Below are 136,206 nucleotides of genomic sequence, written 5' to 3'. Positions count from 1 at the left end.
ACCGCTAACCGGAAAAACCGGGAAACCGGAAAACCGGAAATAACCGCAACCGGATAACCGGATAACCGGGTACCCGGTTGCGGTTACCGGTTATTACTCCTTAAAAAACCGGTTAATAACCGGGTAACCGCAACCGGTTTTTATTTTATATATAATTATAATATATATATATATATATATATATATATATATATATATATATAATATTATATAATTTATAATACACTAATATATATTATATAATTTATAATACAGAGTATAAACTAAAGAGTGAAGAAAGACCATTGATTTCAATTTTCACTCTTCACTGGGCTCACTAGACCGGCTCACTGGGCTCACACTGCTCACTTTGCTCAGTCTGAGCTGCAGGCCCTCAATTGCTCAAGACCTCAAGGCTCAAGACAGCTCAAGTAGCCTGTAGGCCCTGTACTCTGTAGCCCTAATTTCTTCTTCATTTTTCTTCTTCACACCGAGACCGAGTCACTCAGTCACCGAAGACGCCGTTGGCCTGTCACAGTGTCACTCATTTTTCTTCTTCTCTCGGCTAGCTCTCTCCAATCTTTAGCTCTTCTAGACTACACACTGTCATAAGCAGCACCACTGCAGTATCCACTTACATCACAATTTTTCATCCTAGATCGTGTCCTGTGTCAATTCTTTCCGGATTTTTAAGAGAATTCATCCTCAAGTCTGGCTTCTACCTTCTGAATCTGTTGGAATTTCAAGCAACACTTTCTATCCCTTCTTTCTACAATGTCTGACACAAATGAATAATTTACTCCTTCACCTTATTACACTTATACCAAGTCTTCTACATTATTGAAAAATCAACGTGTTGCTCTTTATTTGACTATGTGAGCTGTCTTTTGTTGAAAGAAGAATCAATATAGCCATCATTCAACGTGTTGCCCAGTACCACGCCGTCGCCCATTGCCCACTGCCTAGGAAGCTTTGTTGCATATCCAAACCCGCATTGTTGATCTTGTTTCGGATAAAAAAAATTAAAAATTGCAACAAAAAAAAAAAACCGGTTGATTGGTTAATAACCGGTTTAAAATAACCGAAAAACCGGCGGTTTTTACCAACCGCAACCGGTAGGCCGGTTGCGGTTGTTAAAATAGGTAAAACCGGGGACCCCGGTTGCGGTAGCAGTTATGAGCAAATAACCGCTACCGCAACCGCTTGTACACCCCTAGCGGGCCCACATGACCCCAAAAATTTTTAAATTCTTTTTGAAATATGTAAATTTATAAATTTATTCCCCAAAATAACTTTTTTTATCCCCTAAATTTTTGTTTTATGTTTTGACCCTCTTTCATTTTGAAAGACCAAAAATATCCCTGATTTTAACTTGGTTTTCTTTTTTCTTTTCTTTTTTTCCTAGGTTTTCATTCTATCTTCCCTTTTCCCCTTTTCCTCTTGTGCCTAGCTAGCTGCATCCTTGGCCATATGTCAAGGATCTTATTTTGTCATATTACTGCAATTAGAATATTAGGGGTGTCAAAATAAATACTGTACGTAAACAATACAAATCTACATCTTATTGCAATAGCCCAAGTGATTGAGATTCCAGGTGTGCCATTCTTTCTCTTCAATCTCTTCTTCTTTTTCCTTTGTTTTCTCTCTTTTAATGAATAATTACACTATCAGCTGATCAATTAGGCAATTGGGGTGCCAAAAAAAAAAATCACAGTAAAATTGAATGATTGATAGATACAAGGCAACATTGATTGCAAAGGCTAAAACCAGAAAAATGGATTTGATTATAATGAAGTTACAACGAAGTTTTCAATCCAAGTAACCACAATGAAACTGAAAAGCTACAATGAGCTGTTACAGAATCTAATGAATTTTAATGAACAAAATGAAACTGAAGTTGGAGAATCAGAGTTCAATTCAAAATCTGTCAAACTACTCAGTACAATATAAATTCATGTAAACTTTAAAAGATGTAAAGGGTCTGGTTATAATATGAAGCCATCCTTGCAATGAGGATTATAATTGTAAGGGTCTGGTTCAATGTCATAATCTGTCAGTACTCAGTGGTGTATGCTCCATAACAACGTACATCATGGTTCTTCACAAATTCAACACTCTAGAAACCATGCATTTCTAATTTCATTTCATAATTAGTTAGTAGACATGCATGAGATAACAATAATCATTGAACAACAACAATATATCCAGAAAATTTCATTTCTAAGACTCGTGTTATTGGTGCTTTCTATAAATTGCTTATGGACGGAAGGACATCCAGAAAATTAAACATAAATAGTCAACCAACAAAAAACACCCCAATCGGCTATATATACATAAAAATCCAGCACAAATCAACCAAAAACTAAAAAATTTCAAACTACATAATAATCAAGAACATATACCAAAATAGAGCAACTAGCCCATCAAATAGAACAGATCTACAACAATATATACACCGAAACCAAAACATAATATCCCAAAAAAGGGGAACCAAAATAACCCAAACACAAGCGGAATCAAAACCAATGGGAGCTCTAAAACCATATTACCTCTGAAAATGGATTCCCTTCAGAGACATAGCAATGCCGTCGCAAATAGAGAGAATTGTCGGCGGTTTGACTTGCCAGCCTGAGCACCGTCCGAGAGAGAGATACACGCTGAACTCCTAACGCCAGTGGAGACAAGCTTCTTCAACGGCGTTGACGGAGCAAGTCGGCCGAAGAGAGAAGAGAGAGAGAGGGGCTGAAACGTGTTGGAGGGAAAAAGAAAATGAAAAAGAAAAAGAAAAAGAAAAAGAAATAAATAAATAAAAGCCACGTAGGCTTGAGTGTAAAAGCATTTACAGCAGCTTCCCAAGCGTTTTTCCTATACGTAGGGAACAAAACCACTTTTTTTTTTTTTTTACTTCTTAAAAAAACACTCCACAATAGCTTCCTTTCATTTTTTCTTATATCATTAAAATATTATTTTTTACTTTTACTTTAATTAAAAGTAAGAAAAAGAAATAAAATAGAAGAAAGATAATATATTTTTTACCTTTAATTAAAAGTAGGAAACAGAAGATAAAGTAGAAGAGAGATAATATATTTTGTGAAAAAACAATTGAATGGGAAGTGAACAATGCTTCCCTATGCATTGGGAAACACTGTTCACTTCTCATAGAAACGAAAATTTTAGAAAAGTTGATGTGAATGGATTTTTGTGACTTTTTTGAAATTTTTTCCTAAAACTTAAGGAATAAGACTCCTTTAAAAAAGCTGCTGTGAATGCTCTAAGATGAAGTGTAAGGTTAAAGTAAGAAGAAATATGCTACGGATGCTAACACTTTTACAAAGGGAGGTTTACAAAATGATGTGACATCTTTTATAAAGACAAAAATGCCCTTCACTAGCCCCAACAGAATTACGCCATCCTAGCCTCCAGTCCTGGCTGACCAAGAAGACTTGGTCAATACCCAGATGGTCGAGAAGGAGTGGGAGATCCTGCCAGTAGCAGATTTGGCGAGTGGTAGATTTGAGTGGTCAGTGGGTTTCGGTATCCTGAGTTCAAACGAAGATGGAAGCAGTAGTACATCCTGTCGGTGAGGGAGATCCGGTTGGTGCGTGGGTTTCAGTGTGTTGTGTTCAACCGGAGATGGAAAGGCATTTTTGTCTCTATGTACTAAAATTTGTTTTGACTTATTTTAATATTAAATTGACGTGGAGCCTCACATGAGGCTCCATATCAATTTGTAAACCTTCCTTTATAAAAGTATAAGTACATGTAATATTTTTTAATTAAGAATAACATATATCTTGATTAAAAAATAATAATAAAAAACCTTCACTATTATGTTAGTTGAATGTGTGAAGAAAAGACTTAAATAAAGAAAGTTAGACCAGATACTCCAGCATAGTCAAAGTCAGATTTTCGAAGGATGAGATTTTAAATAATAATTTATGAAATTCAGGCACTAGCACTAAATAATAATAATAATAATAATAATAATAATAATAATAATAATAATAATAATAATAATAGTAGTAGGACTTGTTAAAAAATTCAAAATTAAAAAAAAAAAAAAAACACTTGCTCAAGTCGATGGAGACATATGAATTTGCACCTGACCTTTTTCAAGCTACAAATTATTAAAAGACCACCAAATAACGCGTGTCAGGAAGAAATTATAATGATATAAAAGCCATTTACGTACCAACCATTGATACTTCATTTTACAATCAAATTATTGTTTTAATAAGGTATATGATGTGTCAAGATTTGATTAATTTGATGTAAAATTCTGTTAGTTTTTATGACGACAAATGGACAGAAGTTTATTTGAATATATGCTCATAAACGAGATACCATTTATGATAGGAAGTAAAATCTTAAAAAAAAAAAAAAAAAAAGTTAAAACTTATAGGCAAAAATGCATTTAATAAAATTAAAAAAATCAGGAATAGTTTGGTCTCCCTTCAATTATTTTTTTCTTTTTTTCTTTTTTTGAACACGAGGAATAGCCAAACCACCCTAAATTACCAACCATTTGGAGGGTATTATAAGAATTTTTTTTTAACTTTATGAAGGATATTTTTCCACTTAATATTGACATTTTTTTTTTTTTTTTTTTATATAATTTAGATAGAAATTTTGGCATAATTAATAGTTTGACCGGTCCTAATGCTTCCAAAAAAAATCGGTTGGGCAAGGAAAACGTACTTCTTGTGCAGAGTGTCGCTGCGCCATTTCTTCCAAAGTTACAAGTGCAAAGCTTTTTTCTTTTTCAGCCTTTAAATTTGTTCAAAAAAAAATATTTTTGGTTTTTTTTTTTTTTTTGGTAAATGAACTTTCGTTTTACTTTGGCCAATATTTACTTTCTGAATTCCATAAAGCTGCTTCCGAGTCAATAAGATCATATGGGCACCGATAGTCGATTCCTAGTGTTAAATCTTCCATTTGATTGTCTTGGGTTCACAATTTCAATCCAACTGGCTAAGGGGTCTGCCGCTACGAAGGGCTAAATTAATGAAGGATTCGAGCAACCACAGTGACCGCAGAGCTCCCATTCTATAAATTAAAGGTTGAATTCGGGCACCAGGAAATCCAATCCTCTCCTCATCCCTAAAAGAAGCCCTAGTTCCCAAATTGCTGCATCACTGCTTGCTTTCACCAAATCCAACGGAACGAGGACTTCAACTCCTTTCTTCATCAAATTTGTTCGCAGATTTGTCATAAAAGGCTCTTCATTGAGCAGGTAAACACTCCTCAATGCAGTTCTGACAGAGAGTTAGGTTGTTTTTGTTTGTTTATTTATTTATTTCCCAAATTTAAGTTGATATCTCTAAATGATAGTAATTCAGTAGTAATTGTGATTATTATCATAATAACAGCTTAATTATATTTTCGTCTATAGAAAAATGGACCAAGTATTGATGTTGAAATTGATTTCTTCTTAATAATCTGAAATATAGTTTCATGGGATCTGGCTTCCACTACAGCACAGATGCTGTAAAAATATTGGAAGGCTCAGATTTAATCACATTTCTTTTAAGCCACACGTCGTCGTTTTTTATCCAAAGTCTTCTTCTTCCCTTAGGACCCTTACAGAGAACACTAGTTTTGCTCAATCCTCCGTTGCACAATTTCACACATACAGTTATACTCTCGCCCATGAAAATCAAGAGAGAGAGAGAGATGAGGCGTTTTTATACCTTCTGTTGCAGCTTCAGTCCCCCTTCTCTCTCTCTCTCTCTCTCTCTCTCTCTCTCTCTCTCTCTCTCTCTCTCTCACGGCTTCACCTCGATCTATTTCTCTGTCCTCACACCCTCTATACTTCTCTATGTTTTTCACTGAAATCTTCAACTTCGCCGCTTCTTTAACAAGTTACAAGCTTGATTTTGTTCTGATGGAACTCAAAATTGTGAACAAATTGAAAGAACTTCTTGTGTCATAGTTTGCCTTGAAAACAGCAGATCTTTCCTCAAAGAGTGCTCAGGTGAGGGAATTTCAGAGAGAGATAGAGAGAGAACCACCTCAAACCCATAAAGTCCCTTACTGATTTCTTGCTCTAAAGTTTCCTCTTGAAATTTCATAGAAGCATAATTTTTTTGCTGGAGAAGGAAGGGTAAGTGGCTTCTTGTTTGAGGAGGGAAGGACATTTGAGAGGGGAAGAGTCGGAGAAAAAGACACGTGAAAGAGAGAAGGAGATTGTGTCTTCTCTGTAAGGGCCCTAAAGGAAGAAGACTTTGGGAAAAAAACAAAAGAAGAAGACTTTGGATAAAAAACGACGACATGTGGCTTAAAAGAAATGTGATTAAATCTGAGCCTTCCAATATTTACAGCATCTGTTTTTTCATGAATATTAATGCTTTGACTTGGACATATGATTTATTAATGACTAGTATCTGTCAAAAAAAAAAAAAAAAATTGAATTAATCAAACCTTTACCTCATTCTGCTACAACATAAGGTGTAATTCCTAAAATAAGTCTAAGAAGAAGGTTAATTCCAGCGAAATATCAAGCTCATCCAACTGCCTACTGCAGGTCTCTTTAGTAGAGATCTTCATGAATCTTTTTCAGAATATAATAATATTTTCTACAAAAATTTGATGATCATATGTGGAGCTTTTAACTTATATTCGTGATGCTGTTTCATTTTTTATTTTTTTTATTTATTTTTTTTGGTTTTGTAGTTTTTGAGAATCAAATCAAGGGTACTCTCTTAAAACCTTCTCATTCGAAAAGCCTCAAAACCTTTCAAATTGGTTCATTGTACTAAAAATTTGTTTAAAACAATGACTATAGAAGAAGAATACCTTGAGCTAGGCATGTTTGGAAGCCCAGGAAAATGTTCTTTTGCTGAAATTCGTACTTGTATTCGATACTAGTCATTCATTCATAGTATTGAACACTTTTTTTAATGCTAGTGATCACTCTAGGCTTTGTCATCAGGAAATTTTGAGAAACACTACTTGATAGATGGGAGAATATCAACGTGCAACTTTGGTAACTAACATCATAAGTGCGTTAGAAAGCTTAGATCCTCTGTCATCTCCTGAACCTTGTATCTATAAGGTTCCGGATCCTCTTCGCAAGTTGAAAAAAGAAGCTTACAGTCCTCAGATTCTTTCAATAGGGCCTTTTCACCATGGCAACGAAAAACTGCAAAACATGGAAAAACACAAATTAAGATATCTCAAGGAATTCATAGAACGAGCCAACAAAAACTTGGAGGACTTATTACCTGTTATAGAGGACTCGGAAGAAAGTGTTCGTCAATGTTATGCAGAGACTATTTCACTTAACAGGTATGATTTTTTGAAAATGATCTTGGTGGATGCGAGCTTCATTGTTGAGCTTTTTTATAGAAATTGGCGGGGAGCAGCAGCATGGACAAGTTACGACAAGGTATTACTAAAGCCATGGTTGGCTGCCACGATGCAGCGGGACTTAATGTTACTTGAAAATCAACTTCCTTTCTTTATTATTAAGAAATTATTTGACCTTACATTTTCATCTCAAGGAGACTTGCCCTCCTTCACTAAGCTTACCTTTGAGTACTTTAAGTTTTTCAACACACAAAAATTGCCTCCCAATCCTGAGCCTGAGCCAAGAATAATGCACTTTGTTGATTTGCTTAGAAGATTTTATCTTCCCGAAAGTCTACCAAAAAGAACAGCTAAAAAAGTTAAGCATGTGTATAGTGCAGCCCAGTTGGATGGGAAAGGATTGAAGTTTATGGCGGATCATTCTAGGCATTGTTTACTTGACCTTGACCTAGACTATAAGAAGGGAGTGTTGAAAATCCCACACATTACCTTGGACGATACCACAGAGTTTTATGCTCGAAATCTTATGGCATTTGAGCAATGCCACTACCCAAATGCGGCATATGCTACTGATTATTTTATCCTGTTAGATTTCCTTATCAAAAGTGAAAAGGATGTGGATTTACTTGGTCGAAAGGGGATTATGGTTAATGGGCTAGGTAACAATGATGCAACTTTTATCAACAGTTTGGCCACAAGTATTGTATATTCAACCATGAGCACCAAATATTATGATATTTGTATACAATTGAAGAAATTTTACGAGGACCCTAAGCATGGTTGGCTAGCTTCCTTGAGGCGAGACTATTTTGGCAATCCTTGGAAGGCTGCTTCTACTACAGCTGTTGTTATCTTGTTGATCCTCACTTTGATACAAGCTGTATGCTCTATTATCTCTGTACATCCTCATCACTAAAGTTTGTGTAATGCATGGCTCATGACCAATCTCCCTCTCAAGCTTTTTATTTGCTGTATGAGTGTGTGTGAATGGATGCTCCCCCGTTTGATACCAATCTTTTATATGTCTCTAATAGATTGCCTGTTTTTTATTTGCAATGTAACAATTCGTATGTAGAAGCCTCGTAATTGTTTGAAAAACAAAATCTTTTGGATAAAAAGACCACACTTTTTTCTTTTTCTTTTTTTTTTTTTTTTTTTTTAAAAAAATAAAATAAAATTATGCCCACAAAAATCAATTGCATTAAAAATATTGAATGGACGTTTCACATGAAACAATAGGTTAGCATAATGAGGCGTAGACACCCTTAATTAGCCCCACTTTAAATTCAATGATAAGAATGTATCCTATAACAATCATGTTGATTGATACCTTGAAGGGTCTTTTAAAAATAGAGGAAAATGCCTAGGGTATTCATGCCGACCAAAGCTGTGAAAAACTTTTTAAATCATTTCAAACATAGTGGCAATTGCCAATAGAAAAGAGTACAAATCAAGGAAATAATAAATACAATAGAGATTGACAAAAAAAATGGAAAAAAGAAAAGAAAAAAAGACTTTACAGAATATCCTACAAAACTATCAGGCCAATTAAACCTTTTCTCCTTCCAAAAAAAAAAAAAACTAGATGCACAAACTGTATTGTGTCAATAATACGAGAGAGAAAGAGATGGGATAAACTAAAAGAATTATGAACAAAAATGGCAATTGGTAGCAATCCCGAATAATTGATACCAGGTTAAAGTGTCTAATTAAAAAAAATTATTTTTATAAAAGCATGGTGTTTGCACAAAGATAAGGTTTCGGGTTACTACCAGATTCCCTTATATATCTATATAACGGTTTTAATATTTATTAGAGTAATGTTTTTAACAAAACTTTTATACAACTCTCGTACAATTTTAACTACTTTGTCATATTTTTTCTCCACGAAACCTTTTTCTCTCTCTTGAAGACGCCGTGACGGAGGAGGTCCCTCCTCTCACAAACAGATCTAAAAAGTATTTTGGGCGCCAAGCTTCCTAGTCATGAATTACAAATATATTAAAATAAGGATAGAGGTCAAAGTATGAATAAGAAATATATTAAAATTGAAGATGACATAATTATATAAAAACAAAATTAGTAAGAAAAAATATTTGTAAATTAGCAATTAACAAACTCGCATTAAGAACAATATATAGAATATAACAGCTTTCACATACATGTCAAATTCTCCAATTAATTGTTTAGACTTATAAACTATAATAGCCAATATTCTCATTAATATTTAATAACCACAATATCCAAATTACAATACCAATTATATTAGGAATTAAGTTTATAAAACTAACCTCAAAATTTTAAATGTGCGACTTGCGTTAAGTGGTTTTGCACAGCTTTTGTGTTGCGAATTAATTGTTGTTCTGTGTTGTAAAAAACAGATTAAATCAACAATTTCCAAAATCAAAATTTTATAATACTATAGTAAAAACTAAAATAATAATAATAAAAAAAAAATCGGCAACAAGGCATTCAATAATCACTTAACAAACAATTTAAGCTATTTAATAATTCTCACTTTTACCCATTTTTTCTTTTTTAATTAACCCATTAACTCTATTTGGATCACTTTCTCAACCCCCAACTTCCAAGCCATTATTCACGAATATCATGATTTAAAGAGATAAAACTCACTCACAAATTACAATATGACAAATTGACAATAATTTCACTTTTACACATTTTTTTAAAAGGTTAAAACTTTCTCAAATTTCAAATACCACTTTAAATATTATTATAATTTATCAACAACACAAATTAGTCATACAAACGAGACAAATAATCACTCTTACTCTCACTGTTCTCACGGTTCACGAAATTGGAGTCTTTTCTCCTTAGTCAATGACTAAATAGTCGGTTTAACTTTTTTTTTTAATCTTATTTTCTATTGTACTCTCTTCTTTAGACTTTTCTTCCAGGCAGTGAGACGTGAGTCCTCTTCTAAAATCCAATCTTCCTCTTTACTTCTTCTTCAGAGTTCAGTTTACATTTTCAGTTTTCCCTCGTAGGATGTAACCTCGTTCACTTTTTCAGTTTTCTTCTTCAGTTCTTCACCATATGACAGGAAAAAAAAAATTAGGGTTTTGAGAACTTACAAAGTTAAAACAAAGCAAAAGCACTAAAGGCTGAAGCAGTGGCCAATCGCCGATGGAATCAGACAGTGACAATCAACAGACGATGAGGTTTAAGATGGCTTTTTCTAAGTTTAATTGGGTAAGGTGATTTTTTTGAAATAGTTTTCTCTATTTTTTTTTTTTGCTTGTGGTCCTATGGAATGTAGTTTGACTAAAGGGCCTTTTTTTAAGGTTTAATTGGGTAAGGCCAACAAAATTTAGTGAGTAGGGTGAAAATTTTTATTGGGTAGAGCCAACATAATTTGTTGAGAATGGACCAATGGGTTAAAAATATATATACTTTTTTAGATTTTTTTTTTCTTTTTAACCTCATAATTTTTTTTTCTCAAGAAATTGCAGGGCCATGGCCCCTACCGCCCCCCCCCCCCCCTCGGTCACCGCCTCCTCCTCCCCTCCATATCATGAAGTTTCCTTCTAGAAGCTCAATTTTCGCCTCTTGTGGTGTCTTATCCATCACCTCAGGCAATCTTTCACTTTTCTTCTCAAAATTGTAATAGCCTCAGCCTCCCCCTTGCCTTGTCTTCTCCTTCAATTCGCTACGCCATTCTCCTCCTCCACCGTGTTGCTCTCAACTTCTGTTTCTCCTGGCACTGATTTGGTTTATAGATTTGGCTTCTTCCAAGCCAGATCAATCATCCTCCGTCAGTTTCGCCCACCAACGCGCTTCACCGGCCTCTCCGCTACCCGCCGCTGCCACCTGCACCTATGTCTGGACCTCATGCGCCCACACGTCCCCACCGTTTCCTTCGCCGATGCTACTGATTTCTGGGTTTTTATTGTATTTCAATGGTTTTCATTTTTTTTTCTTTTCTTCTTCTTGTTCTTCTTCTTCTCTTCTTCTTCTTTTTTTTTTTTTTTTTTTTTTTTTTTTTTTCTTTCTTTCTTTGGGATTTAGTTTCAATGCCGGTGTTTGTAACTTTTTTCTCATAGAGGTTTGTGAAGAGTTGAGGGACTTATCAAGATTTTCTCCTTCCTATGCCTCTTGCCAACCGAAGTGCTTACTTATGTGCACATTCTATGGCAAATAAGGCCACAACCATACTTTTTTTTTTTTAAGTACTTGATTAAATTATTATATTAACTTTCCTATTAGTTTAAATTTTTGGAATAAACGATGATTTTTTTTTTTTTTTTGAAGAGAACGATGACTTAATATTGCATCAAAGCTTTAGGTCCTGAATTCAAACCTTGAATCTATAGTTTACTTCTTGTTTCTATTAAATATTTCATTTGTTGTGCATCGCTTATTAAGGTGGAGTTTGATTGAAATTAATTTTTCTTTGACCTAACATTTCAATTAAATATTCCATGTGTTTGACTTAACTTACTAAGGTAGAATTTGAGCCCACACGTGAGAATGAGTATTAAAGTATTGATTAAATGATTAAATTTACATTTTCTTATTAGTTTCTTCTTAAAAAGGCAATGCGAAAGGAAGAACATCTATCTTTGTGCCTTTTTTGCAGCGCATCTTTTCCGAAAGGGAAATGCTATACACACGCTGACTGTAGCACCCCAACTTTTTAAGCAAGTCGTAAGCGTAATTTTCTAAAATTTCTCGTAACACTACTACATAAAATAGCAGCAAACCTTTTTATTTCTTTATTTATTTAAAGATCAGAGTTTTCCTCAAGGGTATAATTGTAACCAGAGCATCTAATTAAAACCTCACATATTATATATATCAACAACTAAGAAATTATTTTACCAAACAGGCAGTAGGCTACATCTTTTACAAGGCTATTAACAACACACTGTAAATCAGAAGTTGTCATAAGTGACATATTGAAATACACACATCTAGTACTACAAGTATTTTCACTGTCAGTCTTTCCAAAAACTGAGGCTCCCAGTCAGCTTCACTCATTATAGATCGAACACTCAACACAAGTCCGTGTCTTCTTCTTCCTCCTCCTCAACTGCATTTATAAAAAAATATAGATGGAAGAGTGAGTTCACGGCTCAACAAGTTCAAGCAAACTGACCATTTATAATTTGAGTCCTCAGCTGTTTATAAAATATCTAATCGGTAGTGTTTATTAGACAACCGCATATGCATGGTTTTCACAATTTTATTTTCAATAAAAGTATGGCTAAATAGTAAACCATGTGATAGACAATTTGATACATAGTAATAAATCATAAATATCTTTTCTTACTACATAATTAATTCCACATTTTTATAATATGAGGCAATAAAACAGTTCATAGCATGATATGTAAAACATCAGTTAAAATCATCATACTTTAAGCACACAACATTGCAGAACATAACATATCATCTCATCATAAAAATAAGTGAATTTACACTCCCACTTATCCTCAGGAGTTTGTTAAGTGCTACCTCACTTAACTGCAAAGTTGCTAATAATTTATCCTTCTTATAAGTTCGAGGTGTTAAGCGTGTGACCCCACTTAACCATTAGATTGTTAGGCAACTTTGTTTCCCCATTCCTAACATCGAGGTGTTAAGCGCATAATCCCCACCTAATCGCTGGGCCTTTGCATACATTCATACATAATTTCACATAATATTATCATTTTTCGCTAATCACATTTTTCCTTCAAAACTAAATCTCTTTTCTTAAATCATTTCTTTTGAAAACATAGTTTTATTTAACACATATGTAAAACATCTCAAAATATATTCATACGTGTAATCAAAATAACAGGATTCAAGAAGACTTATGTAACATGCTTTTGTAGAATAATGCTGGGTTAGTAAGTTTGAACATGGGGAAATTACAATTACACTTTACCCCTCTAATATATCCACCCTATGGTGATCTGGTGCCAAATATTTAAAAATTGGTAGATGACCCACCTAATGTAACCAACGTGTGGTAATTAAGCATTCCGTCCACTTATCTGCCACTTTGGCCGGAAATGAGGTCACATGCAACAAGAGCCAAAAATTTCAAATTTGCTCCCATATCTTCAAAACAATGAGTTTCATAAGGGGCACTCCACTCCCTTTTATCTTTTCCTCATTTGCATAAAAAACAGTCTTAAAAAAAAAATTTGGTTGTCTCTCTAGTGTGGGACAATGGAGTAAAAAACAAATCAGAATTCAAGCTTGTTTATTTCAATGACCCCGAGCTTCAAATCATTGTAGACAATATCAAACTGGTTAAGTTTGAAATCGGAGCATTTCTAGCCCAGACGAGAGACGGTGTCGGTGGCTTGATTGAGATTCTCGAGCCTTTCTGCTCAAGCAAGCTTGAGAAGAAATCCTTCGTCTTAGGTGTTCAAATATGCGACGCTTTGGACCTCATGGTCTCTTTTCGTGGGGAGTCTCAGATCTCTGCAGCATACTTTTCCCATGGCCACCTCCGCACTCCCCTGTAGTGTCATGTTGCCGCCTTCTTGACTCTTGCTTTCCTCTTTTGTAAGCTTGAGTCGGCTCCGGTGGCACTAGCCGGTTCCTCATTGTTTTCAGGGATAATACTATGACGACCCTTTTTTTTTGAAAACATACAAACGAATCTTCACAGTGGCACGACTACATGTCGCTCAGCTAACATATGGCACATGCCCCATAATATGCACCTGATAATCAGAGTTACATCTAACAACAGAATATAATAATCAATGTGTAGCGGAACACATATCATAACGGAAATACATCTAATACAGAACAATTAATTACAAGAAAAGTCATTTACAAGTGTATCTATTTAAGGCTTATAAAACTTATTACACTGACTATATACTAAAATACAGGCTCAAGAAATACATATGCCACATATGACACGAGCCATAAATAAAATACCCAAATGTGGACTACCCATGAGTCTGTGACTTATGACTATTATAATGTGCTCCAATCATAGCATCCCATACGCTAGGTGGACGAGTCACTATCTATATCTGCAGAACCTGCAACCAAAGTATCAATGTCTGCACGGTTGCGGGGGTTGCCGCATCTGCACAGGTGGAATTATGAGTCCACCGCCTTAGCATAAATAATTACACTAAGACCTCAGAGGAATACTATTCACTGAGTTTTCGCAAAGAACCAACTTTTCCCTTTTTAGTCATGCGTACACTACAATAGCCATCATTTTATAAACTTTTGTTTGAAAATCCCCATAGCTGATATAGCAAACACTGACTAATAGAAAACATTTAAAGCATACTATGTAGCTGAGCTTATACGTAGAAGTTCTATTGTTGGAGACACATACATCTTCACCTACAACATTACTTTTGATTTAGTGAGACTTAGAAAGCAATGGCATTTAAATCATGCAACTATCCGATAGAAATGTACATAAGTTTTTTTCCATTGAGATTCTTATGCATACTAATACGTCTAGCAAAACTACTATATATATAAAACATGTAGCCATCCGATAGAAATATACATAAGCTCTTTTCCATTGAGATTCTTATACATACTAATACGTGTAGCATAAAACTACTATATATATCATAAAGTGAAAACAATTCAATTTTTGAACCCCGGTCTTGTTCGTATGCCTAATGGAATTGAACCCCGGTCTTGTTCGTATGCCTAAGGGAATTGAACCCCGGTCTTGTTCGTGTCATGCTCAATGCTCATGTTCAAATACTATACATTTAATTTCATGGACATGCCTTTAACACATGCTTTATTCATAAGACATAAACAGTTCAACATGTCATTTTCTCAAACAATTTGCATAACTTAATTTTCAACCGCAGTAGGCATCAAAACATAGCTTAAAATTCCAACCGCAGCAGGCAATAAAACACTTTAAATCATATCTCAAAACACCAAATATGTTTCATACTCATATCTCAAATCATCTTAAATCACATAAACATTATTGTCATATTTCAACATAATTAAAACTATTCAAAACATCCAAAACAAATAATTAACATATTGTTGGTTCGATATGAAAAATATATTATTTGCATTTCTATAAAATACATAAAAATAACTTTTCTCAGTGAGTAGAATACTCACTTTGGCTGTGCGGATATTAAGCACTAGGTCTCCTAGACATCACCTTGTAATGTATCACTGTGGAATAACACATTGCACTATTTAGCATTTTAAATAATTAACACTCTAATTAGTACTTGAATTGCTCAAGGTTAAACCGTTGGAAAACCTGTACTATTGACCTTTTTAAGGGTTCCAAACATCTACCCATAAATCCTAGACACTAACTAAAACTCAAACATTACTAACCCAAAGTATTTACTAAGGGTTAGACATTAAAATTACTATTTAACTATTTACTCATAATATTAATTACTAACCCGCAATTAATTTCACCAACACTTTTATACTAACATTAATTCTAAAATTACATTCACTAATCTTTTTAAAATTATTACTAACTTAATTACTAACTTATTAACTTAAATCATTAACATATTTAAAATAACATTAACCCATAAGAAAATCTTAAGGTTAACTTCACAAATACGATTCAAACTAAATACCCATAATTTTTTTTTTACTAACATTAGAACCTATTCCCATAAATACTTATTTTTTTCAAAACCCAAAACTAATTTGAGGATTAATCATCACTATAATCATAATTAATCTACAAATTAATAATATAGGTTTTAAACACTTAAAAACCCTAAATTAATTTAACCAATCAAATTAGAGTTTCCAATCTTATACCAAAATCACCAAAACGCTACCCCAATCATAATATTATTAACCCAATAGCATTAACTCTACATAAAAACTCAATTAAAATTAAATACCAAAAGTTGGGGTTTTAGGAAACTTACCAAAACTTGCCCAAACGAAATCCAACACTACGGAAGTGTTTAAGAAGCTCTAAACTGTGCAAATCCTAAAGAATTAGCAAGATTAAACTCCACATTTCAAGATTTAACCCAAAATCTCAAATGACACGAGTTTAACGTTTTACCTCAAAACGATCGGTGAAAACGTATATCCTTACGCGTAGATCACGTTTCCGAAGTCGGATTTGAATTTTGACAGTTGGATCTTCGTAGATCATGCTTTTAGTAAAAAAAAAAAGAAAAAAAGAAAAAAGAAAATGAGAAATGGTGAAGGCATCCGGACTGCACGTGAAAAATGGACTCCCTGCCTTTTTAAAACTGACACCGTTCACTATTGAAAAGGCTATTTGGCCTTTGTAATTAAATGGCCATTGTTTTAACGTTTTCTTTTAAATGGCCATGATTTACTGTATTTTAGAAAGGGGCCTTGATACACATACAACTCCCACCTAACTATTGTACAACCCCAAGGTACAATGGGGTGGGGTCCATTGTGGACCCCACCCCATTGTGCTTTAGGATTGTGCAATGAGAAATGGGAAGGCATCCGGACTGCACGTGAAAAATGGACTCCCTGCCTTTTTAAAACTGACACCGTTCACTATTGAAAAGGCCATTTGGCCTTTGTAATTAAATGGCCATTGTTTTACCGTTTTCTTTTAAATGGCCATGATTTACTGTATTTTAGAAAGGGGCCTTGATACACATGCAACTTCCACTTAACTATTGTACAACCCCAAGGTACAATGGGGTGGGGTCCATTGTGGGCCCCACCCCATTGTGCTTTAGGATTGTGCAATGATTAGGTGGGGTTGTAATTTTAACATTTTCCTTTAGAAAAGCCATTCGGCCATTTTTTTTAATAGCCATCAAGTCTATTTTGTCTTTTATTCTCAATTCTATTGTTTCTTTGTTTGATTTCTTTCCACGCACTAACTCATTTCATGATCTAATTTCTCTCATCTTTTTATATTCTTTGACTTTTCTTTTCTCTTTTGTCTTTTAGCATGATTATTCTACACCCATCTCTTCCCTTTTTTCAAAGGCCAACACACCTCATCTCTCCATTTAATGTCCCATTCTATTTTATTTTTTGTTTTCATTTGATTCCCTTTTCATATTAATATATTTTTTTTTATTTAGTTACTCTCCTTTTAATTTATTTAATTTTTCTTTTACTTTTCTATTTATTTTTTTAGACCTAAAAAATATTCTTTTACATTTTCTTTTCTTGAATACCATTTACGAGTCCATAAGATAAAAATAAAATACTCTATTTTATTTTACCACACTAAATAAACTTATTATTATTTAATATTAATAAACTTATTCAATATTTTCTTTCACATTACAAATACCATCAAGGAGTTCTTCCTAGGCCTCAGCTCCCATTGATATCCACCTTTCAAGACTTGGTAGCCATTTTAGAATTTCCATCGTGCCATCTCTCCTATCAAGACTAGGCAGTTCTTCCCAGGTTCTGGACAATTCTGGTGCATTGCTTGTTCCATCCCCACCAATAAAGCTCGTCCACATAGGCCACACGTTCTCTAGAATTGCTCCGGATGTTGCACGCTCTTCACCATTCTCAACCATATTGACAAACTCTTGTATCTCCAAAAGTCAGGGGGGGGGGGAGATTTGGAATAGAGAAATATAAAGCATTAGAGCAAGACGCGTATAATCTGAACAGTTCAGCTATGCTTTATCCTACTCCATTAATGGAAAGCCAGTTGGAAACTTGTCTACCTTTTTAGATTTTTGGCTCACCGTCTCCTTACTCGCTTTTGGTAGCATTCTCCTCAATTGTGGCTCCTCTAGCAATTCAACTGTTAAAAATATTCAACATATTGCTTAAACTAACATGCGCAGCAGAAAACAAATAAGACATGATTTGGGCTTACCTCTAGCCATATTTGCTCAAGCGTTTTCACGATCCATCTGAAGAACAAGAAAATGTTATCTGAGGGATCTTCTAACCTATGCCTATTACTGAATTGCCGTACTGATGGTGTACACATGCTATTAATTTATATGCTAGGTCAGGGACCCACAAATATGGTAAATACCGTATTGTTCCTCCCATCAAGGAAACAATATTATTAATTGATTTTAAATCAATTAAACGATTTCATTACGGTAATCTAAATTAATAAAAATTACCATAACCATAATACCGTATATTATATTTATAATAAATATAATAAACACCGTAATATGTGATATAAATGCCACATAAGGGAATAATATCTTACATTCTCCCACTTGCCCTTTATGACACATGACCTTATGATATTAGGTTCTTTAGTTTGGCCAATCATTTATGGAATCCTCCAACTCAGATAAGAAATGTTTCACATGAATCATGGCGGTAAAACCATTATAAAATTAGGTCATCCATTCCATGTATCACAATGTAAAACACTCCTTACATGAGTACTTTATGGATAGTTAAGCTTTATGAATGAACTTCCTATAAGTCATTCGGGTCCAACTTTATTTATCCTCATGGATAAAATAACAAATGTGCACAAAATCTTTATTGTAATAACTTTATGTCTATAGACCAAAAAGAGACAAACCAATTTAACCAAGCAAAAAATGAATTAATGAGTTTCATATACTCCGCATGACTTTATTCTTTCTTTACCGGTAACCTTTAAGTCATGGGATCCGCAATCATTAATTCAGTACTTATATGCTCAATAGACCCTTTATGTCTCTTAATGTTATCTCTCGTACTGAGATACTTGATGTCGATTTACTTCTGCTTCTACTCTTTATTCTTATAAAAGAAGATTGTAATAGAATTATCGCAAAGTATCTTTATGGTCTAACTGTAAAATCGACAATATTGAGACTTTCAACAAAATGTCTCATCCATCATGCATGTGTACTAAATTCATAGCACGCGAGAATTTTAGCTTTCTTGGTAGACGTAGCAATTATAGTCTGCATACTTCATCTCTAAGATATATCTCTCAATAAAAAGATATATACTCTAAAGTAAACTTTCTACTATCTACACAATCAGCAAAACTCAAATCTGAATAACTAACCACCTTCAAATGGAAAGTGTATCCTTAAGTTAAGTTGTACTTCTTGGTTCCTTGCATATACCGCAAGACTCTATTTGTAGCACTTTATTGACCCAATATTCTTATTGTCAGTCATATGGTTATGCATAATGCAGACGCTTAAAAACTTTTCATCTACCCTTATTCCAATACATTCTGAGACATTAATATGTATTTAATTGGTCTCTCTTAATTGCTACTGAAGGTGTATAATCATTCATTCTAAATCTTCCCAAAACCTTTTCAATGTAGGCCTTCCGAGACAATGTTAATATTCTTTATGTCTCTGTGAATCTCTATGTCAAAAGATATAAGAGGTTTCATCCAAATCCTTCATTTCAAAGTTTTGTGAAATAAACTTTATGTAGCAAACCTAAATCACCACTTGCAAAAATAATATCTACATATAGGACTAGAAAGATTACTGTACTCCCACTGACCTTAAGGTATATATACTAATTAACAAGGTTTTCAATAAACAATAAAACAATAACCTTGTAAAAAGTATATCATCGATGAGAGATCTATCACAGCCCATAAATAGAATTCTTTAATTTGCAAGCTTTCTGACTGTTATTTATAAAACCTTTTGATTGTTTCATGTAAACCTCATCTTTAAGATCCCCATTCAAAAAAGTTGTTTTCGCATCCATTTGATGTAGCTCTAGATCAAAATGAGCTATTAATGCTATGATTATCTTGATGAACCATTCTTAGACACTGGAGAGAATGGTTCACGATAATCAATGCCTTCCTTATGAGTAAAACCATTGGCTACGAGTCTAGCTTGACCTTTTAGCCATGGACTTATCTCTTACTTTATGGCATGAACCACAATGTGGAGTTTTCTCCACTCATAGCATGTGAAAACAATTTTGGATCATCTTTATGTCCAATGTCATATCAGACTCTGGGAGATATACAACATGATCACTAAGAATTGTTGATCTCCTTATTCTATAGGATTTTCTTAATTCTACTTTCTCTGCATTTTGCAATGGGAGAATAGATTTTGAACCTGTTCTGTATGAGTTGGTTGTTCTAGAAGTGATTGTGGCTCAGGATAATCAATCTGATTTTCCCTGAATACAATCAATCATCCTCTATGAGAAGGAGATTTGGCCAACTCTAGTGCTTCCTCAAATTCCAATTTATGTGAATGAGCACTCCCACTAGGTTCTGCATCCTCTAGAAATTTTACAATCAACAACTCTAGGATTATGTGAAGGATAATAAAACATTAAAACCCCTTAGAGTTTACTAGATAGCAAATAAAAGATCCGTTGGTTGAAGTCCTTGAATTTAATTTCCTTAGGCGAGGATTATAAATCCCCTCTTTAGCAAGGCAACCCCATATGTGTAAATAATTTAAACTTGGCTTCCATTTATTTCATAAAAAGTGTCTTAAGGACAACCTTAGATGGAATCCTGTTTAACATATACACAACAGTCTTCAAAGCTTTACTCTATAAGGGTAATAACAGATTAGTATTACTAATCATTTTCCTTTTGTGTGTACCTACCTTAATACTCTATGCCTATATTAGATCTTATGATCTTCATATTGTTTCTCTTCTTATTTTTTCTTATAGGTATTGAAAGCATTCAATACCCAGCTTTAATATCTAGAAAATGGAGATACATAAACTTTATATAGTCATCACCAAAAGAGATAAAAATATCTCTGACCATTTAGGCAATGAGTATGAAAAGGTCAACACCTTTCAATGTACATGATCTCAAGAATCTCAAAAGGCTCTCTTTGGCACCTCTAGTGGTCTTGTTGGTATGCTTTCCCTTATGTAGTCCACACAAGTACCAAAGTCAGTAAATTACCGACTTTTATTTTCTGTATGGAGATATATTTCAATCTCCAAAGCCATAACAAAAGCATTTTTAAATTCTCAAAGACTCTACTTTACGTCAACATCAATATGCAGAAACAAACAAATAATTTTGTTTCAAAAATTGGGATGTAGGTCAATTTTAAATAGACTTTAAATAAACCTCAACCAATATTCCACCTAAAATAAGAAAAAATTCAAGTTTAAAGTAAAATTGAAATTTTTAACAAACTAAACTAGAAAATTAAATTTCTAAAAGTTTGTGGAATATAAAAAATATTTTGAGGTCAAAATATAACTGAATTTTAAAATTAACCTATAGATCCCAACAACCTCCAATTATAAACACTTGTTATTCATTTTAATAAGACTCTGCATTTGTGTTGACAACGTGGATTGTTAAATCATAATCAATCCACAACATATTTGAATGAGTCACTAAAAGAGATTCACGACATACTAGATATATGATATTTATCTTTATTTTGAGTCATTTCTCATACTTCATGCAATCTTTCTTTATATACCCTTAGTTTTTCTTTATTGCATGAGAAATAGTTATATTGATTGCCATAATACTTTAGTGACACCTTATTCTCATGCTTTAATTGTTGGGCATGATTGCACTTATCGGTTTGTCCCTTAACACGAGTAACCATGTGAATACTTTATGGATTCTCTAATATTCTTGAACACACATGGTTAGAAGTTCACTTACTGACCATTTATCCTTATATGTGTTAAAAGATAAAATTCTATACTTAGAAGAGAGAATTCAAAAAATGAAATAGACCAATAATGACTCAAAAAATCTCAATCTTTAGGGACTTAAGCTAAACTACAATATCCTTCATTCCCTTAATGGGATTAAAAACATTCAAATGAAAAAGTATAATAATCTTTTTCCAATCAGAAAAATATTATCATAAAGTATTGGAATATAAAACTACCAAAAGGTAGAGTAATAAGAATAGCTGCAATGACCAAGAAAATAATACAAATACTTTAATGCTATGAAGTAGCTTTATTTTAAATCAGCCAATGCCAATTTAAATAGTAAATAGTAAATTTCAACCTACCTTTGGGCAAATGTTGCATCACGTATGAAATTTACTCTTTATTAATAAGACTAATAAATTTAAATATTAATAAATAAAATTTTCGTACCTTTGGGCAACTGAGAGAAATTTTACTTTTAATACTAAATTTGTTATCTCATTCTAATTAAGTCATAAAAATAAAAACTTCCTTTTGAGGATAGGTAATTAAATTTATGAATTAATTACAATACGATGTTAATTTTTCTATATGAAGTTCATGTATACGATCCTTATGCAATTATTACAAAATTAGGATGCTTTAGCTCTCCCAAAATCATAATAATCACGCTGTAATTCATGAACATCTAATAAATCTTTACTAGGTTCATGCGTGTAATCTTGATGTAATTATCATTAAAAAATGGGATGCTTTGGTTCTCCCATAATTACGATGATAATTACGTGTATACAATCCTGATGCAATTATTATTCAAAAATTGGAATGCTTTGGCTCTCCCAAAATTATCATAATAATTTCGACTTCATTAACATCTAACAATTTTATAGATGCCCCATAAATGGACCAAAGAACATAACAAACCAATACTTAAATGGGGTAAACAGCATTTTTCAAGGTGCAACCAGGTAAGTTCTCAGGAAAGTGAGGGGGGTCACTTGAACATACTTAAATCCCAAGACTTTCCCAGCCAGAACTTTTCTAGACATTGCATTCTTGGATATTACTGTAAACACACCAGCATATATGGTATTGTTAATTATTCTTAAGTCTAGGCATCAAGCAATTTATATTTAAACAATATAAATTCAACAATTAAAATATATTCCTCAATTTATGTATTAAAGAAACAATAATTTTAATACAGATCAATGCAAATGATAAGAGAAATAAAATTGCAATATGAGGACATAACAAAATACATGGCCCAATGGTTTAGTAAGTGGCCTTAGGCTCTTTACACTTGGTCAACACAAGTTCTAAACCTCACATTAGCCTACTATTTTTAATTCTTGATGGGCTACTAAAATTGGTTGCTGCATTGGGCTGACCCAATTAGGTCAACCAACCTAATCAGGTCGGGGTCTCTGTATAGGGCTGGCCCAAACCGAGTCAACCCACTTAAATGGGTTTTATTTATTTATTTATTTATTTTTATAATAAAACTGAATTGGGCTGATCCATTTGGACCAACTTGATGCCTGACCCGAAATTACTGATGGGTTGAAACCCTACCCAGATGCCTTATCCCCTTGACCTGAAAACTGAAAACCCTAGTTGATAAAATTGCAGCCGCCGCCGCCTCTTCCTCCTTCTTCCCCATCCGCCAGCCACCTACCTTATGCAGCGGCCACGAAGGGCCGCTGCTCAGCAGCAACGGCGACCCCTCTGGGCTGCCGTTTACTCAGAAATCTGGCGGCCCGTAAGGTTCGCCAGTTTCGGCGGCGGGGAGAGTCCACTTCAGCGGCCTCTCCTCCTTACATGGACTATGCCGGCCATGACGGGCCGGCGCCTACTGCCTACCGGGGAAGAGAAAGGGGGAGGAAAATAGCCAGTGGTGACAAGATGGGTTTTATGGTGAATTCGCGAGTATCACAGCAAAACCTCGTGAGTTTTGCAGTGCAATAACCAATGAATATCATGCTTTTCAGTATTTTCACAAGCAATTTCCTCACTGCTGTTTCACGACAAATCATGTTTTACAGTGTGCAAGTGTACAGATACAAAATAAATCTCTTTAGGCACAGATGCAGTTCTTCACAAAACGGACAGTTAAACAAATGGAAAATACCCTTAAACCCAAATGTTTTGTCAACCATATGTGAACAGTAAATATGATTAAAAGAAAACTATGTTCACAAAACAATGTTTAACGATTGTACGTGAACAATAAACAACGAACTATGTTCACAGAAATTATGAATTCAACAAAAAACTCAATGTTGAGCAAAATAGCATAGAGGTGGCTCTGATACTACATGTTAGAAATATTCAACATATTGCTTAAACTAACATGCGCAACAGAAAACAAATAAGACAGGATTCGGGCTTACCTCTAGCCATATTTGCTCAAGCGTTTTCACGATCCATCTGAAGAACAAGAAAATGTTATCTGAGGGATCTTCTAACATATGCCTATTACCGAATTGCCGTACTGATGGTGTACACAGGCTATTAATTTATAGGCTAGGTCAGAGACCCTCAAATATGGTAAATACCGTATTGTTCCTCCCATCAAGGAAACAATATTATTAATTGATTTTAAATCAATTAAACGATTCCATTACGATAATCTAAATTAATAGAAATTACCATAACCATAATACCGTATATTATATTTATAATAAATATAATAAACACGGTAATATGTGATATAAAGGCCACATAAGGGAATAATATCTTACATCAACTTCATTAGACAGTTGGACCTGGACTGGAGATGTGGATTCAGAGGTAGCCTCTTCAGCTGAATAACACTCGTATATGTGACCTTCGGGTAAAAAGTCTCGTTCTCTCTCGTCAGCTCCCATGGGATCATCGGAGTTGTTTGGTTACATCCCAGTGACTCGCCCTGCCCTTCCGATAACACCTAAGTCTAGTAGCTCAGTTGCTCATAATCTGCATTGTTGCGGCTACAATTGGGTTGATATTTGGCTATGATATTGGCATTTCTGGTTAGTAGTCTTTTCTTCTCTCTCACTCTCTCTACATACACATGCATGCATGCGTGCATGGGATTGAGATTTTTCATGAGAAGACAAAAATGTGTGTACGTTGTTTGATTGTAGGAGGTGTAACGAAAATGGAGCCGTTCCTGAAGAAATTCTTCCCATCTGTTCTGGAGAAGATGGGGGATGCGAAGCAGAATCAATACTGCATATTTGATGGCCAAATCTTGACAGCATTTACATCTCCATTGTATGTATCTGGCTTGCTGCTTCAGATGTTATCATGCTCTGTTTTTTGAACGTCAAACAGAGGACGTGGAAAACATGTATAGAATGCCCTGCAGAAGCTTTGTTAGTTCATTCACACTTTTATATAAAGATGTATAATAGTAGCTATGACCTGTAAGCTCCTTGTGCTTTATGAGCTCTGATTGTATGTGAACCTGGAACCTTGTTGAAGTTAAGGTGAAGCCCAGGAGAATTATTATCTCTTCAATGTGAAATTTCTTCATTGTGTGGTGGAACTCCACACAGGAGAGCATCACTCACGGTATACCAATGGTTGTGTGGCCGTTTTACGTTGAGCAGCAAATGAACACAACAATGCTAGTCAAAGAGGTTGGAGTGGCGATTAAGTTGGCGATGGAAGGAGAAAAAGGAGTTGTTGTAAGGGAGGAGATTGAGAGGGTGGTTTGGATGGTGATGGAGGATGAAGAAGGAAAGATGATGAGGCGTTGGGCCGGAGAGCTAAAAGTTAGTGCTGAGAAAGCATTGAATATTTCTCTAAATGGAAGAGGGACAAAATGGTCTAAATATTTTCTTAAATGGTCATTTCCGTCTAAAGTGACGTATAAGTTGACGGAAGGTCTTAATTGCCACACGTTGGTTACATTAGGTGGGTCATCTACCAATTTTTAAACATTGGGTGCCAGATCGCCATAGGGTGGATATATTAGGAGTAATGTGTAATTTCCCCTTTGAACTTGTAGTTTAGGCTTATACTCCTCAAATGACTTTTTGCATTAATATTGTACCTTCATATTAGTCTATAGTCTTTCTTTCTCATTCCTAAACCTTATTTTAAATCCTAAAAATTCAGGCAGCATAAGTGCATAACGACATGTTTACAATGTTATAATGCCACTTTGGTATCATAACGAGATATCTAAATATCTTAATATTATTTGGGTATCATAACAACATATTTAAAATATCTTAATATTATTTGGGCATCATAATGATATATCTAAAATAATATCTTAATATTATTTGGGTATCATAATGACATATCTAAAATATCTTAGTATTGTTTGGGCATCATAACGACTATGTAGCATTTTCACGTATTTTTCATATGGGCATTACTACTGTATTAATATAATATTTATTTAAACCTCTAATATTACTTGGGCATTATAGTGGTGCTATTGTAAAATATCTAATAATATTTAGGCAACACAATGTCGCAATTGTAATTTTAAAAGAATAATTAAATATAATATCTTTCCTTGAGATATTCAATCACATGTTCCCGACAAGTTAAGTATTATATCAATATAATTTAAATTTTAATAACTAGAATGGACATAAACTCAGGATAAAAGAATTATACCTAGCACTCCCACTTCAAGTAGCTCCAACGGTTTCTTAAATATTTTTCACATTTTTTTTAATTATTTTTATTATATATATATTGATCGTACGACTGTACAAGAGAGAGTGAATTTTTTTCACTGCATTGCTGTGGTATTTACAGGCAGTTTTTTGGGACACAATTGGTATTTTCATAAAAAGGTTTAGTCGGTGCAGACATGTTGTAGAATGTAAGCGTTGAAATTCTGTTTTGTTTTTTTTTTTAGCACCATGATTCAGCCTTTAGGGTCTTAGAGCCATTTCCAATAGGGAAGATTCTTTTTATTTAGCATAAAAGTGAGACTGTAATTGTCTTTTCACATTTCTACACTCTCACTTTTACACGAAACGGAGAGAATTCTCCCTGTTTCAAATGGAGAGATCCAAATTCCTTAGAGAGGTGCTAGAATTATAGTAAATTTCCTAGACTTTTCTCGTAAGTTTATTTTGAAGTTTGAAAAGTCTTCACAAACTTTTGACTTGTCAACAATTGAAGCTTTTTTCTTTTCTTTTTCTTTTGAAAAGTCCTCCATACCATTCAGACAACTTCTCTTCTCTTTCTTTTATTCTTTCTTCTTTTATTTTTTATTTTTTTTATTTATTTTTTCACCAACCATAACACCCTCTTTCTTTTCTTCTTCTTCTTTTCTTTTCTTTTTTTTTTTTTTTTTTAAATAAAAAAACCCGTTAGATAATCTTTGTACGAACTTTATACAAATTTCACACTATTTTAATTAATCTATTTTAAGTCAAAGTATTTAAATTTTAAATGTTAAACTATCCATAATATGAATCAAAGCCTAGTTCAAACCATCCACTTCTCAGTTCAAATTGAAGATATAAAATTAAACATCAAATATATATTTTCAAATATATTTGATTTAATTTAATAACAATGTTTATATCAAAATATTCTTAGTCATCCTAAGAAATTCTTGTTACACTTACCCCCACACTATATGACATGACTTTCAAAATTACTGTTGAATCAAAATAAAATTGTGATCCATTTCAAATCTGGTGATAATTTTAAAAGCAATGTCATCAAAAAGTACGAATATGAAAGCATGAAAGTCGAGGCGTGTAGCATAAATATTTCATAAAATCATCATCATCATCTTGGGATTATAAGAGCATTCCTAGTAGCTTCACCAATTTTTACTAACCAAAATAGTTAAAAATCATTTTCTTTATTCTAGTGAACCATTTTTTTAATACACCTCAATAGCCTCACAATTCTAACTATTCACTTTCACTATTTCATTTAAATTTTTATTATTTTTTACTATATTTAAAATTGCAAATACCGAGATTTATTTATTTTTTTAAAATTATATTTGGATGGTTTAGAGAACCCAAGACAAAATTGAAAAAGTTTGATCAAACTTGAGTAAAATTTGAATTTAAAAAACCTACCCAAACATTTTTTTAAAATATAATCAAAAATAAAATGCTCCCCAAATATGCCCCTTCAATTCCACAAAACTTGTTAAAATATGTGAACAATAAATTTGTACTGCACTAGATGTCTAAAGTATGAAAATATTGTAGTTTAAGAGAAATAAGAAATACATTTTTAGCCTAAAACATTGCGGAACGAAACAGAGCTATGTGTGAGAAAGAAAAGAAATAATGAAGAGAGAGAAATGATTAAATTTTTATAATTTTTTAATGATTTGGTGAGTGAACAATATTTTTTTTTTTTTTGAAAAGCTGAGTTTTTATTTTAACTCAAAGGAGATAGAATTGAAACTTTTTCATCAGTTACAATTTGCTGGAGGCCGGGGAGGGCAATCCTCACTTTAGGAATTATCAGAATTTGATGACAAGGCATATTTAACCAAATAATGGGCAGCCGGATTTGCTGTCCTACGAACATGCTGAATCTTCACCGATCTCAAACTGCCAAGTCTTTCTCTAGTATCTTCAATTAACTGCCCCGAGCGTGTCTAGCAGGAGCCCAAGGTCTTCAATGCCAAGACGGTATGCAACGAGTCTCCTTTGAAAATGATATCCCGGAAACCTTGGACTTGAACTCCTTTCTTCATCAAATTTGTTTGCAGATTTGTCATAAAAGGCTGTTCATTGAGCATTCGCTACCACCTTCTTCTTACTACAGTTCTGACAGAGAGTTAGGTTGTTTTTGTTTGTTTATTTATTTATTTCCCAAATTGAAGTCGCAATTTCGTATCTTTGCATCTTTATATTCTCGTACACTGCGTCTTGTGTCATATTTCTCTCTTGGCAATCGTAGTGATTATAATATCTCTAAATGATTGTAATTCAGTAGCAATTGTGATTATTATCATAATAACAGCTTAATTATATTTTCTTCTATAGATAAATGGACCAAGTATTGATGTTGAAATTGATTTCTTCTTGACAATCTGAAATATAGTTTCATGAATATTAATGCTTTGACTTGGACATATGATTTATTACTGACTAGCATGACTAGTATCTGTCAAAAAAAAACTGTATTAATCAAACTTTTACCTCATTCTGCTACAACATAAGGTGTAATTCCTAAAATAAGTTTAAGAAGAAGGTTAATTCCAGCGAAATATCAAGCTCATCCAACTGCCTACTGTAGGTCTGTTTAGTAGAGATCTTCATGAATCTTTTTAAGATTGCTTCATTTTTTTAAGAATATAATAATATTTTCTACAAAAATTTGATGATTATATGTGGAGCTTTTAACTTATATTCGTGATGCTGTTTCAGGTTTTTTTTTTTTTGGTAGTTTTTGAGAGTCAACTCAAGGGTACTCTCTTAACACCTTCTCAGTCGAAAAGCCTCAAACCCTTTCAAATTGGTTCATTGTACTAAAAATTTGGTTAAAACAATGACTCTACAAGAAGAATACCTTGAGCTCGGCATGTTTGGAAGCACAGGAAAATGTTCTTTTGCCGAAATTTGTACTTGTATTTGATACTAGTCAGTCATTCATAGCATTGAACACTTTTTTTATTGCCAGTGATCACTCTAGTATTTGTCATCAGGAAATTTAAGAAAGACTACTTGATAGATGGGAGAATATCAACGTGCAACTTTGGTAAATAACATCACAAGTGCATTAGAAAGCTTAGAGCCTCTCTCATCACTACCTGAACCTTGTATCTATAAGGTTCCGGATCCTCTTCGCAAGTTGAACAAAAAAGCTTACAGTCCTCAGATTCTTTCAATAGGGCCTTTTCACCATGGCGACGAAAAACTGCAAAACATGAAAAAACACAAATTAAGATATCTCAAGGAATTCATGGAATGGGCCAACAAAAACTTTGAGGAATTATTACTTGTTATAGAGGAGTCGGAAGAAATTGTTCAACAATGTTATTCAGAGACTATTTCATTGTTGAGTTTTTTTACAGAAATTGGCTGCCGAGAGGAGTAGCATGGAAATGTTACGACAAGATATTACTAAAGCCATGGTTGGCTGCCACGATGCAGCGGGACTTAGTGTTACTTGAAAATCAACTTCCTTTCTTTATTGTTAAGAAATTATTTGACCATACAATATTTCCATCTCAAGGACGCTTACCCTCCTTCACTGAGCTTACCTTTAATTACTTTAAGTCTTTCAACACTCAAAATTTGCTTCCCAATCCTAAGCCAATAATAATGCATTTTGTTGATTTGCTTAGAAGATTTTACCTGCCCAAAAGTCTACCAAAAAGAACAACTAAAAAAGTTAAGCATGTGTACAGTGCAACCCAGCTAGACGGGAAAGGATTGAAGTTTATGGTGGATCATTCGAGGCATTGTTTACTTAACCTTGACCTAGACTATAAGAAGGGAGTGTTGAAAATCCCACACATTACCTTGGACGATATCACAAAGTTTTATGTTCGAAATCTTACGGCATTTGAGCAATGCCACTATCCAAATGCGGCATATGTTACTGATTATTTTATCCTCTTAGATTTCCTTATCAAAAGTGAAAAAGATGTGGATTTACTTGGTCGAAAGGGGATTATGGTTAATGGGTTTGGTAACAACGATGCAACTTTTATCAAAAATTTGGCCACAAGTATTGTTTATTCAATCATGAGCAGCAAATATTATGATATTTGTATACAACTGAAGAAATTCTAGGAGGACCCTAAGAATGGTTGGCTGGCTTAAGCTTCCTTGAGGCGAGACTATTTTGGCAATCCCTGGAAGGCCGCTTCTACCACAGCTGTTGTTATCATGTTGATTCTCACTTTGATACAAGCTATATGCTCTATTATTTCTATATATCCTGATCACTAAAGTTTGTGTAATGGCTCAAGACCAATCTCCCTCTCAAGCTTTTTATTTGCTGTATGAGTGCGTGTCTATTTGTTTTTGATTTGCAATGTAAAAATACGAATGTAGAAGCCTCATAATTGTTTGAAAAGCAAAATCTTTTGGACAAAGAGCCCACACTTTTTTTTTATTATTATTATTATGACAACAAAAATCAATTGCATTAGAAATATTCAAACGAGGCAGCTCATACCCTAGCAAAATCAGTGGCTGCTAATTTCTGTGATGATGTTTGATTAGAAGACATTCCTTCATGTATTTTTGATATTGTTACTAGGGAACAGAGAATTCCTAGATCCTAAAGTTGCTGTATTTTTGGGATCAATTCTTTGTTGTTTTAAGTCAAATTTGTCTGGTGTAAGGTGTAGGGAATCTTGAACTCCTATTCTCTGTATTTGCCTTTGGGCTTTCTCAGTAATGTACAGTAGAAGATGCTATATGTTCGAAAAAAAAAAAATATTGGATGGACGTTTCACAATAAACAATAGGTTAGCATAATGAGCTGAAGACACCCTTAATTAGCCCCTACTTTAAATTCAATGATAAGAATGTATCCTATAACAATCATACTGATTGATACCTTGAATGGTCTTTAAAAAAAAAAGAGAAAAAAACCTAGGGTATTCATGCCAACAAAAGCTGTGAAGAACTTTTTAAATCCTTTCAAACATAGTGGCAATAGAGAAGTGTACACATCAAGGAAATAATACAGGCAATAGTGAGTGACAAAGAAAAGATTTTACAGAATAATTCAGTGTGAGAGATTATTGATGAGTGCCAAATATTGCATATGTGGACCCCTTAATTTGCATTTACTAAACCTTTAGTTTTGTTATTTTCTAATGTTTTTGGCTAGTTTTGGTATTTCAGTATTTTGCAGGTCATTGAGAGAAAACAATAGCTTTAAGGTGAAAGAAAGCACACTTTGAGAAGACCTAGATGATGTGGTTATATTTAACCAAATCAAGGAGATGACTAAATCGGAATTTCTCTAATTGGAGTCAAAATCGGATTAGAATTCAAATTCTGCACATGTCATAGTGTTTTGACTATAAATTTCAGCTCAAATATCCGATTGAAGTGAATCAAGCGACGTTGGAAAGATACCTCAATTTTATACAAATCCTTATGAAATAGGATTTTCTTAATTCAGACGTCTGCTATGCCAAAAGTACCCCGCAATAAAAGGCCACAAATCTGGACGAATTTGGAGTCATTTTCCATCTTGGATTGTGTTTTGAGTCTCCTACTCAAACTAGGAGACTAACCTCCGATTTTTCTAGGAATTCTAGGGCTTCTGAGATTTGTTTTCTCCCTATAAATAGACCTCTAAGGCTCAAGGAAAAAGAAAAAGAAGCTAGAGACCAAATACATTCTTTTCTTTTCTTTTTAGTTTAGTTTTTCTTTAGTTTAAGATTTATTTTTCATAGCCATGTGTAGCTAATTTTTCAACTAAGGTTGAGGATGAAGCCTCACCATTGAAGAACAACAATATTTTCATGTAAGTTTATATTATCCGATTTTATTTGGTTTAATTTTTCCTATGTTTTACTTCTTTTCAATTTGTGGAATGATTCTTGGATATCTTTTGTGATTCAAGGATACATTTGATGATTTGAGATAATTTCACATAATTGATTGCTTGGGTTTTTATTTATCAAAACGTTGGATATTCATTGTGTTTCGTTCTACGGATACATTTGATGATTTGGTTTAAACCGGATATCTTTTGTGATTTGTGCAAATAACGGATTCATTGAATGATTTAATGATTTTTTGAAGCATAGTAGAACATACATAAGATTTGTATGGTGAGAACTTCGGATGTGTATTGATGAATATGAGAATATGTTGCTATGATTTGGTGGGTGTGGATTCCAAAACCTTAGTACCTTTTCTTTTGTTTTATTTTACTTTATTTAGTTTATGTTTTCTTTATTTATCAAAATCTATTAATTTTTGGAACTAGGTTAAGATTTAATTAATTTATTCATAAATTTGTTTTCAAGAACACAATTCCCTGTGGGATCGACCTCGTACTTGCAAAACCCTTTTATTGCAAACGATTCGTGCACTTGCGAGTACATTTAAAATTCACATCAAGTTTTTGGCGCCGTTGCCGGGGAATTGTTTGAATTTTTGAAAACTGTTTATTTCTAAATTGATTTTATCTTTCTACTAGTTATAATTAGGATTTATTTATTTATTTGCAATTTATTTTTGTTATTCCTATTTCTAAAAAAAAATAAAAAAAATAAAAAAAAAATTATCTTTTCTTTGTTTTGTTTGTTTTTATTTTCTTTTATTGTTATTTTTTAAAAAAAAAAATAAAAAATAAAAATTTGGTTGATGTTTTATGTGGGATATTTGCATGTTAAAAAGTGAGAACGAAGCATGGATTTTTCTTATAATAATTATAACAATTTTTCTACATAACATGCTTCGCCTAGTGGTAGGACACCTGCTCCTATCAACTACACTCACAATTGTTACCCACATAAACCGTGTTCATATTGCTCCAATCCTTATCACAGTTCTAGTAGTTGTCCATCCTGGGGACGAGGCTCCAATTTTTCATATGATCAAATGAACCAAAATTTCTCCAATCCGGAATTTGAGTCAAATTCCAATGTTTACAATTCGGACTGGAGGAACCATCCTAATTTCTCGTGGCAAGCTCAAGCCATGGGAAATTGTGCTCCCCAATACCATGATCTGCACCATCCCGAGTATCCGCAGATCAATCACCAATATTCTCCTCCTTCATCCTACAATTATCCGGCACAAAGATTATCATTGGAAGAAACACTCCAAGCATTCATTCAGACAAGCAACCGAAATATACAAGAGCTTAAGAAGGTAACCATGAGCAAGAACCAGATGATGCAAGAGCTTAAGAGTGTCACCATGAGCAACAACCAGATGATGCAAGAGCTTAAGAGTGTCACCATGAGCAACGACCAGATTATGCAAGAGCTTAAGACCGCCTCTATAAGCGATAACGAAAATATACAGAATCTTGCCAAGATAGAAGGACATATTGATTATCTGGTTGCTGAATTCAACAGAATGGAGGAAGAAGAGCTTCAAAGTCAGTTGATGGCTGAAGGGCGCTACATGATTGATGAGGATGATGCTAGCCATTCTTGTCATGAGCATGTCCCTGACACCATCATACTCGAGAGTAATGAAATTGATAACAATGAGGAGAAAGGAAAAGAGGAGCAAATTGAGCACATAGAGGAACAAGAAGAGAAAGAGGAGCAAATTGAACACAGAGACCAAATTGAACAAGAGGAGCAAGTTGAACATAAAGAGAAAATTGAGCCCCCAGCAGATACAAGTCCATCCAATGACAAGGAAGTGAGTACTGTAGCTCATTCCTTCATCATTGTCCCTCTTGAGACACATCATTAATCCAAAGTTTTAATTCTTCAATGTCTCAAAGAGCCATCATATGCCAAGATTCTCAAAGATTTATGTAGACAAGCACACAAATCTAGGAATCATTGGCCCAAGAAAATATTTCCAAGCAAGCAAATTGGCTTCCTCAGATGGAAAAACATTCTCCCAGAGTGCTATCAAATTTTAAAGAAGAAAGGGTGGAAGGGATTGGTTGGACACCCACATGATCGGGGCAGGTATGGTAATTCTTTTTTCTTTTCTATTTTCTGCATTTAATTTCTCATTTCTTTTTCCTTTTTCATTTAATTTCTTGTCATTTTATTTTTTGAACTGACAGCAATTAACCTTTTGATGTTTGTTTCTATGAGAAAGTATTGCTGGTAATTTTGTAGACAGGTGTTTAAGTTTGGGGGACGCCCTGGCCTTTTTCACACCTTGATGTTTCCTTACTTCTGGTAATGTCTTTCTATACTACACATTGAGGACAATGTGTAATTCAAGTTTGGGGGTATGGAAAAACACTTTGTCTATTTGTTTGTTTGTTTGTTTATTTGTGTTTTTGCTCAAAAAAAAAAAAAAAATTGTTTGTTTATTTGTCTTTTTCGTTTTTAAAAAAAAAAATTTCAAAAAAAAAAAAAAAAAAATTGTGCTAGGTTGTTGTTTGAGCATGATTACATCGTAACTGTGGTTTTTATGTCATTGGTTTGTTTAACATGTTGAACACTGCATGTCATTAAAATCTGAATCTTTTGACTCATTTGTTGGATTAGAGAGACTTCACTTGTTTGAATTATTTCTCACAAGCACATTAGCATTGGTTCTGTGAGGTATGATATTTGAATTGAGGAATGTGTGTCTTGAGATTTGTAGGATGATTTGTTGATGAAACCTTGGCTTAAATTAAAAAAAAAAAAAAAAAAAAAAAAAAAAATAAGAAGAAGAAAAAAAAACAATAATATCATCGGTTTGGGTTCTCATTGAGTAACTGGGCCTCTTGCCTCATTAAGCATTGAGTGTTCGCGTCAAAAGATGAGTAATTCAATTTGGTTGATTGAATGACTAGTTTGACTTCGTAGCCTTTTTGACTTGAGTAATTAAGCCCTTAGGGATGTTTCTACATCTAGTGCCCTAAGACCATCTGGTTTGGGAGTCACTGGCCCAACACTCGTTACATGGGTCAACTAGAAAGCTTAAGGGAGTCAGACATTGCACAGCCTGCAAAAAAATAAATAAATAAATGATTTAAGCCTTGGTTGTTTCATCTGACAAGATTCCTATGAATTTTGGGGTACACAAACTTTGAGAAAAATTGAAACCTCATGAGTCTATGTTAATCTCACTTTGCACACATTTGAACCTGAGTTGTCTCAATTTTCTAGCTATGAGTTAAATGATTTTTGATGTCCTAATGATGTGAGTGTGTTGTTCAGTGTGTTCAACTTACTCATGATGTATAAACTATGTGTTTGTGTGGAATTCTTGTTTTTCAACAACATAGTGCTTTAAAATGTTTGTGGGTATCATTCTTGGCAAACCCTCATGAGACTTCACTCGTCCACTAGGGAGTCCTAGGGGTTTAAAAGGCTTGTTGCATACGCTAAATGCAATCGTTTCTCCCACGAAAGAGGATTTATGTTCTAAGCTTTCATTTTATGTTTTGTTTTGTTTTGCTAAGGGACTAGCAAAATGTAAGTTTGGGGGTATTTGATGAGTGCCAAATATTGCACATGTGGACCCCTTAATTTGCATTTACTAAACCTTTAGTTTTGTTATTTTCTAATGTTTTTGGCTAGTTTTGGTATTTCAGTATTTTGCAGGTCATTGAGAGAAAACAATAGCTTTAAGGTGAAAGAAAGCACACTTTGAGAAGACCTAGATGATGTGGTTATGTTTAACCAAATCAAGGAGAGGACTAAATCGGAATTTCTCTAATTGGAGTCAAAATCGGATTAGAATTCAAATTCTGCACATGTCATAGTGTTTTGACCATAACTTTCAGCTCAATATCCGATTGAAGTGAATCAAGCGACGTTGGAAAGATAGCTCAATTTTCTACAAATCCTTATGAAATAGGATTTTCTTAATTCAGATGTCTGCTATGCCAGAAGTACCCCGCAATAAAAGGCCGCAAATCTGGACGAATTTGGAGTCCTTTTCCTTCTTGGATTGTGTTTTGAGTCTCCTACTCAAACTAGGAGACTAACCTCCGATTTTTCTAGGAATTCTAGGGCTTCTAAGATTTGTTTTCTCCCTATAAATAGACCTCTAAGGCTCAAGGAAAAAGAAAAAGAAGCTAGAGACCAAATACATTCTTTTCTTTTCTTTTTAGTTTAGTTTTTCTTTAGTTTAGGATTTATTTTTCATAGCCATGTGTAGCTAATTTTTCAACTAAGGTTGAGGATGAAGCCTCACCATTGAAGAACAACAATATTTTCATGTAAGTTTATATTATCCGATTTTATTTGGTTTAATTTTTCCTATGTTTTACTTCTTTTCAATTTGTGGAATGATTCTTGGATATCTTTTGTGATTCAAGGATACATTTGATGATTTGAGATAATTTCACATAATTGATTGCTTGGGTTTTTATTTATCAAAACGTTGGATATTCATTGTGTTTCGTTCTACGGATACATTTGATGATTTGGTTTAAACCGGATATCTTTTGTGATTTGTGCAAATAACGGATTCATTGAATGATTTAATGATTTTTTGAAGCATAGTAGAACATACATAAGATTTGTATGGTGAGAACTTTGGATGTGTATTGATGAATATGAGAATATGTTGCTATGATTTGGTGGGTGTGGATTCCAAAACCTTAGTACCTTTTCTTTTGTTTTATTTTACTTTATTTAGTTTATGTTTTCTTTAGTTATCAAAATCTATTAATTTTTGGAACTAGGTTAAGATTTAATTAATTTATTCATAAATTTGTTTTCAAGAACACAATTCCCTGTGGGATCGACCTCGCACTTGCAAAACCCTTTTATTGCAAACGATTCGTGCAATTGCGAGTACATTTAAAATTCACATCAATTATCTCTCACGGTCAGTTTAAATAAATTTTTCTAGAATATTTGGCTACTATTGTCTTAGATCTAGTATGCTCGGAACATATCTACTTTTTAACTATTTTTATTCATGGGTTAGCGGAAGATGAAAGTCATTGATAGCACTTTATTGTAAGAATTTTGTTTGTATCTATGACTTTGCATAACTTTATACTTTGTGACGTAAGAGCTTTATGCTCGTAATCTTTGATTAATAAAATACTCAGATCTTTCGTTCAAACAAAAAAAAAATTACAGAATATCCTACAAAAATATCAAGCTAATGAACCTTTTCTCCTTCTTTAGTTGAAACATATATATCTGACTACTAGATGCACCAACTGTATTGTGTCAATAATACGAGAGAGAAAGAGATGGGAATAAACTAAAAGAATTATGAACAAAAATGGCAATTGGTAACAATCCCAAATAGTTGATACCAGGTTAAAGTGTCTAATTAAAAAAATTATTAGAATGTCAGTTTTTCCCACCAATATGCTTCACCACCATCTTCATCGGCCTCTTCGCTTCCCGCAACCACCACCCGCACCTATGCTTGGGCCTCATGCGCCCACACGTCCCCACCGTTTCTTCTACCGATACTACTGATTTTTGGGTTTTTGTTGTGTTTAAGTGGTTTTCATTGTATTTTCTGTTTTTCTTCTTTGGGATTTAGTTTTCCTACCAGTGTTTGTTACTTTTTTCTCATAGAGGTTTGTAAATGGTTGAGGGACTTTTCGAGGTTTGCTCCTTCCCATGCCTTGACAATTGAAGTGCTTACTTCCGTGCACATTGTGTGGTAAATAGGGCTGCGACAATATTCTTTTTTAAATATTTGATTAAATTATTAAATTAACTTTTTTCTTTGTTTAAACTTTTGGAATAAACGGTGACTTAATATGGTATCAAAGTTTTAGGTCTTAAATTTGAACCTTGAATCCATAGTTTACCTCTCATAATTCTATTAAATATTTTATTTGTTGTGCATCGCTTATTAAGGTAGAGTTTGATTGAATTTACTTTTTCTTTTACCTAATATTTCAATTAAATATTTCATGTGTTTGACCTAACTTATTAAAGTAAAACTTGAGCTCATACGTGAGAATGAATGTTAAAGTATTTATTAAATGATTAAATTTATTTTTTCTTACTAGTTTCTCCATAAAAAGGCAGTGAAAAAGGAAGAACATTTATCTTTGCACCTTTTTTACGGCGCATCTTTTCAAAAAGGGAAATACTGTACACACTCTTACTCTCACACTATATAACATGATTTTTAAAATTACCGTTGAATCAAAATAAACTAGTGTTCTATTTCAAATCTTATGATAATAAGGGCCTAGTTGTGAGTCTATCGACAAATATTTATGGATTAAACGAGATATATTCAAGCTGTTCAAAAATTTATAAGTCTAGGATCGTCTACTTCTTTATTTGGGATCAGAAGTAAAAATAATCCACCATTGTAACCCTTTTTCTCAATCAATTAAAAAAAAAAAAAAAAACTTGTCACAATTTGATAGTTTGTGAGGTCGAATATTACTTTTTGAAATTTAGAAGTTAGAATGCAAAAGCGATCATATTTGAGATAAAAAGTAGGGGCGTAAATCCAGCCAGTTATAACCAGTAACCAAGTACCAACCGATCAAGTGAGTTTGGGCCAATGTTGAAACTTCAGGACTAGTGACCATCAAGATTCCTTTTGTGATCACACGCAAGTTATGTTATTACTCTTTCAGATAAATGGCATTACCGTCTCAGATCGGCACCAGAATTGCACATGTTTATCAATTTATGGATTAAACGAGATTCAAGCTGGGGAAATGCTGAAATGTTTGAATTTGTCAGGATCAGATTATTTATAATTATTTGTCTGAATTTGAAAGAATTTAAATAGATAATTGTAAAAAATTACTTATAAGATCCACCTGACCGAATAAGTGGTTGGACAATTTAATTTTTATTTAGCCAGGTCAGTTCCATTAGCGATTTTTTATAAATTATTTATTTAATTTTTTTAAAATTTGAACAAATAATTATGGAGGTTCTAATTCATTTGACAGCAATGTAAAACGAAATGTGGGGGCGGTGTGTAATCAAAAGGAGTGATGGTGTTGGCAGAAGCAAGAGAAGGAATGGCTGACAGCTAGACTTCTTGAAGCACAATGACCAGCGTTTACACCTGCTTTACTTTTGCATTTTCCCAGGCATTTCTCAACAATGTCTCTTCATACTAAAACAAATACCCTCCTCTTTCTCTCTCTCCTCTTTTTTTTTTTTTTTTTTTTTTTAAATTTTTTTTTGAAAAAGTACGCATTACTCCCTAATGTAACTACCTATTGGCAATCTGATGCCCAATGTTTAATTTTTGGTAAATAACTCCCTTGATGTTAGCTACTTGTGCCAACGTGGACCTTCCGTCCATCCACCCGTCATTTTGGATGGAAAAAAGTCAACTCATATGAATTTTTAAACAAAAATCAAGACTATTTTACCCTTCCATTTGTCATGTTTCCAACGTGAACTCTGAATGCTTCCTTCTCACTCCTTTATGTCTTCCTTTCTCATTATCCTCTCTCTCCAACCCGAACACCACCACCACTACGTTCTTCAAACTCTTTCTCTCTCTGTCTCTCACTCTCTCTTTCTAAACTTTCTTGCTAGCGTGATTACGAGGTAGCAAACGCTACAAGGGGGAATGTTTTGAGCTATAGCCTTGGTGGGATGGCTGCAGTGCTAGAGCTATTTCCATTGACCTAGCCAAACGTTTGTTACAGTCCGATGGTTTGCTTCACCATGAAGCTCTTTGCATCTGTTACCGGCGCAGACCAGCGTGACCAGTATTCCAGGAACTCGCGGTAGTGGTCTGTGCATAACCATAGCCATTTGCAGCAAAGTTGAAGAAGGAAGGTAGAAGACAACACAAAACGCACCGTTTAACTTAAAAGTTTACAAAACACTAAAAAGAACGTGCACAAGTGTAGAAAACTAGGCCCATGCAAAACATGTAGTCTATGTACGTTCCATTTCTCTTCACAAACCACGTTATGCACCTTCTGTCCACTTCGAAGAGGCTGTTCGAATATTTCATGTCCTTGAGCCAAAAAGATGGTCGTGGCCAGCATCCTTACTTCCAGGAAGAACACAGCATTAATTAAACTAAGCAGAAAACAATTAGATTTAGCAAAGTGACCTTTACTTCCAGTATCGAAAAATACCAAGATATCTGAGAAGGTGTATAAGAGGGTTCCACCCTCAAGTTTCAGGTAGAAAATTTACATATCTATTGCCCAAGAAAGCCCAATAAAAGGCTATATACATTGTTGGATTTTCAAAGAGGAAAGGAAAGATATAGGCATAAGTATCTTAAAGTTTCTCTTCGAGAATATCAAAATATTTATAAGGCCCAAGTCAGAGAACAGAGAAGAATGTCAAAAAAGGTGGGAGTTCTTGGATATTATGATCCAGAAATGAATGATCGATCTCATTGAAGTAAGCATGGGCTTAGGTTAAAGCTGTACAGCTGCTGTATTTATGCGCCTACAACTTCCAAGTTCAGTTCCTGTCAACGACCTCTGCTGGCAAGTTTAGATTGAAAAGGCCATCTCCAAGACCATCCTTTCTAGCACGCTTCCTGAGAGGGCATCCACTCTCATCTGAACTCCCAGAGACTGAAGGTTGATCAAATTCTGCTGTCCCACCTAACATTTACAACATGACAGAGAAACGTCTATATATCTTAGCATGAGTAACCATCTAATTGCATCTACTAAGTTATATATGAAAGTAAGCTTCTTGAGTATGACGCAGATAAGCATCTGGTTGTTTTCTGGATTTCTTGTGAGGCGGGGACTTATGTGAGGACGTTGTGCATGCATTTGGGTCTGATTCTTGGGGTTGGAGGGCATATGCAGGAGCTGAGGAGGGTGAGGTCCGGGATTTTGGGCAAGAAAGATAACATGGTTACGATGCACGATGTGTTGGACGGGCAATGGAGTTATGATAATTACAGAGATGAGAGTTATTTGAGGAGGGTGATTATGCCGCTCGAAGTGATTTTGACGAGTTATAAGAGGTTGGTTGTGAAGGATTCAGCTGTGAATGCTATTTGTTATGGTGCCAAGTTGATGATTCCGAGGTTGTTGAGGTTTGAGAATGATATCGAGGTTGGGGAGGAGATTGTGCTAATGACTACCAAAGGAGAAGCAATTGCGCTGGGAATTGCGGAGATGACGACCGCGATGATGGCAACTTGTGATCATGGTGTGGTGGCGAGGATTAAAAGGGTGGTGATGGACTGCGATATGTACCCAAGGAAGTGGGGATTGGGGCCGAGGGCGTCGATGAAGAAGAAATTGATAGCAGATGGGAAGTTGGATAAGCATGGGAAGCCAAATCAAAATACCCCGCAAGAATGGGCGAGGAATCTGGTTTTACCAACCGGTGGGGATTCTGTGGTTGCAAGCCTTGCGGCTGCTACTGAACCGGCTTTAGCGGAGAAGGAGAAGAAACAGAGGAAGAAGGATAATGAAGATGGGGGAGAGGGGTGTAAGCGAAAGCTGGATGAAAGCACTGATAGCCCTGTTCCCGTTTCTTCGAATAAAGCTAAAGGTGCTGAGGTCCAAGGAGTTGAGAAGGAAGCCAGTGTGAAGGTTAAGAAAGCCAAGGAAGATGATGTGGAGGTTGATGTTGAAAAGAAGGAGAAGAAGAAGAAGAAAAAGAAGGACAAAGAGGATGGTAATGCGGAGTCATTAGGTCACGAGAAGGCTGAGAAGGAGAAGAAGAAGCATAAAGATAAGGTTGAAGCTGGTTCACCTGAATCAGAGAAGTCTGAGAAGAAGACGAAAAAGAGCAAAAAGGCTGAGGACGGTGGTGCTACATCGCCTACCAGCGTTGCTAATGGTTAGGCTGATACTAGCGAGAAGAAGAAGAAGAAAAAGAAGAATAAAGACGTTGAGAAGGAATAAAGATGCGCACTATGATTTATGTTTTTCATTTCATCTTCAATGAGTTTTTATAGTTTTGTTTAACTTTTTTGATGCATTTCATGGAACTACTTTTCACATGGTAACCTTTTTTTCTCTACCAAATGAGACCCATCTGAAGCTAAATACCTGGGGCTGCCTATCCTCTTTGACAAATCTAAGAAGGCTGCATTTCAAGAAGCCATTGATGAGGTCTGGAGCAAAATTAAAGGACTCTTTCAAGCAGGCAGATCAGAGCTTATCCAATCTGTTGCAGCAACCATCCCCACTTGTATGCCATGAGTAGCTTCCTTTTGCTTGCCACCGCTTGTAGCTTGTAGCTTGTGTGTGTTTTTTTTTTTTTTTTTTTTCACTGGGATAAGCTCCTCTATTCACCTCTGTTTTCATGTTCTAAAACAGAGGTGAATAGAGTTCCATTTATGCCACACGGTTATCTGCATTCCGCTTGGCAAGAATGCGGATATTATAGTTAAAAGAGTTTGGAAACAAGTTAGAAGAGTTTAGAGAATTCTTTGTTTTGGAAACTTGCCAAAGCAGAGTAGTTTCATGTGTATATATAATAACAAGAGATCAGAGTTTTGTACAATGGTTACAAACGAATCTGTGCAATACAAGGTGAAAAAGGAAACTGTCAGAGAGACTTTACAAGTGAGAAAAACAAAGCAAAGAACTGGAACTACAATAAAGGAAATCCTAGCTACTGCTGGCAGAAACTAGTGAGGTTGTGCAGCAGTTGGTTGTGAGACAAAGACCAGGAACTATAAGCTTGAAATGAGGAGAAGGGTGGCACAACTTGCTGTATATATGGCTTAAGTATATAAACACAAAACATAAAGCTTATGCCGAGATACGTATTGATGTTCTCTGGCTACAAACAATAGAAATAAAAGAGAGAGAGGAAAACAAAAAGAAAAAGGACACTGACAAAGATATTTTTCTAGAATTTACCGGATAAAACCAAATTGCAGAAGTCGGCCTAATGTTGATGATATTTAGAACCTCAACCTTCGCAGGGTCATACTTTTTACACCTTTTCGAGAATTCATTGATATTCTCGCTGGTTTGCTTAGAAGCAGCAGTTTGAACCAAATAATCATATACTTATATCACCAAGAAAGGCAATAATCTTCAAATAAGTTACATGTCATTTTATCCAACAAAAAAGAAAACAAATAAACTTGGGTGGTGATAGAGAAGAGTAAAATCCAACCTTGTACTCAGAAGGTGCTACGTTAGCAAGAACTCAAGTAGTTGCACTTGTCTCTGCCACTGGATGTGGCTACTTGGTGACCCTGTTGGTCTTGGAACACCAAAAAAAGAAAACACCAAAAAAGGAACTAATGGGTACAAGGCATTGTCAAGAGTGGACACGACATGAATGAGTGGAGAAGGCTTGTGCATTGCTAGGGTAGTATCGAAGGTAGTGTTAGGCCATCTGCACACATAATTGGGGCTGGAAAAAGAGATATCTTTATTTGTTTCACCAAAGAGGATAGAATCCACTCACAAGAAGAAAAAGAAGTGAAGGTTGTTCAAGGAGCGAAGAAACGAAGGTTGTTCAGTTTTGTTGGGAGACAAAGCTTACATGTACACCGACCATTTGTTTTCTGTATTAAAAAAAAAATTGAAGTGCAAATGAAACGGTGTGTTTTGAATGAAACAGGGGTGATTTTGGAAAGTTAGGCTTTAAAAGGTCATGTGCACGGCATGTGACCTTTTTTCCGTTACTTTCGACACACGTGGCTAACATCGGGGGGTCATCTACCAAAACTTAAATATTGGACGTTAAATTATCAATTGGTGGATACTTCATGGAGATAAAGTGTACTTTCTTTTAACGATGATAGGAGCTCATTGGAGAAGCCACATGTCGACCATTTTATGACCCACCATCCTTGAGATGATTTTTCTAAATTAAACCTAAAAGAAAGGGACATGAGAGAGAGAGAGAGAGAGAGAGAGAGAGCACCTGTACCAAAAAATGCAAAGGTATCAAAATAAAGTGCAAGGAAAGAAAAAAATCAAATAGAAATATAAAGATATAGTGGAATAAAAAGGGCGATGAGATTTAATGTGATTCAGTTTATAATTTATGTCTACGTAATAAAGTTTAAAGGACTACATTATTACTTTTATTCCTTAATAAAAATTGTAAAATAAAATAGCATATTTATAATTTAATGAGGCTATGAATATAATAATTATATAATCAATATGTAACCTATGGGAATTAGAAGAGTTACATAATCGATACGTAACATATGAGAATTATAAGGGTAATGTATGATAGTTACATAATCGATGTGTAATACATTAATGAGCAGTTCTCAAGGGGTAGCTCAATTGACTAGGAACCACGCCTCATGAAGTAGATGTCAATAGTTCAAATCTCTTTCTCCTCTCTTGCGTGGACATGTAAAAAATAATAATAATAATAATAATAAATAATAATAATAATAATAATACATTAACGAGCAAAACATCACAGCCTGTATTAAAAAAGAGCTTTGAGTGCCCTTACTTTCACTTTTTAGTTCCTTAGCGTTTTTTCTCTTTTTATTTTGTACTTCAAAAAAAAAAGAAGAAAAAGAAAAAAGAAAAAAGAAGACCGTTCTGCTTTTAGCAGGAGTCCTGTATTAAAAAGAGCTTTGAGTGCCCTTACTTTCACTTTTTAGTTCCTTAGCGTTTTTTCTCTTTCTATTTTGTACTTAAAAAAAAAAAAAAAAAAAATACCGTTCTGCTTTTAGTAGGAGTCCTGTATTAAAAAAGAGCTTTGAGTGCCCTTACTTTCACTTTTTAGGGTGTGTTTGAGAATAGAGAAGAATCTCTATTTTTTTTTTTTTTTTTTCAAAAATAAATTATGTTTTATTTAATTTTTTTTAAATTTTATCTCACAAAGTTAAACTTCGAAATTCGTGTAGTGAATTAGAATTCAATTTTAATTTTTTAAAATTTAATTTCCAAACGAACCATAATAGCATTTTTCTCTTTCTGTTTTGTACTTTTAAAAAAAAAATTAAAAAAAAAAAATACCGTTCTGCTTTGAGTAGGAGTCTGGTTGTCTGAACACAATTTACTTTAAATTGAGAGATTGAGAGGATCCTGTATTGCTTTTAGTACGAGTCTGGACACAATTTGCACATGGCTTAGACACAAAGAAACCTCGATTCCATTTGAAAATAGTCATTAGTCGACCCACATAAAAGGGTACGTTGCCCACCATATCACAACGGAGACAAAGCCACTGCACCTTCTCTGTTCTTCCCCAAACTAAGAGTTTCTAATCCTCTTACGCTTGCAAGAGACAACACTATGGCCAGCGATGAAGTGCAGCCAGTTACTGCACAGAAACCCATTGAGGGTGAGCTTAACGTGTTAATTAGCATGTCCGAGAAGCAGATCCTGAGTCTGATTTCTGCAACCCATCTTCCTGATGAAGAAAATTTTGATGCCGACTCTCTTCTCGTTGCCGTCGAACACGAGCACCAAAAATACCGTGAAAATTATTTCGAACTTTTGGGGGTATATATGTTTTTACCATGATATTCTTCATAAGATTTTCTTTTTTCACTATTTCTTCCAATCCGAAGGTGGGATATTATAATAGTCGAGCATTAAGATTTAACACGTTTACTCCAGGAGATCAGAACAAATATTGGGTGGGATAATGTTATTTTTTAGTTATTTCAACTTAGTTTTTGAGGTTTCTTTCACTCATATAATTACTTATGATTTACAATAGAGCGATGAAGAAGGCATGGAGAACCTGGAGGGAAAGATGTCCATAGCCAGCTTTAAGAATGAGGAAGACGAGGAGAACCCGAAGGAAAAGGTGTCCAGAGCCATAACTCTTTCTTTGAATTCTTCTCAATAAAAAGGTTTTCGAATGTTGGATATTGAGGTTTCTTTCACTCATAATTACGTATGACTTAATATAGGGCCAGGAGAACCTTGAGGAAAAGGAGTCCAGAGAGAGCTTCAATCCACAATTATTACGCATACTCAAGCAACTTTCCTCTGAGGTAGGATAGCATTTTTCAACCCACGAAAATCTTGCACAATAACTCATCGATCTTTTTCCTTTCTTTTGTTTCTTTCCAATTTGGTGGCAGGAATTAGGATCGAGATAAATAATATCGTTTTTACTATATAGTTACCAAATTAGCACTTTTTTTCTTCATAATTATAAATTTGTAATGTCAGATGGCATGTGAGGCTCCAAGTGTGGAAGTAATAGTGGCAATACTTAACAAGCTCTCAAACTATTCATGGGAAGCTAAGCCAGTGCTGATACTAGCGGCTTATGGTTTGAATTACGAAGATTTCTTGGATATCCCAAACAATGTACCTGCCACCTTAAAGCATCAAAAACTCCAGGAAATATTTAGCTTTAACAGCTCAATTATTCACACGTTGGACATCATGAAGTACTTCTTGAAGGTTAGGTTAAGAAGGTTACAAAGGATGAACCAGCATTATTGTCGGATGTAGCAGGTGATATCCCGGTGGGTGTCTACTGGATTATTGTGACTTGCACAACACAACTCATATGGGTTGTCTCAGTAGTGATGAGTAAGTTCTTGTCCTTAATTGACATGTAGCATATATGCTCAAATCCTTTGCGTAGAAAATATTACCGTCATGTCACAATTATAAGGCTTACTGTAATACATTTGCTTACTGGCCAATTCAATAGGCCAGGTGTCCACTCGGGGTGTCAAAATAAAATATTTGATAAATAATATTGTTAGTTTAATCCATTGAAAATGATCATGGTTGCCTTATTTCAGGGACAAGAATCAGGATCTATCGCCCTTGGTCAACAAAATCCGGTCCATCTTCTTCGACCTAGAGAGGAGGCTAAAGGAAGTAGGTTAGCCACATAGTGGATTTCAATTACAAGGAAGCATGCTCTATTGAATCTATTGCACATGCAATATAATTGCTTATTTGAAAGAGAAATGCTGGGGAACCCACCGGTATCCCACCAGCATCCCACCAAGGTCTAAGTAAAAAAACAAAAAATGAATTTGCTAAATACTCTATTTGAAATGGGCGACAACGCTGACCAAAGAACCTTGTTCACTGTAGATGAAATGTAAAGAAGAAAACTGAAGGAACTTTTTCCCAAGGATGCTATGCAGCCTCTTATTGACGGTTCCACCAACGAACAGGTTAGCTCTACAAATGAAAACACAAAGGGCTAGTTTGGCAAGGTATTTTCATTCTCCCTCTACTTCTTTTCACTTCTTCCAGACTTCCAAAAATATTAAATAAAAAACATTCTTACTTTTTTACACTTTTTATATCACATCAATTATATTTTATTTTTATTCAAATAAAAAAATCCACTACAAAACAAATTTTTTTTACTTTTCTATAAAACATTCTTAAATTTTATATCACATCAATCACTTTTTACTATACAACAATCAAATATTCCATATCACAATTACTTATCAAACTCTTTTTAGGATTTTTTTTTTTTTTTTCTTCTCACTTTTGCACCACATAAAATTACAGCTCATCTCGTGTTAAAGAACCCGGTCGGAAACCCCCGCCCACACGGGCCGACCCGCCTCTCTCTGTCACTCTCTCCAGTAGATCCGGCCATCCCGAGCTTCCCCGTCACTTTCTCCCCTCTTACCGACCCTCCAACGAGTCCAGCACTCTCTTCTCCGGCCATCCCGAGTGTCGGCGATCCCCTCTAGTTCTCTTTTTTTTTTTTCCCGGTTTTTTCTTCCTTCTTCCGTTAAAGCCCGTGCCTCCTCTTTCTAAAAAAAAAAAATATGTGATGCAGGTGTTGCCACGTCAAGGTGTAAAAAGTGGGTGTAAGTCTAGTATTTTCCAATAAATAATATTCAAATGAAACATCAATCGAGCAATATCATTTTTGGGCCATAACAATCAAGACCGAGTCCAAATCCAAAACATTTTTTGGCCAACAAAAATAGTCGAACCAGAGGTTTAGGGCTGAACTTTCCAACACAAATTCAAAGGATTCCGAACTGGCTTGCCTGATAGGCCTTCAGGCTGGCCCTCCCTAATAATACTTTCTTTTTCAACAGTTTGTATGTAATGTTTCCTTCATCAAATTTATAATGTTTCCTTCGTCGAATTTACTAGACTACAATCACAACTTCATCTCCCTAATAATACTTTCATTTTCAACTGTTTGTATGTAATGTTTCCTTCATCAATTTACTAGACTACAGTCACAACATCATCATTTACACTTGCCACAAAACGGAATATTAAGAATAATTTCTTGGACAGTTGACTTGATTTTTCACAATTGTCTTGCACAAACAGGTTAGCATCGACGTGTTGAAAGAGAAAAATATTATATTATTCATTTCAGGCCTGAACATACACAGGAAAGATAAATTGGATTTTTTGTCAATTTATGATGGAATAAAGAAGAAAGGGGATCACCACTACAAAATTGTATGGATCCCATGTTAGAAATAATCAACATATTATTTAATCTAACATGCGCAGCGGAAAACGAATAAACAGGATTTAGGCTTACCTCTAGCCATGTTTGCTCAAGCGTCTCCACGATCCATCTGAAGAACAAGAAAGATTATTTGAGGGATCTTCTAACCTATGCCTATTGCTTGATTGCCGTACTGATGGTGTACACAGGCTGTTTATTTATAGGCTAGGTCAGGGACCCTCAAATATGATAAGTACCGTATTGTTCCTCCCATCAAGGAAACAATATTATTAATTGATTTTGAATCAATTAATCGATTCCATTACGGTAATTTAATTAATTAAATTACCTAACCGTAATACCGTATATACTATTCATTTATTAAATTATTAATAAATGCTTCCTTATGTGGCATATAGGCCATATATGGAGATAAAATCTTACATTCTCCCACTTGGCCTTTATGACACATGACTTTATGGTATTAGGTTCCTTAGTTTGGCCAATCACTTATGGAATCCTCCCACTCAGATAAGAAATGTTTCACACGAATCATGGCGGTAAAACCATTATAAAATTAGGTCGTCCCTTCCATGTATCACGATGTAAAACACTCCTTACATGAGTACCTTATGGATAATCAAGCTTTATGAATGAACTTCCTATAAGTCATTCGGGTCCAACTTTATTTATCCTCATGGATAAAATAACAAAATGTGCACAAAATCTTTATTATTATAACTTTATGTCTATAGACCAAAAAGAGACAAACCAAGCAAAAATTGAATTAATGAGTCTCATATATTCCGCATGACTTTATTCTTTATTTACCGGTAAACTGTAAGTCATGGGATCCGCAATCATTAATTCAGTACTTATATGCTCAATAGACCATTTATGTCTCTTAATGTTATCTCTCGTACTGAGATACTTAATGTCGATTTACTTCTGCTTCTACTCTTTATTCTTATAAAAGAAGATTATAGTAGAATTACCGCAGAGTATCTTTATGGTCTAACTGTAAAATCGACAAGATTGAGACTTTCAACAAATGTCTCAACCATCATGCCTGTGTACTAAATTCATAGCACGCTAGAATTTTAGCTTTCTTGGTAGACGTAGCAACCATAGTCTGCACACTGCATCTTTAAGATATATGTCTCAATAAAAAGATATATACCCTAAAATAGACTTTCTACTATCTACACAATCAGCAAAACTCAAATCTGAACAACTAACCACCTTCAAATGGAAAGTGTATCCTTAGGTTAAGTTGTACTTCTTGGTTCCTTGCATATACCGCAAGACTTTATTTGTAGCACTTTATTGACTCAATATACTTATTGTCAGTCATATGGTTATGTATAATGCAGACTTTTAAAACTTTTCATCTGCCCTTATTCTAATACCTTTGGGACATTAATCTTTATTTAATTGGTCCCTCTTAATTGCTACTGAAGGTACATAATCCTTCATTCTAAATTTTCCCAAAACTTTTTTCAATGTAGGCCTTCCGAGACAATGTTAATATTCTTTATGTCTCTGTGAATCTCTATGTCAAAAGACATAAGAGGTTTCACCTAAATCCTTCATTTCAAAGTTTTGTGAACTTTATGTAGCAAACCTAAATCACCACTTGCAAATATAGGGCTAGAAAGATTACTGTACTCCCACTGACCTTAAGGTATATATACTAATCAACAAGGTTTTTTTTTTTTTTTTTTTTTTTTTTTTTTTTTTCTATAAACAATAACCTTGTAAAAAGTATATTACCATTGAGAGATCTATCATAGCCCATAAATAGAATTCTTTAATTTGCAAGCTTTCTGACTGTTATTTATAAAACCCTTTGATTGTTTCATGTAAACCTCGTCTTTAAGATCCCTATTCAGAAAAGTTGTTTTCGCATCCACTTGATGTAGCTCTAGATAAAAAATAAGCTACTAATGCTATGATCATCTTGATGAACCATCTTTGGACACTGGAGAGAATGTTTCACGATAATCAATGCCCTCCTTATGAGTAAAACCATTGGCTACGAGTCTACCTAGACTGTTGAGCAATGGATTTAACTCTTACTTCATGGCACTGAATCTCAATGTGGAGTTTTCTCCACTCATAGCATGTGAAAACAAACTTGGATCATCTTTATGTCCAATGTCAACATCAGACTCTGGTAGATATACAACATGATCACTAAGAATTGTTGATCTATTTATTCTATAGGATTTTTCTTAATTCTACTTCCTCTGCATTTTGCAATGGGAGAATAGACTTTTGAACTTATTCTGTATGAGTTGGTTGTTCTAGAAATGATTGTGGCTCAGGATAATCAATCTGATTTTCCCTGAATACAATCAATCATCCTCTATGAGGAGGAGATTTGGCCAACTCTAGTGCTTCCTCAAATTCCAATTTGTGTGAATGAGCACTCCCACTAGGTTCTGCATCCTCTAGAAATTTTACAATCAACAACTCTAGACTTATATGAAGGACAATAAAACATTTAAAACCCTTTAAAGTTTACTAGATAGCTTATAAAAGATCCGTTGGTTGTCCTTGAATCTAATTTCCTTAGGCGAGGATTATAAATCCTCTCTTTAGCAAGGCAACCCCATATGTGTAAATAATGTAAACTAAGCTTCCATCTATTTCATACTTTAAAAGGTGTCATAAGGACAACCTTAGATGAAATCCTGTTTAACATATACACAACGGTCTTCAAAGCTTTACTCTATAGCAGATTAGTATTACTAATCATTTCCCCTACCTTAATACTCTATGCCTATATTAGATCTTATGATCTTCATATTGTTTCTCTTCTTCTTCCTTATAGATATTGAAAGCATTCAATACCCCAGCTTTAATATTTAGAAGATAGAGATACATAAACTTTATATGGTCACCACTAAAAGAGATAAAAAATATCTCTGACCATTTAGGCAATGAGTATGGAAAGGTTAACATATTTCAATGTACATGATCTCAAGAATTTTAAAAGGCTCTCTTTGGCACCTCTAATGGTCTTGTTGGTATGCTTTCCCTTATGCAGTCCACACAAGAACCAAAGTCAGTAAATTACCGACTTTTATTTACTGTATGAAGATATATTTCAATCTCCAAAGCCATAACCAGAGCATTTTAAATTCTCAAAGACTCTACTTTACGTCAACATCAGTATGCAGAAATAAACAAATAATTTTGTTTCAAAATTGGGATGTAGGTCAATTTTAAATAGACTTTAAATAAACCCCAACCAATATTCCACCAAAAATAAGAAAAATTTCAAGTTTAAAATAAAAATTGAAATTTTTTTAATAAGCCAAACTAGAAAATAGATTTCAAAAAGATTATGGAATATAAATCATTTTTGAGGTCAAAATTATAACTGAATTTTAAAATTAACCTATAGATCCCAACAAGCTCAAATTATAAACACGTGTTATCCATTTTAAAAAGATCTGCATTTGTGTTGACAATGTGGATTGTTAAACCATAATCAATCCACAACATATTTGAATGAGTCACTACGAGAGATTCACGACATACTGGATATATGAGATTATCTTTATTTTAAGTCATTTCTTTTGCTTCATGCAATCTTTCTTTATATGCCCTTAATTTTCCTTATTGCATGAGAAATATGTATCTTGATTGCCATAATACCTTTTTTTTTTTTTTTTTTTTGGCACCTTATTCTCATGCTTTAAGTGTTGGACATGATTGCATTTATTGGTCCTTCATTTGACATGAATAATCATGTGAACACTTTATAAATTCTCTCATATCCTTGAACACACATGGTTAGAAGTTTATTTACTAACCATTTATCCTTACGTGTGTTACAAGATAAAATTCTACACTTAGAAGAGAGAATTCAAAAAATTGAAATAGACCAATAATGACTTAAAAATCTCAATCTTTAGGGACTTAAGCTAAACTACAATATCCTTCATTCCCATAATGGAATTAGAAACGCTCAAATGAAAAAGTATATTAATCTTTTTCCAGTCAGAAAAATATTACCATAATGTATTGGAATATAAAACCACCAAAGTAGAGTAATATGAACAGCTGCAATAACCAAGAAAATAAAAAATAAAAATACTTTAATGCTATGAAGTAACTTTATTTCAAATTGGCCAATGCCAATTTAAATAGTAAATAGTAAATTTCAACCTACCTGTGGGCAAAGGTTGCATCACGCATGAAATTTACTCTTTATTAACAAGACTAAAGCAAATTTAAATATTAATAAATAAAATTCTTCGTACCTTTGGGCAACCGAAAGAAATTTTACTTTTAATACTAAATTTGTTATCTCATTCTAATTAAGCCATAAAAATAAAAACTTCCCTTTGGGGATAAGTAATTAAATTTATGAATTAACTACAAGACGATGTTAATTTTTCTATATGAAGTTCATGTGTATGATCCTTATGCAATTATTACAAAATTATGATGCTTTGGCTCTCCCAAAATCATAATAATCACGCTGTAGTTCATGAACATCTAATAAATCTTTATGAGGTTCATGCGTGTAATCCTGATGTAATTATCATACAAAAATGGGATGCTTTGGCTTTCCCATAATTATTATGATAATTACGTGTGTGTAATCTTGATGCAATTATTATTAAAAAAAATTGGGATGCTTTGGCTCTCCCAAAATCATAATAATAATTGCGACTTCATTAACATCTAACAACTTTATAGATGCCCTCTTAATAGCCCCAGGAATATAACAAACCAATACCTAAATGGGGTAAACAGCATTTTCCAAGGTGCAAGCAGATGAGCTCCCAGGAAAGTGAGGGGGGTCACACCGGACACACTTAAATCCCAAGACTTTCCTTGCCAGAACTTTCCCCGACATTGCATTCTTAGATATTACTGTAAACACACCAGTATATATGGTATTGTTGATTATTCTTAGGTCTAGGCATCAAACAATTTATATATAACAATATAAATTCAACAACTAAAATATATTCTTCAATATATGTATTAAAGAACCAATAATCTTAAAATACAATACTGTAAATAATAAGTGGAATAAAACTGCAATATGAGGACATAATAAAAATATGGCTCAATGGTTTAGTAAGTGGCCAAGGCCCTTTACACTTGGTGAACCCAAGTTCTAAACACCATAAGGCCTAAATTCCCCTTTCTTTCTTTTTTTTTTTTTTTTTTTTTTTTTTTTAAAAAAAAAAAAAAAAAGGAACTTGGTGGGTTGTTGTAATGGGCTAGTGGATCTCTTTATAGGGCTGGGTCAAACCCACTTAAATGGGCTCCCTCTTTTTCTTTTTTTTTTTTTTCTTTTTTTCTTTTTTTTTTTTTTTTTTTTTTTTTTTTTTTTTTTTTTTAGGCAAACTTTGTTTCACTCAGAACAAATGACATATTTAAAAAAGACCCATATGCTTTTTCAACCATATGTGAACAACAACTTATATTCACAAATATTATTTATTCAACAAAAATTAATGCTAAGCAAAATAGCATAGAGGTGGCTCTGATACCACATGTTAGAAATAATCAACATATTATTTAATCTAACATGCGCAGCGGAAAACGAATAAACAGGATTTAGGCTTACCTCTAGCCATGTTTGCTCAAGCGTCTCCACGATCCATCTGAAGAACAAGAAAGATTATTTGAGGGATCTTCTAACCTATGCCTATTGCTTGATTGCCGTACTGATGGTGTACACAGGCTGTTTATTTATAGGCTAGGTCAGGGACCCTCAAATATGATAAGTACCGTATTGTTCCTCCCATCAAGGAAACAATATTATTAATTGATTTTGAATCAATTAATCGATTCCATTACGGTAATTTAATTAATTAAATTACCTAACCGTAATACCGTATATACTATTCATTTATTAAATTATTAATAAATGCTTCCTTATGTGGCATATAGGCCATATATGGAGATAAAATCTTACATCCCAATTGTGGAGCGGTGGACCAATAGCTTGCGAAGGAAATTTGAGATGTTACGGTCTAAGATGCCATGGTATATAGTGCAGTACTTTTCAGCAGTAGCAGCCATCAAGTTCATTGAGGGGTGGTACGACAATAAGCCTATTGTCTTGTTGATGAACCCACAAGGGGAGTTGGTAAACGAAATTGCACTCGAGTCACTCGACTTGATTCAGCAATTTGAAATGAGTGACTTGATTCAGCAATTTGAAATGAGGACCTTCCCTTTCACTCTGATTGAATATCGGGCACAAGCACATTCGGCTTACGGGAGAACATCTGGACCTCACGAAGTAAAGTCATTTTTACAACTCTAGATGAATACATGTACATATCCTTCGCACATACAAGTACACACACAAATGCACATATTATTGCATGCATGCAGTTTTAGGCAAAATTCATAATGCTTCTTCAAATAAAATTTGAGGTTAATTAGACATATATAACTTGTGCAATCAGACTGAAAAATACACTTTCCTCTGTGGAGGCAAGGACAAGCAATGGATTGAGCAATTTTCCCGGAAAGTAAATGTTGTGGCTCAGGATCGGCTCATACAGGAATTCAACATTGACATCAAAGTGCGTTGCGTTGGAAAAGACCGCAGACAGCTGAATTTTGGCGAGGAAATTCAAGAGTTATTGCCTGCCCTCAGGAAGGAGAGAAGATGGGCTGTGCTCATGACCAATTTTTCAGAGGTAATCAGTAAAGATGGGACAACAATTGAGAAGGTTTTGGAGGAGTTTGAAAACTGGAAGGTAAATGTTCGTGAGATAGGCTTCCAGAATTGCTTCGAAGAGTACCATCGCAGGCTCCTTCCAACTGGTTCCCAGCCATCGGCATGGAGGAATGTCTGATTGTCCTTGTATCGTTGAAGTGCACCATCAGCTTTTAGTGCTGCCACACATCCACTGTTTTATTAAATAGCGGATTGATTCGCACCAATCAATTTTAAACAAGTTGAATTGCACTGCTTATTTTTTTTTTTAAAAGAAAAACACATGTACTTTGTATTCAGAGCCTGCCAAGTACTGTTTAATGAAATGCTTGGGTGAAATTTGTCTTATAATTTTAATTATTTGGCAGGACTCATTTAGTTCTTTTTTAGCTTAATTATTTTCAACTGGAGCCATTCTCTTCCGATAGGTTTTGTTGATTGTACGTGTTGAACCCAACTGGGTAATTGATTTTGCCATTTTGGGTTCACTAGCGTGACTCTAGCTCTAGCTCTAGCTCCAGCTCTCTTGGCCGGAGGGTGAGTTTATTTACAAATCCCATAAAGAAAAATTGTCTTCAACTTACATTTAACATATGCCTACTAATAACTCTTTATCTTAAAATGACACTCCCTCTTCCTCCTCCGGTGAAGGATGGTGAGGTCATATATACATTCAAGACTCATTGGATGCGCGTAAAACTTGTGTATCAAAGAAAGAACCTTTGGACAACAGGCATACAAATCCATATATATATATATATATATACAAAAAATCGGAGAACTCGTCTAACGTGTGTTCCCTCCCCCTTGTCAGTGTGCAGACACTTAATTTTCTTACCAATTTCACTTTCATCCTTTTCTCTAAAATTTTTAAATTTATCAAGCACTTCAAATTTTTCTTATAGAAAATAAACCCATACATACCTTGAGAAATCGTCGATAAAGGTCACCATATATCTATAACCACTGATAGATGGTTGATACACTCGTCCAAATTAAACACATCTGAGTGAATGGGATTACTCTTAATTTGTACAGTAGTTGATGCGTTTTACCATAGTTACACCCAGCACAAATCGTGTCTCCACGAATCTCCATGAATTTTTTAGTCCAAATAAAAATGAATGGGATTACCATTTTAGTGGCACGAGTTCTTCAAACGACTTGAAGTGTTAATTTAATAAAAATACAATCATGTTTTAAAGATGGGCATCACGTACGTTCAAATAACAAACTCATTTATCTTTAATTAATACTCAAATTAATAGCATAATTAAGCACATTACAGATTGAAAAAGTCACCTGCCCAGACAAGTTGAATATAAATAACATCGCTAGTAATTAATAAAATTTCAACACTTACAAAAGGACTAGGAGTGTAAATCCGGAGCGGGTTCCCGGGTATTGGGTAAAACCCGGGATCCGGCTCCGGGCCCCCGGATTTTACTTTTTTTACACCCGGGCCCGGACCCGGGTATCCCGGATATCCGGGGTGTCCGGGTACCCGGTTTTTACATGGGTACCCGGGTAAAACCGGGTATCCGGTCCGGGTTATATTTAAAAAAAAAAAAAAAAAAAAAAAAAATCTTGCCCAATTTTTTGAAACTGAATGCTGTAAATAATTTCAACCGAACCCTTGTAATTGTCTAACTAGATCAGTAGCCAATAGAGTAATAAAGTCTCATTATCCTTGATTTTTTTTTAGCCAAAAAGTTAGTAGTAATGCCCAGAATCAAGATTGTTATCTAATTTATCTGATTTACAGAAATCTCATAATGTCATTGAAGAGGGAAAAAGAAGTAAAGAACAATGCAATAGGCATTATATTACTGATATAAAATAAATGAATTGAACCACCCCTGAACGTGTACATAGAGAAAAGATGCAATCCACCATAATGCATTAATTCTCATAAACATATTACATATTAAAAAAGTTCAAACTTCAAACCCAAAAGTCCATAACTAAAAGTCCATAGACATTAAAAAAGTTCATAACCAAAAGTCCATAAACATATTAAAAAAGTTCAAACCCAAAAGTCCATAAACATATTAAAAAAGTTTATAACCAAAAGTCCATAAACATATTAAAAAAGTTCATAACCAAAAGTCCATAACTAAAAGTCCATAAACATATTAAAAAAAATTCATAACCAAAAGTCCATAAACATATTAAAAAAGTTCATAACTAAAAGTTCCCAGCATGGTCCGGTTTCTGGCTTTTTGTAGCTTTGCCTTTGCTCTCAATCATCTACAACTACAATAGAAGGAAAAAAAGAAGAAGAGAAGAGAATTAGTTAAATGAATAAATAACTAAAATAAATTAATAATAATGAAAACTAAAATGAATTTATAAACATTTACCATGCTCATCAAACATTTCAATAAAATTCTCATACTCCAAGCCTCCATTGCTCTTTAACCAATCTTGTGTGCAAATCAAGGCCTCAACTGTCAATGGAGATAAAGAACTCCTAAAGGGATCCAATATGCGTCCTCCATTGCTGAATGCAGACTCAGATGCAACTGTAGAAATAGGAATGGCCAATATATCACGGGCTATCTCTGCGAGGATAGGATATTTAGGTGCATTAACCTTCCACCAAAGTAAGATGTCAAATTCATTTGTTGATGCTTCACACCCATCCAAAAAATAACGATCCACCTCCGACATACACTCCGAGTTGCTCTCTTCATCAAGGTGTTTCATGAAAATCTTCATATATTGCGTCTCTGTAAGTGCATCATCATCAACATCAACATCAACACTAACATCTATAGAAGCAACACTTGAACTTTCCACACCCGCATCAAGGTTAGACAAATGCCTCACATATAACTTATTATATTGCTCCCACAAACGGTTCAAGAGGTCTTTCACATTTGTCTCGATTTGTTTCGCCCAATCAGAGCCACTACATTTTTCCAAATAATATTTTAACGCCTTCAACTTGGTACGCGGGTCAAGGACATGAGCAATATACAACAATAAGTTAATCCTTTCCATAGTCCCCCAATACTTTTCATATTTTTTTTTCATATCCCAACTCACTACACTAATGATAGGATTACAACTCATACACCCATCGGCCAATGTCTTTATAATAATACAAAGTTGAATGAAATATGAGTTGGAGGTGACATGAGTTGAACTAGAAAACTTCAATGTGGCTTCATAAAAAGGTTTCAAAAACTTCACAAATTCCCTAGCATTTTTCCACTCATCATAGCTAGGAACAACAAAAGGATTACCATCTTCCTCCCCAAGTCGAGTAAAAGCTTTTTCGTACTTCTCAGCCGCACTCAACATTAAGTACGTAGAATTCCATCTTGTTTGAACATCTAGACACACTGTCTTCGTACTTTGAATTTTTTCACACTTTATGCATTCTTTAAACCTTGCCATTCTCTGCGGTGAAGACCTCACAAATTTCACTGCGTTCCTAATATTAGAAACACAATCACCCAATCCTTTCAAGCCTTCATTTACAATAAGATTTAATATATGAGCGGCACACCTCATGTGAATGAATTCACCTCCCAAAATAGAACCTTTCTTGTCCTTCAACTTCCTTTTCATATAATCAATCGCCACATCATTGACTGTCGCATTATCAGCTGTAACAGTGAACACGGATTCAATCTCCCATTCTATTAATGTATTTTCCAACATTCTTCCAATATTTTCACCCCTATGACTTGAAATCAAGTTAAACTTGATTATTTTTTTATGCATTCTCCAACTAGAATCTATGTAGCTAGCGGTGACAACCATGTAGTTCAAATTTTGAAGAGATGTCCATGTATCAGTAGTGATGCAAATTCTTTTACCCCTCAAAGAAGCCTTCAATTTAAGTTTTTCTTCCTCATAAAGTTTCATGCAATCTTTTTGTAGAGTAATGCGACATGGTAAATTGAACCTTGGTTCAATTCCATTTATCAATTCTCTAAACCCATAACTCTCCACATGCCTAAAAGGTAATTCCTCCATGATGAAATATTGAACAACCAACTTCCTTATTTTAATCGGATCGTACTTCACAAATCCTAGTTGGGTGGTAGTGGTATGGGAACTACCGCTCTCTGACATTTTTTTAAATGACTGTTGCAAGAGAGTTTGACCTTTGGGTACACTGCATTTTTCCAAATCTCTAAGTGGAGAGGTTGGACAGTTATAGGTAAGGTGGTTCTTCAAAGCAGTAGTGCCATGTCTCCAGTGACACCCTAACATCTTATGGCAATGATTGCATGTTGCCTTAGGCTTTTCCTTGTCAATTGGTGTCGCTTTTTTAAAGTGCAACCATACTTTTGATCGATTCATAGCTTGTGATTTGTTTTTGGAGGGATCCAATTCAGTTTGCAAGGAAGGCGAAGGGGTTTCAACATTTGTAGTTGGAGGCTTGTCATATGAATCATTGTCATTGACATTTTTCATAATAGGCCTAGTTGGAGCATAAAAACAATATTACACTTAATAGTATTGTCAGTATTGACCATACAATAAAGAACCATAATAATATAAAACAACATTAACAACATAATAATACAAAGTTTCTTGCAATCATATTCATCGATAATATGAAAAACAATAAAACATGCATAAATTTAATTGTTCTTTTTTTTTAAAACATGCATAAAAAAGCATTTTGACATTGCCCATATTGACATTGCAGCCTCCTCTGTTTCTCTTGACCAACCAATCAGATTAAATTTCTTAAATGCATCCAGATCTTTGTGTCAAAGAAAGAACCCAATTGATTTTATAATTTTTTTTTTGATAAGTAAGAAAATTTCATTAAGAACCCAAAAATGCATAAAGAACCCCCATCAAACTCCCAACCCAAAAATATAAAGGAACCCAAAATACAAAGGAAAGAGAGAAATACTGCGGGAAAAAAAAAAAAAAAAAACTGCAGACACGCCAGCGCGTGGAGCCACGCGCCGCCATCGCCGGCGCGTGGAGCCACGCGCCGCAACGCCGGCAGGGAAACCGCCGGGAAAACCAACGGGCGTCGCGGAAAATGCCGGAGAATCCCACTGTGCGGCGCGTGCGCGGTGAAGAAATCCCATACTTCGCAGATCTAGCACCCAAACTTCAGAAAACACCCACGCTCACGCGCGGTGAACCGGCGCGTGGAGGCCACCGCAGCTGATCTGGCGGCGGGGAAGAGCCGAACCACGACGGGAAACCCTCCGGTGAGGCACGAGCACATGGATGAGGACCCAAGCACCGTAGATCTACAACCCATGAAGCTAAAGAACCCATCGACCACTCACAACGACGCGGCGGCGCGGCGGCCAACCACAAAAAACGACGACGACGGGAAAGACCGGAACAAGCCGGCGAGGCCTCAGGAAGGGGCGCGAGACCGCCGGAGAAAGCCCAACCACCGTAGATCTACACCCAAGAAGAAGAGAAACCCCAACCTAAAAGACCAAAAAGAAGAAGAGAAGCACAAGAGTATGAGGAGGAAGGAAACAGAAAAGGAGAGGAGAGGAAACTGAGAAGAGGAAAGGGTTTTTTTCGGAGAGGGAGACGAGAGCGAGAATAGGGAAAAATAGATTCCAACACAAGAAAATAATTATTGTTGCTATCTACAAAAAACAGACTCAAATAAGTGAAATAACCAACACTCAGAACAACCCAACTCAGAACAAACCAAAACAGACAAGAGATATATTATTTCTTACAGTGATGCCGTGATGCCGTGAACAATGTGATGCCGTGTCGCCGTGAGCAGGAGATGGGTTCTGAAGGTGAAGAGAAATGGAGCGGCAGGCCGGCGGCAGTGAGGCTTGAGCAGGAGATGAGTTTTGAAGCTTTTGAAGTTTTGATACTTGATTCTTGATTTGGATGATCTGATAGCTTAGGGCAACAATGAATCAACAGAGAATGACCAAATGGTCCTCCCCCTCTTCCTATGCATGTAGTTTTAGATTAAAAGGGCAGGGAGGTAATTTTTCATTTTTTAATTAAATAACCCACCCGGAGCCGGGTACCCGGGTATATCCGGGATTTTTTGAAATGGATACCCGGCTCCGGCTCCGGGTACCCCGGGTACCCGGATCCGGGTATCCGGGTTCCAACCGGATTTCCCGGATTCCCGGTTTCCCGGAGCCGGGTAATGTCCGGAGCCGGTTTCCTGGCCGGATATATCCGGTCCGGATTTACACCCCTAAAAAGGACTATAAAATCTAATAATAAGATCATAGCAATTATGCAGAACACTTCAACAGCGCTGCCAAGTCCAAGGCCCAACAACATCAACATCTTCCGAATTAATGTATTTTATGTTTGTGGTATTAGCGGAGAAATTTGCCACTTAATTTGCTTTCTCATTCCCATGCTTACGTAATTAAGACAGTGCTTGGTTTTCTTAAAACATCCATTCTTTTTAATGAAATATATTTGATTGCCCGAATTGGTTGGAATATTCCGGTCTTATGGTCCACGGTCACCTGATCTTATCTTATCATAAGAGGAAAAATGCAAAATTACTTGCTAATACGAATAGTGATTGAAAACTTTTTGGGTAAGCAAAATATATATATATTGATAAAAAATTTGATAAAACCCATTAATATGTCACGTTAGTGCCAATAATATATTAATATTACGATACATATTTTTTATAATAAAAATATAAAATATAAAAAGCAGAAGCCCAAAAAAAAAAAAAATTAATAATAAAGTCAAACCACTCAATTTGGTCAAAGGTGGCCCAACCACCCATGCTCTGCTAATGTTTACCGAAATGGGTTGGGCAAGATCAAGCGTATTTGTGCAAAGTGCCGCTGCTCCGTTCCTTCCAAAATGGCGAATAGGGCGGACAAGGCGTATAGCACCGAGCTTGCACAAACAGAGGAATGCGAAGTGTAATTTCCCCTTTGAACTTGTAGTTTAGGCTTATACTCCTTAAATGACTTTCTGCATTAATATTGTACCTTCATTATTAGTCTATATTCTTTATTTTTTATTCCTAAACCTTATTTTAAATCTTAAAAATTCGGACAGTACAACGACATGTTTATAATGTTATAATGTCACTTTGGCATCATAACGGCATATCTAAATATCTTAATATTATTTAGGTATTATAACGACATATCTAAAATATGTTAATATTATTTGGGCATCATAACGATATATCTAAAATAATATCGTAATATTATTTGGGTATCATAACGACATATCTAAAATATCTTAGTATTGTTTGGGCATCATAATGACTATGTAGCATTTTTATGTATTTTTCATATGGGCGTTACTATGGCATTAGTATAATATTTATTTAAACCTCTAACATTACTTAGATATTACAATGACGCTATTATAAAATACTTAATAATATTTAGACAGTATAACGACACATTAGTAATTTTAAAAAAAAAAATTGAATATAATATCTTTCCTAAATAGGAGATATTCAATCCTACTTTCCTTTTGACTCGTAGCATGGTTGCATTGAAAAATCTGTATCTACCAAGAGATGTGTAATGTCATCTCTTGGTTAGAAGTGGTAGTCTTTTAATAAAAGTATTTTATTTATTCGGTAGTCTTTTAATAATAAGCAAAATAAAGTGGTCTTTTTAGCATTGAAAATTTTGACTCTGTAGTGTATATATATATATAGTTATGGTGACATCTGAAAAAATGTTTGGAGCACCGCCAAAGCGTCACCCTATGGAATTGTGCATGTGTCTTCTTTTGCTTGTTTTCCATTTATTTGCTATTTCACCAACAGACTATCATTTTTTTTTATCAATCACCTACAAATATACTAGAACACTAAAATTAACAAAAATTATTTGAAAATAGCAAAGTTAAAGGATTAACAAATGTAAATTAAGGGGTCAAATTATACACTATTTTGCACTCATCACCATTATTCACGAATATCATGATTTTAAGTGATAAAATTCACTCACAAATTACAATATGACAAATTGACAATAATTCCACTTTTACACATTTTTTTAAAAGGTTAAAACTTTCTCAAATTCAAATACCACTTTAAATATTATTAAAGGTTAAAACTTTGTTGATTTGCTTAGAAGATTTTACCTGCCCATAAGTCATCCTCCACTAGAAAGAATAGATGAAGATGTTAAGCATGTGCACAGTGCAACCCAGCTGGATGGGAAAGGATTGAAGTTTATGGCAGATCATTCAACAGAGACAGAGCATTCTTTACTTGACCTTGGCCTAGACTATAAGAAGGGAGAGTTGAAAATCCCACACATTACCTTGGACGATATTACAGAGTTTTATGCTCGAAATCTTATGGCATTTGAGCAATGCCACTACCCAAATGCGACATATGTTACTGATTATTTTATCCTGTTAGATTTCCTTATCTAAAGTGAAAAGGATGTGGATTTACTTGGTCGAAAGGGAATTATGGTTAATGGGCTAGGTAACAACGATGCAACTTTTATCAACAGTTTGGTCACAAATATTGTATATTCAACCATGAGCACCAAATATTATGATATTTGTATAAATTTGAAGAAATTCTACGAGAACCCTAAGCATGGTTGATTGGCTTCCTTGAGGCGAGACTATTTTGGCAATTCCTGGAAGGCCGCTTCTATCACAACTGTTGTTATCTTGTTGATCCTCACTTTGATACAAGCTGTATGCTCTATTATCTCTATGTATCCTCATACTTCTCAATCCTGAGCCTGAGCCAAGTATAATGCACTTTGTTGATTTGTTTAGAAGATTTTACCTGCCCAAATGTCTACCTCTACCAAAAAGAACAGCTAAAACAGTTAAGCATGTGTACAATGCAACCCAGTTGGATGGGAAAAGATTGAAGTTTATGGCGGATCATTCAATGCATTGTTTACTTGACCTTGACCTAGACTATAAGAAGGGAGTGTTGAAAATCCCACACATTACCTTGGACAATACCACAAAGTTTTATGCTCGAAATTTCTGTATATCTCAGTATGCGCTATTATCTCTGTAATGCATGGCTCATGACCAATCTTCCTCTCAAGCTTTTTATTTGCTGTATGAGTGTGTGTGAATGGATACTCCCTCGTTTGATACCTCTCTTTTATATGTCTCTAATAGACTTACTGTTTTTTATTTGCAATGTAACAATTCGTATGTAGAAGCTTTTTTATTTACTAAGCTTAATTGGGTAAGGTATTTTTTTGAAATATTTTTCTCTAATTTTTTTTGCTTGTGTTCCTATGGAATGTAGTTTGGCTAAAGGGCTTTTTTTAGGATTAATTGAGTAAGGCCACAAACATTTAGTGAATAGGGCCAAAATTTTTATCGAGTAGGGCCAACTTAATTTGTTGAGAATTGATCAATGGGCTAAAAATATATATATATTTTTTAGAATTTTCTTTTTAACCTCATAATTTTATTTTTTTTTCAAAAAATTGGGGGGCCATGGCACCCCCCCCCACTCCCTCTCGCGTCACTGCCTCCTCCCCTCCATATCATGAAGTTTCCTTCTAGGAGGTCGCTATTCGCCTTTTGTGATGTCTTATCCGTCACCTCTGTAAGAAATCTAAATCTAAAAGAGATAAAATGCGGAATAATAAAATAAAAGAGACAAGAGATTTACGTGGTTCGGTCTATGACCTACATCCACAAGATAAAGCCCAAAGGGCTACATTATGCTCTTTTATTGAATGATCTGAATACAATGAGTGCTCCCTTATTTATAGAGACTAGAGTAGAGATGAGTCTTCTATCTTAGCAATGTGGGACAAGAGGATGAAGCTTTTATATAAGCCAATGGCCAAAGCTTCTCCTCACTTAGGCAATGTGGGACTACCACATATTATCTCTAACATTCCCCCTCAAACTCAAGGTGGAAACTTGTGAAATCTTGAGTTTGCTTCTTGATGATCAGATTTGGAAGCATCGAATAGCAGCAACTTTTGGGCCGGAACGGGCCAACTATGACTTTACATGGAAGCCAACTAAGGGCTGAAATGGCATAGGTTTAAAACAATACCACAAATGCCAAATTACAAATAATAGGCCAACTATGGGCCAAATATGAAAGCCAACGATGGGCTGAAATGAGCCGGGGTTTGAAACAATACCGCAAAGGCTAAATACAAATAATGGGCCAACAAAGGGCCAACAGAGTGAAAGGAGAAGAAAGATGGGGCCAACTATGGGCCAAAAGGAAGTGAGCCACCAATGGGCTAAATAAGGCATGGGTTTTAAAGATTACCTCAAATGCCAAAAGAAAAGAGAGATGGGGCCAACTATGGGCCAAAAGAGAATGAGCCAACTATGGGCAAGAATAATATGGGCAACTTGGCCTCTTTTGATTTTTTTTTTTTTTTTTTTTTTTGAAAGGAAACATGGGCAACTTGGCCTCTTTTGATTTTTTTTTTTTTTTTTTTTTTTTTTTGAATAAAAGATAAAAGGAGAAGAAATTAAAGGAAATACATGAGTGACGGTATACAAAAGGAAGGAAAGATATAATATAATAGGAAACATGAGTGGAAAATATAGTATGATAGGAAGCATGAGTGGAAGGAAGGATATAGTATAATAGGAAACATGAGTGGATTGTATAGTTGTCATTGACTCCCTGTGTCTCGCTGATGGCTCCTCATTGGCATCAGGAGAGGATCTCAGCTAAGGTGTTTGACAGAAATACACTGAGAACTTCAGGAAGGGAAGAATATTAGAAAAATAAAGAGAAGAAGAAAACAGAGAAGGGAAGAAGAAGAAGAGAAGAATATTAGAAAGATCCTGAGATGAAGCTCTGTTTTTGAGGTGAAACAGAGGTGAAGGAGGAGCACGTGGGAGTAGAGAGGCCGAACCAGGTGATGGGTCCTCAAGGCACAGCAACGGATAAGCAGGAGAACAGAAACATAGGTGTTTGATAGAATGCCTCAAAGAGAGTAAAGAGAAGGAAAACTCTTGTAAGATTTTGAGAGAAGGAGAAGAATGAGAGGGGGTTTTAGCACTGCAGCTTTTACTGCTTTACAGAGAAGAGATGAAGAGTTTGGAGGGACTTTTCTGGTTGGGTCATCAGCAGGACGTGAAACACAGGGGAGGAGAGGACTTTTCCGTCCTTTTTTTTTTTTGTTACATGCCGAGAGAAAGAGATAAGGAGAAGACTCATATATGAACGCAGCAGTGAGACTGGGCGGAGATCTGGCAACTTAGAAAACAAGGAAAAGAGAGAAGACACAGAAGAGAGAAAAGAAAAGACAAGAGACTGGCTTCTGTAATTTTTTTTTTTTTTTTTTTTTTTTTTTTTTAAAGGAGATTGAAAGGAAGAGAGGCTGAGAAAGACTGAAAAGCAGACAACAGACACGCAGAGGAGAAGATAGTCAAGACGGTTGCTGCAGTGACTTGCATCTAGAGAAAAACAGAGTGAAATGGCGTTGGCCATATTACAGAACCAGATTGATTTTCATAGATTTTTTTTTTTTTTTTTTTTTTTTTTTTTTTTTTGTTCTGAGCGGAAGGGAACACTTGAGGAGGCAATGCCTCAGGGAGAGGTAAGATAGTTGCAGAAAGAAGAGACAGCATTGGGTGAAAGGAATGGAGAAAGTTTGCATATGTTAGAAGAAGGGACGACTATGATCCCGGATCTGGTCTTCAAGGTGGAAGAAGACTGATAGAAGCGGCGCGTGGTGGCCGGTGGAGGCGCGTGGAGCGCGTGAGAAACATGCAGGAACTTCTGGAGGCGCGTGAAAGCGCGTGGATGGTCGGAAGGAAGTTTTCTGGGCATATTTGGGACGAACGGAGGAAGATCTGTCTGATGGAGTGACTTTCGATGTGGTTGGAGGACTGTGGTGGTGCGTGGCTAAACGGACGGAATTTTTTTTTTTTTTTTTTTTTTTTTGATTGAACAGCAACATAAAAGACACTAGTAGCATGGGTTGGAGGAAAGTTTATCTCCAACTCATGCACACTACTATTTGACAAAACAAAAGAAAGAACAGAAAAACAGAGAATCCAAAAAGAAATAAATAAAAGAAATTACAGAAAAATAAAAGAAAATGAGGGTTTCATGATTGTAAAACAATCTGAACCAAAACAAAAGAAAAAGAAAATAAAATAAAAGAGAATAAAAGAAATGAGGGTTTCATGATTGTAAAACAATTTGAACCAAAACAAAAGAAAAATAAAAATAAAAGAACTAAAGAAAAGTAAATAAATTACAAAAAAATATAAAGGAAGAAAAAGACTTAACCCAGATTCTAATAATTGGCGTTAGCCTATTAGCTCTGATACCATGTAAGAAATCTAAATCTAAAAGAGATAAAATGCGGAATAATAAAATAAAAGAGACAAGAGATTTACGTGGTTCGGTCTATGACCTACATCCACAAGATAAAGCCCAAAGGGCTACATTATGCTCTTTTATTGAATGATCTGAATACAATGAGTGCTCCCTTATTTATAGAGACTAGAGTAGAGATGAGTCTTCTATCTTAGCAATGTGGGACAAGAGGATGAAGCTTTTATATAAGCCAATGGCCAAAGCTTCTCCTCACTTAGGCAATGTGGGACTACCACATATTATCTCTAACAACCTCAAGCAATCTGTTATTTTTCTTCTCAAAATTGCAGCAATCTCAGCCTTCCCCATTGCCTTGTCTTCTCCTCTGATTCGCTACGCCATTCTCCTCCTCCATCGTGTTGCTCTCAACCTCTGTTTCTCCTGGCACTAATTTGGTTTATAGATTTGGCTTCATCCAAGCCAGATCGGTCATCTTCCGTCAGTTTCGCCCACCAACGCGCTTTTCGCCATTGTCTTCAACGGCCTCGCCGCTACCCGTCGCTGCCACCTGCATCAATGTCTGGACCTGATGCGCCTACGCGTTCCCACTGTTTCCTCCGTCGATGCTACAGATTTTTTGGGTTTTTGTTTGTATTTTAGTGGTTTTCATAGTATTTTCTGTTTTTTTTTTCTTTGGGATTTAGTTTCTCTGCCGGTGTTTGTTACTTTTTTCTCTTAGAGGTTTGTGAAGAGTTGAGAGACTTTTTGAGGTTTGCTCCTTCCCATGCCTTTTGTCAACCGAAGTGCTTACTTTCGTGCGCATTGTGCGGCAAATAAGGCCACAACCATATTTTTTTTTTTTTTTTAAAGTATTTGATTAAATTATTAAATTAACTTTCTTATTAGTTTAAATTTTTGCAATAAACGATGACTTAATTTCGTATCAAACCTTTAGGTCCTAAATTCGAACCTTGAGTCTATAGTTTACCTCTCATTTCTATTAAATATTTCATTTGTTGCTTATTAAGGTGGAGTTTGATTGAATTTAATTTTTCTTTTACTTAACATTTCAATTAAATATTCTATGCATTTGGTCTTACTTATTAAGGTAGAATTTGAGCCCACACGTGAGAATGAGTATTAAAGTATGGAGTAAATGATTATCTTTATTTTTTCTTATCAATTTCTCCTTAAAAACGCAATGCGAAAGGAAGAACATCTGTCTTTGTGCCTTTTTTGCAGTGCATATTTTTAGAAAGGGTAATGCTATACACACTCTTACTGTAGCGCCCCAACTTTCTAAGCAAGTCGTAAATGTGATTATCTAAAATTACTCGTAACACTACTACATAAAATAACAGCAGACCTTTTTTATTTTTTATTAAAGATCAAAGTTTTCCTTAAGAGTATAATTGTACCAGAGCATCTAATTAAAACCTCAAATATTATAAATATCAACAACTAAGAACTTAATTTACCAAAACTGTCACAAGCAGCAAGCTGCATCTTTTACAAGGCTATTAACAACACACTGTAGATCAGAAGTTGTCATAAATGGCATATTAAAATACACACATCTAGCACTACAAGTATTTTCACTGTTAGTCTTTCTAAAAACTGAGACTCCCAATCAGCCTCACTCATTATAGATCGGACACTCAAACAGGTCCTTGTCTTCTTCTTCTTACTCCTCAACCACATCTATAAAAATTATAGGTAGAAGAGTGAGTTCACGACTCAGCAAGTTCAAGCAAACTAACCATTTATAATCTGAGTCATCAGTTGTTTATAAAATATATCATCACTAGTGTTTACTAGACAGCCACGTATGCATGGTTTTCATAAATTTGTTTTCAATAAAAATATAGCTAAAGAGTAAACCATGTGATAGATAGTTTGATATATAGTAATAAAATATAAATATCTTTCTTTGCATTTTCTTAATACATAATTAACTCCACATTTTATAATATGAAGCAGTAAAACAATTCATAGCATGATAAGTAAAACATTAATTAAAATCATCATACTTTAAGCACATAACATATCATCTCATCATAACAATAAGTGAATTTATATTCCCACTTATCTTTAGGAATTTGCTAAGTGCTACCGCACTTAACCGTAAGGTTGCTAATAATTTATCACTCTTATAAGTTTGAGGTGTTAAGCGTGTGACCCCACTTCACCGTTAGACTGTTAGGCAACTTTGTTTCCCCATTCCTAATATCGAGGTGTTAGGCACATAATCCCAACCTAATCACTGAGCCTTTGCATACATTCATACATAATTTCACATAATATTATCATTTTTCGCTAATCATATTTTTCCTTCGAAAATTCAATCTATTTTCATAAATCATTTCCTTTGAAAGCATAGTTTCATTTAACACATATATAAAACATTTCAAAATATATTCATACGTGTAATTAAAATAGCAGGATTCAAGAAGACATATGTAACATGCTATTAGGAAGTTTGAACTTGGGAAAATTACTGTAATGTCCAAGACATTTTTAGTAATTAAAATACGAAAGCTGAGTAAATAAGTGATTAAATTTAATTTAGTGTTAGTAAAAAATGTAAAAAAATATTTTTAAAGTCCAAAGAAATAGAAAATAGATAAAATAGTTAAAAAAGAAATACAAATAATAAATTAGTAGATGAGATTGAATGAATAATAAAAGAGAAATGAGACAATATGTAAATAAAACTACAAGCTAATTCTCTAAGCTGGGCCTACATCCTCTTGTCTCTCTGCAGTAATTGCTGCACATTCATCCATAGTAGAATACTAGATTCCATTACATCCATTCTTCCCCTCTTGGTGGCTTAAAAAACAAACAATCACCACTATGTAAGAAATTTTTCATGTCTCTATTTCTCATAATAGAAGAAATCAACAAGATATTTTCAATACATGACAGGAAATTAGGTTCATGGAATTTCCTTAAATAAAGTGCGGAGTTTAGAATAGCATTAAAAAAACAAGTCATATCATGCTCAGAAACAACTATTGAACCTTTCCTCATAAAAAATGGCCAATGTATCTTAAGAAACCAAGCATCCTTATTTAGTTGCAGTTGAATAATGTCCTCAATAAAATTTTCTCAAGTTGAAAAATAATGATGCAAAACTTCTATAAACCTGCACACACTAAAAAAAATTTATTTAAATTTTTATTCCCTTGCAGTACTTAGTCAAGTAAAAAATCTTTCACTTGAAAAAAAATGTCAAGGGAAATTTTATAAAAATGCAAAATTCAATTTGCCATAATCATTAAATAGGAATTGAGAAAGTCATACATTACCTCAAGTCCTCAAGTCTTCATGTCTTCTCCAAATTTGTATTGTCTAACAAAATTCCCCAAACAAAATATTCAATAATATTAAAACAGATAAGCTTACTTAGTTCAAAATCAAATTGCTATTGCAACTTTGGTAAGACAATCTTCACTTCAAATTCCTCCTAAAGTTCACAAAATATAAATAAAAAATATTTAGAACTTTGTAAATGCAAAAAAAAAAAAAAAAAAAAAAAAAAAAAAAAAATCATAATCACTAAATATTAAATAGGAAGTCTTAATTACCTTAATCTAAAGTCTTCATGTCTTCAACTCTTCATGACTTCAAAAAAAGTAAAATCCCACAAGTGTCACAACTAAAATATGCAATTATATTACAACACTTAGTCACTTATATAGCAAAAAACAAAGAAAGTAAACTGCTACAAAATTGCTGGTAAGACAATCTCCACTTTCTCCTCCTCCTCATCCTCCTCCACCTAAGGTTAAAAAATAGAAAATAAGAAACATTTAGAACCTTATAAATGCAAAGGACAATAACAATTATAAGTACACCAAAATAAAACTTACATTGTGCTTCCTTTTAATCCCATGTAACGCTCTGACCCAATTTGCCCCACACAATAACATTTGCACAGTTTCTGTAGATAACTTAGATCTGTGAGGATCAATGACCCTCCCACCAGCACTAAATGTAGACTCTGAAGTCACAGCACTAAATGACACGTGTCAACATAGTTTTCAATTTTCTTTTCTCAATCTCATAAGTGGCAAAGCAATCCTTCTTTGCTGTAGCCCGAGATATTTTTACTCAATGTGGAGACAAAGTCTTGGCAAACTTGTTAAAAAATCGATGCTCCACAATATTAAAAGGGTATTCATGATATAAAATCCTATGAGAACAAACTTCTCTAGCCTTCTTTTAATCATAAATAAAATGTGTTACGCTCCCTACACCATCAACCTCCGTAGCTTCAAGAGGCAAAACCTTTTACTTTTTTTTTTTTCTTATTGGCACCAATGTACGATAAACAAGTTTTCAAATGCCTACCCATCGTACTAGTACAACTTGATTTCGATATAGTGAATGTCCTCTTACACCAATTGCATTGATGTTTTTTCACACATTTTATTTCCACCTCAGTAAAAAAAATTTCAAACTATAGAAGTCTTCCTCATTAGCTTTCTTTGATAAGCATGCTTTAAAGAATCTCCTTCAGTTGAACATCAATAGAATCGATATCTTTATCCTCAATATTTTTTGTGGAACTAACACTACCAGCATTGCTTAATTTCATTTTCTAGAGAATTTTCATTTTCATACCACTCCACCAGATCGATGTTGTTCAAATCCCCTCCATGCCTTTTAAGAAATTATAATAGGTAGTTTGTATTATTACAAAAGAGCATAAATCAGAAACTATAATACAATGCTTATTAACTAGCACAAATTCAGTAAACAGAAACATTGTGCAGGAAACAGAACTTATGGTGTTTTCTTGAAGGTTAGTTTCCATGCTTATATGTTGGTGATGGGATCCATGAATAGTATCCTTAAATTGAATATTAAAATTGTAGAATTACAGGGTTAGAAGACTCAACCAACCAAATAAATATATTAGAAAAAGAAAAATACAGCAGAAATACATTCCAATTAAACAAGTACAAACATCATCAATCTTTCTAGTAATCTTATTAGTTTATCAATCTTTCTAGTTCCATATATGTTTGTTTTTAATGAAAAATACAATAGAAACTCATTTCAATTAAACCATTACAAACAAGACCAATATTTATTGAGTTTGTGTTAACTTATAACGGACAAAAATTTTCTTTTAAATTGAGTAGGAGAATTTTTTTTTTTTTTAATCTGTTTAGTTAAAAAAAAAAAAATAGTATGATAAATTATTATATATAAGAAATCTGTTTAGTTACTATCATACCTAAAATATCATCTAAAAAATAAACAATCCAGTAAAAAAAAAAAAAAATAGTGCACTCGAATTTTAAGTAGTCGGTACTCACTGCTCAATGTGCTCTATGCCGATGCGTGTTTGTAGATTGCAAATGGAAATAACTTCTCCTGAAAGATGAAAAGAAAAGTAAGTACTAATTAAAAAAAAAAAAACTGTAAGTGATAAGAATCTTAAGTAGTAGAAAGTTAGAAAAATAACTGGCTTGCTTGAAGTTGAAAACTTGAAGTTGAAGTTGAAGAGGATAAAAAGCTTGAGCTCTTCTTCCGGAATCAAGAGAGGATGAAAAGTTTGACATATAAACTCTGCATTTTTCGTTGCCCTTGGCATCATAACGTGGGAGAAGAATAAAAGATTCACAGAAATTTCAGAAAATAAGGGATTTGGCGGCGATATGAAATGGCTGATGATGGAACGTTTCTTTTGGTTGCAAATCAAACGAAGAGTCGAAGACGATTTGGAACTCTAAAGGAATTACAAACTTAGAAGCCTTGGCTGCCCTTAGATGAAATAGATGAAAAAAATCTAAGGGCTTGGATTGAATGCAAGCCTAACAGGTAGTTGAAGAATAAATTCAAAGCATTTAAAATTTGAGCAATCGGAAGTTCAGAAGAATTAATGAGTTTTCTGCATTAAATGACATTGAATGCAATTGATGGTTTTGAACATTGAAAAATAAAAGAAAATGCGAAAAAAGAAAGAAAGTTAATCTACTAGTCTGCGATTTTTGTTCTAGTCCAATGAACAAATAATTATCTACACACTAATGAAGCATGAGCCTATACTAAATATTTTTCTGACCGTTAAAAATAATTATCAACTCTTGGGTTGTATTTAGACCGTCCGATCATATCTATGAGAGTGATCTCATGGCTATTTCACACATCATATAATTTTGCACTCACATATTACATTACAGCTATTTTCCACATTTTCTCCTATGAATGGCTACGATTTACGTATATATGATCCTACGGTCTAAAAGAGAAACTGAACTTTATTGCTCCTCGTTAACCTCAAAGGCTCAAACAGTCAAACATTCAAGGCTGTAGGCTGACAGTGACGCTTGAGTCCCTGACACACTTATTGGTTGGAAACTTGGAATCCACCTGCTTTGCTATTTTTTTCGAAGAAACCTGAAGAGTGAAGCGGCAAGCAAGCATGAAGCAAAGCTATTTTTTTTTTTTTTTTTTTTTTTTTTTTTTTGAGGAAACAGTCAAACAGTACACTACTTCATGTAATGGGAAGATTGAAGAATCACTCCTGTGAGTCCTGTAGCAAACTAAAATTAATAAATTATAGTTGCTCCTGAATTTTGATATAATCAACATGTTTTTTTTTTTTTTTATATATATATTTATATTTTTTGAATTGTTAAAGATATATGCTTGAGACAAATCTACTAATTAATTAATTTATTTTATTCAAATGTTATAACTATATTATAGTCTCATCTTTATTCTTTGATGTGGATTTTTTTTTTCTTTCTCATAAACGTTTTTGATTCCTGTAAATAGGTGAAAAAAAATAGAGTTTTGAGAGTTTGAAGAAGGGACGAAGCCGAAGGTCGAAGACAAGCTGAGTTGGCAACAATATTTTTTTTTTTTTTTTTCTCCTAAACACAACATGTAGCGTCAGATATTTGTTGAAAAGTCAAGAGTCATCATACCACTCTACAAACTTAGACAACTACTGTCTACTGTGTCTTGCTTTTTTAGACTTCAAAGGGATAAAAAAGGTAGAAAAAAAATAAAATAAAAAATAATAGAGGAAAGGGTAAAAAAAAAAAAAAAAAAGGTCAAAGCAATATTGCGCACTGTGCACGTACAAGGACAATACACAGTGCGCAGATGGGGAAAAATGGGGGGGGGGATTTTCAAATAGCTTGGTTAGAAAGTTTCATACAAATTGGCTTGAAAAAACTTATTTTTTTTTTTTTAAATTAAATAAATAACGAAAAAATTAAAACAACAAAAAAAGAACGATTTTTTTTTTAAAAAAAAAATGAAAAAATAACTGAAAATTATAAAAACATGTTTTTGAAAGAAAGAAAAAAAAAGGCAAAAAATAAAAAATAAAAACCAGTTTTTTATTAAATTAAAAAAACGAAAAAGAATAATTTTTTAAAAAAAAAAAAACCAAAAAAAAAAACTGAAAAATTATTTTTTAAAAAAATAAATAAATAAACAAACGAAAAAAAAATACAGTTTTTAATTTTTTTTATTATTTTTTGAAATAAATTTTTGTTATTTTATACTTTTTTAATAATTTTTTTAGTTTTTATTTTATTTTAATAATTTTATGAATGATATTTTTGTCAACATTAACATTTTTTTATAGTTTAAGGGGGACATTGACACAATTGGTAGTTTGAGAGGTACATTGACAATAAGGTAGTAGTTTTAGGAGGTTATGTGTACTTTTCCCTTCAAAATTCAAAAAATTATTATTTATACCTAAAAATAATTAATTCTAACTTATAAGTTACATATTTATATAATTATACATTTATACTTAATTAAATAATCTGTTAAATGTTAATTATAAATCCATAATTGGTATTTACACAAATTACATTTAATCATTATTCATTAATTCATAGGCTCAAGAGTAAAAGTTTACAAATTATTAATTATATTTAAACTATAATAATAATAATAATAATAATTTAATCATACTTAATTATTATTTTATACTTAAGCTAGAAGTATCAAGTATATATCAAAATTATCTAAGTAAAAATTATACTTAATCATTATAATTTATATTAGTTACTTGGTGTGAATTGTATACTTATGAGTCATGACTTATGTAGTTATGTGACTATGTCATTATGTGGTTATAATAATTTTTAATTATATATAGTTATGAATTATGATTCATATCATATAGTATGAGATTATTTATGATTTGATATGAAAATTATGAATCATACTTAATTACTTATCCTAACTCTATTAGTAGTTAATAATAACATTTATATGACATGATACAACTAAAATTGAAAGAACTTAGATAACACTTAATTATACAATGATACAAAATAAGTATTTTTTATATGATTATTACATTATACATTGTGCCATATGAGATGAGATTTAATATCATATAAATTGTCAGATCATGCTTAAATTAAATCAAATGAATTATTTGATCACATCATTTATTGTTGTTACATCATAATACACTGTTAGAACTTATATCACACTTAATCATATAATAATACAAAATAAGTATTGTTTATATGATTGTTACATTATATAATAAAGATATAGCGTGCTATATCACTTAAGATTCAATATCATATAAATTTTAGATCATATACATTTCATATAAATTATAGTGATAATACATATGATCATATAATCTAATGATATGAATTTTAATAATTATACTTAATTTGTGATTATAAGAAATACATTGTTGATTTTAACGCTAATCAATTGATCTGGAGTTATACCAATTACATTGTCATTGTATAAGATATGATTATTTGAATGATAAATTAAGTATCAAGACTTTCATTAAATTATATGATTAACAATTTATTGTTAATTCAACAATCATTAGATATTTAATTATTAGACTTAGAGTCTTAGTCTCTTAGATCATATAAGATATAATCATATTAATTATTTTTTATAATTAAATTATATATTATATAGATACTTATAAATATAACTAATAATTATATATTGTATAACAATAATTAATTATTGTTAATTAATAAGTGATATACATTTATTAATAAATATGTATATTAATAAATATATACGAGTCGAGCTAATAAGCGAGCCGACCCTTTTTACGAGTATATTCGCGAACTTTAAACAAGCGAGCCGGGTTTTATACGGGTATGTATCGTTTAATAATCGAGTATAGTTTCGTGTCCACGAATAACTCATTTAATATCTAAGTCGCGCACGAGCCGAGCCCGAGCGAGCTCACGGGTAGCTTTGCTTCATTTACATCCCTACTTGGGAGTGGCTTAACCACATTTGTTGCTTAGTACTTTTTTGGGAGTTTTGCTACCGTTGCTGCTTAGTACTTATCTCTCGGGATTTGACAATCCCAAGAGTCTTGTTGTTGATTTTTCTTGGGCCGGTATTGACCTGAAGGCTAATCTGAATGAGATTATTTCCAACTATATATCTAATAAGCTATTTATAAAAAATCTTAAAATACATTTTACAAATAAAAAAAAAGTGTTATAATTGACATATAAAATAATAAAAAATAATAATATAAATATTAAAATAAAATAAATTTAATTAATATTTAAATATAAAAAATAACCTCACTTAAACTTACCGCTTTAAGCATCAAAATTTATAGTGCGGGCCCTGATTTCACCGTTTCACCTTCTACAACCTCAGCTGCGTACACACTCCTGCAAATGAAATATAGAGCTGTGTGGCTGTCAAGCATCAAAGGGTTTGGTTACAGTCTATAGAGAAAGGAAAAACGTGTCTCGTGGCCTCTCTCTCTCTCCCCTCATACACACGCGTTTCCTTTGACTCGTAGCGTGGTTGAAATATCTACATATATCTACGTGTAATATCATCTCTTGGTTAGAAGTGGTAGTCTTTTAATAAAAATATTTTATTTATTCGGTAGTCTTTTAATAATATGCAAAATAAAGTGGTCTTTTTATCATTGAAAATTTTTGCAGCCACCGCTACTAAAGCGTGTGAATAAAAGAATTGAATAAATTTAAAGAAAGACCAAGAAACTCCAGCATAACCAAAGTCAGTCTTCTTATAAGCATTATATTTTAAATAATAATAAAATCCAGGCACTAATTATTTAAATTTTTTTTAAAAATGCTAATGTATTTAATTACTATTTAAAATTTCATCTTAGAAGAAGAATATCTCACTTTAATTGGGTGAAACCAAAACATGCGCCACCGACCACCATGCTAGCTACGTGGAAGCTACGAGGAAGGTTATTATAACGACAGCATGAGTTTCTTGGTCTTTCGTTCACACTTACAAAAAGAAAAAGTTTTTTATTCACGCGCTTCACAAAGAGAGAGAGAGAGAGAGAGAGAGAGCAACTTCTTTATAACCCCTATCGTTTGAGCCTTAACACAATTTACACACGGCTTAGACACGAGGAATACCTCAATTCCATTTGAAGAATAGTCCCACATAAAAGGGTGCCCATGCCCACCATATAAAAAAATAATACAATTGAAAAAAAAAAAAAGAAGAGGGGTGGCTCATGCCACCATGGGGTTGCCCGACCATACCTATTTTGGCCAACTGAGTTGCTGAGCCACCCCTGGTTTTTTTAATTTTTTTTTTATATTGTGCCACGTGTCAACCAATGAGGGTTGACACGTGGCAATCCATTAAAATTTGGACGGAAAAATAAACGGAGGTATCAAGTCAATCTTTTCGCAAAACCAATGTACCTTTTGTGAAACAAAATGAAATTGAGGTACCAAAAAATAAAATTTTTAAACCACATGTACGAAATATGTCTTTAACCCTTATTTATTTCTTTTTCTCAAAGTATTCTGCTTGGAGAATACTCAAACTTTGCCTATATAAAGGCACATATGTTATATTTTGGAATCAAGTTTTGAAATATCAATTAAATTTTAAGTTTTTCAGGATTAATTATCTGTTTGCTTATTTAGGACAATTATGAGTTTTTCTCTTTCTTATTTATTATTTTATCTCTTTTTGAATTTTTCTTTCTATCTTCAATTTATAATTTTCGCTACTATCATACCTGGACAGGATAATGTCCCGCGTTATTTATACACCGGTTAAATATCGTTATGCTTTTAGTAGGAGTCTAAACACAAATTACTTTAAACTGGGAGATTGAGAGGATCCTGTTCTACTTTTAGTACGAGTCTGAACACAACTTACTCATGACTTAGACACAAAGAATACCTCGATTCCATTTGAAGAATAGTCCCACATAAAAGTTAGGAGACCCTTTCGTGGGTCTTTTCGATGATTAAGTTAATTTCTGAGAGAAAGAGTTTGTCTAATTCTCTAAAATTTGATCTGTCTTTATATCTAGGGTATCGGCCTATTTATAGGCTGAATGCTGAGCACCCTTACTACTAGGGTTTCGTGTTCTTTGGCTTGGGAGCGCCGTTAGAGTCTGACTTAGACTTGGACTCTTCTCTCCTCCAATCTCGGGATTCTTTCCTTATAAACCTCCACGCAAGATCTTTGGTGGCAAATCCCGGATTACCTTCAATCTCGAATTTCCCAGAACTGATCCTGATCTCAAAAGATTTGGATCCCAACTCTTCCCTCAATTTGTCTTGGGGCGGAGTTAGTGCTTGAGTTTTAACCAACCGAATTGGCTCTTGGTCCCGATTTGTTTGCATTCCAAGGATCTAATTAGAGTATACTTCCTGTCATGTATTCTCGAGAACAGCTGCTCAGTGTTGATCTTCCAAGATAGGATTTTTTCGAGAGTCCTGCTGCCCCTGCTGCTTAATTAGTACTTATCTCCTGGGATTGGACAATCCCAAGAGTCCTCCTGTTGATTCTTCTTGGGCCGATATTGCCCCAAAGGTCAATCTGAGTGGGATTATTCCCAACAATATATCTAATAAGTTATTTATAAAAATCTTTAAATACATTTTACAAATAGAAAAAAAGTGCTTTAATTGACATATTAAATAGAAAAATATAATATAAATATTAAAATAAATTTATTTAATTAATATTTAAACATAAAAAAATAACCTTACCTAAACTTATTGCCTTAAGCCTTAAAATTTATCAAACCAGCCCTGATTTCATTGTTTCACCTTTACAAACTCAGCTGCGTAAAGTACACCACGCGTACACATTCCTACAAATAAAATATAGATGAAATATGATACGTTTATGGCTTGTATACAACTCCATGCAAATGAAATGTAGATATGCTATGTGGCTCTCAAACATCAGAGGGTTTGGTTATAGTCCATAGAGAAAGGAAAAATGTCTCCTGCCTTTCTCTCCCCTCGTACTACACGCGTTTCCTTTGACTCGTAGCGGTAAATTGCATTGAAAAATCTAAATCTACCAAGAGATGTGTAATGTCATCTCTTGGTTAGAAGGGGTAGTCTTTTAATAAAAACATTTTATTTATTCGATAGTCTTTTAATAATATGCAAAATAAAGTGGTCTTTTTATCATTGAAAATTTTGACTGTGTAATATATATATAGATATTGTGATATCTGAAAAAATGTTTGGCGCCACCGCAAAAGCGTGTGAATAAAAGACTAGAATAAATTTAAAGAAAGATAAAAAAACTCCAGCATAAACAATGTAACGATCCACCCCCAATGACACAATACTGTCCGCTTTTGGCTCCCCATATCAGACTTCCCAGGAGGTCACCCATCCTGGGATTGTTCTCGCAGCGGCTCGCTTAACTGCGGAGTTCTGATAGGTTCATTGCCATCACGGCTTTAAAACGCGTTGTGTCATATAGGGTGCATTTATACATATAAGCACATCCTCATTCCCAGGCGATGTGGGACGTCACAATCACCCCCCCTTGGGACCCAGCGTCCTCGCTAGCGACCCTCATGGGATCCCCCCATTCTTGGCATCCCAGCGAGTGCCCGCCGGCAACCCTCTTTGGGCTTGTGCACGCTCCCACCATCTCAGGCTGGGCAATGGCTCTGATACCATTTTCTGTGACGACCCGTTTTTTACTTGAGGTATTGGGAGATGCAATGATCTGATCAGGTATTGATGACACGGACAAACAAAAATAGACGAGGTCTATGATAAGAGCAGACCTTTACGTTGAAGCAGAGAAATGGAAACGATGTGGATGATGAAAGTTGGATGTTAACTATATAGGCTAAAGATTGAATGCCTAGTACAAATTAACTTTAAGGACTATTAGGGCAGCTTCGTGTAAGCAAGTGCAATTGAAGAGTTTGCAAATTTCGAGGACGAAATTTTTATAAGGAGGAGAGGATGTGAAGACCAAGAAATTAGATATGAAATTTAGTGATTTATAAGTTATGTTTATTAAATATATGGGGTCAAATAACAATTAAGAAAATAGAGAACTAAAAGGGTTGGGGCAATGTTATAATTTAGAGAATATGGGGGTTTTAAAAAGAAAAGAAAAGAATGGACAAAAGTCCAATCCGGTCAACCTTTTTTCCCCAACCTCACGCACAGCCCCTTCCTCTTTTCATCTCTTCTTTTCCCTTCTTTCTTCTTTCCTTCGACTTTCTTCTTTCTTCTCAACAAAATTGAGAGACCGACTGACAGAGAGAGTGACGTGAGAGGGAGATTTTAAGGGAGAGATCGAGAGATGTTGAGAGAGAGATGAGACTCGGGAGAGGGAGTGAAGTGCGGATCCAGTGGATCCGTGTGAGGAGACCCGACGGGGCTGGGGGGAAATCCGAACGACCCACCGAACCAGAGGCGATCCAGCAGCCTGTGACGCGATTTCCGGCGAATTTCCTGCGGTCCAGTGGGCGTTTTCCGGCCTATCCTTGTAGAAGCCTGAACCCGTGAACCAGTACAACCCGTGACTGCAACCCGGTGACCCGCTGAACACATGTGGAGACCCGGTTCTCAATGAAGTTTTCCGGCGATTCTAGCTCACTGATTCCAGTGGATTGGCTATGAAAATCCTTGGGTAATTTCTTATAATCTATGATAATTTATTTTGGGAATTGATTTGATTATTTTGGATTTAGGGTTTGATAATTTTGGGGCTTTTCAGTTAATTGGATTTTTATAGTTCTTGTTTGTGGTTGGATCGGCTGAGCCGTGATTTTTGTGTTACTGTGATGTTAGGATCGCTGAGTATTGGCTGTGTATTGGGGCTGGTTGTGTGTCGGCAGTGGCTATGGATGTGTGTGTTGAGATGGAGTATGGGATTGTTATGGGTGATGTGTGCTGGCCGTGTAGTGTTTTGAGCAGTGTTTTAGATTGATGTTGGTTGATTGAAGCTATATGTGGGTGTATGTATGTGATTCTTGATGATTTTGGGTATTTTGTAGTATTGTTTCTCTTGTTGGTCGTGTGGACTGAGTTGGATTTCGAGTTGGCTAATTTGAGGTGTGATTCTATGGACTATTGTGATTAATGGTTAAGTTCATTACCATGGTAATTCTAAATCAGAATTTATGGCTTGATGTGGGGAGATTTTGGTTGGCTATGGACGACTGGGTTGAGGACTATGTGGTTTAGATTTTGGTAGTTTTAGTTGGTGTTTTAGTTCTTTAATTTCATTAAATGATTGAGTTGTTTGGATTGAGAAATTCTGGAATTTCTTATTGGATTGATTATTAATTGGTTATCCTTGGAGTTGGTTTTATGGATTTGAGGGTGAATTCTTCACGGTATTTGTGATGTTCGGTTTAGATGGAAGATGAGGCGTTAATGGTGTTTATGGATGTGAGTTGGGGCTTTGATGGTTGGATTTGTGGTGTTGATTTTTGGGTAGCCCTTAATGGCTTTGGCCGATTATATGTAATGAAGGAGTTTTGATTCGTTTCGATATATGACAATGGATATTAAAGGTTTGGTTGTAAGAGAATCTTTACTTATTGTTAGAATAGAAATGATAATGTTTATGATTGATATCTTATGAATTTAAGGAACTGTTTTGGATAAGCTGACCGATTAGGAGTAATGTTCATTTTAGAACCTAATTTGATGGGTAGCTATGTTAAACGGTTGAATTCTTTGCAACGGATCATTTGGGATATTCTATTTAAGTTTTGATTCTTTGGCTTAACTTAATTATGTAGAATTTTATAATGCCGGGCTTAGGTGTATACTAGGAGCCTTGGGATAAGTTAAGCTAAGCATGGGTTAGACCTAGAGCCTAAGTGTAATGCTTAGCTTTGAGGACGATGCATAAGCTTTAGCAAACGAATGTATATTCAATATGTGATTATAATCTAATTTAATAAGAGTAATCAAATTAATATGTTGAACAAGATTAATGTTCTATAATCTAAACTACTTAGATGATTAACATAGATAATGATAAGCAACGATAATAAGTAAGCTAAATAAAATAGTAAATACATCATTGTATTGATAAACAAAGATTATATGAACCTAGACATAAATGTTAACCTAATAATAGTTTAGGCACTTAACTAAGTTTTAGACGTGGACAAAGTGACGTGTGAGAGCACGGGTAGTTTAGACGTCATAGAGTATGAGATTCAATAGCATAGTCTAATGCTACCAATGTTTGCAGGATCATATTCGGATTGGAGACTTTAATTGGTTCTCCAATGTAGAGTCCAAATGACTAGAGTCCAAGGAGTGTTCGAGTTGGAGTCCAATGCAGCCAAGGTGGGTATTCCACTCATTGAGAAAATATATATTTTTATATGTATTGGATTGATAAAAATATATATATTGTTTATGAAACTGAACCAACCATATGATGAAATGTATATGCTTTGAGATGATTTATTAGTTTCGATTATGTTTAAACTATATCAATGATGTTTAAGAGATAGTGCAAGAGTGAAAAGTATTGACTAGATTTAAAGTGTTAAGTTCTGCGGTTGAGATTTAAATTATGCAAATTGTTTGAGAACATGTCATGTTGAAACTGCGTAGATTTGATAAAGAAACTAAGTTTTGAATGATTTCAAAGTGTTGGGTAAAATGATGGATTTGTTTAGTTTTGAGAGGATGTGATTTAACAAATGCATGATTTCAGCGTGACACAGTAGTGAAATATATACTGGTCAAGCACGGAACATTGAGCATGTAGTATAGAGCATACATACCAGCAGTATCAGTATATCAGCAGCATAACAGTATCAGCAGTATCAGTATCAGCAGCATAACAGTATCAGTATCAGCAGTATCAGTATCAGCAGCATAACAGTATCAGCCCCAGTTCATGCATAGCATTATAGCATTGTTTTGTGAGAGTTGTTTTTATAATATGAGTAGTTTTGCTAGACGTAGTAGTATGCATAAGAGTCTTCATGGAAAAGATCTTATGTATATTTCTATCGGATGGTCCATGTGTTAATAGCATACATTGAACTTGAAAGTACATGGATACATGATTGCCCAGGTGTGAGTAATGGCATGTCTATGAGTAGGAAGGTTGACTGTTCTTGTTCTCCAGAAAAGACGTGTTAGCATGATTGAGTTTAGCTCTAGTGCTCTCATGATCTACTGGCGTCAAGGCACGAAGCTGAAATACGATTAGAGATGGTGTTGCGAGTATTTTGTTGAAGGATGTTATCCTAGTACGGAAGAGTAAGATGCCATGTTCTTTGCTTAAGACCTATGTGTATACGTGATATCTGTGATGGAGTGATCGTGTGCACATATGTCCAAGCGACCGGTGAAAAATATTATTATAGAGGGGTCTATATGTAGAAACTTCCAAGGAGGGATGTCTGGAACTTCTACATGTATTCACAGCTATATATAATGTTTTAAATGATTTCTGAATAGTCGGTGTTTGCTACATTAGCTGTTGGTAAATTGTGGCTAATATAGTGCTCGCACGACTAAAATAATATAAAGGTTGGTTCTTTGTGAAAACTCAGTTAGTCTTATACCATTGAGGTCTTAGTATGAGGTATACTAAGGCGGTGAACTCATTATTTCACCTATGCGGATGTGGATACCACCACAACCGTGTAGATGATGTTTCTTTGGCTGCAGGTACTACGGTATAGTCGATGGGTCGGTAGCAGGGTGCTTGGGATATTATGACTGAAGCTCACCGCGACGGTTGTAATTGTCGGACCACGGGCTGTCCACTGTTTTATAGGTTTGGTATAGCTTGTGACGTTTGTGTCACATATTCTTTGTAAAGTCATAGTTGTTTTGTAAATATTGTGTTAATAAGACTCATACAGATAGACGTTAAATGGCTCTATGTGGTAATTAATTTGTAATAGATTTATAAGTTGTAATTTCCGCTGTTCAGATTTATGTTTTCGGCTGCATAGATAGATATATGTCATACTCTGATTATCAGGTACATGTTATGGGGCATGTGCCATATGTTGGCTGAGCGACACGTAGTCGTGCCACTGCGATGACTCGTTTTACGTTTTGTATATAAAAAAAAAAAAACGGATCGTCACAAACAAAGTCAGTCTTCTTATAAGGATTATATTTTAAATAATAATAAAATCCAGGCACTAGTTATTTAAAATTTTAAAAAAATGCTGATGGATTTTGATTACTATTTAAAATTTCATCTTAGAAGAAGATCAGCTGACTCTGGTGAAACCAACACATGTGCCACCGACCACCATGCCAGCTACGAGGAAGGTTATTATAATGACAGCATGAGTTTCTTGGTCTTTCGTTCGCAATTACAAATAAAAGAAAAAAGTTTATTATTCACGCGCTTCACAGAGAGAGAGAGAGAGAGCAACTTCTTTATAACCCCCTATCGTTTGAGCCTGAACGTAATTTACACACGGCTTTAGACACAAAGAATACCTCAATTCCATTTGAAGAATAGTTCCACATAAACGGGTGCCAACCATATATATCACAACGAAGACAAAGCCACCTTCTCTGTTCTTCCACAAACTAAGAGTTTCTAACCCTCTTACGCTTTGCAGGAGACAACAGTACTATGGCCAGCGATGAAGTGCAGCCAGTTACCGCACAGCAACCCATTGAGGGTGAGCTGAACGTGTTAACCATGTCCAAGGAGCAGATCCTGGATCTGATTTCTAAAACCCATGATCCTATCAAAAAAAATTTTGAAGCCGACTACTCTCTTCTCGTTGCCGTCCAACATGAGCGCGCAGAATACATTAAAAGTTGGTTCAGATACAAATATTATTTTCAGGTATACATGTTTCTACCATTATGTTCTTCATAAGATTTTCTTTTTTCACTATTTCTTCTAGATCTAGTCCGAAGGTTAGGTGGGGATAGTAATTATAATAGTTGTGAGCATTAAGATTTAACACGTTTATTCCAGGATATCAGAACAAATATTGGATGGGATAATGTTATTTTTTAGTTATTTCAAGTTGAGGGCCGCTATATTTAGTTATTTACACCCAAAATTTCACACCCAGTTTTTACACCCAGACGTGGCATTACACGAGATTTTTTTTTCCTTTTTTTTTTTCTTTCGTTTTCTTCTTTTGGAAGCCAAGCGATCAGCACCCCAACCACTCCGGCTAGTGAAAGAGAGATCCGGCGCTCCCTACGCCGACCCATACCCAGACCACCGGCGACAGAGAGAGATCCGGCAAGGGAAAGAGAGATCCGGCCGGCGTGCATGGGTTTCCGGCCGGATCTCTCTTTCTCTCACCCCGACCCAACGCCGACCACCTGCGACAGAGAGAGATCCGGCCGGTTGCCGGCCGGATCTCTCTTTCTCTCACCCAACCTAACCCCGATCACCTGTGACAAAGAGAGATCCGGCCGGTGTGCTCATTTTTCCGGCTGGATCCGCGAAACCCACGCCGGAAATCCATCTTTCCCGAGTCCGGCACTCTCACCCGTTGTCCTGAGCTTCGGATCCCGTCGTCGCCGGCTCGAGAGAAGAAGAATGAGAGAGAGAGAGAGTCAGGAGGAGAGAGAGAGCGTTTTGTTTTAATGAAGAAAATGAAAAAAAGAAAAAAAAAATCTGACGTAAAAATGCCACGTTGTAAAAAATGGGAGTGAGACTTTAGGAGTAAGTGTAGCATTTCCTTTCAAGGTAGTTTTTGAGTTTTCTTTCACTCATAATTACTTATGATTTACAATAGGGCGATGATCAACGGCGGAGACAAAGGGGGGCGAGCAGGGGCTCTCGCCCCCCCCCTAAATGTCTAAAGATTTTTTTTTTTTAGATATCTGAAAAAAGAAAAAAAAAATTACATTAACAAGAACTCTTGTTTCAGGTATGGTATGCCCCCTGCATGCTTTCCTGGAAAGGAAACAAATCCCGCCCCAGCTGAAAATAGAAGAAAAAAAAATTACATGGAAAAACCAACTGTAAAAAAAATATATATATATCAAAAATCAACCATTAAATGCTCAAAAAGAGGAACGGAACAATTTTGTGAAAAAACACAAAAAAAAAAAAAAAATTACATTTATCTCTCCATCTTGAGAAAACTTTAAAACTTATACATAGAAAAACCAACCATCGGAAGCCAAGAACACAAATCTTTTAAAAAAACACAAATCTTGTTATTTGGCCTCCAACATCTCCGCTTCTTCCTGGACAATCTCTCGCACCGTAAGCCTTCTACCTTTTATTTTATTTTATTTCTTTTTTCTTTTCTATTACTGAGCTGAGAGCGTGATTGTGTGAGACAATGGTTGTTGAGTTGTTCTCTTTCTTCATTTGCTTTTTAGTTTTCAGGATAATAATGAAACCGTTGCTTTTCAGAATTCTCTCTCTTTTTTCCTTCTTTTTTTTTTTTTAGATACTTTTCAGAATTTTAGTCATTGCAAGTTGCAATGTGACTTGTCAACGTGGCCACAACCACATGTTTTTTTCCTTTTTTTTTTTTTTTAAAGTTAATTTTGTATTTTGTTTTTTATTTTTATTTTTTGTATTAGTGTCTACATGTTAACTGATATATGAATTTGACATATATTTATGAAGTTAATTTGATAGATACATTTTTTGTGATACATATATTATTTATAATTTATATTTTGAATTGTAATTACCATACTTTTATATATTATAAAAATAGTATATAAAAAGAATAAAAAAAATATATTTATCATTATATTTTATTATTTTAATTCCACCCCTACTAAAACAAATTCCTAACTCCGCCACTGGGCGATGATGAAGAGTACACGGAAAGTGAGGAAGACATGGAGAACCCGAAGGAAAAGGTGCCCAGACTCCAGAGCCAATTTATACATGTTTCTTCTTTATAATTAGTGATCATTCTATAATTTGAGCCTGAACACAATTTATACATGTTTCTACCATCATATTCTTCATAAGATTTTATTTTTTCACTATTTCTTCTAGTCCGAAGGTCGTGGGATATTATAATACTCGAGCTTTAAGATTTAGCACGTTTATTCCAGAAGATCAGCAGAACAAATGGCTGGGATAAATGTTATTTTTTTTAGTTATTTCAAGTTAGTTTTTGAGGTTTCTTTCACTCATAATTACTTATGATTTACAATAGGGCGTTGATGAAGATGACACGGAGAGTGAGGAAGACGTGGAGAACCCGAAGGAAAAGGTGTCCAGACTCCAGAGCCAATTTATACATGTTTCTTCTTTATAATTAGTGATCACTCTATAATTTGAGCCTGAACACAATTTATACATGTTTCTACCATCATATTCTTCATAAAATTTTATTTTTTCACTATTTCTTCTAGTCCGAAGGTCGTGGGATATTATAATACTCGAGCTTTAAGATTTAGCACGTTTATTCCAGAAGATCAGCAGAACAAATGGCTGGGATAAATGTTATTTTTTTTTAGTTATTTCAAGTTAGTTTTTGAGGTTTCTTTCACTCATAATTACTTATGATTTACAATAGGGCGATGATGAAGAGTACACGGAAAGTGAGGAAGACGTGGAGAACCCGAAGGAAAAGGTGTCCAGACTCCAGAGCCAATTTATACATGTTTCTTCTTTATAATTAGTGATCATTCTATAATTTGAGCCTGAACACAATTTATACATGTTTCTACCATCATATTCTTCATAAGATTTTATTTTTTCACTATTTCTTCTAGTCCGAAAGTCGTGGGATATTATAATACTCGAGCTTTAAGATTTAGCACGTTTATTCCAGAAGATCAGCAGAACAAATGGCTGGGATAAATGTTATTTTTTTTAAGTTATTTCAAGTTAGTTTTTGAGGTTTCTTTCACTCATAATTACTTATGATTTACAATAGGGCGATGATGAAGAGTACATGGAAAGTGAGGAAGACGTGGAGAACCCGAAGGAAAAGGTATCCAGACTCCAGAGCCATAACTCTTTCTTTGAATTCTTCCCACATATAAAAAGGTTTTCGAATGTTGGATATTGAGGTTTCTTTTACTCGTAATTACGTATGACTTAATATAGGGCCAGGGGAACCTTGAGGAAAATGTGTCCAGACTCAGAGACAGCTTGAATCCACAATTATTATGCATGCGCAAGCAACTTTCCTCTAAGGTAGAATAGCATTTTTCAACCCACGAAAATCTTGCACAATAGCTCATCGATCTTTTTCGTTTATTTTGTTTCTTTCCAATTTGGTGGCAGGAATGAGGATGGAGATGAATAATATCGTTTTTTCTATATAGTTAACCAAATTAGCATTTTTTTTCTTCATAATTATAAATTTGTAATGTCAGATGGCATGCAAGGCTCCAAGTGTGGAAGTAATAATGTCAATACTTAACAAGCTCTCAAACTATTCATGGGAAGCTAAGCTATTGCTGATACTAGCGGCTTATGCTTTGAATTACGAAGATTTCTTGGATATCCCAAATTAAAATGTACCTGCCACCTTAAAGCACCAAAAAATGTTTACATTTAACATCGCAATTCGTAGCTCGTTGGGCACCATAAATTTGATTTACAATAGGGCGTTGAAGAAGACATAAAAAGGTTTTCGAATATTGGATATTGAGGTTTCTTCACTCATAATTACGCATGACTTAATATATATAGGGCCAGGAGAACCTTGAGGAAAAGGTGTCCAGATTCGGAGACAACTTCAATCCACAATTATCATGCATACTCAAGCAACTTTCCTCGGAGGTAGGACAGCATTTTTCAACCCATGAAAATCTTGCACAATAGCTCACTGATCTTTTTTGTTTCTTTAATTTGTTTCTTTCCAATATTGGTGGCAGGAATTAGGATCCAGATGAATAGTATCGTTTTTACTATATAGTTACCAAATTAGCATTTTTTTTCTTCATGATTATAAATTTGTAATGTCAGATGGCATGCAAGGCTCCAAGTGTGGAAGTAATAATGTCAATACTTAACAAGCTCTCAAACTATTCATGGGAAGCTAAGCTATTGCTGGTACTAGCGGCTTTTACTTTTATTTACAAAGATTTCTTCGATATCCCAAACAATTTACCTGCCACCGTAAGGCACCAAAATCTCCGAGAAATATCAAGCTTTGACCGGGAAATTTGTTACACGTTGGACATCATGAAGTACTTCTTGAATGTTAAGAACATTACAAAGGATGAACCAGAATTATTGTCGGAAGTAGAAGGTGATATCGCGGCGGGTGTCTACTGGATAATTGTAACTTGCACAACTCATGTGTGTCGTCTCACTAGCGATGAGTAAGTTCTTGTCCTTGACATGTACCATATATATATATATATATATATATATATATGCTTAATTAATCCTTTGCGTAGAAAATATTACAGTCATGTCACAATTATAAGGCTTATTTTAATCTATTGATAATGACCATATATGGTTGCCTTATTTCAGGGACAAGACACAGGATCTATCGCCCTTGATCAACAAAATCCGGTCCATCTTCTCCGACCTAGGGATGAGGATAAGTACAATAGGTTAGCCACATAGTCGATTTCAATCACAAGGAAGCATGCTCTATTGAGTCAGTTGCACATGCAATATAATGGCTTATTTGAAATGGGCGACATGCAACGCTGACCTAAGAACCTTGTTCACTGCAGAGAAAATGTACAGAAGGAAGGAGCTTTTTGCCAACGAACAGGTTAGCTGTACAAACAAAAATACAAACGCATTTTAGGAATTTTTTTTTTTTTTTTTAAAAAGAAAAAAAAAATCTTTTGCGCCACATAAAATTGCAGCTCAGATATGATTAAAACTTTATCTTTAAAGAATTATGCAAATAAATAATATTCAAATGAAAAGTCGATCGAGCAATATCATTTTTGGGCCATATAAAACATTAATCAAAACCAAGTCCAAAGCCAAAACTTATTTGGGCCAACGAAAAATAGTTGCACCAGAGATTTAGCGGTGAGCTTTCCAACATAGGTGATTCAAAGGATTCCGAACTGGCTAGCCTAATAGGCTGTGCCCTCCCTAATAATACTTTCATTTTCAATTGTATGTATGCAATGTTTCCTTCATCAATTTACTAGACTACAGCCTTAACATCATCATTTACACATGCTACTAAATTGAATATTAAGAATAATTTATTGGGCAGTTGACTTGATTTTTCATAATTGTCTTGCACAAACATGTCCAAGGAGCAGGTTGTGAGTCTGATTTCTGCAACCCATCTTCCTGATGAAGAAAATTTTGATGCTGACTCTCTTCTAGTTGTTGTTGAACATGCGCGCACAAAATGCTTGAAAAAACATGTCATCACTCTAATGAACGTTAAGGTATATATGTTTCTAAAATCATATTCTTCATAAGATTTTCTTTTTTTCACTATTTCTTCTAGTCCGAAGGTGGGATATTATAATAGTCGAGCATTAAGATTTAACACGTTTATTCCAAGAGATCAGAACAAATGGATGGGAGAATGTTATTTTTTAGGTATTTCAACTTAGTTTTTGAGGTTTCTTTCACTCATAATTACTTATGATTTACAATAGGCCTTTTGGAACTATAACGACTTGGAGTACATACGCAGCTTTAAGAGTGAGAAAGACGTGGTGTCCAGGGACAACTTAAATCCACAATTATTATGCATACTCAAGCAACTATCCTCTAAGGTAGGATATCATTTTTCAATTCACGAAAATCTTGCACAATAGCTCATCTTTTTCGTTGCTTTTGTTTCTTTCCAATGTTGGTGGCAGAAATTAGGGTTGAGATGAATAAGATCGTTTTTACTATATAGTTACCAAACTAGCATTTTTTTGATCTTCATAATTATAAATTTGTAATGTCAGAATACACGCGAGGCTCCAATTGAGAAAGTAATAGTGTCAATACTTAACAAGCTCTCAACCTATTCATGGGAAGCTAAGCTATTGTTGATACTAGCGGCTTTTGCTCATGGTTTGAATTATGAAGGTTTCTTACCTGCCACCTTAAAGGAGGGAACACTGGTATGCTGTTACAGTACAATTTTTTACCCGTTGAACACCATGAAGTGCTTCTTGAAGGTTAAGAAGGATACAAAGGATGAACCATCATTATTGTCGGATGTAGCAAGTGATATCCCAATGGGTGTCTACTGGATTCTTGTTACTTGTACAATTCTTATGCGTTGTCTCACTGGCGATGAGTAAGTTTTTGTCCTTGACATGTACCATATATGCTCAAATCCTTTGCGTTGAAAATATTACAGTCATGTCACAATTATGAGGCTTATTGTAATGCATTTGCTTAGTGCTCGGCCAATTCAATAGCTGTCCACTCGAGGTGTGAAAATAGAATATTTGATAAATAATATTGTTATTTTAATCTATTGAAAATGACCATGGTTGCCTTATTTCAGGGACAAGACACAGGATCTATCGCCCTTTGTCGACAAAATCTGTTTCATCTGTGATGACCTACACTTGAGGATAAGTAGAATAGGTTAGCCACATGGCCGATTTCAATTATAAGGAAGCATGCTCCATTGAATCTGTTGCACATGCAATATAGTGACTTAATTAAAATGGGCAACAACGCTAACCAAAAGATCCTTTCTCATTTTAGAGGAAATAATCGCAAAAAGAAAATTGAAGGAGCTTTTCCCCATGGATGCTATGCAACCTCTTGTTGACGGTTCCACCAATGAACAGGTTAGCTCTACTAATGAAAACACATAATTTTTAAGATTTTTTTTTTTTTTTCTCACTTTTTGTAACGACCTCACCCACCCCTAATGACACAATATTGTCCGCTTTTGGCTCTCGCGAATCAGACTTCTCAGGAGGTCACCCATCGCGGTACTACTTTCACAGAAGCACGCTTAACTACAGAGTTTTGATAGGTTTATGATTATCACGGCTTTAAAACGTATTGTTTCATGAAGTGTGCGAATATATATAAGCAAATAAATAATATTCAAATGAACCTTCGATCAAAGCAATATCATTTTTGGGCTACAACAATCAAGCCCGAGTCCAAATCCAAATCATTTTTGGGCCAACAAAAAATAGTCGAATCAGAGATTTAGGGATTGTTGGTATTGTTTCCGATTCGGTGGCCGGTCACCTTTTGATACGCTCTCTCCACAACCTGCAAAAAATAAAGAGTTTGTCGGGTATGCTGACGAGGTCTCACTCTGATGCCTAAACTAGATTCTAATAGACAATTTTAGGGAATATAAGAGCATGTGGATATTAGAGAAATTAGAGAATTTTGATACATGGAGTAGCAGCTTATTTATAAGCATGTAGTTCTTATATAGTTGGGAGTGCTCTAATTATAGTACAATTAGGACTCTAATCTCAAACTGCATGGGATTAAGCCTTATCTCATGGGGAGTCCAACTCGGATAGGACTACCCTTTAGCCGAATTTGAAAACGCTTCTTATCCCAAAAAATCTGGGATAGAATCCTTCTATAACTCTCCAAGGATTATGGATAAGATCTTCCCATATTTATTTGCGATAAATCCTGGATAAGTATTTCAACATACTTCATCCATATCGCCTCATGGTAGTCCCGAGAAATCCATTCTTCGGTTGGATCGACTGGGCCTAGAGCTCGGTCATAGGCTCACTTGGGCTTTGAGAATGATAATTTTCTCAACAGTTACCCTCAAATTTTTTTATTCGAACTATTTCGTTTTAGAGATTTAATCATTGACCACCAAATAGGTTCCCTCCCATTTGGGTGCGAACTTTCCTTCTGCAGGGTCTTTGGTCGTCAGGCTCACTTTGATCAAAACCCAATCTCCAATTTTGAATTTTATAGGGTTCACTTTAATGTTGAAGTAGTGAGTTGCTCGCTTTTGATAGGCCGACCATGTGATCTGTGCTTCTTTTCTTCTTTCTTGCAATATGTCTAAGTGCAAGTTGATGCCTTCATCGTTGAGTCCTGGATTCTAGTGGGATGCCCTGAAGCTCGAAGAGCCCACCTCGGCCGGAATCATAGTCTCGGACCCAAAAGTTAGGGAAAAAGGGGTTTCTCTAGTCAGGGTTTGAGTCGTTGTTCGGTATGACCATAACACTTGTGAGATGAATTCCACCCAAGCGCCTTTCTTTTGGCTAAGCTTCATCGAAGTTCTCAATAAGGTCTTGTTAGTTGTTTCAACCTACCCATTCGCTTGAGGATGTATCGGAGTTTAGTAGTAATTTCGAAGTGAAACTTGGCTCACCACTTCGAAACAGTCCACAATCAAACTGTTTTCCATTGTCGGTAATGAACACATGAGGTATTACGTTCCGGCACACGACTGATTTTTACAGTAAACTCGTTATATTCTTAGTAGTGATAGTGGCAAGTGCTTCTGCTTCCACCCATTTGGTGAAGTAATCCACATCAACCACTAGGAATTTCCTGTTTCCTTTTTCGAGGGGCATTGGTCGGACAATATCAATGCTTCACTTTGCGAATGGCCATGGTGAAGAGATGGAACTCAACTCTTCTAGGAGATTTTTCATGACTTTGACAAATCTCTGCCACTTGTCACAGTGCTTTACCAGCTCGGTTGAGTCTTTAATCATTGTAGGCCAATAATAACTGGCCCGCATTGCTTTGTGTGCTAACATCCGACCCCGCGAGTGATTCCCACATACCTCTTATTGTATCTCTTTCAAAATATATTTAGCTTCGATGCTCAGGAGACATTTGAGAAGAGACAATGTATGCCCTCTTCGATACAATGCTCCTTCGATTATCATGTACCGAGCTGATTGAAGTTTCACTTTCTGGGACTGCGCTTTATTTTCAGGCAACAATCTGTTCTTCAAGTAATGAATGACATCTATGTCCCATTCGGGGTTGTGCATTGCTTCATCTACTAGCATCATATCTTACCGTGGAGTGATTGAAGGCTTGGCTATGATTATCACTTCCTGCGCTGAGGTTTCAATTTCCTGGACTGTTTTGGATCCCAATCGGGATAGTGCATCAACTTGGATGTTGTCCTGTCAGAGAATCTCCGTCAGTACTACCCTGTCAAAGTAAGACTATCATTCACGTATCTTTTCGAGGTATTTGATCATTTGGCCCTCTTGAGCTTTAAATTCTCCATGGACGTGGCCCACCACTACTTAAAAAGCACTTTGGACTTCCACATTTGCAGTGCTCATTTCCTAGGCTATGGATAGTCCGGTAAGGACAGCTTCTTACTCTGCCTCATTGTTCGTGGTGATGAAATCCAGCTTAATGGCATATTGAAATTCTTTCCCTTCTAAGCTAGTAAAGTTGATGTCGGCATCGCTTCTCTTGTTTGTCGAGGATCCATTTACATAAATTACCCAAGTATCCTCTTTAGGGAGTTCTTCACTCTCGGGAACATCGCAAAATTCTACCAGAAAGTTAGCTACGATTAGGCCTTTGATTGTTTGTGGATGAAACTCGATTTCAAATTGCCCGAGCTCAATTGCCTAATTCAGAAGTCTTCCCGAGAGGTTTAGCTTCTGCAATACATTTTTCATGGGGTACTCGATTATCACTCGTTTTGCATGAGCTTGAAAATATGGCCTCAACCTCCTGGCCGAGGCGATTGGTGATACCTTTCCTCAGCTTCATGGAGTGCTCTACTAGTGAAGTAAACCGGCTTCTAAACCCCCGAGCCTTCTTTTATCAGTGCCAAGCTTACAATCGAGGGAGATACAACCAAATAAAGGTAGAGTATCTACCCCTCAGTTGGTCAGCTTAAGAGTGGCGGGTTCATTAAATATTCCTTCAATTTATTGAAGGATTCTTTACACTGTTTGCTCCAAGTGAATGCTTTTCTCAAGATTTTAAAGAAAGTGAGACTTATCAGTAGACCAGGAAATAAATTGGTTCAGGGTAGCTATCCTTTCGGTTAGTTGTTGCAGCTGCTTAATTGTCTTGGGCAGTTGCCTCTCTAAAATCGCTTTCCCTTTCTCGGGATTGGCCTCTATGCCCCTCTATGATACCATTAATTCCAAGAACTTCCCGGATGAGACACCGAAAGCACACTTAGCCAGATCCAACTTCATTTTGTATCGTCTTAATGTGTTAAATGTCTCTCTCAAATCTACTACATGGCCGGTTGCTTGTATGCTTTTCACTAACATATTATCAACGTAAACTTCTACATTTCTCCTTATTTGATATTGGAACATTTTGTTTACTAACTTTTGATAAGTAGCAATCTTTAAGCCGAATGGCATCATATTGTAGCAGTACAATCCTCGATCAGTGATGAATGATGTTTTCTCCTGATCTGCCTCGTTCATGTGTATCTGGTTGTATCCCGAGATAGCATCTATGATGCTGATGAGTTCATGTCCGGATGTTGAGTTTACTAAGAGATCCAATCGAGGCAGCAGGAAACTATCTTTCGGGCATGCCTTATTCAGATCAATGAAGTCTATGCACATCCTTCATTTGACGTTGGACTTCTTCACTAGCACAACATTGCCTAACTTCTCGGGATAGTCCATTTCCTTTATGAATTTGGCCTATAGCAATTTCTTCACCTCTTCAGCATTGGCTTGGTTTCATTCCGGGGCGAAACTTCTTCTTCGTTGCTTCATTGGTCTATGGCTCGGGTCCACATTTAGCCTGTGGACCATTATCGAGGGGTCTATCGTCGGTATATCTTCATGGCTCCATGCAAATACATGATTGTTGCGTCGGAAGAATGCCTCCAACTTCTCTTTTTGTTTTGTTTTTTTTTTTTTTTTTGTTGGGGGAGTTGTGATTCAACTCGTATTTTCTTATTGGATTTCAGATCTTAAATTCTTCCAGCTCTTCGACCAACTCCCCCAACTGTGGTTGCTACTTCTAGTCCTCCTTGATTTTCTCCTGGAGACTTGTTTTCTTGGGAGACTTTTGAGGGTCATGTCGTAGCACTGTAGGGCTGCCCTTTGATCTCCCTTCTCTACCCCGACTTCTTCGGTCGGGAACTTCATGCTCAAGTGAGGTGTTGACATCACGGCTTTCAGCTCATTCAGCGTTCTTACAATTATGGCGATGTAAGCCGAGGGTCTGTCTGCCAATAGGAACCTCACCATCAACGTTAGCTGTCTCGGGAATGTTCTTGCAGTGATTGGGAGCTGGTATATGGCTAGGGCAATCTTCTCCCGATCGATCTTCATATGTTCGTAAGCTGATGGGTACAATAGGTTAGCCAAGCTTCCATTTCTATTAGGATCCGATGAAGTTTTTGGTTGGCAATAGTCAACGTGACAACTAATGTATCGATATGAGGGAGTGACACTTCTGCCTAGTCTTCATCCTAGAACCCTATGACTAGGGTTTCACATCTTCTTGACTCAGGAGCTTTTTGTACAGAGTATACTTTGAAGTCTTTCGTTTGCCTTGCATAGGCTTTACGAGTTGAGCTGGACTCTCATCCTCTGCCAAATCCTCCAGCTATAGTGTGGATTTCAAGAAGGCTGTCTTAATGTCCATCCCGTACTCGGCTTCAACTCCTCTCACGCTTGTCCCAGTCATCTTCTCAGGGCGTGCGTTCCTGATCCTTTCACAAGTCCTCTTCTGAGTCCTTGTCTCTTGGTGCTTGTCGTCTTGGTCTTAATCTACACTAGGTTGCTAGGTCCGAGCTGGATTCTACTAATTTCTCTGATCAGTGAGAAACCGGACAAGCTTCCCATTCTTGACGAACTTTTCTATTAGGACCCTCAAGGATATGCAAGTTTCAGTGTTGTGGCCATTGGTCTTGTGGAAAGCAGAATACCTGATTGCGGTCCTAGCTGGTGGCTTCCCTAATATCTTTCTTAGCTTTTCATATACGGGATCCTTCTTCACCTTCTTGAAGACCTCGGTGATCGGGGCATTGAGGGGAGTGAAGAAACAAGATTCTTTTTGTTTTTTTTTTTTTTCAAAACCCAGCAACCCGGATTCAACCCGATTTTTTTATTCAAAAATTAAGTCTTTTTCAAAAAAAAGTCTTACTTTACGCGTGGGTCCCACCTAACATCAGCAAAAAAAACCCACTAAACACAAGTAATAATTATTTAAATTAAATCATAGTTTTTAATATTTTTTGTAATAAATAATTATTATTTCGATCATTGTTTCATACTACTTTTCATAACACCAATCATTATGCACAACTTTTCATACTTCCAATCATTTCTTACCATTAAAAAACACTACTAAACACAATTCAAAAAGAATTTAAATTCTATTAATCACCCAAACATATTTTCTTTACCTTGAAATTCTAAAACCAAATAAGAATTCAATTTTGTTTTAAAAATCTAACACCTAAATGGACCTTAAACCTTTTGGTTGGTTTAAAGTTGGTAGAACTCTTTTCTCGGTTGACCTTCTTTTTCTTCTTGGGCATCTTGGAAGTTGATACCCGAGATAGATCAGGTCCCAAGATGGCCTGGAGTATCTCCTTTTGGTTGATGAACTCTTCAGCTTTGTCCATAAACTCCTGAAATGATTGTGGCATTTTCTGAGCCAGTTTTGCCATCAAGGGCCCGTCTTTCCTAATGCCATGGAACAGGGTGACAAAGATGAACTCGAACTCCTTTGTTGCTCTCTCTATAGCAAGCTTCTCTTGATTGAACTTCATGATGTAGTCCTTCAATGATTCATCGGGGCCTTGTTTCAAGGATCCTGCGGGCTTTCTTCGTATTCTTCCTGCCAGAAATTAAGTTAGGAAGGTCTTACTGAGAGCGTCAAAGTTGTTGATAGACTTCGGGGGAAGCTTCCTGAACCAATCTCGGGCATTGCCTGACAGAGTGTTAGGAAAGGCCCGACATACCAATTTATTGAGAGTCTCGTGGAGATCTAGATGAGCTCGGAAATTATCAAGATGCTTAATCGGATCTTCAAGTTCAATATAAATTGCAATATCAGGGACCTTGAACTTTTTGGGGAGCTGAAAACCGGCCACCTGGTGGATAAACGGTGATGCAATTTTCTGCAAGAGATTCTCCACCAAGGAAGTCTTGCCTTTATCCCACCACTGGATCTCCTCGGACAATAGTTCGCGTCCTTTTTCCAATTTGTTGATCACATCCCTGAGCTTTTCTTTCTTTTCCTTCCAGGGGCGAATCATCTTGGGATGAGCTATTCGGTGATACTCCTGGTCACCAGATCCCTCTTGATTGTGATTGGGATTTTCATCCTCTTTTTGTACGTTGCCCAGAAGTGTGGCTACCACACCCGTCTTTTTCTCCCTGGATGTTTGCATCGTGGACAATTGTTGTCGTACGAGATTGTTCCGGGATTTGGGCTAGCAAGGCAGCATTCTTGTCAACCAGATCTTCCATGTTTAGGAGGGTTATTGTTGCTTCAAGGTTGTTCAAAGTTGTTCCCTCATCTTGGAGGATTTTGGCTCTCCTATTTTTTTTTGATCGTGTAGTCACCATTGCGATTTTTTTTTTTTTTTTTTTTTTTTTTTTTGTGTGTGTGTGTGTGTGTGTGTAAGAAACGATATAACGTTCTGACAGACGGCACCAAACTGTTGGCACAGTTTCCAGTTTGTTGACGTGCTGCCTTTTGATATGCTCTCTCCATAACCTACAAAATAATAAAGAGCTTTCGACTGTGCTGACGAGGTCTCACTCTAATGCTTAAGTCAAGATTCTACTAGACAAATTTAATTGAATATGAGAGCACGTCTGCATTAATAGTTGTTCAAAAAGAAAACATACCCATATAACATTGCATCATCATAAAAAGCCTCTCTTATAAAAGGTAAAGGAGGGTGATGTGGTTGTTTTGTGTACAAAAATATTAATAATAAAATTACTACTCGCAATAGTATGAATCCTTATCAGATAGGGCTATATTGAGGGTGTCGAACCTTAAGGACTGCATATGTATTGTTATCAAGCTTTTTGAGATTAAATATAACTTAATTTAAAAGATGTTTGATTTGATTTTTGTTCTCTAAAAACAAATACATAAAAGTAAAAGACATAAATGTAAAAAGAGTAGTGATGAGAGAAAGAATTGGGGGTTGATTTCACCACTCACCGCATAACAATGGTCAATCATAAATTAATAATGGAAATTCATACTATGCATGATATAGGACTCGTCTCACTCGAGTAGTCAAGAAATTACTTCTAGAGAATAAGTATAATCTATCTTTGGTTAGCAGGGACCGTCCACCTAACCATTAAGATGTGGTATGATCCGTCTTCCCTATGTATGAATTAGGTACGTCTTTAATAGGATACACACAATCAATAAAATAGTATAATCCATTTTTTGTTAGTGCAAAATGTCTACTTAAATTACACTAAACTAGGGTGTAGTATAATCCGTCTTCCCTAGACATGACTTATCTAACCCTCTTGATCATATATCAATTAAAACCGTTGTATAACAATCATTCACATAATCACAGAAAATATGAAGGATTGAGTTCAATCAATATAAAAGACTTTCTAAGACAAAATAAGAAATTCATAATGATTGAATATAAACATTAAGATAAAAAATTCATAGTTATACAACCATCATGCATATAAAAAATTTCAAATTAAAATACAATTAAACTATTGTTACTTGGAAAGTGCTACATTAACACTCTATTACAAATTTAGCCGCTCATCATGGTGCTGGGATGACTTCCTGCTATGTTCTTCTCCTATTCAACTTGTCAAGCCTCCAAAAAGAATTTTCAGTCTGAAGCTAAGCACAACTCTTGAAGCTTAAGGGTCTATTTATGGAGAACAAACAACTCTAGAAGCCCTAGTAATTATAGAAAAATTATACTTGAGTCTCCTAGTCAAATTAGGAAGTAATCTTTTAGTACAAATCGGAATTGGATTAGTCCAGATTTGCGGTAATTTATTATGGAGCGTTTTTGGCATAGTAAACGTCCGAATTAGAAAAAACTTATTTAAGACATATTTGTTTTATTTTTTATTAGCTTTCCTACGCCACTAATTTCATTGCAATTCGACACTTGAACCGAAAGTTACGATCAAAACACTGAAACATGTACAAAATCCAAATTTGAATTGATTCTTATTGGAGAATTTCCGATTTAATCATTTCCTTGATTTGATTAAATTTAACCACATCATATAGGTCTTCTATTATGATTGGTTGAGCTCAAACATATCTTCTAGGTCTTATCAAAGTGTGCTTTAAGCCCAAAATCGATGAAATTAATTGCATATAAAACCTGAAAACAATAAAACAACACAATCAAACAAATAACAATGCTAAAAAATTAACATATGCAAATTAAGGAGTATGAATGTACAACCTTCAACAGTTGTCAGAGGGTGCACTTCATCCCCATCATTTTGTCCAACATTTTCATTTACCATGTCCCTTTCCAAATTACTTAATCAATACACAAAAGTGAATATCAAAACTTAAACCAATAAAGTAGAATTTGAAAAACTGATACTAATATGTTAAGAAAATATCTTAACATACCCAGCATCTTGATAAGGCAAATAATCCGTATCTTCTGCCCGAGGAGAGTGTGAAGATGTAACCACTTGCCCACTTTCATTACCCGCATAGAATAGCTAAATAGCTTCGTCAAGGCTCCTACTTGTGGCCTCTTCCAAGAAGACTCCAACAATTGAGTTCCATACAACGACATAGTATATAATGCTTCATGAATTATAGGATATTGGTAGTGAAGCAAACAAAACAGTTTCTAATACAGTTCAAGAAACTAGGTGTACGTTCGTTAAGTGTTTTGAAAAAAGTGTTTGTTTGTGTTTTGATTCAAAAAAGTTTTTAATATTATAGAAAGTTGAGAAACGTTTTTGGTGAGTCCACATTTGTAAAGTGTTTTTTGAGGGGTCCACTTAAGAAAATTGTTTGGTAAACTTTTTGAAGAGTATTCAAGTGTTTTCAAAAAAAAAAAAAACAAACACTAAACATGCTTAATTTGATTAAACACAATCTGATTTTTTCAGGTGTGAAATTGAGGTCGGTCTTACAAAAAAAAAAAAAAAAACATAAAAAAGAGAGGAAAAAATACCTATGCTGAGGAGGGCAGTGTTCACATGGCCACCTCTATTCTATTGGAGTACTGCCCACGCGGCCACCCCAACACCTACCAAGATAGATGTTGTTGCACGGCCACCCTCTTGTCTGTTGGGGTAGTTGTGCGGCCACCTCTCTCTAATTTTTTTTTATTTTTTATTTTTATTTTAAGTAGTAAGTTAGCCTCCACAGTTGAAAAACTAAGCCCAAGTTTTCTCAAAATATTTTCACAAGAAGTTGTGCGAAGTTTTTAAAAAAATGTGTTCTGTTTTGCTTTTTGTAAAGTGTCATATATGACTCATGCGTTTTGAAAAGTGAATCATTTCTTAAATGTTTTAAGAAAAGTGTAATTTTTTTTTTTTTTTTGGAAAAATAAAAAGTCTTTGAAAAGTTTAACAAACATACTCTAGATAGCCAAACATACAGTAAAATTTACAAATTAATTCTATCAATTAAAAGATTCCATGTAAAGTCAACGAAAAGGGTCCTAATTAATACTAGTATATTTTACTCTACTGAATACAGCTTAATCCCAACCGTCCACTTACAAATGTTTAGGAAATAGTCAGTCTAAGCTACACGTATCTTCTTCATCATTCTATTCTATCTATGGTGAAGATAATACTCCCTCCCACCTCTCGATCTATTTATGATAAGATCATTTATTTTATGCCTCCCTCCAGCCCTTTTCACTACTTCAACATGAATCATCATCCAAAATAAGTAAACTCGTTTAATAGTTAATATTTTGATCAAGAGAGTTTACGTAGCAAAACAAAAGTAGAAGAACTAAAAGGATTCCTCAATGCCGATATGTATTTGATCAATATGCAGATATCCGACTTTGGGTGTGCAACATCTCAATCTTTGAATGTCCAAAACATATGGAAATGACAATAGAACCATATGTATGTTAAATGCCCACGTAAGTCAGCTAAACTTTAACATCTAAGAGAACCCTAATCAAACCTAATGTTAGGACACTATGTCCTATTAATTATCAATTTTCTTATTCTCTGGACCGACCGGGCCTAAAGCTCGTTCATGGGCTCATTTGGGCTTTGGGAATGATAATTTTCTCAACAAGGCTGAACTTTCCAACACAGATTCAAAAGATTCCGAACAGGCTAGCCTGATAAGCCGTGAGGTTGGCCCTGTATGTATGTAATGTTTCCTTCATCATTTACTAGACTACAGTCACAACTTCATCATTTACACTTGCTACAAAACAGAATATATATTAAGAATAATTTCTTGGAGAGTTTACTTGATTTTTTACAATTGTCTTGCACAAAAAAAACAGGTTAGCATCGACGTGCTGAAAGAGAAGAATCTTTTATTATTCATTTCAGGCCTGAACATACACAAAAATGATAAATCGGATTCGATGTCAATTTATGATGAAATAAAGAAGAAGGGGGACCAATACAAAATTGTATGGATCCCCATTGTGGAGCAGTGGACCTATTACTCGCGAAAGCAGTTTGAGGACTCAAAGTCTATGATCCAGAGAAAAATGATGTCGTGGTATATAGTGCAATCCTTTTCAGCAGTAGCAGGCCTCAAGTTGATTGAGGACCACCGCTACGTCAATAAGCCTATTGTCTTGTTGATGAACCCACAAGGAGACGTGGAAAACAAAGACGCACCCGACTTGATTCGTCGATTAGGAATGAGTGCCTTCCCTTGCACTCTGCGTATACCTTTACGCAAGGACAGAGCTAGAAGTTCTTATGGACAGGGGCCGGTGGTAAAAAATGATTATTGGTAGGGGCCAATAGGCTAAATTTTTAGTTTTTTAGCTTATATATATATATATATATATATATATATATATATATATATATATATTTTTTTTGAGATTTTTTTTTTTTTAACCTAAGAAATTTTTTTTTTCAAGGAAATTGGGGGGGCCATGGCCCCTGCCAGCCCCCCCCCCTCCCTCCGTCTCTGCGGTTTCACAAGTACGATATGTGCCGCTGGCGGGTTATGTGTCGAGCATATGTGGACCTTACAGTGTAAAGTCATTTTTACAACTCTAAATGAATACATTTACATATCATTTGCACATACAAGTACACACACAAATGCACATATTCTTGCATGCATGCAGTTTTAGACAAAATTCATAATGCACCTTCAAATAAAATTTGAGGTTAATTAGACATATATAACTTGTGCAATCAGACTGAAAAATACACTTTCCTCTGTGGAGGCGAGGACAAGCAATGGATTGAACAATTTTCCCGGAAAGTACATGTTGTGGCTCAGGATCAGCTCGTACAGGAATTCAAAATTAACATCAAAGTGTGTCGCGTTGGAAAAGACCGCAGACAGCTGGGTTTTGGCGAGAAAATTCGAAAGTTAGTGGATTCCTTCAGGAAGGAGAAAAGATGGGCTGTGCTCGTGACCAATTTTTCAGAGGTAATCAGTAAAGACGGGACAACAATTGAGAAGGTCTTGGAGGAGTTTGGAAACTGGAAGGTAAATGTGCGTGAGATAGGCTTCCAGATTTGCTTCGAAGAGTGCCATGACAGGCTTCTTCCAACTGGTTCCCAGCCATCGGCATCGAGGAATGTCTGATTGTCCTTGTATCGTTGATTGAATAGCGGATTGATTCGCACCAATCAATTTTAAACAAGTTGAATTGCACTGCTTTTTTTTTTTTAAAAAAAAAAAAAAAAAAAAAACGTGTACTTTGTATTCAAAGCCTGCCAAGTACTGTTTAATGAAATGCTTTTGTGAAATTTGTCTTATAATTTTAATGATTTGGCAGGACTTATTTAGTTCTTTTTTAGCTTAATTATTTTCAACTGGTGCCATTCTCTTCCAATAGGTTTTGTTGATTGTGTTGAGCCAAACTGGGTAATTGATTTTGCCATTTTGGGTTCACTAGCATGACTCTAGCTCCAGCTCCAGTTCTCTTGGCATGCAGGAGGTTTGAGTTTATTTACAAATCCCATAAAGAAAAATTGTCTTCAACTTACATTTCACATATGCCTACTAATAACTCTTTATCTTAAAATGACACTCCCTCTTCCTCCTCTAGTGAAGGATGGTGAGGTCATATATATACGTTCAAAACTCATTGGATGCATGGAAAACTTGCGTATCAAAGAAGGAAACTTTGGACATCAGGTATACAACTCCATATATATATATATATATATATATATATATGAAAGCTGAGTTTTTCCTTAGAATAACATAGAATAGTGACACATGGCATCAATCTATATTTTATAGTGACTAAACCGGTCATTTTAGTACTGGACCGGTCTTTTAAATAAAATTGAACCAGTTTATTTAATCTTTCTCTATTAATGATACAAGTAGCATCTCTCAATTAATGATATAAGTAGGACTCTTTGATATTTTTATATTTTTGGTTGAAATCTAAATATGTTTCTATGTTTGTGAAATTTGTGGTTGAGCAATTCTTTATTTAAATGTTTATGAGATTTTTTTTTTTTTTTGTTCATTTGCTTTTCGAATGTTCAAAATTATATAGAATTGAAATATAATAGGTATCACATCGACATTAAAAAAAATTCCTGCTAATTTTCTATTTTATATTTTGATAATCAAATTATGGTTTTCTTCTTGCTATTTTTCTTCTTCATACTTATTTTCATTCTAGGATCCAGCTTCCATGCTGTAGTTTAAAACTACTTCATGAGTGTTGTAGTGGAAAACAATATTGTTTTCCACTTAAAAAAATTTGCAAAACTTTTAATAAATTTAAAAATTATAAAAATAATAATAATTAAAAACCAAAAATATTGAAACAAAAAAAAATAAAAAAATAAGGGGTGGCCAGCCACCCCATTATTGGCCAAGGGGGTGGCTCTCTGGGTCGATCTGGGGTGGATGAACCACCCCAGTCGGTTTTGGGGGTGGTCGAACCACCCCCAAAGCCCCGAGCCACCCCCAAAGACCCGAGCCACCCCCAGATCGGCCGTATGGGGTGGTCAAAACCATCCCCAGGCCCTTGGGGGTGGTTCGGCCACCCCCCAAAAGGCCTAAAAATTATTAAAAAAAAAAAAAAGGTTTGGGTTTTGGGGGGATGCCGGATCACCCCCAAAGGCCTTGGGGGTGGCTCATCCACCCTCAGATCGGCCGTAGGGAGTGGTCGAAACCACCCCCAGGCCCTTGGGGGAGGTCCGGCCACCCCCCAAAACCCAAACTTTTTTTTTTTTTTTTTGGCCTTTTGGGGGTGGCCGGACAACCCCCAAAGCAGATCTGGGGTGGTTCGTCCACCCCAGATCAGCCAAGAGCCACCCCCTTGGCCAATAATGGGGTGGCCGGCCACCCTTTTTTTTTTTTTTTTTTTTGATATTTTTGGTTTTTAATTACTATTATTTTTATAATTTTTAAATTTATTAAAAGTTTTGCAAATTTTTTTGAGTGGAAAACAATACCGTTTTCCACTACAGCACCCATGTGATAGTTTAAACTACCGCATGAAAGCCGGATCCTTCATTCTTAACTACACCTATGGGAACAAAGATTTTAATATGTTTTAATTTATATGAATTAAACTAAAAATAAGGGTCTTATGTTTTAATTCATTTAAATGTTTTGTGGGATATTTGTTTTTCTTTTATAAGATTTTTACGATTTTCACTTATTTTTTGTAAGTGTTATTCTACTTTTGAAAGCCAAAAAAGACAAAAATTTTATTTGATTATTGTACACAAAAGGAATATAAATGTTTTTAAAACACTAAAGAGTTAATTAAACATTAAATTTTATTTTTTTATTATTATTATTATTTTTTTATGTTCAAAATTATATGGATTTTATTTTGATTGAATATATATAAGCCAAGTTCCAACTTAGAGTTGGCCTAGAATTAGGACACATACGTGGCATGAATCCATACTTTTTAAACATTGAACCGGTCATTTGAGTAAAAAACTAATAATTTAAATAAAACTAAACTAGTATCAGTAGTATGTGTATTTCAAGTATAATAAACGGTGCATTTAATATGACTAATTAATTCTCTTATATTGAATAAAAAATGAATAGAAACGTAAAATTTTTTTTGTCATTAAATTCTTACTAATTTCTACCTTTCTACTTGATTATTTGATTATTGTGCACAAAATGAATATAAATGTTTTTAAAACACTAAAGAGTTAATTAAGCATTAAATTTGAATTTTTTTTTTTTTAATGTTCAAAATTATATGAATTTTATTTTTATTGAAACAATCATATATATATATATATAAGCCAAGTTCCAACTTAGAGTTGGCCTAGAATTAGGACACGTGGCATGAATCCATACTTTTTAAACATTGAACCGGTCATTTGAGTAAAAAACTGATAATTTAAGTAAAACTAAACTAGTCTATGTATTTCAAGTAAAATAAACGGTGCATTTAATATGATTAATTAACTCTTTTATATTGAATAAAAAATGAATAGAAACGTCAAATTTTTTTTGTCATTAAATTCTAACTAATTTCTACCTCTTTCTCTTCCTTTAATTAAAACTGGAAAAAAAAAAAAAAAAAAAAGAAAGTAAAATTGAACTGCTTCATGTATATCAAGTGAAATAAACGGTGCGTTTAATATTCCTAATCAAATCTCTTCCATTGAATAGAAAATGAATAGAAACATCTAATTTTGTTGTCATTAAATTCTCACTAATTTCTACCTCTCTCTCTTCCTTTAAGTAAAATATTTTACTCAAACACCGCTTCCCCTCCCTCAAATGTCCGTTACAAACTAAATTTCAAAGAGTCAAACGTCAGTTTTTTTTCTTTGTGAAATTTCTAAAGTCACTCCAATATCTCTCGCTTTCTCAAATAAATATACGGAAAAGTAATGGTTTGTGGCTATGCAAAACTGCAATGTTGTTTACATTACCGGAGAGTGGTGCTCAAAGCAAAGAGAGCAAAGTTTTTTCTATTGTTAGAACCTTTTTGTTTGTAATACTGCTATAGCCTTTGTTTTTTTAGTTTGCCTTTTAAGTTTGTCGGGGCTGTGTTCATTAGAATTGTAAATAATATGTTTGTATTTATTTTATGTGCTCTGTCTTTCTGATTTGATTTTCTATCATTATTTTTGCATTGATAATTTATATTATTTTTTTTATTTATGTTGAAAAAGTAGTTTCTTTTACGCTATATATAAGAATGATGGTCAAATTAAAAAATATCTATTTGACCGTAGTTTCTTTCTATACCTATAAATTTTTTTGGAATTGAAAAAAGTATATAAAAAAATAGTTATTTTCTATTATATTAGTGGTAATCATTTTACATTTTTTTTTTACTTTATTTTCTATGATTTTATTCTTTCTTTACATTTTTTTTGTCCCTATTTCCTAATTTATATTATTTTTTTTGTTCGAATTGCTTTTTTGTAATGGTGAGAGAGTTTCCTATGATTGTTTTTTGTACGGAGTATGATAATTTTTTAGTATATTATGTTTATTGAGTAGTTTTTTTATTACTTTGTGTAATACAGAAAGGATAACACTATTATATTATATTAGTATTTTTCAGTTTTCATTTTTCATTTTTTATCTATATTTTCTATGCTTCTCTTCTTCCATTTTTTTTTTAATTTTTAATTTTTTTTTTATTATGAAACTAAATTATAAGGAAGAATCTCACGCATAACACGAGTTACGAGCTTGTATACATAAAATCTGAGAACTCGTCTAACGTGTATCCTCTCCCGTTGTCGGTGCACAGACACTTAATTTTTTTTACCAATTTCACTTTCAACCTCTTCTCTGAAATTTTTAAATTTTTCAAACACTTCTAATTTTTCTTTTAGAAAATAAACCCATACGTGCCTTGAGAAATCGTCGATAAAGGTCACCATATATCTGTAACCACCGATAAATAGTTGTTTCACTCGTCCAAATTAAACACATATGAGTGAACAAGCACTAAGGTTTCCTTCGCTCTATAATTTTACTCATAATTTGTACAATAGTTGATGTGTTTTACAATACTTACACCCAACACAAATTGTGTCTCCACGAAATCTCCATGAATTTTTAAGTACAAATAAAAATGAATGGGATTACCATTTTAGATGGGCATCACGTACATTCAAATAACAAACTCATTTATCTTTAATTAATACTCAAATTAATAGCATAATTAAGCACATTACAGATTGAAAGAGTCACCTGCCCAGACAAGTTGAATATAAATAACATCGCTAGTAATAAAATTTCAACACTTCAAAAGGAGTTTAAAATCTAATAAGATCATAGCAATTATGCAGATCAACAGCTAGCGCTGTGTTGAATTAGTAGTGTACGTGTTTTATATTTGTAGTGGTGGAGAACTTTGCCACTGAATTTGCTTTCTTATTCCCATGCTTTCTTAAAACATCCATTTTTTGTAATTAAATATATTTGATTGCCCGAATTGGTTGGAATATTCCGGTCTTATGGTCCACGGTCACCTGATCTTATCTTATCATAAGAGGAAAATGCAAAATTAGTTGCTAATACGAATAGTGATTGAAAACGTTTTGGGTAAGAAAAAAAAAAATATTAATAAAAAATTTAATAGAATCCGTTAATATGTCACGTTAGTGCCAATAATATTACAATACCAATCTTTTATAATAAAAATATAAAATATAAAAAGTAAAAAGTCCAAAAGAAATAAACTAATAATAAAGTCAAGCCACTCAATTTGGTCGGAGGTGACCCAACCACCCATGCTCTGCTAATGCTTACCGGAATGGGTTGGGCAAGACAAGCGTATTTGTGCAAAGTGTTGCTGCTCCGTTCCTTCCAAAATGGCGAATAGGGCTGACAAGGTGTATAGCACTGAGCTTGCACAAACAGAGGAATGGGAAGTGCAATTTCCCCTTTGAACTTGTAGTTTAGACTTATACTCCTTAAATGATTTTCTGCATTAAAATTGTACCTTTATTATTAGTCTATATTCTTTATTTCTCATTTTTAAATCTTATTTTAAATCTTAAAAATTCGGACAGTATAATGAGATGTTTACAATGTTATAATACCACTTTGGCATCATAATGACATATCTAAATATCTTAATATTATTTGGGTATCATAACAACATATTTAAAATATCTTAATATTATTTGAGCACCATAACGATATATCTAAAATAATATCTTAGTATTATTTCGGCATCATAACGACATATTTAAAATATCTTAGTATTGTTTTGGCATCATAATGACTATGTAGCATTTCCACGTATTTTTCATATGGGCATTACTACAGCATTAATATAATATTTATTTAAACCTCTAACATTACTTAAGTATTATAATGACGCTATTGTAAAATATTTAATAATATTTAAACAGTACAACAACACATTTGTAATTTAAAAAAAAAAATTAAATATAAAATCCTTCGCTCAAATATTCAATCATACTTTCCTTCTGTATATTTGACCCGTAGCGTGGTTGCATTGAAAAATCTGTATCTACCGAGAGACTACGTGTGTAATGTCATCTCTTCGTTAGAAGTGGTAGTCTTTTGATAAAAATAATTTATTTATTCGGTAGTCTTTTAATAATATATATAGTTATGGTGACATCTGAAAAAATGTTTGAGCCACCGCTAAAGCGTGTGAATAAAAGACTTGAATAAATTTAGAGAAAGACAAGAAACTCCAGCATAACCAAAGTCAGTCTTCTTATAAGGATTATATTTTAAATAATAATAAAATCCAGGCACTAGTTATTTAAAATTAAAAAAAAAATTGCTAATGGATTTGATTACTATTTAAAATTTCATCTTAGAAGAAGATCTCACTTTAAGTTTATCATTAAATTTGCGGTATTGATGTAGGATAAGATTTTCATCTTGTTCTTGAGATGCCCTTATTATTGAAAGAGTCTAACGTGACATCGGAATTATGGCCAAGTGGGCTTATTCACAGACAATTGTGCTGTTGGCATTGAGTGGACATGAGAAAAGCTATTTGCTGACACTGAAAGTACAAAAGAAAAAAGATGCCGAGGCTAAGATACCTAGAGGCCGAGACCAAAAGATCATTCCGATGCCAAGTAGACTTAAAGTTGCCGAGGCCCAGATATGAAATTTCCTAAGTCCACTTAAAGTTGCCGAGACTAAGACATGGAATTTCCCGAGTCGACACAAAGATTCCGAGGCCGAGATATGTCGAAGCCAAAACAGAAATATCCTTCCGAGGCTGAGACAACCAAAAGATGCCAAGGCTGAGATGATTAGAATATTCCGAGATAGAAATAATATGCCGAGGGTGAGATGAGCAGAGTATCCCGAATATCTTAATTAAGAAGATTGTCGATTAATAAAGATTCCTATATTGACGTTGCGAAAGATCTTCTAAGTTGTCAACCGCCATCCAGAGGAAAGGCTAAGAAGGAAATAAGAGATCATTGACAAATCTCTTGATTCTCCTTTTTAAGGAATCCCGTATTTAATTATATTTACTTTGTCGTCAAATAATATTATAATTAGTATCGTATTTGCCTAACACAGTTATTCTTTGACTCCAAGAATATTCTAATTATTTTGGAAATATTCTTTGGCGTTAAGTATTTTCATAATATGCTTATTTGTTTTTATTTCCAATCCTAGAAGATTTAGGATTTTATTTCTTTTGTAGCCATTCGGGCTTTATTATAAATAGGAAACGTTTGTAATATGAAAGACAGTTTTAAGTTGTTTATTGATAATTGAATCTTGGGTTTTTCCCTTCTCTTTCAACTTGCGAGTTGATTGTCTAGTGTTTGAGAACGAAGTTTCTCTTTCACTGTTTATCCCTTCCGCTTGCGCTATGTCAATTGGTATCAGAGCCTGGACTATCTTGGTCTGATGACAAGAAACGGAAACACAGGCAACCACTCTGACGACGAAGAGCGGGGAGTGCAGACCCTTTGGGCAGCCTACGACGCCTAGGGACAGCGACTTTGTAATGTTAACTGTATGATGCGAGAGATAGAACAAACCATCGTTGGACTTAGGTTGAACGGCAAAAGGCATAACTTTCACAATCGGAATTGCGTCGACGAGATGACTTGTGGCCGACCGTTTGTTGATCGTGTTCCTACACCACAAGCTGTTACATTTACCAGGAAGAAGGAGTTGCAAGCGGTGCAGCAATTCACGCCCTCCCAAACATCCAGTTTGACACCAAGGCCTGTAGCAGCCCATTCACCACCGCCTCAGTGACAATTATCGCTTGCCAACCGAGTGCCGGGAAGCAGAAGCAGCGGTCCCATCCCAACCAACGCCTTTGAACCACCTCAAAGCACGGGCGATGACAACAATAGCCCCACCTGCGCACACCCAATACCGATTGTAGTGAAGGAGGTAGTGTTTCCCATCACAGACAACTCAGACATAAAAGAAAATCGCCAAAAGGAAGATTTTGGAAGAAGCGTCGCAGAAGGAGAGGACGAAAAGCAAAAAGGCGCCGGCATCATAATTGTGACAAAAGAAAATGCCGAGCCAAGTGAAGAAGATGACGAGAGTCCTATTACAATTCATGGTGATTATGGTAGAGGTGAGTTGTCCAAATTTTAAAAAGATGATCATGTCACTTATATTTTGCAGCAATCGTCACTCGCACCTCAACAAAGAGACAACACACACACTTTGTGTCCATTGAGCATACATGTTTTACCGAGGGTGCAAAGTAGGCTCGGATAACTTTCTTACTTCGCCGACATGAGGGTTAAATGGAAGGAGAAAAAGATGTTGCAGATGTGGTTTATTCTCATACTCAGCAAGACCAACTTGAACGAAAACTCGCGGTCGAGTTTTTCTGAAGTGGGGGAGAATCATGGTCGACAAAAGACCTTCCGATCATGGTCAAGGTGGGCGCCATCGGGAGATATGGAGAATCACGCCCGCCACCTCGTGATCAACCTACCGAGCCAATTGAAGATTGGCCTCCATGGTTTGATCCATCTACCGAGCCAAGCGAAGATTGGCTGCCCACTCTTGATCCATTGACCGAGCCAATTGAAGAATGGGCACCACGACTTCATCGATCTACCAAGCCAATTGAAGAGTGTCCACCCTCTCGGGAACAACATGTACAGTGGATGCAAATCACTAAGGTGATGGAGGCGCTTGACAATTATCTATTCGAGAATCAACTCCGAGAGGAACAACCATACTTTCAAGAAAACTTGAGGATGAGTTTTGTGTTAGAAAGGGTGCCTAACGTAGGACAAGATTTCTATCTTGTTCTCAAGATGCCCTTATTACCGGAAGGGTTCGACGTGACGTCAGAATTATGGCCAAACGAGCTTATTCATGGACAATTGTATCGTTGACACCAAGTATATGTGAGGAAAGCTATTTGCCGACACTAAAAGTACAAAAGGAAAAAGATTCTAAGGCCGAGATACCTCGAGGCCAAGACTGAAAGATCATTCTGAGGACGAGACGACCAAAAGATACCGAGGCCTAGAGATGGAATTTCTCAAGTCGACTTAAAGATCTCGAGGCCCAGATATGGAATTTCAAGTTGACTTAGAGATCCTGAGGCCCAGACATAGAATTTCTCGAGTCGACTCAAAGATCCCGAGGCTGATATATGCCGAGGCCGAAATGGAAACATCCTTCTGAGGTCGAGACGACCAAAAGGTTCCGAGGCCGAGACGAATAGAATATTCCGAAATGGAAATAATATGTTGAGGGCGAGATGAGCAGAATATTTTGAATATCTTAATTAAGAAGATTGTCGAATAATAAAGATTCCTATATTGACGTTGTGAAAGATCTTTTGAATTGTCAACTACCGTCCAGAGGAAAGGCCAAGAAGGAAATAAGAGATCATTGACAAATCTCCTAATTCCCCTTTTTAAGGAATCCCGTATTTAATTATATTTACTTTGTCGTCAAATAATATTATAATTAGTATCGTATTTCCCTAACACGGTCATTCTTTGACTCCAAGAATATTCTAATTATTTTGAAAATATTATTTGGCATCAAGTATTTCCATAATATGCTTATTTGTTTTTATTTCCAACCCTAGAAGATTTAGGATTTTATTTATTTTGTAGCCATTCGGGCTTTATTATAAATAGAAACGTTTGTAATATGAAAGACAGTTTTAAGTTGATTATTGATAATTGAATCTTGGGTTTTTCCCTGCTCTTTCAACTTGCGAGTTGATTGTCTTGTGTTTGAGAACGAAGTTTCTCTTTCACAGTTTATCCCTTCCACTTGCGCTACGTCAGGTATCCATGCGTACATGTACATGTGGATATTCCTTAAAAATGGTGAATTTGCAAGAGTTAGAAGTAGGACCAAAAAGTAAGACAACAAAACAGGACTTTTCAGAGCATCTGTATCAAGCTTGCTAAATTTTCACTAAATTTTAGTTTAAAAATCTATTTTTTTGATTTTATCTATCAATTTTAAAAAGCTTCATACATCAAACTCTCTAAATATTTATTTATTTTAATCAAATATTATTTTTTTTTATTAGTTTTGATACCAACCACTTTAACAACTCCTTCTCTTTATGTCGGAAAGAAATCAAAAAAAAATAAATAGCTCAAGGATTTGGAAGGTTAAATTTGAGGAGGGTTTTTGACCTAAACCATTTTGGAGAAATTTTAGAGAGTTTAATGTAAGGAGGATTTTTTTTTTTTTTTTTTTTTTTTTTTTTTTTTTTTTTTTCTGATATATATAATAATTACACTATTGGTCCCTGTGGAATGCTATAATTATTTTTCATTTTCTATGGTTGAAAAAGTTCATGGGAGGTCCTTGTGGTAAGCAATAATTACAAATCGATCCCTAGCATCAAATTCTGTTAAATTTTTTGATAAATTCTGTTAAGTGCCACGTCAAACCAATAAGAATGCGCCAAGTGTCCATTTTAATAAAAAAAAATATTAAAAAAAAATAAAATTATCTTTTTAAAAAAAATTCAAATTCAAATTAAAAAAAAAAACAAAAAAAAAAAAAACAAAAAAAAAACAAAAAAACAAAAAAACAAAAAAACAAAAAAAAAAAAAAGAAAAAGAAAAGAAAAGAAAGTAGAGCTCCTACTCTATAAAGGTTGAATCCCAACGCGGAGTTTCTTTATTCAAGTCTTTTGTTCACACTTTAAAAAAAAAAAAATAAAGAAAAGAAAAAAAAGTAGAGCTCCCACTCTATAAAGGTTGAATCCGGGCACCAGAAAATCCTCATCCCTAAAAGAAGCCCTTGTTCCCAAAATTGCTGCATCACTGCTTTCTTTCAGCAAATCCAACGTACGGAACGACGACTTGAACTCCTTTCTTTATCAAATTTGTTCATTGAGCAGGTAAACACTTCTCTTTCGATCGCTACCACCTTGTTTATTTATTTATTTCCCAATTAAATTTAAGTCGCAATTTCGTATCTTTGCATCTTTATATTTTCGTACACTGCATCTTGTGTCATATTCGGCCAATTTATCACAGTTTCTTTCTCGGCAATCGTAGTTGTTATAATATCTCTAAATGATAGAAATTCAGTAGCACAATTGTGAGTGATTATTATCATAATAACATCTTTATTATATTTTCTTCTATAGAAAAACGGACCAAGCTAGTATTGATGTTGAAATTGATTTCTTCGATCTTAATATATAATCTGAAAATAGTTTCCTGAATATTAATGCTTTTTTTTTTGATGAATAAGTAGAACTATTATTAACAAATGAATCAACTGTACAGAGAAACCAACAAAACACCAAAACACATTACAAACTAACACTAACTCAGTATGTTAACATCAATATTCCATTTGTGACACAAGTTGATGTTTTCCAGAGTCTTCTTGAACTTCCCTTTCCCAGAAACCTGGAACCTCACCTCCCAGAAAATTAACTTCAATATCTGCTCTTCATTTCTAGGTTGACTTCCAAACTTTATCTCTTTTCTTGTTCTCCAAAGACCGTATACAGCAGAGCTCAATATCAGTTTACATATTGACCCCATCAAGGACTTAGTCTTCCAAGTTCTACACCCTTCTTCTATCAAACCATCCCAACTAGTAGGAGGATTTAAGACATCACAACGTTGTAAACAGGTTTTCCAAATTCGGGAACTAAACCCACATGAAAAGAATAAGTGGTCACGACTCTCAGTTCCATTTCTGCAGAAGACACAATTTGTATCCCCCTCATAACCCCAAGCCAGCAATCGATCGCCAGTGGTGAGCCTATTATTGACTGCTAACCAAAGGATAAATGCTTGTTTTGGAATAGCATGCTGATACCAAACCAGCGGCCACCAGTTGACAATGGCCTTTTTCTGTCGAAGATAATTCCAAGTATCAGAGCAAACATAGGAACCAGAACGGGATATGGACCGCACAGGCTTATCAATCTCACCAATAGGCACTTCAGGTAACCTACTCTGTATATCAACTAACATCTCAGATCGTGCAGGCTTCCAGCACCATACTTCCTTTTTTAAAACGGAATCCAGTTTAGCGTCTAACTGACTATGAGAGTCATACACAACTCTATAGCCAAATCTATCAACCAAGCCTCCAAATGGGTGCCAATTATCAATCCACATATGAATCTGATTCCCTGTGCCTACTTCAAACTTAATGAAGTCTCTAGCTAGGCCACGTATCTTCAATAACTTTCTCCAATTCCAAGAACTGTTTTGAGGAATGCTCACACTCCAAAAGCTCTTCCCCTTTAGTAAGTATTCTTGGACCCAAGCAACCCATATCGATCCAGATTTAGCAAATAAACTCCATATATGCCTCATCATGGAAGAAATATTCCAAATTTCCAACTCCTTGAGCCCCAAGCCACCTTCCTTTTTAGGGAAACAAATTTCAGCCCAAGACACTTTAGCCTTTGCAGCACACCCCTCTTTCCCATTCCATAGGAAACGGTTAAATTTATGGCTAATATCTTTGATAATCTTTTTAGGGAGAATAAAGATTCCAGACCAATAGACTTGAATGCTATACAGAATAGAGGAAAGAAGCTGCAATCTTCCTGCAAAAGATAGATTCTTGGAAGTCCAAGAGTCTATGCGGCCAGCTATCTTCTCAATAAGCACCCGGCAATCCCCTGCAGAGAGCTTAGAAGAGATAAGGGGGACTCCAAGATAGTGAGCAGGGAGATGACCTTCCCTCATCTGCACCTCAGCAAGCAAAGAACCCTTCATCCTATCCGATACACCAGAACAAAACAGGGAACTTTTGGAAGGATTAGCTCTTAAACCAGAAAGTAATTCAAACTCCAACAAAGCAGCTTTAATGATGGATATGGAAGATAAACTAGCATCTGAAAAAATAAGCAGGTCATCCGCAAAGCATAAATGGGTGAGTTTCATCTTAGAACAGTTGTGATGAAACTTAAATCCCGACCCTTCTCTAGTATAATCCTTCATTATCCTAGAAAAGACTTCCATAGCAAGAACAAACAAATAGGGGGATAAAGGATCCCCTTGCCTCAAGCCTTTCTCCCCTTTAAAATATCCAACCAAAGTCCCATTAAGGGAAATAGAAAATCTGGGAGATGTTATGCACATCTTGATCCAATTTGTGAATCTGGCAGGGAAACCAAAACAGAAAAGGCAATGAACAATAAACTCCCAATCCACTGAATCATACGCCTTCATCAAGTCCACTTTCATGGTGCATCTAGGAGAACCACCATTCCTATGATAATTTCGAACCAACTCTTGAGCCAGAAGGACATTCTCAGAGATACATCTACCTGGAATAAAAGCAGACTGATTCCTACTTCTTAAGGAATTAAGAATAGGCAGCATCCTATTAGACAGAATTTTGGTTATGCACTTGTAAATAACATTACAACATGCAATAGGTCTAAAATCCCCCATAACCGAAGCATTTGGCTTCTTAGGGACCAAGGTTAATATAGTGGCATTAACCTCTTTAACAAGCAAACCAGTATTGAAAAAATTCTGTTTAGCCTTAACAACATCTTCACCCACAACATGCCAAGAAGACTTGAAAAACTCAGCTGTATACCCATCCGGGCCAGGAGCCTTATTAGGCTTCATGCTGAAAAAAGTACTCTTAATCTCCTCAGCTGTAACATCTCTATCCAACACAGCAGCTTTATCAACTGGAACAATAGGAGAAATCAGGTGCTGAATTCTCTCAGCAGATGCAGCAGTGAAATTAGTACTCTTTGTCCCCAAAAGCTTCCTATAAAAATCCACAGCCATCACCTTTAACTGAGCAATGTCTTCCACCTTATTGCCTTGTTCATCATACAAGAAGGATATAGTATTCCTTGCCTGCCTACCTTTGAGAACCCGATGGAAAAAAGCCGAATTTTGGTCACCAAGCTGCAGCCATTGGTTCCTTGCTTTCTGTTTCAAGAAAGCCTCTTCAGCTTTTGTGATGGAAACATAAGCATGAAGACATTCCCGCTCTTTCTGAAGACAATCAGCCCTTCCTCTAAAGTCCAAAACAGTCCTTTGAGCCATATCAAGTCTATCTCGAGCTTGGATCACCTTACTTCTAATATCACCATAACAACTTGCAGTATTAGTCTTCAAAACAACTTTAAGGGCTTTTAGTTTACTGCACAGCCTATACATAGGCACTCCATAAACCTCCTGCCCCCAACCAGCAGCCAACCAATCCTGAAAATCTGTGTTCTCCAACCAGAAATTACAGAATTTAAAAGGTTTTGGACCGAAACTCATCAGTGTACCCACTGTAATTATAGCAGGAGAATGATCTGAAACACCTCCAGAAGGAAAATCAACTTTGGTACCCCCAAACTTAATAAGCCACTCTTCATTTACCATAACTCTGTCGAGCTTCCTAGCCACAAAATCGGCCCCTTCACTCTTATTATTCCAGGTGAAAAAACAGCCACTAAACTTCAGATCAACAACTTCTAGGTTATTTAGACATTCCCCAAACTCCTGCTCATAAGCATTGAGCCTATCCGAACCCCACTTCTCAGCCAAATGTCTCACCACATTAAAATCTCCACAAAGGATCCAAGGATTAGGAAACACCCTATCCTTTATGGTTTTCAGATTCTGCCATAACACCCTTCTTTCAAGAGGCTTATTAGCTCCATATACAAAGGACTGAAACCAAATGGACCCCTCTTTAAGATAATGTACACAGCAGCTCACACTTTGATCACATTTATCAATAATAGTGACATCAAACTCCCCTTTATCCCAGCATACCCAGATTCTGCCTAAAAAATGATGCTCATAATTGAAGCAGAAACCCCAATCTGGAAACAAAGCAACCACAATATCATTAGACTTATGAGCCTTAACTCTAGTCTCAATAAGGCAGACTAATTTAATCCTCTTCTCCTTTACTATTCTCCGAACCTCATTTTGTTTGGAGGGATGGTTCAACCCCCTTACATTCCATACAAGGATGTCTATGAATGTGGAGAAAAGCCCCTCCTCATATCCACATCCAATTCCTCCAATTTACCCTTTCCTTTGTCCACAGGAACAGGAGTCTCCATTTCATCCAAAGCCTGTTGCAAAGCTATATTAGATTTCCTAACCTCTGCATCATCAAATTTTCTGCCATCCACCCGAGCTAGCAGCTGAAAAGAATTGGTCCAGTGGGAGCTATTATCTACTGAACCAGACCTAGGCTTTGGAGTTTTCCTAGATTTAGCTACAGACCATTGACCAACACCTGAAGGCCCTGATTTATCAACCCCCTTAGCATTCTTAATCTTAGGAAGCTCTTGTTGAACTACTTGTTGGACTGGAACTATCTTCTTAGGCACCCAAACAGTCTTTTCAGTCTTAGAGCAAGTATGTGTAGCATGTCCAAACAATCTACAATTCTTGCATCTAATCGGCAACCAAGGATACTCCACTCCAATTTTTAGTATCTCCCCATCAATGCCAATAATACCTATATCCTTGGGAAATTCAACATCAATATTCACCTCAACAAGAACTCGGGCAAAACCAAGTCTTAACTGCCCTTCAGTCACCGAATCTACACATAATGGTTTCCCTATCCCACTAACAATATGACTTAAACATATTGTATTCCAATACTCAAAAGGGAGATTATGCAGTTTAATCCAGATAGGTACAGAATCTAAAGAGAGTTTCAGCAATTGCATACCTGGTGTCCACCTTCTTAGGATGATGGGCCTATTGGCAAAATACCACAATTTCTCCTTCAGAACAGCATCCCTACTTTTCTCATCAGCAAAACGAAACAAATATAACCCATTTTCCAAGAGGAACACCTCAATAGTACCATACCTATTCCAGAGGCTATCCACAGCACGCTTAACCACAAAAAATGGAAGCGGTTTATCAAGAAATTGTCCAATCATTGCAGATGACCATTTCTTAATCCCTTCTTCAACAGCTGCTCTTGGAGGCTGAATAAGAATCTTTCCATTTTGCCTAGGTGGCTCATGAAATTGGAGAGACCCAGCAGATTTTCCAGATTTGAAAAGCTGGCACCAATCTTGAATTGCCCCTGTATTCATCTTGTGTACACCCCCCTCATTCTGCCCCTGAACAGGAAATTCCGATCGCATGACACCCACCAGATTTTGCTCCTCAGAATCAGGCCCCTTCATCTCTAAATCAGCCCCCTGCTTTTCCTCAATACCAACATCAGATACCATCAGATAAGATTCCTTACTGACCTCATCTGCATCCTCAGAACCCTTCTGGACCGAACCCTTACACTTCTCAACATCAAGATCATTCACCTCTGGGGATCCAGAATCACAATCTCCCTCCATATTCACTACTACATGATCCTCAGAAATAGCCTCAGAATTGGCCCCCACCGGCTCACAAACCGTCACAACCTTCTTCCCAACCCTTCCTCGTTTCTTGGCCATGAAAATGAACCACCAGAAAACTGGTCAACCAGAAAAATCCCTCCAGGCAAACTTCCGGCATCCAGCTCCGGCGCCCAAATCCGAGGCACGCGCGCTCACGCGCGAGATCAGACGAGCAAGTAAACCACAATCGCACCAAAACAGATTTTTCTAACTGGTTATGCCACGTCAGCAAAAGAGCTAAAAAAAAGTTCCTGTTGCCCGAATATTAATGCTTTGGCATGGAAATATGATTTATTAATGACTAGCATGACTAGTATCTGTCAAAAAAAAAATTGTATTAATCGATCAAACCTTTACCTCATTCTGCTACAACGTAATGTGTAATTCCTAAAATAAAGTTTAATTCCAGCGAAATATCAAGCTCATCCAACTGCCTACTGTAGGTCTTTTTAGTAGAGATCTTCATGAATCTTTTTAAGATTGCTTCATTTTTTTTTTAAAGAATATATATAATAATATTTTCTATGAAAAATTGATGATCATATATATGTGGAGCTTTTTGTAACTTAGATTCGTGATGCTGTTTCAGTAGTTTTTTTTTTTTTTTTTTTTTTAATTAATTAATTTATTTTTTATTTTGGTTAGTTTTTGAGAATCAACTCATGGTACTCTCTTAAAACCTTCTCATTCTAAAAGCCTCAAACCCTTTCAAATTGGTTCATCGTACTAAAAATTTGGTAAAAGCAATGACTATACAAGAAGTATACCTTGAGCTCGGCATGTTTGGAAGCACAAATGTTCTTTTACTGAAATTCGTACTTGTATTCGATACTAGTCATTCATAGCATTGAACACTTCTTTTTAATGCTAGTGATCACTCTAGTCTTTGTCATCAGGAAATTTAAGAAAGACTACTTGATAGATGGGAGAATATCAACGTGAAACTTTGGTATATAACATCACAAGTAAGTTAGAAAGCTTAGAGCCTCTCTCATCACCTGAACCTTATATCTATAAGGTTCCGGATCCTCTTCGCAAGTTGAACAAAGAAGCATTCAGTCCTCAGATTCTTTCAATAGGGCCTTTTCACCATGGAGACGAAAAACTGCAAAACATGGAAAAACACAAATTAAGATATCTCAAGGTACTCATGGAACAGGCCCACAAAACCTTGGAGGACTTATTACCTGTTATAGAGGACTTAGAAGAAAGTGTTCGTCAATGTTATGCAGAGACTATTTCACTTAACAGGTATGACTTTTTGGAAATGATCTTGGTGGATGCGAGCTTCATTGTTGTGCTTTTTTACAGAATTTCGTTGAGAGGAGCAGCAAAATGGACAAATGACGACAAGATATTACTAAAGCCATGGTTGGTTGCCACGATACAGCGGGACTTAATGTTACTTGAAAATCAACTTCCTTTCTTTATTATTAAGAAATTATTTGACCATACATTGGCATCTCAACGAGGCCTACCCTCTTTCACTAAGCTTACCTTTAATTACTTTAAGTCTTTTAACACTCAAAATTTGCCTTCCGATCCTGAGCCAAGTATATTGCACTTTGTTGATTTGCTTAGAAGATTTTTCCTGCCCATAAGTCATTCTCCACTAGAAAGAATAGATGAAGAAGTTAAGCATGTGTACAGTGCAACCCAGCTGGATGGGAAAGGATTGAAGTTTATGGCGGATCATTCAACAGAGACAGAGCATTCTTTACTTGACCTTGACCTAGACTATAAGAAGGGAGTGTTGAAAATTCCACACATTACCTTGAACGATATCACAGAGTTTTATGCTCGAAATCTTATAGCATTTGAGCAATGCCACTACCCAAAAGATGCACGTGTTACTGATTATTTTATCCTGTTAGATTTCCTTATCAAAAGTGAAAAGGATGTGGATTTACTTGGTCGAAAGGGGATTATGGTTAATGGGCTAGGTAACAACGATGCAACTTTTATCAACAATTTGGTCACAAATATTGCATATTCAGACATGAACACTAAATATTATGAAATTTGTATACAATTGAAGAAATTCTACGAGGACCCTAAGCATGGTTGGCTGGCTTCCTTGAGGCGAGACTATTTTGGCAATCCCTGGAAGGCCACTTCTACCACAGCTGTTGTTATCTTGTTGATCCTCACTTTGATACAAGCTGTATGCTCTATTATCTCTATATCCTGATCGCTAAAGTTTGTGTAATGCCTCACGACCAATTTCCCTGTCAAACTTTTTATTTGCTATATGAGTGTGTACGAATGGATGCTCCCTTTTTGATACCTCTCTTTTATGTCTCTAATAGATTCGCTATTTTTTATTTTTGCACTGTAACAATTCGTATGTAGAAGCTTCGTGTAATTGTTTGAAAAGCAAAATCTTTTCGATAAAAAGCCCGCACTTTTTTCATTTTTTTTTTAAAAAAAAATTATGACCACAAAAATCAATTGCCTTAAAAATATTGGATGGACGTTTCACATGAAACAATAGGTTAACATAACGAGGCGTAGACACCCTTAAATTCAAGGATAAGAATGTGTCCAATAACAATCATGTTGATTGATTCCTTGAAGGGTCTTTTAAAAATAGAGGTAAAAACCTAGGGTCTTCCTGCTGACAAAAGCTGTGAAGAACTTTTTAAATCATTTCAATCATAGTGGCAATTGCCAATGGAGAAGCGTACAAATCAAGGAAATAATACAGACAACAGAGAGCGACCAAAAAAAAAAAAAAGAAGACTACAATATCCTGCAAAAATATCAAGCCAATTAAACTTTTTCTCCTTCCTTTAGTTCAAACATATAAACTACTAGATGCACTAGTTACCAAAAAAAAAAAGAAAAAAAGCTAGACGCACCAACTGTATTGTGTCAACAATACGTGAGAAAGAGATGGGAATAAACTAAGAATTATGAACAAAAATGGCAATTGGTAGCAATCCCGAATAATTGATACCAGGTTAAAGTGTCTAATTAAAAAAAATTATTTTTATAAGAGCATGATGTTTGCACAAAGATAAGGTTTCGGGTTACTACTAGATTTCCATATATATCTATAACGGTTTTAATATTTTTTAGAATAATGTTTCTTGCATAATTTTTATACAACTCTTGCTCAATTTTAACTATTTTGTCATGTTTTTTCTACATGAAACCTTTTTCACTTTTGTAGACGTTGTGATGGAGGAAGTCCCTCCTCTCACAGACAAAGCTAGAAAGTATTTTGGGCACCTTGATGAATTACAAATATATTAAAATAAGGGTAGGGTCAAAGCATGAATAAGAAATACATTAAGATTGAAAATGAAATAAATAATTCTAACATGTATATTAAGTGTCCATCAAGTATCATTGAACATGTGATTGATCAAATTGTGATTTTAAAAGCTACCTCATTTTTTAATGGACACTTAATATACTATTAGAATTACTCGAAATAAATATATAAAAACAAAATTAGTAAGAAAAAATATTTGTAAATTAGCAATTAACAAACTCGCATAAAGAACAATAGAATATATCAAGTTTCACATACATGCAAATTTTCAAATTAATTGTTTAGACTTATAAACTATAATAACCAATATTCTCATTAATATTTAATAACCATAATATCAAAATTACAATACCAATTATATTAGGAATTGAGTTTAGAAAACTAACCTCAAAATGTGCAACTTGCGTCGAGTGGTTTTGCACAGCTTTTGTGTTGCGAATTAATTGTTGTTCTGTGTCGTAAAAAGTAGATTAAATCAACAATTTCCAAAATTGAAATTTTATAATATTGTTGTAAAAACTAAAATCATAATAAATAAATAAAAAATATCTTCAACAAGGTATTCAATAATCACTTAACAAACCATTTATGCTATTTAATAATTCTCACTCTTACCCATTCTTTCTTTTTTTTATTAACTCATTAATTCTATTTGGACTACTTTCCCAACCCCTAACTTCCAAGCCATTATTTACGAATATCATGATTTTAAGTGATAAAATTCACTCACAAATCACAATATGACAAATTGACAATAATTCCACTTTTACACATTTTTTTAAAAGGTCAAAACTTTCTCAAATTTCAAATACCACTTTAAATATTATTATAATTTATCAACAACAAAAATTAATCACACAAATGAGACAAATAATCACTCTCACTCTCAATGTTCTCACGGTTCACGTAATTTGAGTCTTTTCTCCTTAGTCAATGACTCAATAGTCAGTTAATGTAACTTTTTTTTATCATATTTTCAATTATACTCTCTTCTCTAGATTCTTCTTCCAAAAGTTATCATATTTTCCATTGTACTCTGTTCTCTAAACTCTTCTTCCAGACAGTGAGACGTGAGTCCTCTTCTAAAATCCAATCTCCCTCTTCACTTCTTCTTCATACTTCAGTTCACGTTTTCATTTTTCTTCTTCAATTCCTCACCGTATGACAGGAAAAAATGAAAAATAAAAATAAAATATTAAGGTTTTGAGAGGGTTAAATAGGCTATACACTCATGTGCTTTACGAATTTTATTTTTTACCCCCTCAATTTTGTTTTGTATCAAACATGGTACCTGTGGTATGTGAAAAGACAGAAAAAGTACCTCCGTCCAATTTTCCATCCAAAACTAACGTCTAGCCATGTCATCTTATAGGTGTCGGCGTACATGAGCGACACTTGTCTCTATGCACAACTCAGACATCCTACATGCTTATAAAAATCCATATAATCACATTCAATTATTTTAAAAATAGGAAAATTTAAAAACTGAACAAGCCGTCTTCCTCCTCCCCTTTTTTCCCAAATGTCTGAAAACCCTGACCCCTAACCCTAACCAGCTCCGGCCCGATGAATCTCCCAAAATCAAACTTAAGAACTGAAGCAGATAAGGTCGACGTATATTTCTGTGGCATCCCACAGGTCCTGCACGACTGTTTCTCCCGAGCAACTGTTGAACAATCGGACAAATGGCATCATCAAGTCACCTACGAGATTCGGGAGGGAAAGAAGCTTCCCGTTTTTCAGACATGGTGTGTTCTTAACCCAATGGTTTGTTGTAAAAAAGAAGTTTCCTTTTTTTTTTTTTTTTTTTTTGTTAAAAAAAAAGAATTATCTTTTGTTTTGTTGTTTTGACATTTGAATCAAACATAGTTATCAATTGGATCTTCCTCGGTGGGGCGTACTGGGATGTTATTCATATGTTATTGCGATTTACCAGCATCATTAAAGACCTCCTGGACTGAGGAAAACCCTGGGAGAAGATTTTGAGGTTGCGTCAACTACAACTCAAGAGTGAGCTCATCCTTGCAATTGCAATTTCATGTATGCTTTGTTGTTGTTATGAATCTTATGATTGAAGAATTTCCACAAGATAATTTGAGTGAGTTCTTACTGACTTCCTATAATTCAACATGCAGACAAAATCTGCATGCAAATTTTTCAAATGGTCAAATCAACTTGTGAAAGGGGTGTGGATGTCTTAAAACAGATTATAAAAAAGGTTAGTGACCTGAAAGATGAAAATGGTACATTGGTGGCAAGGATGAAAAACTTGGAAAATGAAATGGAAAATTGCATGGAAAGGCAGTGGCGGACCAGCGTTGGGGCCAGCAGGGGCCGTGGCCCCTGCTGGCTCCTGAGAAAAAAAAAAACAAAAATTTACTATACTAAGTTCTAAGCTTAATTCAAACTTGGCCCCACCATAATCATCATTACTACCTAATAGATTTTTTTTTTTTTTTTTTAAGGGACCCACAGCATCAGCATGGTTTTTTAATCTGGAATGCTTACACAGTTACAGTACTCCATCAGTCGCTTCATCAGTCCACAGCCCATCTCACGATTCTCACCTGCTGCCCTGCAGCACGTCAAGTAGACAAGCACGCACAGCCCATCTCACCTGCAGACCTGCTGCCCTGCAGCACGCACGGCTCAAGAAATGAAATGATAGAAGAGAAGAGAAAAAAAAAAAAAAAAAAAAAAAAAAAAAATCTGTAAAAGCTCTTAAACAAAGAACTAAAGAACGAACGAAAAACAAAACAAAAAAAAAAGAACGAAACAACGAAAGAACAAACGAACGAACGAAAAAAAAGAGCCTGCACTGCGCCACTGCTGGTGACTGCTGGGTGAGTACCGTGAGTTTTGTGGCTGTGGACCTGTGGTGGAAAAAAAAGCTGAAGTGAAAAAGTAAAAGTGTGAAACTCAGAAACTTTGAAGTGTGGAAGTTTAACATTTTTTTGAGGTATTTTTTTTTAGTGTTCAATGAGTATAAAAAACTTTTTTCTCTTTTTTTTTTAAAAAAATGTTAGTTTTGAGGTTTGGCTGATTTGCAGGTGTTGAAGTCTTGAAGAGCATAAGAAGGAAGAGGACAAGAGATTTTTCATTATTTTTGGGCATTGCTTCTCTATTATACTTGTGCTGATCTTGTGACTTTTGTCTACAAGGTAATTTCTCTATTCAAATTTTCAGAATATTTTTTGATTTTGGGTTATATATGAAATTATCAATGATGTTAGTTTTGAAGTTTTTAGTTTTTCATATTATTATTTTTAGTTTAGTGTTATATAGACTCTTGTTTTTTTTGGCTTTTTTTTTTTAGTTTGTATGATTCAATGATTGTTACTTATTAGATTCTGATAATTTTTTTTTTTTTTTTTTTTGTTTGATAGTTTGATTGTATCTTATGGGGTTGTAATTTAATTTGAAAAATTTAGGTTCATCAAGCATGTCAAAGTTTAAAACTATCGAGTCATTCTTCAAAAGAAAAGAAGTTGATGTTCCAGAAAGTAATCCACCATTGAATTTTAATGCTGAAACTTCAAATCTCAAAGAACGTCCTCTTAAATCTCAAAGGATTGAAGTTGAAGAACATCCTTATGAATCTGTAATTGTGGAAGCTCAAGATTCCTTTTAAATCCTCCACGCTTAATGTTAACGAAGTTGATGGTTTTTCTATAGAACGGGATCCAGGAAAACGTCCTCCGATGTGGGACTATCCAGTCAATCGACGTGATGAAATAAGAATGGCTTATTTGAAAGCACGTCCATATCAAATTTTGCGTCGAGACTATCCATTTTCTGGACCTGAAAATCATCCCCGTCGTTTTCAAGCTTCATGGTTTACACAATTTTCATCTTGGCTTGAGTATTCTCCTACTACGGATGCCGCATATTGTCTCCCATGTTATCTTTTTACAATGAAACCAGTTGGACGTCATGGATGGGATGTATTTATCACCAAGGGATTTAGAAATTGGAAAAAGGTTCACGATGGAAAGAAATGTGCCTTTTTGACTCATATTGGAGAGGATCCTTGTTCACCCCATAATAATGCTGTGAAATATTGTGAGGATTTAAAACAACAATCACAGCATATCGACAAATTATTGAATGCACAAAGTACTGAGCAAATTCAAAATAATCGATTACGTGTAAAAACTTCTATTGATGTTGTTCGGTGGCTTGCATTTCAAGGATGTGCTTTTAGAGGTCATGATGAGACTCCTGATTCAAAAAATCGAGGTAATTTTCTTGAGATGATTAAAATTTTGGCATCATATAATGAAAAAGTTGCAACAGTTGTTTTGGAAAATGCTCCTAAATCTGCAAAGTATACTTCTCATAGAATTCAAAAGGAGATTTTGCAAGTCATGGCAAGTAAAGTGCGAGATAAAATTCGTGAAGATATTGGAGACTCTAAATTTTGTATTATTGTTGATGAAGCACGAGATGAGTCTAAAAGAGAACAAATGGCTATTGTTTTGAGATTTGTTGACAAATATGGTTTTATACAAGAGCGCTTCTTTGATCTTGTTCATGTTAAAGATACATCGGCATTGACTCTCAAGAATAAAATATCTGATGTTCTTTCTCATCATGGACTTGACATTCAAAATATTCGTGGACAAGGATATGATGGTGCTAGCAATATGCGTGGTGAATGGAAAGGATTGCAGGCATTATTTATTAATGATTGTCCTTATGCATACTATGTTCATTGTTTTGCTCACCGATTGCAATTAGCATTAGTTGCTGCATCTAGAGAAATGGTTTCTGTTCATGAGTTCTTCACAAATTTGAATTTCATTATCAATATGGTTGGTGCTTCATGTAAACGTCACGATCAACTACAAGCTGCTCAAGCAGAAAAAATTGCACATATGCGAGCTATTGGTGATCTTGAAACTGGAAAATGAGCTAACCAAATTGGCACTTTGAAACGAGCTGGTGATACTCGTTGGGGTTCTCATTATAATTCTATTTGCAGCCTAATAAGTATGTTTGATGCTAGTTGTTCAGTGCTTGAATTAATTAGAAGAGAAGGAGCTAATTACTCTCAACGGGGAGATGCTAATGCTGCTTATAAAATGATTACATCATTCGAATTCATTTTTATTTTACATTTGATGAAGGAAATTATGGGTATCACTGATGTTCTTTGTCAAGCTTTGCAGCAAAAATCTCAAGACATTTTGAATGCTATTAATTCAGTTTCTACTGCAAAAAAGCTTATCCAAAAGCTGAGAGATGATGATTGGGAGAAATTGCTTGAGAGCATTGTCTCTTTCTCCAAGAAATTTGAAATTGACATCCCAGACTTGAGTGCTCGTTATATTGAAGGTCGAGGTCGTAATCAACGGAATCACATTACAGTGGAGCATCATTATCATTTTGACATATTCAATGCTGCTATAGACTTTCAACTGCAAGAGCTTAATTGTAGGTTTGGTGAAAGGGCAGTCAGACTTTTGACACTTAGCTCAGCTTTGGATCCAAAGGATGGTTATAAATCATTTAAAATTGATGATATATGTAGTCTTGCAGAGGTGTATTATCCTCTTGATTTTTCTGAGCAGGAGAAAATTAATTTGGGATTCCAGTTGAAGTATTTTGAGCTTGATGTGCATAATGATTTGAAGTTGCAAAATTTGTCTTCTGTTGCAGAATTATGTCAAGGATTGGTAGAGACAGGAAAATCAAAGACATACCATCTTATTGATAGATTGATTCGTCTTGTTTTGACTCTTCCAGTGTCTACAGCGACTACCGAACGAGCATTCTCAGCTATGAAAATTGTTAAAACAAGACTTCGCAACAAAATGGAAGATGAATTTCTTGCAAATAGTTTAGTTGTGTATATTGAAAGGGAAATTGCTGAGAGCTTCAATTTAGATTCGATACTTGATGATTTTGTTTCTCTAAAAGGACGTAAACTAGGTTTTTGAACACTTTATATTTCTGTCTTTTTGTACTAGTGCCAACATGTTTTTGTTGCTAATATATTAATTTTGGCACAGATTATAATGAATTTTTATAATGTACTTTTGTGATACATATTGTGTGACAAATTATTCAATTTCTATTTTAAATTATATTTATTGGCCCCTGCAATGTCAGTTACCTGGGTCCGCCACTGTGGAAAGGGCTAAGCAGCTAGAGAAGGCGGATGATAAACACATGAAAATCATCAAGTGTCTAGAAAAGAAAAATGGCATATATAGGACAAGAGATAAAATTTTTATGTATGCTTTGTTGTTGTCATGGTTTACAATGTTGTTAGTTGTTTGTTTTGCACTTCTAAAGTGACTTAGTAGATTGACATATGTATGTGAATTATGTAAATTTTGAAAAGTCTAAGTTTGAATTGTCCTGTATCAAACTAATATTTTGAAACAAAACAATTCATCCATTTGTAAGCAAAAAATGAACAAGACATAATCAGCCATATGCAACAATAGAGAACACAATGCAATATGTGTGACCACTTAATTGTATTTCTATAAAAAATTTCTATACAAAGAATACTAAATTTCAAAAAATGATTTTTTTTTTTTTTAAAGTTAAATAAATGGTACCTTAGTTTTGGTACATTTACCATAAAATGGTAAGTTTTGCAACATGTAACAAAGTAGCATTTTGAAACAAAACATGTATCAAAGTAGCATTTTGAAACAAAACATGTATCAAAGTAGCATTTTAAAACAAAACTTCATAGTGGCACATATGGTACCTGGGTTTTTAAAATATACCATAGATGGTACTTGAGTTTTTAAAATATATCATAAATGGTACCTGGGTTTTTCACCTTTATTAATAATAGTACATATTTACACAAAATTATTTGTCTATGTTTGGTATTGCATGTTTTGAAAAAGAACTTGACACGAACCAGTATTTTGAAACAGAACTTGACACGAACCAGCATTTTGAAACAATATTTCATATTGTCATAAATGGTACCCGGGTTTTTAAAATATATTATAAATGGTACCTGGATTTTTTACCTTTACCAATAATGGTACCTATTTACACAAAATTATTTGCTTACGTTTGGTATTGCATGTTTTGCAACATGTTTTGTAACAAAGTAGCATTTTGAAACAATATTTCATATTATCATAAATGGTACCCAGGTTTTTAAAATATATCATAAATGGTACCTGGGTTTTTCACCTTTACCAATAATGATACCTAATGGTACCTATTTACACAAAATTATTTGTCTACGTTTGATATTTCATGTTTTGCAACATGTTTTTTTAACAATGTAGCATTTTAAAACAGAACTTGACACGAACCAGCATTTTGAAATAATATTTCATATTGTCATAAATGGTACTCGGGTTTTTAAAATATATCATAAATGGTACCTGAATTTTTTACCTTTACCAATAATGGTGCCTAATAGTACCTATTTACACAAAATTATTTGTCTACGTTTGGTATTGCATGTTTTGCAACATGTTTTGTAACAAAATAGCATTTTGAAACAGAACTTGACACGAACCAGGATTTTGAAACAATATTTCATATTATCATAAATGGCACCCGGGTTTTTAAAATATATCATAAATGGTACCTGGGTTTTTTACCTTTACCAATAATGGTACCTATTTACACAAAGTTACCTGCTTCAAAAACCAACCTGATGAAACAATTGAAGATGTAGACAAAATAAATTAACATGTCCACATGTTTCACATTCATTCATTCACATTCAACGTCTAGATCTCAAAATGTTCATACACCACTTTGAATGACCAAAACCCATAATAACCTGTTACAATAAAATCTGTTCAAAAAATGACCAACTTGTTGTGCACACTTAACTATCATAAACCTGTGCACTACTCTACATATCTACACCTTTCACAACTTTATAGTCATTCACATTCAATGGCCAGATCTCAAAATTTACATACACCACAAATGGATTAAATGTCAAACACACAATCAGTTTTGTAATCCTGCTGCGACCCTCCTTGCAGCTGATGCAATGGGTTTCAACTTTGTTCCTGAAGCTGTAAGTAATAAGTAACAAATTAATATTTTGCCCGTAAAGGAAAATCCACACAAACTTTATGGGAAGCTCACCTGTCTTAACCTCCGGTATAGGTCAAAGACCCGCCTTTCTCTATTCCTGATGGGTTGAGATGTAGTCTAAGTGTTGCCTAATGGTTGACCTATTGTTTGAGGGTCGCCTAATGGTTGACCTGTAGTCTGATGGTTGCCTGATTGTTGACTTGTAGATGGTTGACCTTGACCAATAATGTTTATAGAAGCACTGTTTCCAGGGGTAGATATTGTTTCCGAAGTTTCTCCCTAAATATAGAAAACACATAACATTCAATTATAAATCAATTTATGGTTATTTCGTAAAGTTAAAAAAAATAAAATAAAATTATATTATAACTCACAATTGTTGGCTTCAGCTTCGGCTTCCTAACCCTTTTGGGATACTTCTTCCTGTTTGGATTTTTAAGTTGGCTGCAGCTTCTAGCGTTATGGCTCTTTTTACCACAATTTCCACAACATACATCATAGCCCTTTCGAGTGACCTTAACACTTTCATCTGGCTCCGTCTCATCAAGGCCTTTTCTCCGGAGCTTTTTTGGCCTACCTCGTTGTGGCTTTGGAATTGGTGGTTGTATAGGGTCTACATCGCGGTCAATGGGCTAGTCACTAGGTAAGGCATTGAATGAATACTAGGGGCATATGACAGTCTATATGTGTCCATTAAGTATCATTTGCTGATGTACTCTTGAGGGTATCGCCTGTTTCTATATATTGCACAAATTGCATGAGGGCAGGGAATACCGTTTTGCTGCCACCGACCACATCCACAAGTTTTTGCTTCAAGGTCAACGATCCTCCTGGGCTCATGACTGTGGTCAACCTCAAAATGGAGGTCATTACTCCACTGACATATATAATCACCAGCCTCCTTATTTCGTTCCAGCTTTTTCATGATCTTAGGGCACATTATATTAGTTGCATTTGCTGCTCCAGCCCTTTTCTTATCAAATCGATTCATCAGCTGCCAACGTATTGTCTCCAAACAAGATAGAATCGGTTGGTCCCTCGCTTCCATCACTTATGCATTGAAACTCTCCGCAATGTTGTTCAACAATATGTCACTACAGCTGCTCATTCCGAAAGCATACCCATCATCAGCAGCATAAGATTCGGATCACAGCATTATGGTACCGTGGGACAAAACTTTGTGTGATGCATATAAAACATACATTCAGCATAGTTTCATCATCTTACTCATATAGTGCACATGTAACATATACATATCGAGAATCCTTATCTCATCATCATCTTCATTCATATAATGCACATGTAACATATAATCGTCAGCTTTATTCATATAGTGCACATGTAACATATATTCATCAGCTTTATTCATATGGTGCACATGTAACATATAATCATCAGCTTTATTTATCTATGTGATTCACAGGTAACATATTCATTATTTCATACTTGAGATAATAGGACAATAATATTTAGGTGAAAGAGTTTTTTGAAAAATTCCTGACGTTTTTCTTTTGAAAAGGTTTTATTTAAAATTTCGCCGGGGTTTAAAGTTGTGTTCCCTTACTTGGACTTGTCATTAGCATCGACGTTGAGCTTTTACCTAAATAAATTGAAAGAAGAAGCTTAGAAGAATATTCTGAAATTTGAAGCCTAAAACTTAATTAAAATAAACATAACATGTAACAAGAGGTCTCCAAATTGTACTACCCATCAGTATTCATAAGTCCACATTACTACTTAGTGACTAAATTATCAACAAACATGAACTCACTTGGCCTAAATCATAAAAAACTCCAAAAACAGCAACTCCTTTGAATCACCTAATCTTTAGTCAAAAACCCCATAAACAAACCAACATCAAGCTGAGCTCATGGCAACATAATAGAATCCAACAACATCACCTATTTCAAACCCAAATGAGTACACAAAGATTTTATTAGAAGCCCAACAACTTTGTTATGCTAACAAACTAAGCTATTGACATTCAACACAAATAAATTCCCACATATAATCCATGCAATTTCACAACAAATCTCCATACAGCCATTATGACAAAACTACGACACAGTTTCTTTTAACAAAATCTTATTCAGAACACAAATACTACCAGACCATCAACAGAGAATTTGGTTCTCATTAATTTGTGCAAAACAAGGTAAATCCTCAAGCCTTTAACCATAAACTAAATGCAATAAAAATCATCTAACAATAAATCATAAAATAAAGAACCAACATTCTCAAGCAAACCCATAATTTATTCTCAAATTAACCAATGGATCAATAATTTTCAATGTATTGAAACCCAAACAAAACTTTCCATAAACAAGATTTCAACCCAATCAGCCACTAACTAAAGTCTTTCATAAAAATTCCCAGCAAGATCATTTAGAAAAATTATCATCATAATAATTCTCAATCACCAATTTACAACAAAATCATTGATATATATATATATACAAGGACACAACGTCATGAAAAGAAAGAGACAACATATTATCTAATCCAAAATTCTTAAATCGTATCATTACCCTTCTTCCCATTAATATATCAACACCAATTTATATACCCACAAAACCGAGAATCCTTCAACAAAATAGACCCCAAAATTATAATCAAAACAACTCTCAAATTACCCACCATAATTTAAACCCCATAAACTAATCAGGAAATCAAAATTACTTACTAATCCCACCTTCTAGCATTAACAATCCCAAACAAGCTTATGACATTAACCTCAAACAGAAATCCATCAAAATCTTCATACAAAAACAAACCCAGAATATCTATAGGCTTCATACTCTATTCGGTCATCAAAAGAAAATTCAATATACTAAACCATCAAACAAAATATCACAATTTGAAATCCAAACACACACTTAACACTGTTTGACCAACATGGGTACTCAATCCAAAACCCTCACACACGGCCAACATCACAGAACCCAAATTCAGCCAACACCGCCACAAATTTCTACCCAAAAATTCATCAACAACAAGCCCATAAATCAAACTAATTAACAATCAGTTAAATTAACTAAAATTGCATGGTTCGCTTACCACAAGGATTTCCACAAAAATCCACCGGAAAAATCACCCAAAAACTGCCAGAAATCGCCCCCTGCCTCGCCGTATCCTCTCTTACCGAAGACCCACCGGAGAATGGCCTCCAAACGCCGGAAAAACCATCCCACCGAAAAGCCCAGTCTTGACCCGCCGGAAAACCCCACTGTTTCGCCGAAAATCGCACCACCTGGGTCACAAGTCATGGCCTAAGAAGAAAGAACGAAAAAAAGAAGAAGGAAGAAGATGAAGAATAGAAAAAAGAGAAACAAGAAGAAGAAATATAAAAGAAGAAGACAACTTGCTGCGCAATTTGTATTCTTGGGCACTTAACTCTAACAAATTGGACATATTAACCAAAAGATCAGTCATTCCTCACTAGTCACTTCTCATTATTTACTTCCCTATCAGAAATATTGATAAAATTAATAAAATTAAACAACTAAACAGGCTGTTGTAATAAAGCATCGACTTGCAATCATTTTCACTCACAAAAACAACAAATTGCCTCATCTGTTTCAAAAAAAAAAAAAAAAAAAAAAAAAGCCAGATTGAAATGAGATTTGTCCTAAATAGCTTTTGTTTGTCAACCAATAATAACATGTGATATATAATCTTAAGTGTAAAGTAATGGCAAGATTGTGATGCTAAACTAACACAGTGCACTGGGGACCACAAAACACATACGAATTCAAAACATTTTAATAAACATAATGTTAAACCTATCATACCCACATTGTCAGAACTAGCATCAATGAGTGGGGACCTTTTAGAGTCTCTCACTCAACTACATTCAACTTTTTGGAAGTTGGAAGACCTAAAAATTTGAAGCCTAGAATCCAATTCTTTACACATCATTCCCAACAACATTCAGACAATGACATGACAGAAAATGCCAAAAGCTACAACCGACAAAAACACACAAAACACAGTGCATTGGGGACCCTACATAAAGCTCGGTACTTTATACTCTGCCCACAAAACCAAACTCATATATATATAAATTACTTAACCTAAGAACTAACCCCAACACAAAATGTGACGACCACTTTATTTTATTTTATTTTATACAATTGTTAAAACGAATCCTCACAGTGGCAGGACTACGTGTCGCTCAGCCAACATATGGCACATGTCCCATAACATGCACCTGATAATCAGATTAACATCTATTTAACTATGTAGCGGAAAACATAAACCTGAATAGCGAAAATTACAACTTATACATCTATCATAAATTAATAACAATAAGAGTCATTTAACAACTATGTGTTTAAGTCATTCCTCAATATAA

General features: G+C 34.8%; 4 protein-coding genes, 1 long non-coding RNA gene and 2 pseudogenes across 15 annotated transcripts; all 7 read left to right on the top strand.

Annotated features, from left to right (window-relative positions):
• Positions 1-4,833: 4,833 nt before the first annotated feature.
• On the top strand, positions 4,834-8,261 carry LOC133882866 (UPF0481 protein At3g47200-like). 2 transcript variants are annotated; one of them, XM_062322087.1, is made up of 2 exons: positions 4,834-5,212; positions 6,898-8,261. In XM_062322087.1, exon 2 carries the CDS (start codon positions 6,938-6,940, stop codon positions 8,201-8,203), a length of 1,266 nt encoding a protein of 421 aa, XP_062178071.1. In that variant the 5' UTR covers positions 4,834-5,212; positions 6,898-6,937; the 3' UTR covers positions 8,204-8,261. The 2 variants fall into 2 exon arrangements, with proteins under 2 accessions (XP_062178071.1, XP_062178072.1); XM_062322088.1 differs by having other exon boundaries at positions 4,835-5,212; positions 6,911-8,261.
• Positions 8,262-29,398: 21,137 nt separating this feature from the next.
• On the top strand, positions 29,399-30,713 carry LOC133881360 (UPF0481 protein At3g47200-like). Its single transcript, XM_062320275.1, has 3 exons — positions 29,399-29,791; positions 29,854-30,489; positions 30,586-30,713. The coding sequence occupies exons 1-3, from the start codon at positions 29,488-29,490 to the stop codon at positions 30,711-30,713; spliced, it is 1,068 nt and encodes a 355-aa protein (XP_062176259.1). The 5' UTR covers positions 29,399-29,487.
• A 2,721-nt stretch (positions 30,714-33,434) lies between these two features.
• LOC133881359 (H/ACA ribonucleoprotein complex subunit 4-like) lies at positions 33,435-42,488 on the top strand (annotated as a pseudogene).
• A 2,943-nt stretch (positions 42,489-45,431) lies between these two features.
• On the top strand, positions 45,432-104,437 carry LOC133882701 (protein SIEVE ELEMENT OCCLUSION B-like). 8 transcript variants are annotated; one of them, XM_062321911.1, is made up of 17 exons: positions 45,434-45,714; positions 45,935-46,024; positions 88,316-88,372; positions 88,679-88,735; positions 88,852-88,941; positions 89,443-89,532; positions 89,719-90,077; positions 90,235-90,317; positions 90,444-90,484; positions 90,996-91,127; positions 91,344-91,463; positions 91,644-91,981; positions 92,195-92,277; positions 92,401-92,486; positions 103,079-103,542; positions 103,676-103,793; positions 103,963-104,437. In XM_062321911.1, the coding sequence occupies exons 1-17, from the start codon at positions 45,505-45,507 to the stop codon at positions 104,356-104,358; spliced, it is 2,814 nt and encodes a 937-aa protein (XP_062177895.1). In that variant the 5' UTR covers positions 45,434-45,504; the 3' UTR covers positions 104,359-104,437. The 8 variants fall into 8 exon arrangements, with proteins under 8 accessions (XP_062177902.1, XP_062177895.1, XP_062177897.1 ...); XM_062321912.1 differs by lacking the exons at positions 45,434-45,714; positions 45,935-46,024 and adding exons at positions 85,233-85,644; positions 87,953-88,009; XM_062321913.1 differs by lacking the exon at positions 88,316-88,372.
• On the top strand, positions 80,992-84,709 carry LOC133882168 (uncharacterized). Its single transcript, XR_009902632.1, has 3 exons — positions 80,992-81,471; positions 83,053-83,150; positions 84,474-84,709. It is a non-coding gene; the product is annotated as an uncharacterized LOC133882168 (long non-coding RNA).
• A 10,424-nt stretch (positions 104,438-114,861) lies between the features above and the next one.
• Positions 114,862-122,824, top strand: LOC133882419 (UPF0481 protein At3g47200-like). 3 transcript variants are annotated; one of them, XM_062321590.1, is made up of 3 exons: positions 114,862-115,060; positions 121,429-121,783; positions 121,844-122,824. In XM_062321590.1, the coding sequence occupies exons 2-3, from the start codon at positions 121,455-121,457 to the stop codon at positions 122,721-122,723; spliced, it is 1,209 nt and encodes a 402-aa protein (XP_062177574.1). In that variant the 5' UTR covers positions 114,862-115,060; positions 121,429-121,454; the 3' UTR covers positions 122,724-122,824. The 3 variants fall into 3 exon arrangements, with proteins under 3 accessions (XP_062177574.1, XP_062177571.1, XP_062177573.1); XM_062321587.1 differs by having other exon boundaries at positions 121,429-122,824; XM_062321589.1 differs by having other exon boundaries at positions 121,416-122,824.
• Positions 122,825-125,378: 2,554 nt separating this feature from the next.
• LOC133881358 (uncharacterized) lies at positions 125,379-129,754 on the top strand (annotated as a pseudogene).
• The last annotated feature ends 6,452 nt before the right edge of the window (positions 129,755-136,206 follow it).

This window comes from Alnus glutinosa, chromosome 11, assembly GCF_958979055.1.
Source record: "Alnus glutinosa chromosome 11, dhAlnGlut1.1, whole genome shotgun sequence".
NCBI lineage: Eukaryota > Viridiplantae > Streptophyta > Magnoliopsida > Fagales > Betulaceae > Alnus > Alnus glutinosa.
This window is presented reverse-complemented; position numbering and strand designations above follow the sequence as displayed.

Excerpts from the sequence above, each read along its gene's own strand:
- LOC133882866 (XM_062322087.1), top strand. The coding sequence starts at position 6,938 with ATGGGAGAATATCAACGTGCAACTTTGGTAACTAACATCATAAGTGCG.
- LOC133882701 (XM_062321911.1), top strand. The coding sequence starts at position 45,505 with ATGGCCAGCGATGAAGTGCAGCCAGTTACTGCACAGAAACCCATTGAG. Across the intron at positions 88,373-88,678 it reads TGGAGAACCCGAAGGAAAAG|GGCGATGATGAAGAGTACAT; the intron begins GTGTCCAGACTC and ends GATTTACAATAG. Across the intron at positions 90,078-90,234 it reads TGTCGTCTCACTAGCGATGA|GGACAAGACACAGGATCTAT; the intron begins GTAAGTTCTTGT and ends GCCTTATTTCAG.
- LOC133881360 (XM_062320275.1), top strand. The coding sequence starts at position 29,488 with ATGGGAGAATATCAACGTGCAACTTTGGTAAATAACATCACAAGTGCA. Across the intron at positions 29,792-29,853 it reads GGAAGAAATTGTTCAACAAT|CATGGAAATGTTACGACAAG; the intron begins GTTATTCAGAGA and ends CGAGAGGAGTAG. Across the intron at positions 30,490-30,585 it reads TATCAAAAATTTGGCCACAA|CTTCCTTGAGGCGAGACTAT; the intron begins GTATTGTTTATT and ends GGCTGGCTTAAG.
- LOC133882419 (XM_062321587.1), top strand. The coding sequence starts at position 121,455 with ATGGGAGAATATCAACGTGAAACTTTGGTATATAACATCACAAGTAAG.